This window comes from Paramisgurnus dabryanus, chromosome 20, assembly GCF_030506205.2.
Source record: "Paramisgurnus dabryanus chromosome 20, PD_genome_1.1, whole genome shotgun sequence".
NCBI lineage: Eukaryota > Metazoa > Chordata > Actinopteri > Cypriniformes > Cobitidae > Paramisgurnus > Paramisgurnus dabryanus.
Genome location: NC_133356.1, coordinates 31,465,097 through 31,600,639, shown reverse-complemented (window position 1 = coordinate 31,600,639; position 135,543 = coordinate 31,465,097). Strand labels below are relative to the sequence as shown.

The 135,543-nt window shown below is 37.6% G+C and overlaps 2 protein-coding genes and 2 long non-coding RNA genes across 6 annotated transcripts; 2 read left to right on the top strand and 2 right to left on the bottom strand.

The window, feature by feature from the left end:
- Positions 1-14,288: 14,288 nt before the first annotated feature.
- On the bottom strand, positions 14,289-20,059 carry rnaset2 (ribonuclease T2). Of its 2 annotated transcripts, none has more exons than XM_065250468.2 (10): positions 19,962-20,059; positions 18,610-18,684; positions 17,903-17,957; positions 17,744-17,793; positions 17,273-17,330; positions 17,094-17,158; positions 16,875-16,988; positions 16,063-16,108; positions 15,578-15,649; positions 14,289-14,723 (listed from the first exon to the last, which is right to left on the bottom strand). In XM_065250468.2, the coding sequence occupies exons 2-10, from the start codon at positions 18,681-18,683 to the stop codon at positions 14,520-14,522; spliced, it is 738 nt and encodes a 245-aa protein (XP_065106540.1). In that variant the 5' UTR covers position 18,684; positions 19,962-20,059; the 3' UTR covers positions 14,289-14,519. The 2 variants fall into 2 exon arrangements, with proteins under 2 accessions (XP_065106540.1, XP_065106530.1); XM_065250458.2 differs by lacking the exon at positions 19,962-20,059 and adding an exon at positions 18,860-19,071 and having other exon boundaries at positions 14,290-14,723.
- Positions 20,051-82,154, top strand: myom2b (myomesin 2b). Of its 2 annotated transcripts, XM_065250446.2 has the most exons (36): positions 20,051-20,189; positions 21,157-21,262; positions 22,351-22,402; positions 24,376-24,530; positions 25,198-25,284; positions 26,556-26,644; positions 27,661-27,711; positions 27,794-27,958; positions 30,535-30,696; positions 30,835-30,976; positions 31,520-31,719; positions 31,801-31,854; positions 38,251-38,378; positions 39,864-40,047; positions 40,249-40,423; positions 42,923-43,044; positions 43,654-43,841; positions 43,958-44,084; positions 46,179-46,357; positions 46,670-46,784; positions 48,821-48,983; positions 49,090-49,196; positions 56,472-56,516; positions 56,814-56,950; positions 57,209-57,353; positions 57,467-57,529; positions 58,077-58,144; positions 58,232-58,345; positions 60,503-60,590; positions 60,688-60,726; positions 67,860-67,965; positions 71,520-71,683; positions 75,182-75,218; positions 75,360-75,382; positions 75,473-75,528; positions 81,251-82,154. In XM_065250446.2, the coding sequence occupies exons 2-36, from the start codon at positions 21,177-21,179 to the stop codon at positions 81,674-81,676; spliced, it is 4,242 nt and encodes a 1,413-aa protein (XP_065106518.1). In that variant the 5' UTR covers positions 20,051-20,189; positions 21,157-21,176; the 3' UTR covers positions 81,677-82,154. The 2 variants fall into 2 exon arrangements, with proteins under 2 accessions (XP_065106518.1, XP_073668993.1); XM_073812892.1 differs by lacking the exons at positions 67,860-67,965; positions 71,520-71,683; positions 75,182-75,218; ... (1 more) ...; positions 75,473-75,528; positions 81,251-82,154 and adding an exon at positions 63,929-64,020.
- A 4,606-nt stretch (positions 82,155-86,760) lies between these two features.
- LOC135730514 (uncharacterized) lies at positions 86,761-89,746 on the top strand. The gene is made up of 3 exons (XR_010525995.2): positions 86,761-87,202; positions 88,019-88,187; positions 89,396-89,746. It is a non-coding gene; the product is annotated as an uncharacterized lncRNA (long non-coding RNA).
- A 31,816-nt stretch (positions 89,747-121,562) lies between these two features.
- LOC141281315 (uncharacterized) lies at positions 121,563-122,528 on the bottom strand. The gene is made up of 2 exons (XR_012335529.1): positions 122,309-122,528; positions 121,563-121,862 (listed from the first exon to the last, which is right to left on the bottom strand). It is a non-coding gene; the product is annotated as an uncharacterized lncRNA (long non-coding RNA).
- Positions 122,529-135,543: the final 13,015 nt, after the last annotated feature.

Below are 135,543 nucleotides of genomic sequence, written 5' to 3'. Positions count from 1 at the left end.
CACAACATCTCAGGCATTCAGTAACAACAACTCACAACACCATAGCAACAATATAACAACCACCCATAACACCTTAGTCACCCTATAGCATCTTTCACAAAACCCTAGCAACCATTTAGTACAGCAACCACTCACAACACCCTAGCAGCCCTATAGTATAGCAACCACTCACAACACCCTAACAACCCTATAGCAACTACTCACAACACCCTAGCAACCATATAGTTTAGTAACTATTCTCAACACCATATAGTATAGTAAGCACTCACAACACCCTGACAACAATAGTATAGCAACCACTCGCAACACCTTAGAAACAGTATGGCAAACACTCACAACATCTCATCCATTTAGTAACAACCACTCACAACACTATAGCAACAATATAACAACCACCTGTAACACCTTAGCAACCCTGTTGCATCTTTTCACAACATCGTAGCAACCATAGTATAGCAACCAATTACAACACCCTAGCAGCCCCATAGTAAAGCAAGCACTCACAACACCCTGACAACAATAGTTTAGCAACCACTCGTAACACCTTAGCAACTATATAGTATAGTAACCACTCACAACAACCTAGCAACCCTATAGCAACCACTCACAACACCCTAGCAACCATACAGTATAGTAACTACTCACAACACCATAGCAGCCATATAGTTTAGCAAGTACTCACAACACCCTGACAACAATAGTATAGTTACCACTCGCAACACCTTAGCAACAGTATAGCAACCGCTCACAACATCTCAGCCATTCAGACAGCAGACGACTCTGGGCCAGATCCGCTCCGGATCTGTGCCAAAGTCAACAGCTCTGGCGCTGATCCGGTGCCAATCTGGCCCAGAGTCGTCTGCTGCAACTCATAACTCCATAGCAACAATATAACAACCAACTCGTAACACCTTAGCAACCCTATAGCATCTTTCATAACACCATAGCAACCATATAGTATAGCAACCACTCACAACACCCTAGCAGCCCTATAATAAAGCAACCACTCACAACACCCTGACAACAGTATTGCAGCCACTTACAACACCTTAACAACCCTATAGAAATCACTCACAACACCCTAGCAACCATGTAGTAAAGCAACCACTCGCAACACCTTAGCAACAGTATAGCAACCACTCACAAAATCTCAGCCATTTAGTAACAACAACTCACAAAACCATAGAAAAAAATATAACAACAACCCATAACACCTTAGCCACCCTATAGCATCTTTCACAACACCCTAGCAACCATTTAGTAAAGCAACCACTCACAACACCCTAGCAGCCCTATAATAAAGCAACCACTCATAACACACTGACAACAGTATAGCAGCCACTCACAACACCCTAGCAACCATATAGTATAGTAACTACTCACAACACCATAGCAGCCATATAGTTTAGCAAGCACTCACAACACCCTGACAACAATAGTATGGCAACCACTTGCAACACCTTAGCAATAGTATAGCAACCACTCACAACATCTCAGCCACACTAAGTAACAACAACTCACAACACCATAGCAACAATATAGCAACCACCCGTAATACCTTAGCAACCCTATAGCATCTTTTCACAACACCCTAGCAACCATATAGTGCAGCAACCATTTATCAAAGCAAGCACTCACAACACCTTAACAACCATACACTGTAAAAAGATTCCGTAGAAATTACAGTATTACTGGCAGCTGGATGCCAGTAACTTACTGTAAATTTTAATTTATGTTATTTACTGACAACAGTTTGTTCAAAGTTAAATGAACCTTAAACATTAACAAGTCTTTGTCTTACAGAATAAAAATATAGAAATAACAGCCACATGCAAAGCATTCTGGGAACCAAAAATCCTCATCAACCTTTTTCTGGGTTTTTCCTTCATATTTTGTTTCCCAGAATGCTTAGCTTGAGGATGTTATTTTATTTTTTATTCTGTAAAGATACAGACTTGCTAATGTTTAATTTTCATTTAACTTTGAACAAACTGTTGCAGTTAATTAACATAAATTCAAATCTACAGTAAGTTACTGGCATCCAGCTGCCAGTAATACTGTAATTTCTACGGAATCTTTTTACAGTGTATAGTGTAGCAATCATACACAACACCTTAGCATTACATTCATTTTTCCATAATGGCCGTGTGAGATATTTTTCCACAATCTTTCCTATTTTTAATTTAACCCTGGAGAACCCACAGGGTCAAATTTGTTCAATAGAATAAATGGGATTTTTCTGGGTTCTCCAGGGTTAAGGCTTAGTAGAATAAACTCAGGGTTAATTGCAGTAAAATCAGCATGGAGCCTTTATTTTAAAGTGACCCTTTATTTCTAGCTTACGTTGCAGGATAATACAGGGCACCTGAGCTATAGGAGCACACACACGGTGTGTTCACAACCATTTAATGTGTGTAATGGTGTGTGGTGATGTGTCTGCGGGGGTTAGAAATAGACTGTCATACAATAATAGCCCTGAGGTTGGATATGGATGCTCTGTAAATTTTCCTACACTGCAAGGTAAAAAATGCTGAGTACAAGGAAATAAAATATCTGCTTGTACAATAATGTAGCAGTGTGTGTAAACCAACTGAAGTGTGTATATTATTTTGCAAAGTTAGCACATTCTTCTTCTTCACATTGCCAGCAATGATTTGTCTCAATAATTACAAAAAGGCACAAACATTTGCTTTTAAAAACCCGGTTTCACAGACAAGGCTTAGATTAAACCAGGATTTGGCCTTAGTTAAATTATGTTTTATAAGTAGCTTTCATAAAACATTACTGGTGTGCATCTTGTTGAGACAAAACAATGTTTTTAACAATTTTCATTTTAGTCTTGGACTTGAGCTTTGTCTGCAAAACTGTGCCATAAGCCTAAATAAAGGCAAAACAAGGCTAGACTGAGCAATCAAATAAAAAATTGAAAGATAATACTTATATAACCTGAATACTGATTTATTTTATGGATAAGTCTAAAAAACAAGAGGTAATGTATTCCAGATATAGAAAACCCACTCAAATTTTAGCATTTAATCAGGATTTTGGGACACTTAGCAGCACTTAATAGCTTGAACAAAGGTCTGATGGATCTCTGAGAAACAAAGAGAGGCTGAAAAAAGTCAATATGTAAGTACCAACTCAATACAAGGCTTTAAATATGACAATTAAAATCTTTTAACCATTTTGTGGTGTTCAATTTGTTTTTTAAATCAATGCAATCATACAAATTTCTCTAATATTAAGGAAGAAGGACAAAACTAAAACAGAAGATTGTGCATTCAAACGTGTTACCAGCTTATGTGTGGGACATGAGATTGTGTTAGATTAAAAGAGTTTAAAAGTTGTACATGTTGTATCTTTTAGATTTGTACTTCATAAAGAATGGATATAAGGTCTGTTGTCACGTACCATTTTAAAGACTTAGTGCATAGGATTTCTCAGCCATAAATGAAGGGGAATAAAACGTAGAAGTAAATCTGTCAAATGTATGTAGATGATAAATAATGTACAGTCAGCCATTATCATAAAAATAAACCCATACAGACTGAGAGAGGCATCAAGTATCAAGATATCAGATATATCACCCTGATGGTTTTTAACAATAATGACTGTCATTACTCTGCTTAGAGACTACAGAGATACAGAACACATGCACAGATATTGTGTATTTACTGTATACTGTAAGTACAGATGTGCTGTCATATGGCATTTTTATGGAGAATGAATTCTTTTGCAAGTGCTGAATTTCTAATGTAGTACAAAGTAAAATTCGATCATTAAGATAATACAAAATATACAGTACAATTTCATAATATGATTAGTAAAGAAATTTGGACTAAACCAGACTCAGTTAAGTGGGCCAGCTACCTTTTGTCTATACAAGGTGAGCATAATGTTAGTTGTATAAGCCATATAAAATCTGTAAGGATCATATTATAGATGTGACTGATAGATATCAATTTTACGTGAAACATAGACAGTTTCCCAGACAGGGTTTATTCTAGGCCCAGACTAAAATGCATGTTTGAGTTGTCTTAATTTAAAAACAACTTGCACTGATTTATCTCCATATATCAGTGCCATTGTTTTCAATGTCTTAAAGGAATAGTCTACCCTTTTGCCATATTAAACTATGTTATTACCTCAACCTAGACAAATTAATCCATATCTATCTTTTTTCAATGCGTGCACTGTAGAGCGCGTTGTGAATGTCTTAGCTTTTAGCCTAGCCCCATTCATTCCTATGGTACCAAAAAAAAGTTTTATTTTGTGGCACCATACTTACTGGTATAACTCCTCATGTGTTAAAATAGGGAAAACACGGAAGTGTTTGGTGGCTTCCCTGTTTGGTACCATAGGAATGAATGGGGCTAGGCTAAATGCTAACACATTCACGACGCGCTGTACAGTGCATGAATTGAAAAAAGATAGGTATGCATCAATTCGTCTAAGTTGAGGTACTAACATAGTTTAATATGGCAAAGGACTATTCCTTTAAGATGCACACCGGTATTGTGTTTTGTAAGGTATGCTTGTAAAAACATACTTAAATGTCCTAATACAACTTTAGGTTTGGTCCTGGATTAATCTAAACCCTGTCTGGGAAACCACCCGCGTCTATTGAATTATCTATAAGTAAATGTGCTTTCACAGTAACATTAACAACATACAGATGTATAGTGTTACGTTCTTAGTTAAAGTGACAGTCTAGGAGTTGAATTTAAAGGTAACAGCAAGTTGAAAAAGTAATAATGTATGGCCAGGTAAAAGTCATTGAGCACAAAAAGGTAAACTGAGAAGTATTTTATTAGTTTGGAGTTCTTTTCTCAGTTAAAATTAAGATAAGGAGGCAGACAAAAATTCAGGAGGGGGAAGGCCCAAAATAACAAACAAAAATGACCCTCTGTCTAGTTAGATGTTTAACTGCTAAGCTAGCAACAGAAAATGAAATAAACAACAAAAGTATACTCTACCTCCCTGACTAGGAGAAAGACAGGAGAAAACAAGTTACAAAAAGGAATAAGCGGGCACCCACCTCCCTAAGGATTCCAGAGTTCAATATGTAAAATTAAAGTAGTTCCACTTAAGGGCTACAACCAGCCGGGTAGTACAACACTATACAACAAAGAGTCAAATACTCTAACAACTAGAAAAGTACAAATGTGGTATTTGGCAATGGGGATTCAACATGCTTAGGAAGCTGCCCCAGAGTCTTTCGCTGCTGCTCTCTTAAGGTGTTTGCCTGCTCAGGGCTAATGAGTTGCAGGTGGTGACAGCAATCAGAGTATCTGTTATCTCTCCTCTCACCTGGTGGAAGACAGAAAGAGAGAAACCACACACACACATACCAAAATACCCACAGGTACACAACCACATTAACAATCATAAAAAGAAAAAAAAGTAATACGTTCCTTGGAACGTAACACCCCCACCAATAAGTTTTCAAACATCATTAATGTTTTGAAAAAGAAAATAAAGGACCATATAGTATATACCCTTCACTATTCCACACAGTATACTCTAGAAAGAGCATCAGCCACAGTATTGTCCGACCCCTTACAATAACGAATAACTAGGTTATATTCCTGAATAACCAAAGACCACCTCATCAAACGTTGGTTTGATTTACACATTCTGTGCAAGAACACTAAGGGGTTATGGTCCGTATACACTATGATGGGATGACTACTACCTCCAAGATAGACTTCAAAGTGCTGCACAGCCAACAATAAGGCCAGTGCTTCCTTCTCAATTGTGCTATATTTCTGTTGAGGGCAGGTAAACTTTTTAGAAAAATAGCACACAGGATGTTCAACACCACAAGTATCCTCCTGCATCAACACAGCTCCTGCACCTGAAAAGCTGGCATCTACCCGCAACTGAAATGGTAGAGCAAAATTAGGAGCAGAGAGCACAGGGGCGTTGCTCAATAGGTCTTTAGCTGAAACAAATGCAGATACACATTCAGAGGTCCACAAAAACTTTTTGGCTGTGCTGAGCAGATCAGTTAAGGGTGTGACTACTGTAGCAAAGTTTTTGCAAAACCCCCTGTAATACCCAACCATACCTAGAAATCTACGCAGCTCCCTCTTGTTACGAGGAGTTGGGAAATCTAGTATGGCTTAACTTTAGCTTCAACAGGCTTAACTTGACCTTGGCCCACTTTTTTACCCAGATAAGTCACAACTGCCTTAGCAAACTCACACTTAAGCAAGTTAAGAGTTAATGAAGCATCAGCTAACTTACTGAAAACTTGCTCTAGGCTATTTAGATGATCCTCCCATGTATGAGAGTAAATCACAACATCGTCCAAGTAGGCTTCACAGTTAGACACTCCAGATAGTACTCGTTGCATTAACCTTTGAAACGTTGCTGGGGCATTTCGCATTCCAAAGGCCATCACAGAATACTGTAGAAAGTTGTCAGGAGTCACAAAGGCAGAGATCTCAGACGCTCGAGAAGTCAATGGCACTTGCCAATAACCTTTCAGCAGGTCAAGTTTAGTCACAAAACTGGCAGAACCAACTCTGTCCACACAATCCTCCATACGGGGTAGAGGGAAGGAATCTGGCTTGGTAACACTATTTACCTTGCGATAATCTGTACAGAAGCGGAAGGATGAGTCCTGCTTTGGCACTAATAAGCAGGGGGAGCTCCAAGGGCTATGACTTGGTACGGCTAGACCATGTTTTAAGAGGTAATCAACTTCCTTACGCATCACTTCACGTTTCTGGGGATTAACACGGTATGGATGTTGTTTTATGGGAAGGCACTCGCCAACATCAATGTCATGAGTGATAACTGAGGTTCTACTAGGGACATCAGAGAATAAAGTGGGATATTTGTATATCAATTGAACAAGGGCCTCACTTTGATCCCTAGGCAAGTGTGCAAGATAAGCACCAAGATTATTCAATACAACTGAATTATTGAAATGATTGCCAGGCACTTCACTTGTATTCAACTCATCTCCTACTGGAGAGTAAACAACAGCCGGCATAATCGGGGTGGGGTTGATAGGTGCATTAGTCTTGCTCTTTGACACATAGGACTTTAACATGTTAATGTGACAAATCCTGCTCTTCTTTCTACGATCTGGAGTAGAAATAACATAGTTAGTATCACTCAACTTTTTCTCAACAGTGTATGGGCCAGCAAATCTAGCATGCAGGGGAGAAGTGGGTATTGGGAGCAAGACTAGTACTAAATCACCAGTTTGAAAACTGCGTTTTGTGGTCTTCCTATCAAATCTTGTCTTCATTTTAGACTGAGCGCATGAGAGGTGAGCCTTAGCCACATCACAGGCATGATGCAACCTCTCACGAAAATCACTGACATAGTCTAAAACATTAGTAGCAACCGAGGTTTTAGAGGTTAACTGCTCACGAAGAAGTTTTAGAGGTCCGCGAACTGTGTGACCAAACACCAATTCTGCTGGACTGAAACCTAAAGACTCTTGGACAGTTTCACGGATTGCAAAAAGTAACAAAGGCAAACCTTCAACTCAGTCTTTACCGGAACTCACACAATATGTCCGGAGCATAGACTTCAGAGTCTGGTGAAAGCGTTCCAAAACCCCCTGTGACTCTGGGTGGTAGGCGCTGGACATTTGGTGGCTAACTCCTAACTCCTTCATGACTTGTGCAAACAGTTTTGAGGTAAAGTTGGAACCCTGATCGGTTTGAACTACTCTTGGCAAGCCAAATGTGGAGCAGAATTTTATGATTTCCTTAACTACCATGTTAGCTTTTAATGAGCGCAGAGGAATGGCCTCTGGAAACCGGGTGGCTGCACACATTAAGGTCAAAATGTACTGGTGACCTGATTTGGCCTTGGGTAAGGGACCAACACAGTCCAAAATCAGGCGTTCAAAGGGCTCACTCATTATTGGTATGGGATAAAGAGGAGCAGAAGGGACAGTCTGGTTTGGTGTACCTGTAACTTGACACTCATGACAGGCACGACAGTAACTCACAACACTGCTTCTTAAACCAGGCCAATAGAAATACCTCAAAATACGCTTGTATGTCTTGGTAATACCCAGGTGACCAGAGAGTGGATGCTCATGCGCCAGCTTCAAAACCTGAGGACGATAAACAGAAGGTAACACAAGTTGGTGTATTGCTAACAGATCTTCACCTACTTGAGGCTGCCAACGACGCATGAGTACTCCGTCATTCAAGTAATATGTGACCTGACCATCAGGAGCTTGCTCCAAGTTAGTAGCAGCAGCGACATCTTGATAAGCTGCCAGAGAGAGATCAGCTTTTTGAGCAGCTATTAGGCCAGCCTTACCAACTTCAAAAGTAGCTTCTTCTGCATTGAGATCTGGGGCTTCAAAAGAACATATTTCAGGTTTAATAGATGGAGAACACTCCACAGAGTCTGACACAGGGTTCATAAATGAATCTGAAAGATTCACAACATCATCCAGTTTTCGAGCTTGTGCTCGAGTAACAGCACAGGCAGGGAAGACAGCAGGGAAACATGTAGCAACATCAGCATGCTTGGATGCATCAGGTCTTTCTACAACAACTGGGCAAGAAAAAACTTTACCTCCAGCCAAATCGTTCCCGAGGATTACACTTATTCCCTCCACTGGAAGTTTTGTTCTCACTCCAAATTGAACTGGACCTGTGATCAAATCACACTTGAGATAGACATTATGTAATGGTACCTTTACACAACCTAACTCAATCCCGCGGACTAGAACATCTGCGCCGGAGTATGACTCTATTGAGAATGGTAAGGCATCAGCTAAAATTAAAGGACTGTGCGGCCCCTGTGTCTCTCAGTATCGATATGGGATGGTCAGGTGAGTCAGCTGAAAGAGACACAGTTCCAGTTAGCAAAAATGGTTTATAGCTGGAAGCCTCAAGCTGTGAGAATGAGCTTTCAGAGACAGATCTAGATGGAGCAGCAAAAGCTACACTCTTGGGTTTGTCAATACCGGACTTCGGTTTCCATGCCTTACAACTTGTTATCATATGGCCTGGGTCTAAACAGTAGAAACAAACGCGTTTACGATCAGTACGTTTGAATTGATCCTTCTCAGACTTTTCAAAAGTAACAGGTGGCATTTTCTCGGCCTGCTCATTATTAAAACTCCTACGTTTAGCCTGGCGCATGGAGGAAAACAATGGTTTGTGGGAAAGTGCAAATTCATCAGCTACCACTGCAGCCTCTGAGAGTGAACTTATCTTTTGATCATTTAAATGCACAACAATGCTTTCAGGCATGCAATTTTTAAACTCCTCAAGTAACACAAGTTCTTGCAGCTGCTCAAGATCAGTAACTTTACTAGCCAGACACCATTTTTCAAAAAGCACTCTCTTTTCTCGTGCAAATTCTACGTAAGTCGCCTTGGCTGTTTTAATCGCACCTCGAAAACGCTGTCGATACGCTTCGGACACCAACTCGTATGCACGAAGCACAACAGCTTTCACAACATCATAATCCAGTGACTGTTCAATTGGTAATGCAGCACATACTTCCTGAGCCTTACCTACAAAATTACACTGAAGTAACAGACCCCACATATCCTTTGGCCAACCAAGTTTTGTAGCAATTCGTTCAAAGGCCACAAAATAAGAGTCAACCTCAGCTTCCCTGAAATGAGGAACTAGTTTAATATACTTTGTTACATCAAAGTTTACTTGATCTCCTGTTGCCACACCATAATTAGCAGTGCTACTGTCCACTGGAGTATTAGGCATTAGAGGTGAAGGAAAATTTGGGGCTGGATGGGGTCGAAGTAGTAATGACTCTGCTTCTAATTCTAAGCTTCGCAATTTAATATCACGCCCAGCTTCCACCTCAAGTGTGCGGAGCTGAACAACTCTAGTTTCATGTTCTTGCTGTTTAATAGCAAGCTCAAGCTCTTTCAACCGGACTGGTAGCGTAGGATCCATACCCACATCTGGGCCAGTAGGGCAAGCTATAGAACTGGTTTCACTTAAAGCCCCCTCTGCCTCCAAGTCAACTTGTGAATCAGCAGGTAAAATGCCTCGTTCAACTAATTTACCATATAGTTCCTCCTTAATTGCCTGTTTTGTACCAGTTTTAGTCAGTGAAACATCAAAGAAATCTGCAATTAATAAGAAATCCTTTTTACGGCAACGATTAAAAATTTCAGTTGAGGGAGACAAGGTAAACTCAACCAAATCAAATTCCATTTACTGTCAAAGTATATACACTCCTCTTCACCAAAAAAAAGAAAACAGCCAAAGATTGTCAATCACAAAGACAAATGTTCAATTATAAGAACAGTAAACATCCCATTTAAGCATTATTATGGTTAACAGATGATAGAAAATCTTTTAGGACGAGCCCCCATTTACTGTTACGTTCTTAGTTAAAGTGACAGTCTAGGAGTTGAATTTAAAGGAAACAGCAAGTTAAAAAAGTAATAATGTATGGCCAGGTAAAAGTCATTGAGCACAAAAACTGAGAAGTATTTTATTAGTTTGGAGTTCTTTTCTCAGTTAAAATTAAGATAAGGAGGCAGACAAAAATTCAGGAGGGGGAAGGCCCAAAATAACAAACAAAAATGACCCTCTGTCTAGTTAGATGTTTAACTGCTAAGCTAGCAACAGAAAATGAAACAAACAACAAAAGTATACTCTACCTCCCTGACTAGGAGAAAAACAGGAGAAAACAAGTTACAAAAAGGAATAAGCGGGCACCCACCTCCCTAAGGATTCCAGAGTTCAATATGTAAAATTAAAGTAGTTCCACTTAAGGGCTACAACCAGCCGGGTAGTACAACACTATACAACAAAGAGTCAAATACTCTAACAACTAGAAAAGTACAAATGTGGTATTTGGCAATGGGGATTCAACATGCTTAGGAAGCTGCCCCAGAGTCTTTCGCTGCTGCTCTCTTAAGGTGTTTGCCTGCTCAGGGCTAATGAGTTGCAGGTGGTGACAGCAATCAGAGTATCTGTTATCTCTCCTCTCACCTGGTGGAAGACAGAAAGAGAGAAACCACACACACACATACCAAAATACCCACAGGTACACAACCACATTAACAATCATAAAAAGAAAAAAAAGTAATACGTTCCTTGGAACGTAACAATAGTAATAATCTTTTGTTACAAACTTCTCTTTAAAATAATTTTTTTTTATTCTACTCCTGGAAATTCACATTTGAATTGCAAATAAAGTCAAACACAGGAATCAAAAACATTCAGTTTTGAATGGCGAGTGATGATAATCTGGCAGGTGAGATAAAGGGCCGGAAAGAAGTCAGCTGGCTGTACTGTATCAGGTTATTTGCTTCAACTCATATAGAAAGTAATCCATTAGAAAGGATAGAGCTATTTAATTTAGTCTTTTATAATTCAGTCATCCTCTCTCTCTCTCTCTCTCTCTCTCTCTCTCTCTCTCTCTCTCTCTTTGTATAAAAGTGAGACAGGATTTCACAGTGAGACAGGATCTCATACATTGGATCAAACACTGTACAATGTCTTAAATTTTATCCCAATAATTGCGCTCTCAGACTCAAAGACAAACAAAATTCATGAGGGTGCAAATCTGGTACTCCAAAAAAAACCCACACAAACCCATTTTCATTGATTACCAAGTACCCTAAAAGTACAAATAGTAATGTTACAATAAACAAACTATACTAAACACTATAGGTACAACATTTAAAATGCTTGGACACATTTTAAAGGTGAGTTGTATATGTGTGAGGAAAGTATCATCATTTTCTGATTTTAAATGTTATATAAATCAGATGGAATCAAATCTATTTGTAATTTTTCTAGTTCAGCAAAGGATTTGTCTGAGAATCTTCAAAGCTCTCTGTCATGTGGTTTGACATTAAGAGATTAGGTCAGGGTAACTAGATTTCAGGGAATTATTTAAAAGGTCTGTTTGTTTTTAATAGCACGATACAGACAGATAAAGTAAAAACTAGAACGACAACCAGTCTGATTTTCTGAGGTTTAATGTTCGATTACTGTAAAAACACAAACATCTTGTGCATTTAATGAAACCAGCAACAGATGACACTTAGCCCCAATGCTTTTGACAAACCTACTGTAGTTCCTTTATCAAATCATCCTTTGTAAGTCATTTCCTTTATTTATTTTAAAAGACATGGATTGGATAGGTTTAATTTAAATAAACCTGGTGTGCTGATGGTTTTTAGAATTGAATTGCCTTGATTCATTTCAGTTAAAAATATCTCATTTCACTTATCAATCTACTGGGTCAGAGAAATTGTATTTTGTAAACCACAATGTTTTCAAACTGATTTTTTTCTCTGTAATTGAGCTTTAATGGATGTGCAGACAGACAATCAGTCATTGCTTATCACTTTATTTCAAGAATCAAACTGGTTTTTACACATATTACACCATCCACTTTTCTCTCCATCACACATGTATAAAATAGAAAAGTTTTTTTTTTTATATAAAATGCATCGTGACAAGCTTAAATTGAAAGGTGGGCTGATGGATTTCTCTAATGGTTCCTTATCTTTGGCTAGTGAAGGACACGCACAAATTGTTCATCCACTTTATCCTAAAAAGCATTGACTTTACTCTGAATCACCACCAAAGCACTCTCAGTAAAACATTCAAAGCTATTCTCAGGTATGAAAGACTGAATGGTTTTGTAAGCTGTGGTTTTCACATCTGTCTGTCTCTATTAAACTGAATATTCAGAAGGTCACTATATGAAAAAATACTTTAATGTGACCTTCACTTCAACTTTTACAACCAATGGGGCACGTGCTCTTGCAAATGTTGTCAGCTTCAGGGCTGTGGTGGTTGTGGATGTACTTTTTTTTAAGGGGACATGTAATAAAAAAGCTGACTTTATTAAGTGCTATAATTGGGTCATGGTGCTTCTATCAACCTAGAAAATGTGAAAAAGATCAACCCAGTAACTTAGTCTTGGTAAACCATTCTCTGCAAGCATGTAAAAAAAATAGGTCATTGAAATTTGGCTCCCCTTGTGATGTCAGAAGGGGATACTGCCCCTTAATCTGCACTATCCAACCACGGCACAGCCATTTAGTGCAGAGATCAAGCCGTTTGCATTTAAATAGACACATACAAAACAGCACATTTTTGCTCACACCTACAAAGCGGAAATTTTAACATGTTATTATCTAGATGATACTAAAAGTTCACATATGTACTCTGGGGACACCAAAGATTTATTTGAGATCTTAGAAAAGTCTTGTGAAATGTCCCCTTTAATAGGTGACCTCCATCTTTATTTGCTTTCTCTTTATATATGTGGAGTTTTCCAATGCTGCAAAAATTTCACCAACCTTAAGCTTTTAGATTATTTTTGTGTTTATTTAACCGGGACTTCATTATGTACAAAACAACATAATACAAAATTCAATTACTGACATATGAGTGTACCAGCTGTATATACAGTACAACACACCAGTATTATATCAAACATCACTGAAAATTATGAACACAATATTTCAAAGCAGTGTATTACATGCCCACACTTACCATGAAAGCTCCCTGGACCCATGACTAAAATAGGCTAAAATACAACAACTATGTCCTTTAAAACAAACAGTGTTTATGCAAAACAACATTACGTGCAAAGTGTGTACAATTCCCTTGAAGTTAATTGGTGTTGTCCATTTATAAAACTAAAACAGATGTAAACAACATAACAGTGTTTGCAGCTTCTGATTTATCTCAGTCTAGAGTGCATGTGCTGCCCTCCAGTGGCTAAGACTTGAATGTGCAATATCTGAAATTGCTGTAGGCCCAAAGAAAAAAAAACATACCACAAATATTACGCAAATTAGAGATGAATCATCTCTTGTTAAGCAAAGCATAATCCATTTTTTTCCAGATAAAATACATTACAGATCACTCCTAGGGCACATCTTGTTTAAGTAGGATGATGATTAAATGGTTGAATTTAAGAAAACCGAAAAAGTAAACAGTTTGCCTCAGTAAAATACAATACTAAAACAAATAAAATATACACTTAAAGGGATAGTTCACCCAAAAATGAAAATTCTGTCATCATTTACTCACCCTCATGTTGTTACAAACCCGTACACATTTCTATGTTCTGATAAACACAAAGAAAGATATTTTGAGAAATGTTCGTAATCAAACCATTTGTGGACCCCATTTACATCCATAGTATTCTTTTTTCCTACTATGGAAGTGAATGGGGTCCACGGACGGTTTGATTACGAACATTTCTCAAAATATCTTCCTTTGTGTTCATCAGAACAACAAAATTTATCTGGGTTTGTAACAACATGAGAGTGAGTAAATGATTACAGAATTTTCATTTTTGGGTGAACTATCCCTTTAAACCCATTAACAAAAAAGTAACCTTAGATTATCAGCATGTACTCTACTTTGACTCGAAATAACACAATTTTGTAAAAATATTTAATGCAAAATTATGTAAAAAATCTTAAAATGTCTTAAAATATTGCATTTAAGAACATTTCCTCTGAGGTCTGTGTACACAGTGAGATCACACTATAGGCACCAGAGGTCTCAAGTTTACCACCTCTGTGATCCGGTCACTAGTGGAGGGTAATAGACTGGCGTGGAGTGATCGCAAACACTGAGCTCTGCATAACCTCCAACAGCCAATGGGAGGATCTCATTGCTCAATGTTTCTTCATTTGACCTTTCACAACCCACCAGTTGAAAGTCTCTGTCAACACAGATCTCTATCTGGCCCAAAGTCTGAAACTGTCCTCCCTAGAAAAAAAAAACAAAAATTAGACTTTAGCTGTGTCCCAATTTGAAGGCTGGGACCTTCAAAGGACGCATTTTTAGACAGAGTGCTTCACAGCAGGTTGTCCTAATTCGAAGGCTGCTTAAAATGAAGCCTCAAAATGAGTCCTTATTTCTCCACGCTGCTAAGGATAAAACTAATGGATCCTTCACAGCCGAGGCTATCCCAAGATTTATTGCACGCCTGTAATGGCTGTATATAACGGCTGGATATTTTAAAATAAACATTTATTAAATAAAAGTGTGTATTTAGCAGAAAAAAGTTTATTGTCACTGTTTGTATTAATATTATTCTGTGCATGTTGCATATATTTCTATTATATATTTGATATATACATCAACGTGTCATATTTTCTAAAATATAATTAAAATTTTTCTGGTTCAATGTTCCATTTTAAAAAGTCAGAAATTTCTTTACTTTTACACTGTTTTTCTGAAATCTCTTCTGTCTGTTTTAAAATGTATTTTCTGTGATCCTTGGCAATAATAATGCAAAAACTATAAAAAGTGCTATAGAAATAAATAGATCAATTTATCTATGCACATTATAACAAAAGAATGAATGTGTGTCCTTGTCATCTATCATTAAAATGCAATAAAGTTTTTCTCCTGACATCCTCTTTTTTTATTTCCTCTTCTGCAGCCACCGGTCTCTGTGTTGGTATGTTACACCCATTTTCAATGTTCAATGATTCACCCGAAACCAGATTAATAAACTAAATTCTTAGTTTATTACTGACATTTGTTTTGAGGAGATTTACCGGTGGGTTACAAAAGTTTCTAAGAAAGGATCGTGTATTTATATGGTACTATCATACCTTTGTGTGGACACACTGAATCTTCGTCTTTACTCCATAGAAATCGGTAATGACTGTTTCTATATCATCCATCTAAAACAAACGGGAAATATGACACATTAACTCACATGTGACCAATCATACAGTTGTGGTTCAATTCAAGCATATTACAGCACATTTACAAGAACTTAAACAGTTAAATTGCTGAGGTTGCTACTATTGCAGGTCTAGCATGTGATGGGGAACTACGATGCTTTTGGAAAATACTCTGTTTCTTACTAGACGCATGGTTCTTTTGCGAAACTCATTATTTTGCAACATTAATGTAATGACATGTTGTGCTGAACCACTACATTAAAACATAGCTTTTGAATTATTTTAATCAGAAATAAAGGTCTTAATAAAATTTGAAATCATCCACATTTAACAGAAAAGTAACAGGCGCATGCATGGTTTAGCCTTTTGCTCATAATAGCTAAAAAAAGTAAATTTCTACTTCTACTTACTTTGTAGTAGTCATCAGATGGCACAATATTTTTGTCCTTTAAAACACTAAAAAAAGAACAAAACACATTCTTTAGGAAATCTGAAGCATTGAAAAAAAATTCTGGTTACTTTATGTTTCATATACATTGTAAAACACACATATAGTTTGAGAGCATCTGAAATAATATGTCCATTAAAATGATCATGACACGTATACAATGTACATTCAATAATATTTAAAGTTGACATTTCACAAGTTTTTTTTAAGATGTCAAATAAACCATAAGTGTCCACAGAGCACATATGTGAAGTTTTAGCTCAAAATAGCATATAGAGAATTTATTAAAGCATGTTAAAATTGCCACTTTGGAGGTGTGAGCAAAAATTAGCAGTTTTGGGTGTGTACCTTACAGTGCAAATGAGCTGATGAAATTCAAACACTGATCACAATGATGGTGGTTTGTTGAAATTGAAACTCAATTGTGCTGTCAAATATTGTTTCTCTGCACTAAATGGCAGTGCCATGGTTGGATAGTGCAGATTAACGGGCGGAATTATTATAATGAGATCCTCTTTTGACATCACAAGGGGAGCCAAATTTTAATGACCTTTTTTTTCCACATGCTGGCAGGGAATGCTTTACCAAAATTAATGTACTGGATTATTCTTCTTCACATTTTCTAGCTTAATAAAAGCACTGGGGACCCAATTATAGCACCTAAACCTAGAAAAAGGCAGATTTTGAGCTTTAAGAGCTGATGCAATATCACTTCTCTGTGCAAGCCACAAAATCTGCCTTTACATGAGAGACCGCAGAAAAACAAGAACTCACCTGTTGAGGTCAAACTTGTGGTAAAGCTCGAGAGCTTTGCTGAAGTATTTATGTTGACTGTTCAGTGACTCTGCTTTGGCTGCACATGTTCCATGCTTCTTCCATTCATATCCCCTAAACAAAAACATACAATAATGTAACGTATATAATATCAACCATCATCATTATTGTTCAGAGTAATGCAGAAATGTATTCAACTTCAACAAGTTGCTGACATACCAAAATTCTGGGGAAGAAGGTTTCAGTAAATCTGGCCAGTATTTCTCCATTTCAGGCAGTAGGTCCTGTAAAAGACACACATGCATAACCGTTAGTGCTTGCTTGTCAAACTGATTTGGCATCTGACAATGCAAACTTCTCACACAAAAAAAACAACATATATATATTTTTAAATTTACCTCGATTAAACTGGCATTAAAATGCCAGGAGTTATTGCACATGTTTCCAGAGTTGGGCCTAAAACAAACAAACAGAAAAAATCTCATTGCAAAACAACGTTATATAACGCAATCATTATTTGATTCAGGATTGACTTAAAAACACAGAAGTACAAACTGGATAATAGAGATAATAGATCATTTCTGTTAATGTATATCACTACTATTATTATTTATCTACAGTCTTTTATGTTTTTTCCTTTATATTTATGACTGAGGTTCTGCAATCAGGAATTATTCTAGGAATAACTGGACATCCATAATAGAAAAGATGGGCAAATGTACATTCCTTAAGACAGTACCCATCCATTAAATACATCTCCAAAGAAATACTGTACATCCTTAAAGGCAATACTGAAAATGAGTCACTATTTTTAGCTGCACCTCAACAAAAATAACATTTCTGAGACAAATTTGTCTTGTTTATCTCACCATAACCCATGCAGGGTCCAGTAGCTGATATCTGTTTTGCAATGTTCCATCTAAAAATAAAACAAAGCCATTTCATCTTTTGAATAGAGTAGATGATGCCAAAATGTTTTTTTTTTCAATGATGACAAATAATAATGGAAAGTTAAGGCAATGCATTACACTGCAAAACGTCTTTGGCCACTGTTGAGTCAGGATGAGTCTGGTCCATTCTCTCCTGAAAAAACACAATCATATGAAATGTTTATACCCCATGACAATCATTAATAGGGTGCAACATAAAATCTAAATAAACTGGCATATATGTAGGTGCCTTCATAACATTCACAGTCTCAAATGTAACCAATAAACTGTATATACTTAAAATATTAACTTAATAGTTATTTTTTCTTATGTATTTTAAGCTTCCCCTAAACTGTACAATTTAATCAAAAGAAACATAATGATGATTATAACACTCATTATCATAATGTCTCCAGAGACTGTCCATTTCAGTATAATTTTATCTTATAGTTTCTATTAGATATTATAGTTTCTGTAAATATGTTTAATGGAAACACAATGATTTAAACAAACAAATCAAACAATACTACCACAATGTAAAAAGACACATTTAAACAATTATTACATTATGGTCTATCTGTAATACAGTGCATTATATAATACCTTACGCATATGTATTAGACATTGCTGTGTATATTGTGCAAACTGTTTTTTAGTATTCACTACGTCATGCAGATACTTCTATGTATACATTCTTCAATTTCTCACAAATGTGGTACACTAGTGTACTGTACAGTATTAATTGTGTGGCTGATAATGCGAGATCAACAGTATTTCTGTGTCTGTCTTGTGTGTAAATGACATACGGAGGATGAGAAAAGGCTCCTGACAGCAGAAAATATCCAGCACAAAGTATCACAACAGCTGCAGTGGATCTCATTCTGCCAAATGGAGACAAATCAAGCATCAGTAACAAGCATTTGTATTACACAAACACACAATAAAAGTGAAATTAGTTTTACTTTATATGTATATATGTATACAAATTACAACACAGACGCCAGTCGAATATAAACAACAACGCAACCGCGTGTAGATGGGTGGCTGTTAACTTACCTGCTATTATTCTCCAGTTACCGGTTGCGCCGGTTAACAGTTTAGATATTAGGTTTTAAGCTATTTCATTCAGTATGGGTGTAATGGAGAACTGGTCAGTGAGATTCCCCGAGTAACACTGAATAATTGAGTCACTTCTCAACTCTATTAAAGCCACTTCCTGCACCAGCATACACTGCAGTACTTGTGGTTAATCTTGTTTATGTCGAGATCCCGCACTGCGCATGTGCCGTCAGGTCATATGATATACTGTAACGTTTGTCACGTGAATGGAAATTCAGCTTAAAATAACATTTTAAATTCTAAAATTAAAATAATCTGTAACCTTCATTACACAAATCATTACATTAATAACTACTTATTATTGTAATATAAATGAATGTAATATTAATATAATATAATATAATATAATAGTAAAAGCAATTACGTTTATGTACAGTAATATACATTTTATTAGCGATTTCTAAGTTTCAGCACCAGTGAAATATAACGTAAGACATCATAATATAATATATAAAGTAAAAATTTAGATATTTTATTAACATTACAATTTGTGTTATTATTAGTAAAATATTTTTAAAAGACCATTGAAATGTTATTTAAATGTCTTGAAAGCAGTTGAAGATTATAATTATTATTTAAAAAATGTAACTTTATTTTTATACACAGTTTCGCAGGACGTTTCAGTGCATTTTACTGACAGAACGATTAACAAATGACTGATCTGGAGTCATTGACAGGGTTGACTTTCTGTCTTGTCTGAGTAAATCAAATGTGACGTTACAGCGACTGCTGCTGTGGGTGTCCTCACACGGGCACGCGCGCGCTCCAATTAGGAGGCCTTCGTCTACCTGCTCAGTCGATCTTTGACAGTAGAGGGGAGTATTTGGGAAATCTGTTTAGTAATAGTCGTTACTATGATGCAATTTAGTTTGGAAATTTCCTACAAAAGTTTTTTTAAAACAGATATTACTTCAGACGATCACCGTATAAAGAACACTGCACTTTTGGCACAATATTACAACAACAACAACAACAACAACAACTCTAAAATCACTAAACTATTCATTTAAACTACTTTTTACAATTTCCTTTAACTCACCTTGAATTAAATTCACATATTTATGTCATATTGCAGCAGGTTAATTAGTTATAACCCCAAATCACCGTCTGTGTAATATCACAGTGCCTGTATGAATGATGTGAGAAGTTAGTGTAAATGCTATATATAGTCTGACGTCTGGCCATAAATGGGATGCGGGAGTTGCGGAGTCCGCCCGAGCAATATTGTGCTTTTCATCAGCTGACGGGTAACATCTTTTCTCCTGGGGTAAGTATGTCTTCCCCCATATTTTCATACTTTTCCTCAAAAAAATATGATGCAAAGTTGCCTTTGTGGAAAAAGCTATTTTTATCTGTTTGAGAGTAAAGGAGACTTTTGGAAAATTGGTGGGAGCTGCACTTAACACTGAGGGGCAATTCAGCTCTTTGATATTGTAGATCATGGACAAATTTGTATTTGGCCTTAAAGATGTTAGTCTATTAGTTGCCTTCCTTTCTGTAGCCTAAATGTTTCTGTGAAACTTGTAAACAAGTAACTTTTTCATTAAACTTTAAACAAGTTTTATTTTCTACATCATTGATTCTGAAGCATGATGCAAAGCATAGGCAAGTTGGATTTACTTGCTAAATAGATTTTATTGAAAACTGTGCAAAAATATTTTGTTTATACAGGGTGACGTGATAATGCCTTGGGATGTTATACTGTAATGCTGCATTTGAATAAGCATGGTTGTTTGTTTGTTTATTTGTTTGTTATGAGAGGAATGTGTGTTTGTGTTTGTTGCGCTAGATTGCAGTGTTTCATGTGTTTATATTCAAAATACTCTGCATATGAAAAACTGTTTGTTCTCACATATGTCATAATATATAACCACAATGTTTTTTTTTAATGTACATTATACAGTAGACCCTTGAATACTGTACCCATCTCCTTGGACTCTTTGATATCCCAACCCCCAATCTCTAATTTTAAACCAACATGAGGCTTGGCTTCACTTTAGCCCAAAGCTTGAGAACACCCCCACCTTCACATTTCCACAAACAGGTCCACTTTCCCAGCAACTTAATCATATCAGCACATCTACACGGTGGATATATTACAATATTGAAGCCTAAATAACACTGAAAAGAGAGAAAATTGAGTAACCATGGGCTTCTAGCTTGCACGTCTGTCAATCAAAGCATTACTTGTGTGCAAAGATGTTGCATGTTTTTGTTCCTGGTTTGATTCATAGGTCCTTTGAGGTTACCAAATATGGCTCCGGTCGTTACCAGACACAAGCATTACAGTCATGACTACCGCAGTACTGAGTCTAAATATGTTGTTTGCGAATACTGCAGGTAAGGTACATAGTGAAGTAGGCTATCAAATAGCAGCTTATATTAACAGTTGAACAGAAGCTGACAGAAATACTAAAACAATGACAACCCAAAATATAGCAGTGTAACACCTGATAACAACAATAACATTTATAAAAGTGTTGCAGCTTAGCTAAAGAAACGCCTATATGACTGACAGGTAACTATAACAGCTGCCTTATTGGGAATATTGCAATCTGCTTGTGCAACTTTTGACATGAAATCATTTTTAAATGTATAGTATTTTGTGTAGTGACATGCTCTACTGCATGTAAAAGTATTTTGGCATTAAGCATATTTTCCTATTACCATGCATGCAGCTTTTATAAACATACAGTATATTAATAGAGATAGTACTGTATGTGAAATATGTTGGTGCTGTTAAAAATGTGTTTGTCACAATGCATAACAAAATACTGTAGAAGTACCAAATAAAATCATAAAATGTTTACAGGACATTTTCTGAATGTATATTCATTTGACCTAAATAATAATTAAAATAATTTTGCTTTCAACAATACGTTTTACATCAACGGTTTTAGCCTGTAAGGAACATATTCAGAACAGATTAGTTTCGAGATAAGAAATTAAATTGCAGATTCATTTCATTTTATGTTTTAGTTCATTAAAATAAGTTATTAAACTTGCCTGAAAGAGGTAATAAAAATGCATATAGTTAATATGCAGTATCAGGAGCAGCAGATGCTGGTTTAAGGAACATTTGTTTTATTTGTGTATTTTATGTAGTGTTTTACTGAGACAATGCCTCACCAAAGCAGCCAAATTGTGTTGATGCTGATGGATGGATGTTATTGGCTTTGTACCCTGAAAGGTCTAAAGGTCATTTTGGTTTTGCGGTCAAGGTCATAGCTGTTTTAAGTCAACCATGGGTAAAAATGAGAAAGAATTACAATTCGTTTTCTTTACTAATAGTCTGGCACTTCATGAAATACTATTTTGCATTGCATTTTTGAAATGCATGGAAAGACCGGATTAATTTTATATTTCACTGATCTGAGCTTCCCTTATACAGTGTATTGTGTGTTTATACAGTAGTTTGTGTGTTTTAGGGCTTCTATTGACGCGGTGAAATATCACTCACACAGGAGAATCGAGCAAGTGGTAAGGCCTTTTCACTGTCTCTCTGTAACTTGAAAATGTGTAGATTTTTATTTTCTGACATTTTCTTCAAATATATATAGACAGCTTTAACATAGTTTATATTTTGGAATACAAAGGGTATAGGGCTCTATCTTACACCCGGCGCAATGCGCGACGCAAGTGTCTTTTGCTAGTTTCCACCCTGCGCAATTATCATTTTCACGTTTAGCGCCACGTTGTTTAAATAGCAAATGCATTTGCACCCCCTTTTGCGCCCATGGGCGTTCTGGTCTGAAAATGAGGTGTGTTCAGGCGCATTGTTGGCGCGTTGCTTTTTTGAGGCAACTAAAATATGTTTTTTGTTATTTAAAGAGCGCATTAGTAATATGCGCCTATCAACGGGACGAGAACGCTGGTTTGCTTATCACATACATGAATGCGCAGCAGCACAAAAACGCTTTTAAATATGAAAAATGTAAGGATTGAATGTGAAAGATTATTATTGATTCTCTTTGACATAAATGAGGACTAATTATGAGACGTTAGTAGGCACAAAGAGCTGCTTCACCTGTAGCCTGGTAAGTAACTAAATGCTTTGCTTTAAACAAATGCATCTGTTTTTAAATGTTTTTTTTAAATGCTACCTCACAGATTTATTGTATATGATGACTCTGTACCTGTGGATATGATGAGATGATAAACATTTTTAAGTAATGCTTAAAAAAAACTGACGCTGTCCAAGTGCTGAAACATGCGGAGAGCAGTTTGTAAATTCTTTATCTCCTGTTTGTTACAAATAAAGTATTTTTAGAGTACAAAGCTTACATGTATTTCTTACATACTTGTAAATAATTTTTTGATGATATTGGATAGCCATACATGCTTTTTTTACTTCCATGACTAAAAGAAAACGGGTTTTAAAGGTTTTAATAAAATAATAACAATTTCAATACAAGTGAAAAACAACTCAATAATTTAACATTAATCCTAAACTGGTGATCTTCTTCTTCCGCTTAGTTTTTCAGTTTACAAAGTCCGTCATCTAAACAGGCATAAGACATAGCGCCAGCGCAACTTGCTTTTAAAGGGGATGAAAGCTGAGACTCTCATTGAGTGCGTTTACATGCACAGAATAAGCGGATAACTATTAAAAATCTGCTTATTATAGAAAACTGTTTTCATGCGTTTACATGCAAATCAATAAGCCGGCTATGCAGTCAACTGCGTTTACATGGGACTTGGAGAATTATCAGTTTTCTCGCAGGCAGTGACGTCACCGCCTATAGTACATAATAGTCGATCAAAAAGTCAACGACATATCTGTCTTAAGCTGTACAGTTGTATCTCTCCTCGTGTCTGCAGAACCTGTAAATGTAACATGAGCTTTTATTTTCACAGTTTCTCTGCCAACTGCTTTCGTCGAGCGGAGACTTTTATGCGTTACTTTGCACTTACTTCCACGTGTGACATTTATCTTTCATACGCGGAGACATGCGCACATGGACAAAACCGTGGGAAAGCGGGTTAAGGTGTTTACATGCCAAGCGAAATCGGCGTAATGAGCGAAAAACTACCTGTGCCGATCGATTTTTGCTTACGCTGTTTATGGGCTTTCCCCGATTAAAGAAAACCGCTTTACGCGTTTATATGACCCCACGTGTTATCAGTTTATTAGGCATAATCGGCGTAAGACTGTGCATGTAAACGCACTCATTGGTTTATTGCACATTACGCACAAAACACACCCATTACTCATTAAAAAAGACCAACCCTTTTCGACCATACGATCGGCACACAAACCATTTTTCCCGTCGTTAAATTAGCAAAAGTGGATTCGGACAAACACATTTAGACGTTGCGCTGTGCGCTTTAGACAATGCGCTTAGATCGTTAAAATAGGGCCCTTACTGTTTACCCTTAAAACAAGCTAAAATGAGCTAGTCAGAGGGGTTGTTACAAGCCCACGTCATGAATAATTGATCTCATTTCATCAGGTGGAGAAGAAGATGTCTGAGAAATACATCCGCGAGGAGTCAATGATCAGGGGCCCTAAGTTCGTGGCGAGGCTGAGGTCCCACATAGTGTTTGAGAACACGCCTGTTAAACTTTTCTGCACTGTGAAGGGATATCCCACCCCTAAAGTCAGCTGGTAAGGCTTTATGTTATTTTTTTTTTACTTTACCTATATAACTAGTCTTAAGTATGTTTGTTTTTACATTTTTATTCTGTTCATAATGTTCTGTGGGTTTGGTCTGTTTGTTTTAATGTTTGTGCACAGAAAGTGCTTTTAAATCTGGCAAAATAATCTATAGTCTAGTGTTGGGGTGTCACAACACAACGGTATTGACAAGAACCACGATATAAAACCTTATGATAATGGATATTGTGTTAATACTACACATATGTGGTTACACAGTGGTTACGAACTCTCATTCTGCCTCCCTACTCTTTAAAAGTGAAATTATTTGGCCAGAAAAACAAATAAAACAAAACACACAATACAAAAGATGATTTGACTGATTTAGTAATAGTAATGAATATATATTTGTGGAAAATATATAAATAGATATTGCGATAATACCTTCAACGTTAGGGTTTTTTGGGGGGGGGGCACGATTACTGTGAAGTCGTGACTGCCCTAGTCTAGTGTTATTTACTGTAGCAATATAAAAATTTATAAAAAGCCAGCTAAGAGCCATGATGGGTACATATGTTTAAATAAAAACATCATGTTGCATAAACATTTAATAATGTCAGAAATTATGCATGCAGGCCACAAATAATAGTAATCCGTTGTTGTCACAAATATTCAACAGGTTTAAAGATGATGTCATCCTGGACATTTCCTCTGGAAAGTACTATGTGGAAAGCTGCGTTGGATTTCATGCCCTTACTATCCTCAAGTAATTGAAACTTTATTTTGGTGGGTTTTTTTTTGAGAGTGATGCAAAGACTGAATGTGATGCTGTGTCCATGCATATTGTATATTACACAGAATGAATGACAAATTTCCCTTTAAGTGTGTTAACCTCACAAGACTCAGATTGGCTGTATGTAGAGATTGCGAGATGATTTTGAATCATTTATTACATATTGATATTGTAAAAATCATAGTTTTCTCTTATTCATATAATGTTCATGTAAAAATGTACAGAGTACAAATATTAACATAATTCCTTTAGATATTTACTTTTGTATGCAAAAATTATATAAATACGCCATTACTCTTAATCCTAATGAGAATCAGATGTTTTGACTTTTTCTGCATTAAATCAGTTAAGAGTGTAAATGCTTGCAAAAATGTAAATTGTCATGCAAATTAAAAATAATAATAATACTGGGAAGCAAATTATTATTTTGTAGTAAAATATAACTCATATGACAGGCGAATAGAGATTCACCCTCTAAACATCCATGACCCTGACCACAATAAAAGTTAAATAACAAGCGAATGTCCACAAAAGGAAGTTGTGTCATAGGGATTGCATGTGAACCTTTCCAATTTAGTCCAGGGCCAGTCGGCATGCCGTCCACGTCTTGAGCTCCCGTCAGCTGTTCGTCCTCAAGTGCTGAGTTTGGTGTCATCTGACACTGGAGCGTCTTTAAGAGAGAGAAGACTTTCACTCCCCTTAGTCCAACAAACAATCACCGTGGCCTTTATGTCACATTTTTGTCCGCTTCTTGCGTTCCCAAACCTCACAGCGGATGTGTGGCATTCTGCCTTTCTTCCAAAATCACCAAACCTTTCACTTTTGACAAACAGCCGTGCCTCTCAAGATTGTGGCATCTAGGGAGCGAACTCTAATATAGAACGGTCAGGCTGAAGGTCACATTACAGACTTCTCATTTTCTTCCCCCTTCCGTGCGTCTCGGGTTTGCCATTCAAGCTTGAGAGACTCCCGTGTTGAGCATGATCTGAAAGCGGGCGTTTAAGCTACGTTACCATTTAGTTTGGAGCAATTATCCTCTTGACATTAGAGCATTAGTTAGGTGCCAATTTATCCATCATGACGGAGATGCACTTTATGTGCTTTCCAAATGTCAATTAGGAAATGACTGTGGCATATATCCAATCATGATGATTATTTATTGACTGATTAATTAGCAACATGGGCGAAGATTACGTTGCGGTCCAGACGTGTATTGATTTAACACCTGTGAATGTGTTTTCAAGGTCCGCGACCGATGACACTGCAATGTACACTGCCGTTGCCTCAAACTCGCATGGACAGGCATCTTCTCAAGCCTCAGTAATTGTGAAGAGTAAGACATTCACAGACACACCAATCATGTTTCCATATATGTATATACTGTTAAAGTCATTTTCTGAATGAAAAACTTTGTCTTTTGTAGTAAAAATGTTAAATTCTTACATTCTTAAAACAAGATTACTTCACCCGAGACCCAACATGGACAAGATTATAAAAGATGTGTGTGATTCCTACACCACACGGTTTGGTCAAATTGTCAAATATGTACCCAAATGTGCTGTTACTGGGGCTGTACCCTTTCAAAAATGCAGCTTTGTAGTACCCCAGAGGTATATATTGGTAACAAATATACATAATAGGTAGAGGACCTTGTTTAAAGGGTACTGCCTCAGTGACAGCTCGGGAACATATTTTGAACGGTGTTAAATTGTACAAATGTTTCAAACATGTTTCCCAAATGCATCCTAAATCTGCCATTGGCTGGAAAAACAGATAGCTCTGCCCCAAAACTCAATGCCATTGGTTGAGCCAGCGTTGATGTGTGAGGCTGGTCAGGGTGTTTACACTTTTCCCCCTTAATATGCCCCACAATCTTATGTTCCCTATCCACATTAATCCCTTCAGACCCTGGACATCACATGGTTCAAACCAATTAAAATGCTGATCAGCCAATCAAAATAAGGCACAGTGATTAAACACCTGAAAAATCAAGTCTGAAGGGGTTACGTTGGAATAGATGTTTGAATAGATGTAAAATTACTATTACAAGCTGCATCTTTACAAACTGCTAATATAACATAACATGCACAAATACAAGTATATATATTGTAAATAATTTATGCACTTTTGCCTTTTAGATATTTTTACTAGATGAGAAGACAAAGATTTTTTCAGACAACTGAAGAGTGTTATGTTTGCTAGCTCATTATCATTGGTTGAATAATACGTTTTTTATATATATATATATATATATATATATATATATATATATATATATATATATATATATATATATATATAAGTGCTTTTTGTTTTTGCTAATTATCATGATACACGTCTTCTTTACAGGGTACAAAGATGAAGACAAATGCACTCCCTTTTCCTGGTTTCCTTATGAGTGTAAGCGTTTGATAGTTTATTAGTAATAGAGTGACATATTTGTACAAATAATATATGAAAAAACTTTTTTTGTGTTTCTCAGATTCCCTTTTACCTGAAATTAAGTATACAAAGATTAACATCAGCTTCATCGAGGCGTTTGGGGTGACCTTTGGGACAGAAGGTGAAACGGTCACTTTGTCCTCCAAGATGACTATTAACCCCAACCTGGCCAATCTGCAGCCTGAAGCACTGTGGTATAGAGATGGTAGGAAATGGTCACCAAATACTTACAGTATAATCAGTTATTTGCAGATCTGAAATGATAGCTTCTTCGTTGTATCATTACTTGTTTAGGTGTTATGCAGTACAGTATATTAGATTTAAACTTCAGCAGTAATGCATTCAGATATTTTGAATTGCCTTTATTTGCAATGGTAATCACAGTATTAAAGTGTACTCTACTAAACTATGTGATTATACAACTATTTATAATTTTAAATAATATACAATACATTTTCTTTATAGAATTACTGTAATGAGAATGGGAGAAGTGTGCTTTTTGTGATGGAAAGCAGGGATGTAGAGTTTGGGTCATGCAGTAATATAAACGGTACCAGAGTGCTCATAAATATTAATTAGGTGATGTAACTTTTGCCCAGTAGTCGTAAGTGATTCACTGCAAGGCAGGTAGGTTCAGTCTACTGCTGATGTAACCAGTTGGCAAAAGTGTTTGCTTGGTCTGAAAAGTGTCATTTTACTATTGTTTTCTCTTTTTTGCACCATGGCCACACAAACACACCGTTTAAAATATTATGATTATTTCCCAAAATTCGAAAAGCTAAAGAAGACTTTGGTAAAACGGCAACTTTCGAAGGCTTACTGTTAAAGTCCCCCTGTGCTGAAAATCAAGTTTTTCTTGTTGTTACATCGTGTTTTTTAATATGCTTTAAGACAAACCATGATTTCATAATTTAACACTATTGCTGAGTAGCCTATTTTCTCCATAAAATTGTCAGAGTTTTCCAAGACAGACTCTTTGTCTGGGTTTCTTAAGTCACAATTAATGTAATTGCTGCAATATTGTGCGTGTTGCGTTTTACATTTGTATATGTCTAAGGTTGGTAAATTTTATATATTGTTGAGTAGTAACATTGCATCAATATATCATATTTTCTAAAATAAAACAAAAAATTAATATTTATTTTTAAAAGTCTGCCGAATGTAGCATCTATTTACATATACATATCTATGGTCCGAGGTGGTGTGTAAGAATGGGGATGGGACTAATTCGCATATTCATAGATCCACGTATATAAATGAGGCAAGGTGTAGAGTTAAGCCCGATTTATAGTCGTGCGTAAGCTCTATGCCGTAGGTTATCCGTAGCCTGTGCGTAGCTCTGCGTAGCCTGACATGCAGACACGCAAATTTTTTTACAGCACGTCAGTTCTACGCGGACCGCAAGCGCTGTGATTGGTCCACCAGAACTAAAAAAAACTGCGTCATAGGTATTTCCGTTTGCGACGGTGAAAACAAAGATGGCCCAAGTTGAGGAGTGATTTAAGGACGGTTTCACATTTGGTGCGATTGCCTGGTCCGAACCCGAGTTCGATTGCTTCCCCCTCCCCATGCCCCCCATGGACTGTGTTCACATATTATTTTTGCATCCGAACCGCGGTACGCTTGCATCATCAAGCTGCGTTCTCATGTTGCTTGGCAACCGCTGTAAACGAGAAGACGACAAGCGTGATTGACGAACTCCAAGCAGAGAGATGATTTCTGAATGCCTCCGCAAAAATTGACGTCGGCGGACAGACCGTTGTCATCGAAACGACTTTAGTATGTTTGGGCCAGATAGACGCAAGTGCGTTCTGTATTATTTCTTTGAAAACAAAACCAAACGTTTAAAAAAATAAGAACAAAAGTCAAGCAAGCATTCTATGCATTTTGTTGTCAAGGTAAGTGCACGCATACAAACACACACGTCTTTTTTGGTGGGACATTCCATATAATACGTAATTAACAGTGGTTCACTTCCGCAATTTGGTACGATTGCGCTCACATTAGCAGCGAACCGATCTGAAGTTCACATGAACCGGACCCCAGACCACCCTTTTCAAGCGGAATCGAGTATGTTTCGCGGGTGCGCACCCGAGTTCGGAAGACAGCGTTCACATCATCCAAATGTACCGAACTCTGATGTCAATCGAACCCGGGTGCGCACCAAAAGTGCTAATGTGAAATCGCTGTTTATTTACTTCCATCATTGCTGGTCTTCGTTTCATCTTCGTTTGTGGGTTAACTTGCCAAGCTGTTTCTTCATTGACGGTCTCACTGCTACTGTGGTTACACGCGTGGATACTGCCTACCAGATGTCTGCACGTGTGTTTGCACGTCGACGTATACGACGACGCAAAAGTATAAATGAAAACTGACGCGGAACCTATATATATGCTATTATAATTCTCAAAGATGAGTTTTTAGTGATCAAGTTATTGACTACAGGGGGACTTTAAAATAGACTCTATTTTCCTCATACAGCACATATTTTCTTGTACAATATGACTGTTACATGTTCAAATTCATGAAATGATATGTAGTTTTTTGCTATTAAGTCACGTACTGGGCATAACACAGCACTTATTTTCTTTTTTAAAGAAATCACCTCCTGCTCACCGGAGTAAATTGTCTTTTATGACTCATTTTTTTCACTCTAATCTTATTTCTTCATGAAGAGATTACACCCCCACTCCGGATCTGCAATGTATTCTACAGAAGTAATATTTTCCTTTCCCCTCCCGTGAGAGCTTGTTTTTTATTATTATTTTTTGGTCCCTCTAGAGCATCTTCTGAAAGAATCGAAGTGGGTGAAAATGGAGTCGGGTGGCGGTGTTTCTCAGCTCACACTGACTCACCTCGCTAAGGATGATGAGGGTCTTTACACCCTTCGTATGGTGACCAAGGGAGGAGATGCGGTCCACAGGGCTTATGTCTTTGTCGATGGTACAGAGCTGTAAACTTTAAAATTCCTTTTTCAATTATCCCATTTTTTGACCTTCAAAGGCCTAGATTAGCATAATACATCTAAGGCAAATATGTACATTGATTATTTGTTGGAGTCATCATTTGTGGTCTTGGCAGATGGTCCACCTCCAGTTCCTCAGGCTCCAGGAGCTCCAATGGACATCAAGATTCATGATGCTAATAGAGATTATGTCATTGTGTCCTGGAAACCTCCTAACACAACCACTGAAGGTCCAATCATTGGATACTTTGTTGACAGGTGACTGCGCTGACTAAGGTGTCTTTCCAGTATGTGTTATATATAGATGTATAGAAGTCTTATGTTTTCTTGATACGGTGGCCCAAAAAAGTCAAAACTTAAAATTTTATTATAGATGATCAATTAAATTAGGTAGAAATAGATGTGGGAATCCATCTAGTGGGAGTCGGAGTTAAGAGATGGGTTTTGCATCTGAGCTCTTCATTTATCTGTGATGTTAAGGTTTGTTGTCTCCTTTCCCTTTGAGACAACTTGAAAAGTTGCTTACCAACACACAATGTAGTTTTTTTTTGCATATGTTAATTTAGACGATGATTAGTTTGTTCTCTGTCAATTTGAGCCGCAGTACTATCTAGCTGAAATGTGCTCTCATCGGACGGTAATCAGGCTGTTAAGTGATGCATGCATCTGCAATTATGCATAAATGCTCCTTAGCTCATATCATCTCCTCATAACATAAATGTGGGTTGCAATTTTCACCCTTTCAGCACAGCGGTAATGATAGGATAATGTTGTTTGCTTTCTTTTATTCATCTTGGGCAGATGTGAAGTCGGAACAGAGAACTGGGTGCAGTGTAATGACTCTCCCGTGAAGATCTGCAAATATCCTGTGCAGGGCCTGTTTGAAGGACACTCTTATTACTTCCGCGTGCGTGCCATCAACTCTCATGGCATCGGAAAACCTTCCAGGGTGTCTGAGCCAATAGCTGCTCTGGACCCAACAGAGTTGGAGAGACTTCATGGTGAGACCTTATAAAGATTGATATAGCGGTCTGTGATTGGTGTGCGATTATTAATCCTTCTTCTATTATTTACTTTGACAGCCTTACAACTTGGTGGGAGACTCGACATTGTGACTTACTACGATGATCTTGAAGGTAGTTATTTGATGCAGTTAGTGAGAAAGAAAGTGATAAAGAAATAATCATAGCTAAATTCATAATAATTTTGACAGATGTTGAAATCACGATCGATTGCTATGGTGTAACATGGTGGTCGCCATTTTGATATCATATGATTAGCCAAATACTATCTCGGTATTAGAATACTATCTGAATACTGACCCAGTAGGTAACCCCTTTTTGTTAAACAGCAATTGAATAATTTAATCATGGTATAAAGTACACAGTGTTGGGGGTAACGCATTACAAGTAACGTGCATTACGTAATAATATTACTTTTCTGAAGTAACGAGTAACGTATCACATTACTTTATAATTGTACACATTAATATTTGAGTTACTTTTTTAAAAAAAGTAATGCAAGTTACTTTTCAGTTTAATTACATCAATTTAAAAATAAAATAATGTACTGAATTGAACTGAACATATTAATGCAGAATCACGCACATTCTGTGTGCCTGAGCGGGAACAGTTTTTGAGTCAGAAACGGAGATGGCAGGCCAGAGCTGGACATTTTTGTGATCATAGAAAACACCAGCAAGTTAAGAAAAAGTAACTTAAAAGTAACTTAAAAGTAATGGGAAGTAACTTAATATTGTAATGCAGGGGTCTTCAACTACTTTTCTTCGGGGGCCAGATTTTAAAATTGTAAATATGACACGGGCCAAACTTTTACCCCTATTTTTACTTTTGATATATTTTTTACTTTTACCATATATATGTGTGTGTTGTTGTCGTTTTTGTTACTTTTGTTGTAGTATATTTGAAAAAAAAAAACATATTGAAAACATGCATTTTCAAAAAAATTGAATTTTAAAAGCCTTTGAATTACTGAAAACTCATATTTTCTTTATTAACATTTAAAACAATTGCAGTTTAACATGTAAGAGCCAAATGTTAATAGTAAAAGTGTAAAAGATCAACACTCCTAAACATATTTTGTTTATAACTGTTTAACTTTCATTATTTGTTACATGTCAACTACTCACAACATGTAGTCTTCTCCTAATGACTAAAATTGCACTACATGTTTTCTTTTTTAATATTTTATAGATATATAGGCTAAACAGCCTTTCCATTGTACATTACATACAGATATAACTGTCGGGAGTTCACCCCCTAGTGGCAGTCGAAATGAAAATTTAATGTAGTTTAATCGTAAATCTGTCATGGGAGATCTACGAGTATAGTTAATAATTTACTTACCAGCAATTAAAGTATTCAAGTGTTACTGATAAAGTAAAACAAAAAATAATTAATAATTTTAACTTTGCACAGTTTTGATTGGAACACACTGAAATACATCACTTCCAGTCGCCGCGTCACATGCGGTGTAGTCGCATAAGTTTATTTTCTTGAATGCATCCAAAGCTCGAATTCAAGGCCGTAGCCAGGATTTTTCAAATACCGAGGACATTTTTTTATTATTTAAATTTTTTCCATATTACATAATAATAATAAACATGTCCAAACTACGACATAGCACAAATGTAACTGTGTCTGTGAGAATTTTGTTGGTGACTTAAAGCATCCAAAATAAATCAATCGTTACATTTCATCATCTGAAGTGCAAGTCACCCTTTGCCTAGAAACTGCAAAACTGTGTCATTTTTTCAAGAAGCTTCTTAAATTTTCAATTTAGGATGAATTTTTAAGAGTATAGAAGGAGTTTATATATAAAAGGGCTCTTAGTGGCTGCTATTTCTTTAATATTCAGTGTAAGTCATCTATTTCAAAAAATATATTTTTTGGTTTCTAATAACAAAAATTAATCTGTTTGGCACAGCTATATTTTGTCTACAAAAGTAATTTCAAGCATTTAACCATAAGCCTTCAGATTTAATGATTTTTAAGAGAATAGTTAACATTTTAGTTAAGTGACCTTAAACTTTTGAGCAGTAGTGTAGGTTTTAATCTCATTGGTAGCCGTATTGCATCCCATATTGTAGGCTATTTGCTGCATAACCTTTAACTTTCTCATCTTCCCTTCTTCTCTGCTCATCTTTTGCTGGCTTTCCAAATGATAGTTAAGTTTGTTACAGCCTTTTCATTTTTATTTGCTTTATTAGATTAGAATTACAGACGTGGAGAGACTCTTTCTTACGTTGCATGTTACATAAACATTCTTGCCTTTCTTGCATACTATTCTTGTATAGAAGCAGTGCTTATTATACTTTGTGTTTGCGACCGCTACCTTTGAGCTTGTTGTACTTGCCATCGCTCTGTCGTTGCGGGTGTGAGGGACTCGGGGGGACTGCACGTGAGGACCGGGATGTCTGTTATTGTCTAGCAGCAGCAGAACCCACTGCTCGTTGAGTGTAGAGAATGATACTCTCGTGTCAGTCTCCAACCACGACAGAAAAGATCGCTAGATTTGTCCTTTTTCGCTTTTTTTAAGTTGCTAAATGTAGCGACAAAGTCATCAACAAGTTGGCAACACGGCACTGCTCGGACTGTGCATGTATGTACATAGTGTATGAGCTATTCCTGCTTCTGGTTGGCTAACGATGGAAATTCAGCCAATCATCATTGATTATGTGGTTGTCCCACCCCCTCTAACATAAACAGGCCAATCATCATAAGTTATGTGTTTCCCACTCCTCAACACACAAAAACATTGCCTGTCTGATGAGAGTTTACTCGCTTCAGTGAGATTAATTATACTAATGCGCAGCATTTTAATGTCAGTAACGCAGTAAGGAAACGACGTTTATATATAACGCCGTTATTTCCATCACTGCACGTGATGGTCCGTAGATGCATGGATTGTCTCGTCGGCTATTTTCACATTAAAATGAAACGAAACTTCAAGAAAAAACTACCGAGGACATGACCTCGGTGTCCTCAATGGTAGCTACGGCCATGCTCGAATTGGATCAGATAATTCCGCACCCGCAGATGATTGGCACCCCACACAGCCCCTTTCTGTGTTGTCTTGTACAGTGGAAAGGTAAAAGTAATCACGCTGAATTTAAATCAGACTATAGTCGTTTCTCAATAAGGCTGCAGCCTCCGGAGGTCGCATTTCCAGGCTGCATACGTCATTAAGTCTTATTTCAGAATTTTAACAATTATAAAGTTGACTATTATTCTTAGTTAATCGTAAATTGTTGTAATATGCTTATGATTTGTGAATGCAATGCTCAGTTAACTTAAACTTGATGACGTATGCAGTTTGCATATGCGACCTCCGGAGGCTGCAGCCTTCCGATTGAGAAACTGCCAAAGGTGACCGGCGGGCCGGATAAAGATGATTGGCGGGCCGCACTTGGCCCACGGGCCGCCAGTTGACTAGCCCTGTTGTAATGCATTACTTTTAAAAGTAACTTTCCCCAACACTCAAAGTACACTTGTGAGTACCACAAGAATGATGATACCAAAAATGACGTTAAACTGACATTAGTAGCTTTTCCCTCTATCGCACTTTCTCTGTTTAAAAATAAAACTGATAAATATTTACAGATTTATTTTCTTTGCATGTCTTGAAGGAAAACTCAATGTGACATTACCCATGGTGGCCATTTTTGCAATGCCTTCAAGCAGTTATTTCAGTCATGCAAGACTTGTCTTATCTTTTTGAATGGGAGTAGACAGATATTTCAATTCATGTGCTAAAATCACAATTAAACAACATATGAAAATGACATGTCTGTCAGGTATGGTAATCCATACCTCTGCATTTAACCCATCCAGTGAGTAATGACCACACACCCGAAGCAATGGGTAACTACAGCACCTAGGGGGACAATTGGGGTCGCAACCTGCAGCCATGAGACTTAAACCTGTAACTCTCGGGTTACAACTCTCTAACCATTAGGTTACGACTGTCCCTTTATTTCTGACCACATCTTTCTGACCAACAAGCGGCTCATGTGACCCTGTAAAGAGCATCCCCCCAGATAATGTACAATCAATTCAGCCCTATTGATTGTAGGGCTGAAACTAACGATTATTTTCATAATCGATTAATCGCCGATAATTTTTTCAATTAATCGACTAATAAATATTTACTCAATAAAATTTTTTCACTTATTTTAGCTAACTAAGGGACTACATTAGGGTATTCGCGTGTAGAAGTACTTTTGAAAGTGCAAAAGCCACACACTTATACTAAATCCACACACTACTAGTAAATCTAAAAAAATCTTTGCTGTCTTAAATTTTTTTGTTTAATCAACTCAGATTTACAAGTCATTTTAATTTACTATTATTAATCGTGATTAGAGATGAGTTATTGTAACTTATAAAATATAGTTAAAATAGTCAACTTCATTTTATAAGCAACTCATCTCTTGTCATAATAAGTAATATTAAATTGAAATGACTTTTACATTAAACAAATTACAAAAAACAGATTATTAAACTTATTTTAATTTTCAACTTCAGACCTTGATGAAAATTAACACCATTAACAAAAGAAATAAACCATAATGATGATAAAAGTGATATACATGCATTGTTACAGTAATAAAAACCTGGATTTCCCCCTTATTATTTTACAACAGATGATTAGTTTGTGGTTTAATACTATTTTTTATAAAACCCAACAACAATTAAACAAATCCAAACTCACTTATGTTAAAGAAATAATTTTTTTGTTTAATCAACTCAGATTTACAAGTCATTTTAACTTACTATTATTAATCGTGATTAGAGATGAGTTATTGTAACTTATAAAATATAGTTAAAATAGTCAACTTCATTTTATAAGCAACTCATCTCTTGTCATGATAAGTAATATTAAATTGAAATGACTTTTACAAATAAACAAATTACAAAAAACAGATTATTAAACTTATTTTAATTTTCAACTTCAGACCTTGATGAAAATTAACACCATTAACAAAAGAAATAAACCATAATGATGATAAAAGTGATATACATGCATTGTTACAGTAATAAAAACCTGGATTTCCCCCTTATTATTTTACAACAGATGATTAGTTTGTGGTTTAATACTATTTTTTATAAAACCCAACAACAATTAAACAAATCCAAACTCACTTTTGTTAAAGAAATAAAACTTTTATTAACCAGCATTCGTTTGCGCTTTTGTTTCCGCCATTGTCCTGTCATGGTTGCCAGATGGCTATTTAAAACTAGTCAAAAACATCCCAATGACTATTCACATTCTAAATACCAACAACTAATGAACCAAATCCTTCCCTCTCCAACCAACAGAAAAACATCAAGAAAGAGTTTAAAAGAAGCCCAATTCAGAACTCTGCCAAAAGGCAGAGGACCTGGCAACAGTGACTTGCTTTTAAAGGAATAGTCTACCCTTTTGCCATATTAAACTATGTTATTACCTCAACTTAGACAAATTAATACATATCTATCTTTTTTCAATGTGTGCACTGTACAGCGTGTTGTGAATGTGTTAGCATTTAGCCTAGCCCCATTCATTCCTATGGTACCAAACAGGGAAGCCACCAAACACTTCCGTGTTTTCCCTATTTAAAGACTGTTACATGAGGAGTTATACCAGTAAGTATTTTTTTGGTACCATAGGATTGAATGGGGCTAGGCTAAATGCTAACACATTCACAACGCGCTGTACAGTGCACGCATTGAAAAAAGATAGGTATGTATTAATTCATCTAGGTTGAGGTAATAACATAGTTTAATATGGCAAAAGGGTAGACTATTCCTTTAACCAAGCTGGTCGCGCGGTGAGAAGATGCGCCTGATAAACGTTTAGCTCGTATTCTATCAAGAAAACGTGTGCTGTATGAACGGACGCTTGTCTGCTCTGTCCAATGTTGGTGCGAGAGCATAATGACGTCACAGACCATCTAATCGATAATGAAATTAGTTGACAACAAATGTCATTATCGATTTTATCGATTAGTTGTTGCAGCCCTAATTGATTGTTCTTTTAACTGTTAAGCGAGACTTTCCCACCATTTTAGTAATAGCATGCCCAATCTTGTTATATCCATATCTTTGCTATTATGAACTGTCTATCACATATTGTCCCTATTGCCATTCAATCAAATTGTGTGTCTTTATACTTTTAATCTGTATTATCTGACAGTAGCTGTCACTTTTTCGTTTTTCGTATTCTTGTCATGGTTTTGGCTTTTGAAATTAGCAATAATCATCAAGGCCATAATTGGTTCTCTTCTGAGAGCTACTGATTAGTTTTTGATGAGAATTCCATCAGGAGGGAAACGTACAAACATCTGTGGCGAGATGAACACATCAACCCATGCAATGTCATCAGTGTGTGTGTGTTGATACATAACTACTGTACAAACAGGAAAGCAGATCACATATCAATCTATTAAATTGTTAAAATATGTGTTTATTGATGTGTGGTTATACGTTGAGGAAAGAACAGTAATTCAGTTTAATGTGCTTTGCCTGCAGCCGAGGGAAAAGCTCCAGGACCTGCCTCAAACGTCTGCGTCATAGAGACGGATCGAACATATGTTGTGCTGACATGGGTGGCTCCAGTCTACCATGGAAAAGCTCCCATGTGGTACTACATTGAGAAGGTTAGTTTCAGCCCAGCCGAACAGCCGCAGACTTTATTTCGGGCAGTTTAGTTTTGTCCTTAAGGCATTGTACGAATCCATTAAGAAGCATTTGATCAAAAACATTCACTGTTTTTTGAAGTGTTTCATCTGTTGCTTTGAATGAGTTTATGTATAGCACAGCCACACAGACAGTGTTATTGGTGTTAATTTTCAGTTATGTTTCAGTTTATGTATTAACTTTATCAAAGATGTTTCTCTTGCAAATTCCTTAGTAGAAATCTAAACATAAACATTTCTACATGCAGAAATACTACTACAAATGTTTTAAAATTTACTTCAACTGTATGGCTCAAATTATTTGGTATTGGTTGAATTTTAAAGGAACAGTATGTAAGAAATGTATATCAATGAATCATAAAATGGCCCTGATATGTCACTAGACATTAAGAAATTATTTTCATTTCAAATACTTATATCACTGACAACAGTGGTCTGGCCAGGATATTGTCATTTAAAAAGTGGAGTTGCAGCCCTCAACTGATGTTTATGTTGTCATTTTGTGTATAAGCCACCAGTTCTGTGATTGCAGTACCAGTTTTAGCCACAAGTTTTGTGATTGCAATACCAGTTTTGGCCACAATCCTACATACTGTTCCTTTAATGTCTAAATTCTTATCTTGTTTTTGATTGCAGACTTGGGTAACAAAGCAATATATGATATTGTTAAAGGATTACTCCACTTTCATAACAAAAATTCTGATAATTTACTCACCCCCATCCAAGATGTTTATGTCTTTCTTTCTTCAGTCAAGAAGAAATTCAGTTTTTTAAGGAAAACATTCCAGGATTTTTCTCCATATAGTGGACTTACAATGAGCTCAGTGGTTTACAGTTTTAATGCAATTTTAATATAAAAAAAGTACTTGCACTACTCGTGTTATGCGCCAGCGAGACTTTACGTATTACGCAATCATTTTGAAAGGTCACGATTGACTTATGCGAAACTATCGCTCCAGTGTTTACCTGTGTGAACAAAGAGGATCGTTCAGACGCTGTCACACAGCTAGTGCAAGATGAGAAGTTGTGGTTTAAAAGTACATATTTTTTATTTCGGTAGGTAAGATAACTGTTGAGGTCCACTATATGGAGAAATTCAGGAATGTTTTCCTCAAAAAAAGATAATTTCTTTTCGATTAGAGAAAGACAGAAACATCTTGGGACATGGGTTTGAGTAAATTTTATGAATGTGAAATATTCCTTTAAGATCTGTAGAAGCAGCACATGTGAGATTACCAGAAAAACTAGCCAGTTTGTCTTTGAGAAACACTTAAAATTAAAGGAATAGGTCTCCTAAAAATATAAAATCTTTCATTTTGACAAGGTGAACTATCCCTTTAAATCTCATTCATTAAATTTTCCTTCCATTGGGAAGTTACAGCAGTCATTTCTCACAGGACGAGTCTGTGTTTAAATATCATTTTGAATGGCTTTGATCCAATACAGCTTCAGGTTGGAAGTGGATCATGGCAGAGAGTGAACACTAAAGTGCCCATCAGATCTCCTCGTTATGCCGTCTTCGATCTGTCCGAAGGAAAGGACTATCAGTTCCGCATTCTTTCAGCTAACATGTATGGCACCAGCGATCCATCCGAGCCCAGCAAACGTGTGAAGACCCTGGAACTGAAGGGTAAATGCCCTGATATCACAAATGCCACCATGTCTCTGATGTATAAATGAACTGTTGCATATGAAATGGGATATAGATCTTTGAAGTCTGGTCAAGCTGTGACTTTGATGTTGTTATTAGGCCAATAATGAATTTTGATCTGCTTTCAGCAGTGGAACAAATTCATGCAAGATAGCTCATCAAGTTTTGTTTCTTTAACAGGTGTGCCCTCAGCTCCCGGACAAGTCGTTGCGACAAGGGAAACCGACACCTCTGTTCTGATCCAGTGGGCCCCTCCTAAAAATCCCAATAACTTGATTGGATATTACATTGATTCTTGTGTAAAAGGCTCTAAGAACTGGACCTCAGCCAATCACAAACCTCATAAAAAGACCAAGTATGTGTTCAGTCTAGACATGACGATTGAGATCAGTGGCGGATGTTGACTACTTTTTCGAGGGAGCATGATGGGAAGCTCGTCACAACATGTATTTGGCCCCCATTTGTTCGATGCATCATGAGTCATGTCAAAATACATGCCTGTTGCAAATGCTTTTAAAGGGTTAAAAGAGACCCCACGTTTGCCAGATACTCACTTAATCTCATGCATAATCAGAGTTTAGTGTTAAGTGAGTGTTTTGCGAGTATTTTGTGAACGTGAGCGTCTCTTTAATCATAAAGCCTCGATGCATGTGCAGCAGGAATGTAATTTGACATGACGCATGATGCACATAGGTTCACATGATGCACCGAACACATATTTTGAATTTGCGCCCCTCAAAAGAGAAATCACTGGCCGCCACTGATCGACATACTTTACACAAATAACGTACAAAGTAACTGAAAGAAAAAATACAAATGTTCAAATGATCAGTGAAACATTAGATGTGTTTTCCTTAACTAGACACAAGATGTGTTTTTAAGATTGAGTGCCTACAAGGAATACTTTTTTTCAATGTGTATTCCCTGGGTTTAAACCCATAACTTTTTGCGTTGTAAATGCAATGCTCTACAGGAGTATTTATATTTATATATAGTATGAACCTGATGTTTATAGCATATATATATATATATATATATATATATATATATATATATATATATATATATATATATATATATATATATATATATATATATATATATATATATATATATATATATATATGAAGAGTTTCGTTGCAAAACGAGATAACTCCGTTTTAAACATTTTTGTCAAAACATGTTTATTATTATGTTATCATGTTATTATTTTGTTTTACGGTGCTACTTAGCTGTATTTTTTAAGTTATGAAGGTTTAAATCAAAACAAACCAACTGCAATTGAATTGATATTAATTGGAATGCACATTAAAAAATTTAGATTTTTGAAAAAAAAAGTTTTGCAACGAAACTCTTCATATATACTGTATATATGGTTTATGGTTAAAAACGCATTATTTTCCACATACCATACATTTTTGTAGCTCCAGTTATCCTGCCTTCCTGAAACACACTGATTTTATACAAAACTCATTGATTTCAAAAGCTCTTTGCCCCTGATTGGTCAGCTAATCTGTACGTTATGATTGGTCTGAATACCTCTGACGTCAGCTGGAAATGTGATGCTCCTTACCATGTTTAAAAGATTTGATAACTCGCGTCATCGTTTACTTTGGGGTTTGTACCTTTTGCATATCGTCAACATGTACTAATACACAGAGGCGTCATGCCCATTCAAACTGAGGGGCACATGCCCCCTTGGTTTTTTTGAGTCAAATGGATTTTGCATGCAACCTCAAAATCAAAGAAGCGTCCATTAATCTGTTATTTGTCTTTTAATCTGTTTAATACGCACAATATTATCAATTCTGTGCTGCATTCTTGTCACTTTTTGATCGTGTTTGCATTACTTTATTTGGCGGCAGGCACTGTAGAGCGTCTGAGCGCGCTCACGGGCTCTTTCCTGTTGCTGCTGCATTTTGCTATCTGAGTAATTTAAACATGTAAGAAACGCTCACAACATTTCCAAACTCCAGTACGGTAATGTGCAGTTAACCTTCTCTGTATGGTTTAAAATGTGACCGTCTCAACGTTATATTAGCAGAGATTTCTAGATTCATCTTCTTGGCACAACGCCAAAGTTCGCCAGAGTTCACAGGGGACCGGAATCAAACATGTTCACATATAAGGTAAAATTTGATGCAATAATGCGTTCCTCTAATAATTTTATCTACAACATTTTTAAATCATTATTGAACATTAAAATCAATCACGTGGCTATAGCTTATGTCATTTTTGTTGTTTATATACTTTATGGATTTAAAATTACATAAACTTTATAGGATAATGCAGTTGTTGTGCAAAATGCATTAATGACACAATTAAGTCATTTATTAAAACTTAAATTAATAAAACATGCCGTTTCAGATGTAAATATGATGCCAATATGTCATTAATCCGATTGAATAGTATTTGAAATGAAAGTTAGTCAACACTTTTATTTTTGGGGTTTTTGCATGGAAGCAGGGGTGCTCAGATTGATTGAAATGTAAGTGCCATGAAAAAGACTGAAAGCTCTATAATATAATTAGTTTGATGTCTGTGTATGCACACATTTCTGTGAGTTGTGCACACTGTGCCCCCTAAAAAATTGGTGTCTGATGCCCCTGCTAATACACACTAACACACCAAAGGAGATGTAAAATCGTAACTCGGACCATAGGTGCTCTTTAACTTAGAACTGCCTTCTTATTACTCACTAGTACGGTTTAATTTCAGCCGCTGTACTTTTGTTGTCCTCTGCTTTTTCCTGTTTTCTCTTGTTTTTATGAATGTAAGCTTCTTCGAACAAAATAACAAAATAGAAACTTCCTCTTTCACTACCTCCCTGAATCAAGTCCCTTTGTTTCCACAGGTTTGTTGTTCACGGCCTGACCACCGGTGAGACATATGTGTTTCGCGTGCAAGCCATCAATGAGCTGGGCCTAAGTGATGAATCCCAGGAATCTGCCCCTCTGACCGTGAGAGCCGCTCTCAGTAAGTATGCATGTCCGTTGCACTTACAACCTGAGGTCCTTTGATATTCCATCAAGAAACCAGCTATGGTTTATTTTGAGCATTTTCCTTTTGCCAAGCACTCTCAAAAGCAATGTACTAGTATGAGATGAGTTTTTTTAGTGGAGCATGGAAAGCAAAGGCAGAAAAAAAACAAAGTACAACCCATGCACCAGACTTCCTTTTAATAACTTCACAATGTGATGAAAAAGGTTTTAAAGGAATGAGGAAGAAGCAGAATGAGTTCTGTTTACACTTCAAGAGTTGCCACAATGACACAACAAAGTATGATCCATTTCTCAGATGTTGGTTAGTACGGCTTGCCAGTAAGCAGATTTGTCCTGTTTGCAAGAAATGCATTTGGGACATTTGCTTGACAAACATTGGCACGATTTCAGGCTAAGGTCTGGTAATATGTACAGCACATAATTAAGATGCATTGCACTCCTACTGTATATTACACCCCCACTGCCCTCCGAAATGTGCATATTACAAGCCAGAGATATGGGCCGCACTCCAGCGCATGTTCTGTTCTGTTTGAGACATTGAGTAATGGGAACGGCTGGCCAAAGTAATCCGTCTTCTCTCCAGAGTTGCCCTCTGCTCCTTATGGCGTCTCTCTTCTGTATTGTGATGGGGAATCCATGGTGATCTCTTGGAAGCAGCCCATTCATTCGGGGGGAGCAGAGGTCAGAGATTATTACATTGACAAATACAACGTAGCCAAGAATACGTGGAGGGAGGTCAACGTTCCTCCTCTAAAGGAAAGATTGCACAAGGTATCGTTCCATTGCATCATTCCGTATGTGGGATTGATATCATGTACAGTATAATAACGTGAATGAATCATTTACCATATCGTAATTACTAAGATTAATTGATGTTCCTTCTGAAGGTCGGAGGTCTTACGGCTGGGTCAGTTTATCAGTTTAGGGTTTATGCAGCCAATTTCATCGGCCTGGGTGAGCCCTCTAACCCTAGTGCTCAATTCAGATGTGAGGATTGGAAAATGCCCGAACCAGGTAATGGAAGTTTTTCTTGACTACAAACTGTAAATTCAAACCTATTCTCCTGCCATTATTGAGTCTTATGTCATTTTAAATATTTATGCTGTTTCATAAAAGAAACAAAAAGGATATATCACAGAGAAACACAGTTCAGGATTGGATTTTTACTCTGAAAGGTAATATTTTTAGTTAAAAATCATTCAGTTTCTTAAAAAATATAGCTTTAGAAGACTTGGAATACAAAGTAGAAATACATAAATTGCATATGTACTACTTTTATGAAGTTGATTATTTTGGAACTCTAAATCACCATCTACTTTCATTGTCTGATAATAAAAGGCTTGGGCCTTCAAAGACTTTATGTTTCACCAAGAAAACAGAGCTTTAAAGGTTAAATATCTTGCGCAGTCCCAAAAACACTTTAAAGGAAGTAAAAGTCCTTTGTATGCAAAACATTAAAATGTGACGCATACTGACCACGCAAATTGCATTGGCAAACATCATTCGAGTATTTTTGGTCTAGCAGATCTACAGTTTATCTGCTGGGTAGACAGTTCCTAAGTTCTGTAGTTTCCATACATTTCTGGTGTGGTCGTGACTCTCATATTGATATTAAACAATGAATCTCGTATATGAATCTGTAAAGAACCTGAAGCTGTCATAAATCAAGAATTTTACATTTGATGTTGCATAAAGAAAATTAAGTCTGTATTTAAGGACCATAAAAGCGATAGTTTGGCCAAACATTTAAATGACCCCCATGATTACTCCCCTTTAAACCATCAATACGAAAAGTGCAAACACTACGCTGATACTTTGTCCTGAATGCAGAGGAGTCTAAAATTACCGGAAGGTGGTTATTTTCGTTTGTTTTAAATATGAATATTTATCTTACAACATCACATCGATATCAAAAGGCCTTTATTTATCCCACTGGAGCCATTACTTTTGTGAATGATGGATCCACATTCTTTGGATTTGAAGGAGCTGGACCCTATATTCATCCGTTATAAAGATTGGAAGGGCTGGGATGTTTAAAAAGAAAAAAATATATATTAGTGTTCATATAAAAAAAGATTGACAAATGTATAGACTCTCTTTTTATATTATTTTTAAAACAGTAAAACACCTCCTTCCTTAATTCTCATTAGATATAAAGATAATCATTATAATGTGGAACACACAAGTACAATATTAAATGTATAACGTATATATGCAAATTCCTTGTGCTTAACTCTTTCCCCGCCATTGACGAGTTATCTCGTCAATTAAGAGAGAACATTTGCATAAAAATGTGTTCCTGAATTTATGTTAATCTGCAATACCACTTACCCAATTTATGAAAAAAACTGAAGCCAAAACATTATTTATTAATTTTAAACTCTGTGTATTTTTTGATAATCGTTCTGAATCTCTAAAAAAAATTCCTTCAGAAAAATGCAATTATTTCAGCTTTTTGCCAAAAAATTTATTTTTAAAGAAAAATACCCATAGCCTATTTAAGAGTTTATAAGCAAAAAAATAAAGATAGGAATAAATATTTTTATAGGAATAATTTTTTCCCAATATTGTTTGTTTGTTGTTTGTTTGAAAGCAGGGGGTCTGTTTTTCATTTGATATATTTGTATGTTTTTATATTTTTAGAAGAAAATTTACATGGAATGCATTTTGTGAAACTTTTGTAAAAATCACTAAAAATGTCTGGCGGGGAATGAGTTAAAGAAATAGTTCACCCAACAATAAAAATTCTGTCATCATTAATCTTGTGTTGTTTTAAACCTGTAGTTTCTTACTTCTGTTGGAAGATATTTTGATAAAATAGTAACCACACAATTGTTGGCATCCACAGACTTTCATAGTAGGACAAATAGTATGGAAGTCAACTGTGTGGTTATTATCAACATCTATCAAAATATCTTTTTGTATTCAACAAAACAAAGAAACTCATACAGAATTTTCATTTTAAACAATCCTTTCACAAAAATAACATCACCATGTCAAATATCTTAATGGTCGTCATTTAGATTTTTCCACACATTTATTTATTTCATTTCTTGGGACTTGTCTTTTTGTGATTCACCCAAACAAATCCCTGTCCTGGACTTTTAGGTCCAGCCTATGACTTGATCTGCTCTGAGATAAGAGATGATTCCCTGGTGGTGCAGTGGAAGGCACCCATCTACACTGGGGCGAGTGCTGTCACTGGATACTACGTCGAGATGTCCAAGGAAGGTTCTGATACCTGGAGCTTAGCAAGCCAAAGTTCAGCCCATAACTGCTATCTCAAGGTACTGATTTGTGAGTGCCAACAAATTAATTTCTGTGGTGCTTTCTTTACAATTTTGAATTGTTGCAAAGCAGCAGAAATCACAAATAAAAGAGACAGAAAAAGAAATCATGACAAATTGGAAATTTATTGAATATGTGGTATGGTATGATTGCAAATTCTCTATATGCACGTTAGCAATAGTATATCTGTATAAGTAATTGTATACTCAATCACATCCCTTACATTAATTGTACTAAACACTGTATCAGAGATAGCAGCACTGCTTCTTGGTGCAGTGGCTTCATCAACTGTGTGGTTTTGGTGTCTGCAGGTCAAGGGTCTCGAGACGGGTTCATCTTATGTGTTTCGTGTGCGGGCAGAAAACGCCAGCGGCATAGGAATGGCCTCAACCGCCTCTGATGTTGTTTGTGTCAAAGCCCTAGCAGGTAAAACACACAAACACACACACACAAAAACAAACTCTGTAACAATGCTCCTACCCATTTGCCTAGGCAATAGTACAGCATTTCAAATCCAGGCATGTATTAGGCTTGCTGGACTGGGGGGCAGTCAGGAATTTTGGATGGGCAGTCATAACACTGGTTGTAAAATATATATATATATATATATATATATATATATATATATATCTCCGTTAAACAGAAAATACATATTCTACAAAATACATAATTCATATTCTGTGTCTTATCAATGTCGGCAAACGCAGAGGGAATAAAAGGCTATTGGAGACTTTATCTGAAAATGTGTTGCAGAGTACCAGCTTCCCTCGATCGAATTATAAAAGTTTTTAATGTCAACATTGTATAGATATGATAATGCGGTGACGACGTTCAATATATGGCGTCAGTTTTAACTAAAGCCAAGGTATGGCAGACTCCTGTGTGAAGTTCTTCTCAAACCCTGAAGCTGAATGAGATGGCGCTGATAACAAACCCGCCAAATTTTGATTACAAAATGGCACACTTTGCCCCCCTGTAGACCCCCCCACCTTGTACAAATCCATAATTAACTCTGAAAATAACAACATAATTTGGCTCACCATAAACATAATTTACAGGTTGGTTCAATCAATGCTCTTTTTAGAGTAAACAAATGCAAACAAAAGTCACAGAAGTCTCGGTCTGACAGCAGGTAAAAGGGTTAACTATTAGCACATTCTGAAAAAGGGATCAACACGGTTGACGGGCATTTTAAGAAGTGAGAGGGCCTTGTGGTAAGGTAGAGATAGAGACAGCTGCACAGGGTTGTGTGGGACACTCCACAGGAGACGTTTCTGGAGCGCCTGTCTGCTCGGTTGCCGATAAGAAGAAAGCAGCCACGGGACAAGCCGAGATGATGCATCCGGAGAAGGTTGAGTGCTGATAAAACTCGGCAGCCAGCAGAGTGCACTGTGGATTCGCGTGTGTGCGTATGCAGCATGTGTGAGATTGGTCGGGATGTTGTTCATACAGCACAGCGAGGAGATGTGCCGTATAGGTCGATTGGTTATAAAGCAGGTCCACGTGGAATCTGAACCTGCAGAACTCTGCAGAGCATTTCATACATTCATGAAATCATACACGAGTGGTGCTTTACTAGTCACGACTCAAAATGAGGTCTGTTTCTGATAGGGCAGAAGGGAGAAACATGAAGTGCAACTAACCAACATGCATACTGTATATAAGTTAGGTTAGAATACATTACAAAATATATAAGAGGGAGGTGAAATGCTTTCGTATCTTTTGATTTGAGTTTCTTTATTCTGTTGAACACACAATAGTAGGATAAACAATGGGTGCATTTGTGTGCTAACCATGACAGAATTTTTTGTTTGTTCAATACAATGACAGTAGGACTCACATTAACAAATAATAAAGCACATAAGGGTGTCATCAAGGAAGCATTCGTGTCATAACTAAAACGATGACAAGGTTTAATAAAATGAGTTTTCATTTTTGTGGGCACTGTCCCTTTAATAAATGTGTCACTCTTGGTCTATTCATATTGCTGGGTTTGTACAGTTCATACATTTACATTTATGTATTTTTAAGAGTATGTGTATTCCCTGGGTTTGAACCCATGACCGTTTGCAGTGCTAATACAATGCTCTGATTTACAGCACATGGTAAGATTAATACATTTTATGTTACATTTTTTTTAAGGATATTTTTTATGTTGGAGCACTGCCTTCTGTCCCGTGTAAAATCTGGGTCATCAGTTTTCCTCTCAGGAGTGGTCTCAGCTTACCAAATCTGCCTTTCAGTAAATTACATTAGAATGTGTGGAAATGTCATCTCACCTAATATTAATAAGCAAAGCTGATAAGTTTTATATTGTCCTCCACCCACTTTTCATACTGTTCCTACGCCACGGTAATAAAGAATCGCGAGCATAAATCCAGTATTTCCTGCCATACCTATTTAATAGTCTCCACGGCTTATCAGCTTATGTGCAAATGCTTCTCTGCTTCTGTATTTCCAAGGCGCCCAAGAAATCAAGTGTGGGGTCGATGAACAATCAGGTGACATTTATCTCTCCTTCGAGAGCTGCCAAATGTCTGAGAGTTCACAGTTTGTGTGGAAGAAGTCCTACGAAGAAATTACAGATTTTTCATCTGGAATCTCTGTTAAGACATCAGGCAGCCAGTAAGAAAAACACTTTCAATGCATCCATTGTCGTAACTAAAGAGTATTTTGTCCTTATTCTTTACCCACTAAACCAAACATATTATTCGCTTGTTTGTGTCTTTAGCTCAACTTTGTATTTTAAGAATGCAACCAAAGAAGATGTGGACACATTCTCAGTCTCTGTTACAAATACTGATGGCGTTTCTGCCAGCTACAAGATCTCAGCAGAAGGTGAGGCCTTTTAATATATTATGACCGCCACCTTCATTATTAATCTTCTTCTTTAAAGTTATATGGAGTGCGAGAAACTACCAAAACATCCCAAACAGATTGTAAACATACTTGATTCAGACGGGTGTATGTTGATCTGTATAGTGGATGTTACATCATCTGAAAGGTTAAAGGAATTGTACATAAATATTTCAAATTCCCTTTTCCTCACCACTATGATGTTTCAAACAAACGTACTGTAGGAAAAAGTTACAAAAATTCACTCACAACATTTGTGCATCAGAGCCACAGGTGGGTAAATTGATGCTTAGATATCATGAATTTTGGTAACACTTTAGAATACTGTATCTTACTTACTACATAACTTATAAGGAATTACTGCAGAATTAATCATTAGTTCTTCATTAACACTCAAGTCACTACTATTAACTACTAAGGAATATGTGTTAACTAATCGGTATGTCATAGTGTTTTTTAAATTGTGTTAAGTAACTATTAGTTAATCAGTAACTAATCAATTCAGTCATGACTCCTGAAGAACTACGATGAATTAACTGCTAATTCAGCTTCAGGAGGAATAACTATTAAGTAACTATTAATGAACTCTGATGCTCAGTATCAGGTTATGTTCTTTACTACTAATGTTAGTTGATTTACTTAGAGTTATACCTATACTGATATATAAATATTTATATCATTTGCACCACTGTATGTTACTGTCGGTGGGTGTCCACGCTACAATGTTGCATGTCTTGCATCACATTAAGGTTAAATATTTGAGCCCACACATTTATTAGCTGTGAGTTTTTAATATCTCCCGTTTTGTAAGAGAATAGGGACTGGGGGTTTCCAACTGTTAGCGGAGAGGTGCATCGCTCTCGCATTTTAACAATGCACTGTCAAAACTTAAACTAATCACTGTAGACACCACATTAATGAACCGTAAAAGTAGAAGAAAGTTGAGTCTCAAAGCTGCAATAAATAATTATTCATTTAACGTTATGTTTTTTAAACGAATTGTGAATTCCTCTTGTTTTTCCTCGTGATCGACCATTTCCGTGGATGGCGCTTGAGTGTTAGTTTTTTTTTATTAAAGTGTTGTCTGCACTTCAACCAGAAAATCAGGATGAAGCTGTGACCTGCCAACAGGGCCGGAGTGGGGCCACTTTTCAGCCCGGGAGTTTCAGGCCCAAGACCGGCCCACTTTTTCCATAGTGTTATTCCAATTTAGCACTTTTTTTCAAATTGGTTAAATAAAGCAACAGTTCAGCTCATAGTTTTTATTAATATCATGGTTCAACAAATAAGTTAAAAGTTATATAATATTTCACTTAAGATGAGAAGTTAACAAAAATATTCCTCTACACTCTAAAAAAGGCTGGGTTACTTTTTACCCATAATGGGTGAATATTGGACAGAACACATGCTGGGTTAAAATAACCCAATGTTGGGTTGTTGTTATGCAACCATTATAATAACCCAACAGGTGGGTTAAAACAACCCAGCACTGGGTCAATTTTAACCCAGCAGCGTGTTCTGTCCAATATATAAAACATATAAATAACCCAGCCCTTTTTAGAGTGTATTCCACAAGGAAAGTTGATAAATTTTTAGCATTGCTATTGCTATGAGGCCGATGATTAATGCCAATAGAAATATAAAAGTCCTAATTAAAAAAGAATAGCATAACAAGTGATTTCCTAGCTTTTTTAGGCTGGTCATTTTTGACTGGGAACACAAAAGGTGTTATATGGTTCCGAACACAACCTGAGGGTTAAATAACTTTAATTCATATTGTTTTCTCATGGCATCCTCATTTTCAGCAGGGGACTGGCTTATATGCTGCTCAGAAGCTGCTTTCATAATATTTGCAAAGTCTATGAATCGCCATGTATACACAAAAGGGTAATATTTAAAAAAAAAATGTATTAGGTTATTATTCGGTATTAGCCGAATAATTACGTTGCTAATGCTAATCATTACTAGACTTATTTCTATTTAAGTTACCTGTTGTCACTTTTTTTGTCCTCTTGAAAATAAATCTGTAAGTTTGACACATTTGGCAGCATCCTCTTCCAATGGATTTTTTCTTCAACCTGTTTTTTACGCCCTCCTCCTCTCAGACGCGTATTGTTACGGTAGGGCCGGCCCAGCCTACCGGAGAAAAGTTTTCTTGGACGTGCTATGGACCGAACCAACTCTATGGGAGGGGAGGGGAAAACTCCTTCACATGGTACAACCCATGCAGAGGCTGCGCGCTGCAGTGTCAATGCGAAACGTGTGAAGTGTCATTTAAGAGAAGATAGACTCACTAACGTGACAAATGTAAAAAAAAAAAAAAACTCGACCGGCCCAAAAGTGAAGCGGCCCACCGGGAATTCTCCCGGTTTTCCCGATTACCCACCCCGGGCCTGCCTGCCAATACCTCAGATATGTTTATGGCCTTTAGAATATTTTGAGTAAAAACAGACACAAAATATATAAAAGTGAAAACAATGGGAAGGAATGGAGGGAAGTAAGTGGGAAAGCTTACTTTCTGTTGACCATAAAACTTTATTGGTCTATTTTAATGTGGCTTTACAACTTCATTATGATCAGTTAACAAGTATGTCTTTAGTGTTTTGCATCATCGTATGTGTTTTGTCAACCCATTCTCACCCCATTTCGTCAATATTTGACGACACTTGACCATTCGTCATATGTTGACGTGAAGGGTATACCTTTCGCGTCATTTTTTGACGAACTGGGGACTTCAATACTATTACGTCCGTTGCATTCTCTTTCCTATTTTATTACCATTTGCGCGTCGGTTTAGGGTTAGATTTACATAATGACATCCCTACCCAAACCTAACTCTAACCCCAACGCCAGGTGACAACTGTTTCTAACCCCAACGCCAGGTGACAACTGTTTAATTTCGCGTACACTGTTTAATTTCGCGTACACTGTTTAATTTTGCGTAATCTAACCCTTAACCGACGCGCAAATGGTAATAAAATAGGAAAGAGAATGCAACGGACGTAATAGTATTGAAGTCCCCAGTTCGTCAAAAAATGACGCGAAAGGTATACCCTTCACGTCAACATATGACGAATGGTCAAGTGTCGTCAAATATTGACGAAATGGGGTGAGAATGTGTTGGTTTTGTTTATGAGTTTGTTGTTTTCATATATGTGTACAACATGAATGTCTCAACAATAAAACCGATCAAAAAACAAGTGGAACGCCTCAGCAATGCTTCTTCCTGATACTTTGCCCCTCAGCGGTTATAGGTTGCCGCTATTAATGGGTTCCCATTGTTTTCACTTTAGAATATTTTGGTCCGGGTTCTTAGTAATTCCTTAATAATGATGTGGTAATTCTTTATTAATTATCAATGGGTTCCCATTGTTTTCACTTTAGAATACTGTTCCAGGTTTTCAGTAATTCCTTAATAATGATGTGGTAATTCTTTATTAATTATCAGTGGGTTCAAAGTAATTATTTGAGAATGATGTGGTAATTCTTTCATCATTGATTTAAATACAGAATTAATTTGTCATCACTTTCTAAAAGTGATGTGAAATATCTTGAGTAAAAACAGACACACAAAATATATAAAAGGCCATAAACATATCTGAGGTGTTGGCAGGCCACGGCTCCATCCTGATTTTCTGGTTGCAGTGCAGACAACACTTAAATAAAAAAAACTAACACTCAAGCGCCATCCACGGAAATGGTCGATCACGAGGAAAAACAAGAGAAATTCACAATTCGTTTAAAAAACATAACGTTAAATGAATAATTATTTATTGCAGCTTTGAGACGCAACTTTCTTCTACTTTTACAGTTCATTAATGCGGTATCTACAGTGATTAGTTTAAGTGTCGACAGCGCATTGTTAAAATGCGAGAGCGATGCACCTCTCCGCTGACAGTTAGAAACCCTCAGACCCATCTATCTTGCAAAACGGGAGATAATACAAAACTCACAGATATTACATGTGTGCCTTCAACCTTTAACCTGAATGTGATATATATCAGTATAGTAGGCATAAATCAACTAACATTAGTAGTAAAGAAGACAGACCATAACCTGATACTGAGCATCATTAATAGTTACTTAATAGTTATTGCTCCTGAAGCTGAATTAGTAGTTACTTCATCGTAGTTCTTCAGGAGTCATGACTGAATTGATTGGTTACTGATTAACTAATAGTTACTTAACACAATTTAAAAAACGCTATGACATACTGATTAATTGACACATATTCCTTAGTAGTTAATAGTAGTGACTTGAGTGTTAATGAAGAACTAACGAATAATTCTGCAGTAATTCCTTATTAGTTATGCAGTAAGTAAGATACAGTATTCTAAAGTGTTACCTGAATTTTCTTTGAGTTTGAGAATCACTGGCATAGGCCATGACAGTACACTTTAAGTTGTAATAAACATTACTGTTATTGCTGTTTTAAAGAAACACTCCACTTTTTTGTTGAAAATATCCTAATTTTCCAGCTCCCCTGGAGTTAAACATTTGATTTTTACCGTTTTGAAATCCATTCAGCTGATCTCCGCATCTGGCGCTACCACTTTTAGCATAGCTTAGCACAATCCGTTGAATCTGATCAGACCATTAGCATTGCGCTCAAACATAACCAGAGTTTTGATATTAAAACTTGACTAAGACAGAAGAAAAAATAAAGTTGTGATTTTCTAGGCCGATATGGCTAGGAACTATACTCTCATTCTGGCATAATAATCAAGGACTTTGCTGCCGTAACATGGCTGCAGCAGGCGCAATGATATTACACAGTGCCTAAAAATAGTCCCCTTGCTAACTTTCAATAAAAGGGGAATATTTTCGGGCACTGCGTAATATCATTGCACCTGCAGCAGCCATGTTCATAAAAAATTCTGATAATTTACTCACCCCCATATCATCCACAATGTTTATGTCTTTCTTTGTTCAGTCGAGAAGACATTAAGGTTTTTGAGGAAAGCCATTCCAGGATTTTTCTCCATATAGTGGACTTTAGTGGAACTGAACAGTTTACAGTTTCAATGCAGCTTAAAGGGGCGGTTTCCCGGACAGGGATTAGACTAGTCCTAGACTTAAACAATTGTAGGAGCTCTCCAAACTGAAAACAACTTGCACTGACATATCTTAAAATACATCAGTGCCCTTTGTTTTACCTCAAAATGCACACAGGTAATGTTTTTAGTACAGCATGTTTGTTAAAACTAGTTATATTTCCTAATTAAACTAAGGCCTAGTCTTGGATTAAGCTAATCCTGGTCCAGGAAACTGCCCCAAAGAGTACCTAAACCCTAAACCAACTTTTTTTAGTTAATGATCTGTAAGAATGATGCTTTATTAGTGCTGTTCATTGATTTTAGTCAGTTTTTTGACATTTGGATATAAAGTGTTTCAATACTACAATATATGGTGTAAAAACGTCTGAGTGCTGCCCTCTTCAGGCTGAACGGTGGCTACTGCAGTTGAATTTTAAGCAGGTTCAAGCTCACCACGCCCTTGTTACGATCTCACCACACACTTGCTACGAGCTTAGTTCCTCCCCTCTATCTCCGTTGGGATCTGCCCACTTTTCTTGCATTTTTCAAATATTGCTGTGGGAGGAGTCAGGCTCTGACCCGGGGTTTAGTTACGCTCTAAAAGGGCTCTAAATGATCCCAACCTAGGCATAAGATTCTTATCTAGCAAAACGAAGTCAAAATTATGACTTTTTAACCACAATTTCTCCTCTTGCACTAGCCGTGTGACATGCCAGCGTGAACTTACATATTACGTAATTACGTCGAAAGTTAACGCATGACGTATGTGAAGCTACCGCTACAGTTTTTACAAGTGTGGAGAAAAAGGACCGTTGTGACATTGTTGTATGTGAAATAATGCAAATTAACTCTTTCCCCGCCTTTGACGAGTTATCTCGTCATTTAAGAGAAAACATTTGCATAAGCGTGTTCCTGATGAAATTTTATTTTAATCTGCAATACCACTTACCCAATTTATAGGGATGTAACGATTCAATCGCTGTCCCATTAAAAATGCTTGTCTGAAATCGATTCTGAATCGCAAGGCTGCGATTTTTTGTTTCATGCATAGCTTGCCCGTGTACTACGGCATTTGGTCAGTAGGAAGTCCATATCAATCTAAAATCATAACGAGCCGGAGTCGTTTATAACGTGCATTTAAAAAAGCAACACGCGTTAAACAAAATCATTCAAAATATTCTTTATTAACATGAAAATACCTGAAACAATTTGAAGAACAGTGTGTAAAAATTCCTGTAGACATTTCCTGGAAAAGCGTTTGTAATGCTACTTCTTCTGTGGCACAAAGGGAGTTTCTGCATGAGAGCGCCCCCTGGCGTTCGGATATGCCGGGATTTCACCGTAATTCATTCAAATTCATTCATTGAGAAAACGCGCATTTGCACGGTTAATCGTTTCACCCCTACCAATATATACAAAAATTGAAGCCAAAACATTAATAACTAATTTTAAACTCTGTGTACTCTATGTTTTGATAATTGTTCTGAATCTGATCTCTAACAAAATTCCTTCACAAAAATGCAATTTTTTCAACTTTTTGCAAAAAAAATATTTTTAAAGAAAAATGTCCATATTTAAGAGTTTATAAGCAGAGAAAAAATATAGATAGGATGAAATTTTTTTTCCCCCATTTTGATTGTTTGTATGTTTATTGTTTGTTTGAAAGCAAACTATTCTATTTGATATATTTGTATGTTTAAATATTTTTTGAAGAAAATTTTCCTGGAAGGTTATGTGAAACTATTGTGAAAATCACAAAAAATTTTACGCGTGACCTTTTGACATACATTATACGTAAGGTTGCGCTGGCGCATCTCGCGGTTAGTGCAAGATGAGAAGTTGTGGTTTAAAAGTACTTTTTGTCAAAAATGATGGCAGATAAAACCCTTACCTTGGTTGGGATTGTTTAAAGTCCTTTGAAGCTGAATTGAAACTGTAAACTTTTGTGGTCCACTAAAGTCCACTATATGGAGAAAATCCTGAAGTGTTTTCTCAAAATAGTTTATTTCTTTTTGACAAAAGAGAGAGAGAGAGAGAAAAACATCTTTGATGACATGAAGGTGAATAAATTATCGGGATTTTTTATGAAAGTGGAGTAATCCTTTAAGACATGCTGTATGATGCTTGTTGGTTTTCGAAATGTTTTGTTGAAAGTCTCTGATGTAATGTTTTGAAATGTTATTGATAGTTAACCTTCATTTTTGTCCGTTTTCAATTTTAGAGTTGGAGAAACTGTTGGCCCTCAGCCATGAGATACGCAACCCGAGTAAGTGGGTCTTGACAAATGAGTACTGAGATTATTCTTATCCTGAGATTTTTTAAGGTCCATTCAAGTAGTAATTCAATTTTACCAAATGGAGCAGTCTGTGGAGGGTAGTGCATGACAACACAATAATAAAATCCCCATAACATTAAAGTAAAAAATGTAATACTTAGTATGCTTAAGACTTGTGATATTTTAAATAAAACTGACAAATGGTCACATACAAGTTGTAAGTCACATGTGTGATTTGTGACAATAAACAAGGCGAGATGTCAGCCTGTCACCTTTCTGTCGTTGCAGTTATCCCTCTGAAGGCCGAACTGGCCTATAAGATTCTAGAGAGAGGCCGCGTGCGCTTCTGGGTGCAAGCTGAGGGCATCTCCTCCGCCGTGACCTACAAATTCTTTGCCAATGACAAGGAGCTTGTCAACTGCGAGGTAAATAACTGTCAAACAAAATGGTACAAACAAGTCGTAGCTTTCACAATTTCATAAAAAGAAATTGGGGAATGCTAGATTGAAGTTTTATATTAAGTTTAGCTCCAACCCAACGGAGTGCGAGGAAACGTAAGCAACCCAAATAAATAGATTCGGCTCTATAGCAATACCGCCATCTGTTGTGTCTCTGTTCCATTCGTGCAAATCTCCCAAGAAAACCCCAAGAGAGTAATGTTTACCTCTTTGGCTTTTTTGCAGCAAACGAAAATGAGTCATGACGTGGCTACGGGCATTATCGAGATGGTGATGGATCATTTCACAGAGGAAAACGAGGGCACTTTTACCTTGCAGATCCAAGATGGCAGAGCCAAGGCCCAGTCCACTTTGGTGCTGATCGGAGACGGTGAGAGCCTGCGTGGCTCCGGGCTTTGGTTGCTATCGTGAAAAATATGGTGCTTTTCTGTTGACCTCTACTCACTGACCTCTTACACTTACTGCTTCTTTTTCCTCTTTCAGCCTTCAAGGCAGCGCTGGCTGAGGCCGAGTACCAAAGGAGGGAGTACATCCGTGTGAAAGAGGGTACTGCACTCTATACCATCTTAATGTAGCTGTTGAAATAAACTAGGAGATTTAGACCCCGCGGTTTACAAAGAAGCTCTGCAACATCCGTAGTGCATTCGTTGAAAAAGTAGCTTGAATAAGCCTACGGTGGGCTGCCAGATAGACCAGCTTACAGGAGTAGTTCACCTAAAAATTACAATTCTGTCATCATTCTGGCATTATAACCTTCATGTTATTTCAAACCCATATAACGTTTTACTTAGTAGGACACAGGAAGTGATTTTTTTAGAAGAATGGCCACTCTCTAAATCAGGCCCCTTTACTGCTGATTGGCTTCAAGTTTGGTAGTCGGCTGACTCCCTTTTCCAAAGCGTTTTTCAGAAGTTGCAATTTTGGCCAAACTGCTTCTTTAAACCTTGCTAAAACAAGACCTTTGTGCTGGTTCTGTTGTGTGGGTTTTTTTTTATACTGCAGAGCTGATACAGTAGAGTAGCAGATGTTTATTGAGTTGAGCATTCCCTTGATGAAAGTTCATGCTTCACAGTGTTCATGCTTAATTCCTTAGGCCCTCACTTCAGGGAATTCCTTTCTGTACACATTGCGGACAACGCTTCCGTCACTATCGTTTGCAAGGCAAGTGGAGTGGGAATTGGTTAAGCCAGAGCGTATTACACATCTCAGATTGACTGCTGATGTGCTGAAGTTTCTCCTGCTCTACAGGTGGCTAATCTGAAGAAAGAGTCTGTGTTCCAGTGGTATAAGGATGACGTGGAGGTCATTTCAAAGGTGCCTGCTGACCTGAACTCAGGAGTCTGCAAGTTCCCACTAACTGATGTAAGAGCTTTACCTCATGAATTTGGTGGGAATACTAGTGAGGTCCAACCGGATTTTACACCAGACATCACATTGTGGCCTGACCTAAAACAGGAATTATTTATTGTACAAAGTAAACAAATGATGGAATGAAGGCTGGGCTAAATATTGTGTTGACCGTGTGTCTTTAATCCCACATGGGGTCCGCAACAAAACTGCAGGGGGTCCGCCAAATGATGTTTAATCACAAGCTATTTTTTGTTAAAAATGTAAATGACACCACACCAGGTCTACATTATTAACTGCAACAAAACTATCATCCGCATTTAAAATCAATGAAATGTGAATTAAAAAAATTCGGATTGAAATTCTGACTAATTGAAAGAGACGAGTGACACACAGTGACAAAATCGCTTATAATGTGAATGTACAGTTACACTTTACATAGTGCCTAACCCTACATTCACATTATAAACGACGTTGTCACTGTGTGTCGCCCATCTCTTACAATGAGGTCATTGAGAAGCATTTCTAAATTCGTTTTTATAAACAAATGAGTACGTTCGCTCTCATGGGTAGTCGCTCCCGAAAGTTGCTCATCATTTGCACATATTGCACGACTGGACACGCCCCATTCGTTCGGCAATGGTCACTGTTGCTCATGTCGCTGGACGTCGGCAAGCTTCCAATGAAATGAATGGGATTGCGTCGCTGTCTGAATGCAGCATAATACAATAAAGCAGCTGCTTGTACCTTACTGCTTACTTAAATATCTCTGGGGGCCCCGGCGCCATGCCTCTCTCATCTAAGGGATCCCTGCGCCGAAAAACGTTGAAGACCCTTGGTATTGACCATGCTGTAGTATTAAGTGACAGTATTAAAGGACAAGTTCGGTATTTTAGACTTAAAGCCCTGTTTTCAGATTGTTTATGGTGTTTATTTTCGCGTGTTTGTGTTTCATCTCACAACTCTACAATGGGTTTAATGGTGCACTGGAACAATCCTTCCTAAAATGCATTAAACTTTCGTTTACAAAGACGTGAAACTCACCGAGTGGTCAGGGGTGTTCACTGGTATGCTCACACAAAAATCGCTGCAAAAGATGCTTTCCAACAGCTGTTTTAGCATTCGCAAGAATAGAAACCGTTCCTCACAGGACATCTAATACAAGTCAATGGAGTTGGTAAAAACTACGATAAAACCTGTTGGAGCGATTTTTGTGTGAGCATACCAGTGAACACCCCTGACCACTCGGTGAGTTTCACGTCTTTGTAAACGAAAGTTTAATGCATTTTAGAAAGGATTGTTCCAGTGCACCATTAAACCCATTGTAGAGGTCTAAGCTGAAACACAAACACGCGAAAATTCCGCAAATGCCGAAATTTCAGTCAAAACCGTTCTATTTCACCATAAACAATCTGAAAACAGGGCTTTAAGTCTAAAATACCGAACATGTCCTTTAAGTGATTTTTATAATAAAGTTAAATATACAGCCTTTTATTTCAACTACACAAGTTAAGGTGTTCTGCTGGTCTCTTTTGCAATCAAAACTTTTGTAATTTTTAGTAAAATTGTATTAGTAGCATTATTTTCTTCCTATCAGAAGACATGTGCAGATGTTTGAGTCTGGTGTAGGCAGCATTGGCAGGGTTTTCTGTAATGTAAGTGTATTCTTCAACAGTAGGCGTACTACTGTAAGAGCTAAGTACCATAACTAAGACTATTTCAATAGAAAGACACACAGTCCCCGCTGGACTGTTAGGGATAATTAGTCTGTTTTTCCAGTCGGTGTTCTTCCAGTTTACGAAGTAAAAGGGTTTGCGCAACCTCCATTAAAAACAACACAGGGCTTGACGTATGACAAACTTTTTATATTTCTTTTAATGGCTCTTGAGGTCGTATAGTGCCATGAGAAATAGCCAAAAAAACATGCAAATTAAGATAAATGACCATAAAAACCATTTGACTCCAGCGGGATTGAAACCAGACTGAATTGGTTGAGTTAGTGCAGTCATGTCATGTAAAGTTGGCCATTCCTTGTCATTTCTGAAAAATTACACAACTATATAAAATAGCTATAATTTACACCCAAGTCAGGAAACTATATTCATCTAAAGAAAGCGTCCCTCGGGTGGCCTGTTTTCATGAAACACAGTTTTTCTCCTCTTGCATTCCTAGTTTTCCAGGAAGGATGTGGGACTATATAAAGCAACCATCACTGATAACAGAGGCCAAGATGTGTCACAGATTGATGTTTCTGGGAAAGGTGACATCTCTGTGGATTGTCTTATCAAAATACAGAAAAATGTAAATGTGTGCTTCTCAGAAACATGCACTGAAACTCTCTTATTTTCCCTCCACAGCCTTTGATGACATTATTAATGATCTCACCCGTATTGCTGGTACGTATGCTGCGTTTCATCGGCTTGTCTTTCATTGTTAGCGCCAATCGATTTAAATCAATCTTCCTCGCTGCCATCTCCTCTGTCTGTGGTGTCTGAAACTGGGCATCTACCTTAAAATAGGGCAGAACTTCAATTATTAACCTTTTATGTTTTCCCATAGTTCATTTTTAGTGCTGCTGCACAGTAGTCAGGGTGTAAGTGATGGATTTTCAAGCCTATACAGTAGGTGGGTAGATTTAGATGACTGTCAAAAATAGGAGTGATTCAAATGCTAATCAGATCCAAAGAAAAAGCGGCATCCGTGTTTATTGTAAATATCACATAAAAGACCTAGAAGCATGTTGTTTTGCATAAAGACAATTAAGTTTGTTTATAGGACCATTAAGGCTAAAGGGGGTAGCACACCGGATGTGCAGCTCGTGGCGCGTCTAGGACAACTGGGAGGTATTGTACACTGGGAGTGCACATTAAATAGTGCGAGCTTTGTCCGATAGCGTCTACTTCAAATTGCAAAATACGTTAGCAGCCAATGTTAATTGTTAATGCTTTGGTGCAAATATGATGTTATTTAATGTTAAACTACGTGAGGGACTTTCTGAGTTGTAGCCCTGGCGCCACCTGTCGGCGCCGGTGTACGTATACTCATAGAAAACAATGTGTTAAATTTTTTTAGAACAGCGCTGAGCTACGCGTCCAGTGTGCGACCCCCTTTAGTTTACATGACAACTATATTAAAAACGAAAAAGTTTTTCCTTTGAATTTAGCAAAATTTCACATGCACAAGACAGCATTGTCGAATATATATGCGAATATACAGATCCTCAAAATGACAAAAGACGCTGTATTACCCGTGCCAGGCCAGTAGATGGCGATGTTAGTTTGTAAAGAAACATTGAGGCAAAAGCATTGAGAAATCTAGTTTAGATTGACAATGAGGTGTGCTTTTTATACTAAGGGTCTTCACGGGTTCACTTAGATCTGAAAACCCGAGGTCTGAGTGGATTCGAGTCTAAAAGTTTTACGAGTGCCTCAAGAGCGCTTGCGACATTGCGTGGCTGGCGTTAGGTTAATTCTGTTAATCAATTTTGAATGCACATTTTAGCAGTTACCTTTGTGTCATCGTCAGATAGCAAATGTAAATAAGTGGAGCAGCAGGCCAAATTGGTTGCAAGCTCACCTGTCTGGTGCGTGCAGGGCCACAGACTGCACACACGTAGGTGCCGTTTACATTCAGGTCCAGTAGGGTTAAAGATTGCCACTTGGTCCCAGGGTTGATGCCACCTAGAGGGAGAATAGGCAAATGCCAAGGGCCGCCAAAACCGCTACATCCATTTGTGGTAGTCCACCAATCAGTAATGACAGTAATAGACAAAGTTATAAAATGAGTTCGCCTTCATGCGGTGCCGCAAGAACCGACAGGCAGATGACATCAAAGTACTGCGGGAGTGATTAATAAGCATACTCCTCTGTATGATTCTTGAATCGTCTCTGGGTACTTTGATGTCATCCGCCTGTCGGTTCTTGCAGTGCCGCATGAAGTCAAACAAGCTTATATATGATAAACAACATTCAAAACTTTGTGACTGGCTGACTGACTTTAAGTAATGCTGAGAGCGGCTATCACGTCCTTTGTTTCTCGCTTAGCGAAACTGGCATCCAAAGACATGATGCAGGTATTTTGAAATCATTGTAATGTACTGTAAAAAATTACCTTGGCTTTGTTCTGTGTATTAGCGTCATTTCAGGCCAGATCATTTGCTGTTTATGCTGAGTTCAAAAACATAAGCGCTGTTGATGCATTGCCTCTGTTGAGACACTTTGACTGCATGTGCATGACAGCATCATGTGGGAGCTGACTATCAAAATAGCCAAAAAAAGTTTGAATTCAAAATTAAAGAACAAACAAAACTGGAGTTGCAGATTTTTTATGAATATTTATTGAAAAATGATCATACAATTGAATTTTTCTGCTTAGTAGTTTGTCTGTTTAACTTCCATTAGCAGATGATTTGTTTATGTATATTTAAGGTAAAGCAAAACATAATATAAATATATACATAGCCTATAATAGATACTGTATTCTGGTTCATTAGGAAGGTAAATCATGTTCATACCCAGCTAAAATAAAAAACAATAGAAGATACCGAGGCTCATTTACTGAAATAATGTCTAAGAGGTGTTCATCTGTAGTTTTTTTTGGTAACACTTTATTTTACGACCCGCAAAGTACCGTGTAATTAAACCGAATTTACAGCGTACCTATTTGTAACAACAGGGTACCTCTACAGTACGTACTTGTAGGTATAAGGGAATAATATTTTAAGTTTGGGGTAATAAGGGGGTAAGAATATGAAGATTTATAAATTATTTATACTCTAAGTATTTTATAACAACAGGGTACCTATTGTAATATTACGTGGTATGTATGACTTAGTCAAGTCTATGGGGAAATTATGTTTTATTATTTTTTTTTTTATTGTGAATTTTTCATATTGACTACTGAATGTTGTATACAGTCAATGTCTACGAGCCACATCGGCAAATAAATATAACAGCATATCACTTTTATTTTAGTAGCCTATATTACTTGCTTTTAATAACAAAAGTCCAGCTGATTTAATGTGGTTATCTTTTTTTTAAGGTAAGTACAATAAAAATAGCAACTTATTCCCTATTTACCAGGAAACTCCTACATTTGCGGACATATTTGAAGTGGTGCTTTGCGATTTATTTACTGTAAACACAAGTATTTTAGCCAAATATAATTTATGCAATGGCAAACCAGAATGAAACAACAGCAGATGGGTATCCAGCTTGCGCTAAAGCAAAAGACGACTACATGCGTACTGCGCAGGTGTAGAACGCGCGGCCGTCTTCAGGAGGTTTGCTGGAACGCGATCCTGAGGTGAAATTTCTTTAAGAGGTTTTAAAAACGTTCTACACTGTGGAGTACGGCTTCGAGTGATGTCAGCAGGATCCGCATGCTGGATAAGGTGACTGGTTTTGTTAATACATGACTCACGCATTTCAAACAATGTTTTTTCAAGAAAGTTGCTAGCTAACGGTAGCAGGTTAGCTAGCACATAAGTAAGCCTAAAATTTATAAACGTAACTGGCTCAGAAAACTCTGTTTCTGTCAAGGCACAGTGAAGAAATATTTACTGAAGGCTTTCATTTATGTTTTTTATATGTAATGCAGAACAGCATTTGTGAGACGACATCAACTCATCATCCGAGTGGACAAGAACACCAACAGAGGAAGCCAAGCCGCAAAAACAATGAAAAATTGTCATGACTTTTTATTTTAAATAAAAGTTATGTGATAATAAACATTAAGTGTTGGCTTAATTATAGTGTTTTTAAGATGTTTTGAAATAAAAATAAAAATATTCTGTATGTTTATGGTATTTACCCTATAACATTTATAACAAGAGGTGAACAAAGCACCACTTTAGTTTACAGCCCGCAAATATAAGAGTTACTTGGTACATACACAGAACAATCGGGGAATAAGCCTCACTTTAGTTTACAGCCCGCAAATATGAGAGTTACCTGGTAACTTCTGTATACATATAGAGATCAAAGAGGTACAAGTTGCTATTATTTTTATTGTGCGTTATATTTTATTTGCCGACGTGGCTTGTAGACATCAACTGTAGGCTATACAAAACACTTCATCAGGTAAGTAGCAAATATGAAAAAAAACATATTACACATAGACCATATTACCCATAGACGTAAGTCATACATACCACGTAATATTACAATAGGTACCTGTAGTTATGAAATACTTAGAGAATAATTTTCCATATATTCTTACCCCCTTATTACCCCAAACTTAAAATATTATTCCCTTATAACTACAAGTACGTACTGTAGAGGTACTCTGTTGTTACAAATAGGTACGCTGTAAATTCGGTTTAATTACGCGGTACTTTGCGGGTCGTAAAATTAAGTGTTACCGTTGTTTTTGTCTGCAATGTAGTGTTGTCTTTTTAATTTTACTGATGGAGAAAGCAAAACTGTTATCTTGTTATCCCCCCAAAAATTAGTGCAACAACAACATTTAATTTTACCTGCCCTAAAATGTTAAACCTGGGTGGTTTTGCATAATTTCTAATACATTTTAACAAACTGGCTTTTAATCCATATGTTAACTTGTAAAAAAAAAGATAAGTAATGGAAAAACATGTTTGATAACTGTAATGCTTTCTTACAGTGTAGAAAAAAAACACTATCATATTATTCTGAAAATTAGAGGGGCCAAGGGGTGCGAGGGGCCGCCAAAATAAATAATGCCTAGGGCCTTTAACTCCTTTCCCACCATTGACGAGTTATCTCGTCAATTAAAAGAAAAAAAATGCTTAAATCCTGTTCTTGATTAATTTTTATGTTAATCTGCAATACCACAATAAAGCGATTATCCACTAGATGCCGCACATGCCCAATTTATAAAAAACTGAAGCCAAAACTTTATTTATTAATTTTAAACTCTGTATATGTTTTGATAATCGTTCTGAATCTGATCTCTAACTAAATCCCTTTTCAAAAATACAATTATTTCAGCTTTTTGCTAAAATATTTTTTAAGAAAAATACCCATATTTAAGAGTTTATAAGCAGAGAAAAAAAAGTAGATAGGATGAAATGTTTTTTTCCCCATTTTTTGTTTGTTTGTTTATTTAAAAGCAGAGGGTCTGTTCTTTCATTTTATAGATTTGTATGTCTATATATTTTTAGAAGAAAATTTTCCTGGAAGGCATTATGTGAAACTTTTGTGAAAATCACAAAAAATGCTGGCAGGCAACTTTTCAAACAATGGCTGGCAGGGAATGAGTTAATGTCTTTGTGTCAGTTTATTGTTTAAAATGGTCCGCAAGTGTGTGTTTCACATAATGTAACACATGACCTTTTGACGTAATTAAAAGGCATTTCGTGAAACTTTTATAAAAATCATTAAAAAAAATGCTGTCGGGCAACATTTGGAAAAAATAAGGCTGGCGGCGAATGAGTTAAATATCTAGAACCCTACATGCCGGACTCCGGTCTAATTTTCTTGGGTTTGTCTCGGGTCGGATCTTTCTTTAAAAAAAAATTATGCACGTTGGGTTCGGGTAAAAAGTGATTTGTGCCATTTGGGGTTGAGTACATTTCTTTGGACCTGAGAAGACCTTTACTTTTTACCATACAAGTGACCCTGGATTATAAAGCAGCAACATTTTTAAAGTTTGGTGGAAAGTGCTAATAAAATCCCCATTTTTACAAGATGTAATATAATACCCAGGTGTGCCTAGCAGGTGTCTTTGAAGTTTCAGCTCAAAATAATTGACCCTAATTGGGTGGGAGCCAAAAACTGCTGTTTTCATGTAAAATGCAAATAAGCTCATGCATTGGGTTAAAAACAGATCTGATTCCTGTGAATACAGTCTGAGACAATTGTATCTTAAGCCACATTAGTGCTGCAACATGCTAACAAACACATTTAGAAAAGCTTTTGGGAAAAGTTAACCAGTCAGTGTGGGCGGGGCTTTTGTTAGTGTGACATCACATTAACAAGATCATCAAAACAGCATTACGAATCAGATGACTGTGATCACCGCATCAGAGCGGATCTTTCATTATCCACATGACAGAAATACATCCTATTACATCCACATTTGAAAATAACCAAACTTAACCCATATCAGTTAACTGTTTTCACCCATCCAACTGGTGGATGTGCCGCCAAACCTGTGGGAAACACTGAACTGAAGTAATATATCTGCCGCGTTTGTTCTGACTAAGATGCCTTACCAGTTCAGAGGGAAGCTGTCTCTGCTCCAGTATTTAAACCCTATAGATGTTGAAAAGCCCGGCTGATATAAACATAAACTTGATTTAGCGCAAGCTCGTAGTTTGAGCTTTCATCGTTTTAACAAATAATTTCCTAGATGTAAGAGTGTAATAAACTGATTTACATGCCATTTGCCAGATGATCATCTTTTGCAACTTTAAAGATTAAAATACAAATGACTTTTTTTAAATTTCTCCCGGTAAATCTGACCAAGCTCAAATTATAAATCATTATTATAAGATTATCATTGTGAATTGGGGCAAAGTAAGGAGACTTTGATTTTTTTTCTGCATATTCAAGCTACATATATATTTGATCCTTTTAGCAAACGCTTACAAAGAGACTAACAAATGAGGAAGCATCACATGCAATTTGTCATGAGAGTCAACAATAAATGTAGTACACAATAAAAGCTTATTTGAAGTATAGCCACTCCTCGCCTAGATTATAGCACTTTATTATAATGCAAAAGTAGTCTTTTCTTTTATAATTTTAGGTTGAAAAATGACCCAGGTATCTTCTTGACAGGACTATGCGTATTTGCATACACAATTACTTCAATACTCAATGTGGTTGGCCCAGTCAATGTTCTTATACTCCTCTGAGCTCTGTTTCACATTTTTTCAGCTTGATACATCTTTGTTCCAAAAAATAAAAGAAATAATGTGACTTGTAATGTGATCATTTATGCATTGTTCGTCTGTTGCTGTAATTACGAGAAGAAGCGGCGCTCATTTTATTCCCCTGTGTCCTTAAACACCATTCATTAAATAACAAACAAGTTTTGCTTAAACGCATGGGCCCTCATTTATAAAGTGTGCGTATGCACAGATTTGATAGTAAAGTGTGCGTACGCAAAAATCCACGGCTAAGTCCATATTTAAAAAACTGTGAAAAGTGCTTGGCCCCACTTCAGGGCCTGAGGAGACGTACGCACTTTTGCTTGTCCGATTGCTGAAGGTTTTTGGAAATATAAGCCATTCTTGATGCTCGAAAAGGATTTAAACATAACAAGACAGGTGCTCTTTATGATATTAATTAGGCATCGTTTAATTAATGTTCAACTGCGCACAATTTCAAGCTCATTTTTGCGTTTTGTGTCTAAAAGTGAGGTGTTTTCTATGTGTACATTCGGTTTATGAATTACCCGTGCGCATTTTTTGACTTTTCTATGCTCCATTTTATAAATGAGGCCCATGGTGCATTGCAGTGGTGCAGTTTAAATGCTGCTTTAAGTCCAACCAGCCCGTGTTGGTGAGTTTTAACATCTCTTTCCTTTCTGTTTTGGACCTGAACAGGACCCAGCGCGTCCGAGTTGTCGATCCAGTGCACTGCGGAGGGCATTATGCTGCAGTGCCATATGAAGTATTACACACAGGAGATGAAGATTCACTGGAAACATAAGTATGCATAAATTTTATCTGTCTGAAAATGTTTTTTTAAGAAAAAAACATTAGAGTAAATCAAACGTGCGGGCCTTTTCACGTCCCGGGGTGTAACAACGGCTTTTCTTGTAAACATGATTTTGGCTTTTGCTCCATTATTGTGCTGCTTGAGTGTGAGGTGTACATAATAAATGATTATTGAACTATGGGAAATTACAGGATTAGAGAATCGTCCTGTTCCCATTCTGATGTTGACGCAAAACAAATCATTGTGATTTGCTGTTATCTAATGCTCTGCCCTGGAGGTGATCCAGTAGCATGTGAAATACAATCGTATTGAGAAAAGCCTCTTTCCGCATGCTTGGTTTCTCAAGTCCCTGTATTAGCATTGAAGTGGCTATTCTGGGTCTTTTCTCCCCCCGGTTTACGTTTTGAATCTCATGCAGAGCAGGTTTTAAAGCAGGGGGGATTTCACATGCAGTGACACAACAGAAATAAACACCCGTCGTGTATAATTTTATACCAGGGACATGCTAATTTGACACTTTCAATATTTTCAAGAGCATTTACTCTCTTCGGGAAACAATTGAACAAACAGTTCTGGAGTTTAACCAGAGTCTTACACTCTCAACTTAACTCAAATGTATTTGCATAGTGCTTTTTACGATTGTTTCAAAGAGCTTTCCATAAAAATAAAGAAATGACAGAAAACGTGAAAGCTTAATATGAAATAATATACGACATTGTATAATATAGAATTGTGTGCAGCATGCATATAAAACTTTTTCTCAAAACTCTTACACTGTGCCCTAGGGCTTTGAACCAAATATTTTTCACAGTGGTTCGTTCCGAACAGAAACAGTATTTTAACGTTTCCGGTTTTCGGTTCAACCCTAAAATTGATGTTCCTGAACTGATTAGAACAAAAAAATATTCCCGAAAATTTTTTTCCTGAGCCGGTTAATAGCGTTCCATCTCAGCTGTGGGACGGAGGACGAATTCCAAACGGCGCTTCAGGAAGAAGATGCAGCATAAACAGTCGCACTACATAAAGTGAAAATGACGTTGTTTTTCAGTGCTTTATTCGCCAGTTGTATTTTAATTAAGGTGACCAGACGTCCCCGTTTTCCAGGGACAGTCCCGTTTTTGGTGTTCTGTCCCCAACTGAAGCTGTCCCCGGAAATGTCCCCGTTTTACAGCATGTCCAAAACAACCAGCAAATACACTGAAAAACCCGATCAACATAGCGTTTGTAGTACCAGACCGGAGCAATCATGTAATGATTATTTTCACCAGCAGAGGGGGCCGCGAGCTACATGTTACTTGCACACGCCACTGATTTAGCAATGAAGAATTTACTACTAGACACATGAGAAAGCGTCATTGTCATCAATCAAATTATCATAAAAAATGAAAACAGTCAAAGTTATCAGGGGTTAAGGTACTAACTACTCATGTTAAATTAAAATAATAAACCAATAAAGTGAACTGATCACAGTATGTTACGGAGCATTTGTTTTGTGTAGGCTAAATTTACATTTTGCATTATTCCTTCTGTTCTTCACGTTTCCAATGTTATGAAATCAGCTGAAGTAGTGCATTAGAAGTCATTTTTGATGAGGTATATCTCTTGTGTAAAAAACGGGAGAAAATTGATTTTTAGGCTACAGAAATTGTTCAATTAATTGAATTAGAAACACTGCAAAAAATGACTTTCTTATTAGTAGTTTTCTCTTGTTTTGTAGTACAAATACAAAAAAATTCTTAAGTCAAGATGCATTTTCTTAATGGGCAGAATTACCTAAGAATATAAGTTTAATTTTTAGACCAAAAGATCAAATTTGTGCTTAAAACAAGCAAAAAATTCTACCACTACTTAATTCAAGAAAAATATTTTTTGCATGTTTTAATTCACAAGCACATTTTTTTTGTCTTAAAGCTAGATTTATCTTAGGGGATTTTGCTTATCAAGAAAATCTTGTTTAAAGATTTTTTTGATATTTGTACTGAAAATAAGACAAAAATTCTATTCTAAGTAAGAAGAAAGTCATTTTTGCAGTGAACCCACAACAATAAAAAAGAACACTTAAAAAAACATTTTGTCCCCATTTTTTAATTCATAGATAACAACAAATGAGATTTTAATGATATTGTCACCATTTAACTAGGAAATGTCCCTGGTTTCCATTTAAAAATCTGGTCACCTTAATTTTAATGGACTACAGTATGAGACACAGTAGTGCAACTCTCTCTCAAGTTTATATATCAAGAGTTCTGATCTTTGAAGGGCATAGGGATAATCACGTTTGATTGAAGTTGGACCGGAGACATTCAACCGCATGCGTCTGTGCGTACAGAAAATTGTTCACTTTAGCACCTTTTAGCAGTTAAATTGTTTAAAATCACTTAAGTGTTAACATTTTCAAGCCTTTGAAATACGTGCAAATGATCAACTTTCACCCTATTTAAATTTGCGTATTAATCCGCAAGTCGCATGCGTGCCGAACCGTGGGTCGTGATCTGTACGGATCACGGATCAACTGTGATCCGTTACACCACTAATAATTAGTATTAAAAAACAAACATATTGAGATACTTGGTAGCCTACAATATTTACCTCTTGGCAAACTTCTAATTTCTCTGATGAGTCAACGACGACCGGAAGTCAACTTCACCGAGTCATATTGCACAGAAATCTTGTCAAAGAACGAAAAAATTAACGCTATTAACCGGTTAACATTATTTTAAATAAACGATTCTGTTCCAGAACATATATTTTTGAAAGTTTCTGGTTTCGTTTCTGTTCCTTACAAAACATCAAAAGTTTTTGGTTTTCGTTTTCATTCCGTGAACTCGTTCAAAGCCTTGCTGTGCCCTATCCATGTGCAATAAATGAAAGTGACAAGCAATAAAAACTTGTTTCTTACAGAGTGTTTGTTACTTGTCGCTAGCACAAATAAGGTAGAGGTCTTCTCGCTATTAAACCCGAAACGACCCATATTACTTTTTACCCGACAAGACCAAGGCAAACCGATTGGAGCCGAATGTAAACTGCACCGACGTATGTGCCATCTTTATAGCCCAGTCAAACAGAAAGAAACCTTGGTGGCCTCGCAACCAATTTGGTCCGATGCGCCATTGTTTTTCATTTGTTATCTGACAACGACATCAAGGTATGTCGCTTACATCAAGGTACCACTTACAGTGTGCATTCAAAATTTATTGAAAGGTCTGGCTCAATGAAAATTAACTTACCGCCAGCCACACTGTCACAAGCTTTCTTGGCAAACGGTGGTGGGGGGGGGTCGGATCTATGTGAACCCGTGAAGACTTCTAACATGAATCTTTTAGTGGTTTGATTATAATTATTGATAAAATTTCATTGGTCCAAAATTCTTCTGTCCACTAAGAAATATATTGGAAACTGGTCATATCACATCCGTTGAACACATGGTGTTGATAACATTAAAATTCCCTAAGTTTGCACATGCACTTGTATTGGTTCTGTTATTTATGTTTCCTGATAATGTGATGTGGCACATTTGTGAATAAGTTTGAATTTTGTAATTCCAGGGAAACTAAAATCACCGCATCAGACAGACTGCGTGTTGGTGGCAATCCAGCAATGGCAACTCTGGAGATAGTTGAGCCTACTGATAAAGATAAAGGACTGTACATCATTGAGATTATGGACCCTGAGAAGACACACTCTCGATCCCTGGATCTCTCTGGAGAAGGTGAGTCGAGCTTTATTGGAAATGCCATTACTTGATAACTAATGATTTCCAAGCATAAGCCAACTTTAGGGGGTCATACCATGACAAGCTCTATTTTCATTCATCTTTTAAACTAAAATAGTGAGATGATGTCCTATAAAAACATACCTCAAACCTTCCTCACCATCTAAAAGAAGCTGCAAAAAAGGCTTGTTTTGAACTTCTGTAATGTTGTGTATACACACCGAACATGGATTCACAGCAACCTCGCGGGTACTGTAGATTATATACAAAGACACTGTAACGATCAGCCTTACTGGTTGAGTTACAATTGTTAAAAATGGTGACCTGGTAATTTCTAAACCACAAATAATACTAATCTTGTGCGAATAGCACTTTAGTGACACTTTTCAGTGCAGGTTAATTTAATCTGCTACAATATAATGCAGGCAGCAGGTTTTTGTGGCAGAAATAAGCCCCAATAGTGTGATCAGGACCCCACGTGCAACATTTCACAATAATTTAGCAATTTCGCAAAAACAACCTGCTGCCTGTACATTAGCCCACTTATTACATGGCTATAAGTAAGGTAAGACGCATTACATATTCATTTAAAATATTTGATTTGCCCATTTTGAACAAATGCATACCTTAACAAACAGGAAATCCTGTTTACTTTCGGTTTAAAGATAAGACATTTTTTTCAAATGTTAAGAACACACTATTTAGTTTAATTATTTGTTAATATAATGTCATATTTGTTATTAAAATACATATACCCTTATTTTTGTGTAAATGAAACTGTACCCGTCAAACTTATTTGCAACCGTGTGTTAATAGTTTCAGGCTCTTGTCATCTCAGAATAAAATACCTTGGAATGTAGCAACTGGCCAATCAGAATCAAGCATTCAAGTGCCGTGTGATAAACACTATACTTGAATCAGCCTGATCGACTGAGTTACAAAAGTTAAAAGGGGTTTGATTTAACTGTGTGAGTCTGTGAGATTAAAATAGTGTTAAAAGGATGAGACAAACAGGAGAAATTCAGTTGTATTAAAGGTGTATTTACAAGATTCTCATTAGAATTAAAAGAACACCCTAAAACTCTTTGGGCAGTTTCCAGGACAGGCTTTAGATTAATCCAGGACTAGGCCTTAGTTATTTAGGACATGCAAGTAGTTTTTACAAACAAACCTCTCAAAAAACTATACTGGGGCCCGTTTCAAAAAGGAGGTTCAACCAACTCTGAGATAAAACTTGAAATCTGAGTTGACTTACTCTGAGATAGGAAACTTCTTAGGAGTTTTCACTTAACCACTTTTCTGAAACGGGCCCCTGGTGTGCATCTTGAGACAAACAATGGCACTATCTATGTTAAGATATGTCAGTATAAGGTGTTTTGAAATAAAAGCAGCTCAAGCATGCATTTACAGTAAGTCTGGGACTTAAGGGCGATTTATAGTCGTGCGTAGGTCCTACGCCGTAGCTACGCCGTAGGCCATCCGTAGCCTGTGCATAGCTCTGCGTAGCCTGACGCGCACCTCACAAAATGTTTAACAGCGCGTCAGATCTACGCGGACCGCAAGTGCTGTGATTGGTCCACCAGAACCCCTCCTGTCAGGTATTTCCGTTTGTGACGGTGAAAACAAAGGTGAGCCAAGTTGAGGAGTGATTTAACTCAAACTGTATCAAAAGTCGCTGTTTATTTACTTCCATCATTGCTGGTCTTCTCAAATTATACACAACAAGTTGCTGTTTCTTCTTCGTTTCTGGGTTAACTTGCTTAGCTTCTTCTTCTGTGACTTCTTTTGCTGCTACTGTGGTTACACGCGTGATTACTGCCTACCAGCGGTCTGCGGGTGTGTTTGCACGTCGATGCGGACGACGACGCACAAGTATAAATGAAAAATGACGCGGAACCTACGCCGTCCCGGCTACGCCGTAGGACCTACGCACGACTATAAATCGCCCTTAAGTCCTGTCCGGGAAACCGCCCAAACTGTTAAAAGCATGGAATACAAAAAAGAAATCTAAAACAATCTAAAAGTCCAAGCGTGTAAAAGGTCCAAATGTGCAAAGTGTCCACCGGTGTAAACACTATTGAAAGGGTAACCCCAAATCCTTGCTTTGTGACTCTAAAGGAAAGTCCAAAAACAGCAACTGCACTCTCCAACAAACATTAGAGCTAAGCTAAGCTAAAACGTGTATCTTATGTGGCATTGTCACAGCTTATTTAACATGAGACGAGGGCTTTTACTGCATATAAACTTAAAAAACAAAAAAAAAATAATATTTAACATTTGAACAAAAAAAAATACTTTCTTATTTAGTATTTTTTTCTTGTTTTCAGTAAAAAAATATCAAAAAATTGTTAAATTAATATATATTTTCTTGATGAGCAAAATCACTTAAAAAAGTCTAGTTTTTAGACAAAAAAAAAACACGTAAGCAAAATTGTGCTTCAAACAAGCAATTAATAAAAATCTGCCAATGGAATAAGAAATAAATTCTTGATATAAGTGTTTATAAAAAAAGTAAACTTATTTCAGGAAAATTTTCCGTATTCCATTGGCAGACTTTTTGCTTGTTTTAAGCACTAATTTGCTTCAAGTTTATATTTGTTGTCTTAAAGCTAGACTTATTTTCCTAGGTCATTTTGCTCATCAAGAAAATACATCTAAATTTAAGACAAGGAGCAGCAGCAAAATAAACATCTAAAGGTCAGAGAGAGAGGGTTGACTAAGGTCATAAAAACTAAATTGTTTGGCTGAAAAAGTCTTGACTAAGACTATAAGTGGACCTCAGGGAAATAAAAAAATAAAAATAAAAAAATGTATGACGTGACCCCTTTATAAAGCAGCATTATAAAAAAATCCAATTAAACCTGAACTAATTGGAGTGCCAAGTGAAATACGTTGAACAACAGCTCTGCATCACCTCAGATGTGAACATTAATGAGAACAGCATCAAAGCAGGAAACAAGAAAAACTGTCTCATGTTTTTAAAAGTGGTTCTGTCTCTCGGTGTTTTCACTCCAAAAGATTATCTTTGAAAATAAACTTCACCTTGCATCAGATTTGTTATGACCAGACGCAGGCACTGATCCTGTACGGACATGTTCATAATTGGAAGTAAAGGCCAGAGTTGCAGGTGCACAAACAGGAAATGGATTTAGGGAAATCCAGGGATGAAACAACAGCATCATAGCATGAAAGGTTGAGATACTGGCAGAGGTTTCAGATAGTAAACAGACTGTTTGATGACAAACATAATCAAGGTCTGGTGTCAGGTCATGTGATTTGCCGAATGGTGACAGTAATGAGTGGAGGAAGGAGAACTATTTCCAGCCATGCGGGAAAACAATGCTATTAAAATAATGAGAGCTGATTTTCTTTTTATACCGTGCCTCCGGGACAAGATGCAGAGAGTAGAGAGAGGCGGTTTTCTTTTATTTTTTATTGTATTCATGTTTTATCTGCTTATAACTTTAATCCATTTCTTTCTCCCTCCACCCGTAGCCTATGAAAAGGCCTATGCAGAGTTCCAGAGACTCAAGTAAGATAAACGTTGCCTCGTGACTTTTCACGGCCTACATGTTTAGCAATGCAGAGCATGTGTGCTGCATGTCAGTGTTTGGGTAAAATATTGAGGTCTGGTAATGAACTCGTAACGATTCTCTTTTCTCTTGCCCTTCAGAGCGGAAGCATTTGCCGAAAAGAGTGAGTATTCTCAGTCATTCCTGGCACACTTGGTGGTCCTGACATGTAATGGTATTCCTTGATTTAACCTCATGATGTTTTTATTGTCAGATCGTGGTAAAGTGGTTGGTGGTCTTCCTGATGTTGTGACTATCATGGAAAAGAAGGTTGGTTTAAGCTTTGCATGTGTAAAACCACACTAAAATAAATTTTATTCATAGGCGCCAATCCCATGCTCGAGTGACCACCGAAATGGTAAAGCACCCACGGAAAGATTACAAAAACACTTTTGAAATTCGGGAGCCTCTCTGATTGGTGGATCTCACGAGTTGTGATATCTACAATCCTTAAATGAATAAGCTGAATAAGGGTCTTCACCATGCGCAACTATAACCATGCTGAAAACGAGACTTGGGCGCTCCAGTAGTGTCTGCTGTTGCTACGTTGTGTCCAGGACCCACCAACGGGAAAACAAACAAACAGAAACAAACAAACATACACAGAGTTTAAAATTTGTAAAATTAGTTTTCACTTCCGTTTTAATAAATTGTGTAAGAGTGCTGTCTAGTGGATAATAGCAGAATTACAGATTACCGTAAAAAAAAATGACGTCAGGAGTGCGTCATTGGCAGGGAAATGTTTTCACTTAATTGACGAGATAACTCGTCAACGGCGGGGAAAGAGTTAAGAATGTTTCTTTTAGGAACCAAAAATGGTTCTTCTGTGTCATCGCTGTAGCACCTTTATTTTTACAGAGTCTCATTGCAGTTTGTGACATAGGCATGAAATCTATTGGAGCTTTTTCAGCCTAGGACTTTTCCCAAAGGGTTTTTCTCCTAGGAGTTTTCTCAACCCCTTGGGAGACAATAGCTTAACTTATGGCGCTTTTCCATTGTGTATCACCCCACTGTTTGGTTTGGGTCAGGTCGGGTTAGATTACCTCACTTTGGCTTAGCTTTGGTTAGCTTTTCCATCGAGTTTAGTATCACTTCGGAGTGGGAGGGATTATAGGCGTGTCGTTATATTTGCATTGCCTACTTCTGTGACTTCATACAAGTGAGAGCGTTGTTGTACATTCCCATACATTCATTTATTTCTCAGTCCGCCACAAAATTAAAATTGGCCACCACAAATAGATGTTTGCACATCGCGTTTATCACTACCTCTGTATCACATGACAGTTTCTGTACAAACACCCGTGGCGCTCCGCTGAGCCTCATTGAAGTTGTATTTAAGCATATATAATGCTGACATGCTCGTCGCAAATGTTCCGCCACAAACTGCAAGTCAGGAAAAAACTGTTATGGCGTTCCTGATTCTCAACCTGTGGATGTTTTTCATCGCTAAAAGGGAGTTTGGGAACTTATAGCAGAGCACAGATGACAACATGTTTACTCGAGAACAGCGCAAGCAAGCATGAAGGTAAAGATAATCTTTTACATTATAGCATTATCTCAAAGGTACACATTGGTACCCAAATGGTACAGGACCTTTTTAAAAGATAGCATTCCAGTGACAACGTCTGTACCTTTTTTCTGCGAGGTGTGGACTAAATTCTTCTTTTTTCATCTTGCTCAGAATGACTTTCAACCCAACTTATTTCCCCTTTGTGTCATTCAACAGGACTTTTAATCTAAGTGTCTGTTGTGTGTGCACCACATTTTTCTTTCTGCCATTCGGGAGCACAGAACGCAGCATTGTTTTTCCTCATTTGTTAATTAGTTTTTAAACTTTAAGTGCTCCATTATTCAACATTTAATCAGTAGATTTTATCCTTGCTTTTATTTGGTTTATATTCTGTAGGCTACTCTTCATTGGAAACCATCGACACTTCTAATTATGGCTGTTTATTTTCTGGGAAATAGTGTTTTTCTATTGGTTTGGTGTGCAAATCCAACCCATGAGTCTTATTGACCGTTACTAAGGTTAAAGCAATATTGCATTTTCTTAAAGAAAAATCCAGATAATTTACTCACCACCATGTCATCCAAAATGTTGATGTCTTTCTTTGTTCAGTTGAGAAGAAATTATGTTTTTTGAGGAAAACATTGCAGGATTTTTCTCATTTTAATGGACTTTAATAGAGCCCAACATTTAATACTTAACTCAACACGTTTTTTACAACGGAGTTTCAACGGACTCTAAATGATCCCAAACGAGGCATAAGGGTCTTATCTAGCGAAACAATTGTCATTTTTGACAAGAAAAATAACAAATATGCTTTTTTAAACCACAACTTTTCGTTTAGGTCCGGTCCAGCGCAACCTAATGTAAATGCGTAAAATGACGTAGGAAGGTCACGTGTTACATATATAAAACGCACATTTGCGGACCATTTTAAACAATAAACTGAGACAAAGACATTAATTAGTATCAGTTGACATACAACAACGTAGGAACGGTCCTCTTTCTCAACACTTGTAAACACTGGGGCCGAGTTTCGCGTTCGTCCTCTGTGACCTCTTGACGTCATGACGTATTGGGTGAGGTCGCGCTGGCGCATCACGATCGGATTTAAACGAGAAGTTGTGGTTTAAAAGTGTATATTTGTTATTTTTATTGTCAAAAATGACAATCGTTTTGCTAGATAAGACCCTTATGCTCGTTTGGGATTGTTTATAGTCCTTTGAAACTCCGTTGAAAGGACATCAACAAAGAAAGACATCAACATTTTGGATGACATGGTGGTGAGTAAATTATCTGGATTTTTCTTTTAAGAAAATGGAATATTCCTTTAACGTGGCAGCTAAAACTATTCCATGCTGATTAACATGGATAACATGGGGAAATTCGTGTCCATGAACACAAATCAGTAGATTTAAATATTGTGACTATATCATGAACTGCCGTGAGAATGGTTTGTTTATTTATAAGACAATAAAGGGCTCATTATAGTTGTGTGTACACCCTACGGCATAGCCTCCGCGCTTCGGTTTTCATACTTCTGTCCGTGTCCATGTGCAATTACACATGCAAACGTATAATACACAGTAGCAGCGCAACCGCCAAAGAAGAAGCAGCTTGGCCAGTCCACAAACGAAGAAGGAGACGCAGCACTTTTGTTGCAATTTGAGTTCAATATCACTCCTCAACTTGGCCCATCTTTGTTTTTATTGTGGCAAGCGGAAATGCATATGAAGAAATGCAAATTTTTTATTGATGGGAGGGGTCCAAGTGGACCAATCACAGCGCTTGTGGTCCGCGTTGTTAAAATTTTGTAGAGGTTTGTGTTAGACAATAAAATTTGTATATAATAGCGGAGATATGGATTGCTGGAAAAACTTGTCATTGGCAGGGAAGCGTTTTCTCTTCATTGTTGAGTTAACTCGTCAATGGCGGGGAAAGAGTTAATGTAGAGCATGATTTGGCCTTATTATAAATCACTTAGTGATCTTCGTTGTGTAAAGTTATATTTAGTCTTTCACCTTTATGGCGACATCATATTTGTAACTCGCCCACTAAACCTCATAACTTTAACACAGAGATACCCGAAAAAGGCATGGGGCAAACGATACTCACATGAATGCACGTAGATGTTGCTTAGAAAAGCAGCCCAACATCAAAAGAGTAATTTGGAGACACTGCAGATTAAATAACAAAAGGGGTTTTAAATGGTTCATTTAAGCTCTTTAACAAAAATGCAAGCTCCGCATTCATAATCCAGCTACCCTACTGGATGCTTGCCCATTGTGAGTGTATTACAAAGTAAATGACTGTTTTTTGGTAATGAAAAGGATGGGACACATCAGTGATGTGTAATGCCGCAGGCATGTGTATCGTTGAGATTGTTTCCTCTTCAGCTTTGGGAGTGTGTGCTGGAGGGCGTCTCACTCCTCGGCTTCTTAGATCCAGTGTCCATTGTCTTCTCCCTCGTAATCCGTTGCTGAGAAGCGCAGGAAGCCCACTGGGAATACAGTGAATTCTGCCTGTGAAAAAATATCGGTGGGATTACGATTCGCCCGAATAGTCGATGCTGGAAATGCCTAGCATCCTTTTCTCCTTCAGATCAAATAAACACAGCAGGTCACCGGCTCTCAAATCCATTAAAGCCAATATTTAGGTGAATTTGTGTAGGAGAGAAGACCTTTCACGTGATCTACAGAGATCACGTACATTGTGCTTTTGTGCTTTCTCCAGAGGGCTCTCTACTGTATAAATGATCCTTTATAGTTCCCATCAGTAAAAGCCTAAATGAGCTGCAGTGTTTGTCCATTACTACTGTATGAAACCTGTCATGTAAAACTGAAAAGGCTAGTTTTGTAAGGATGTAAAGCAAATGAAAATAACAACAAGGATGGATTGGTGGCATTGTTATGAAAAAGCTAAATGTTTCTTCAGAACGGGTAAAAACATTAAAAGTGCAGACCTACTGTATACACTGATTAAAAGAGATGGCCCCTCGCTGATAATGGGGTAAACAGGTACTGCCCCTTTAAAAAGGTCCTAATATATACAATTTAGGACATACATTTTGTAGCAGTAGTACATTTGCGGTACTAATTTATCACTCTTTGCTACCAATATGATGCATCCCAAGTGCTTCTTTACAGAGTATATGGGCGGCAGTGGTTCATGTAGTTTATCTACAAATCGGAAGGTTGGTGGTTCAATCCCTGGCTCCACCTGACCAAGTGCCAAGGTGTTCTTGAGCAAGACGCCTAACCCCAGCTGCTCCCGATGAACTGGATGGCGCCTTGCATGGCTGACACCGCCGTCGTGTGTAAATGGGTGAATGTGAGGCAATTTGTAAAGTGCTTTGGATGGCCATTGTTCTATGAAAGCGCTATATAAATGCAGTCCATTTACCATTTATATATTTTATACCCATTAAAAATATTTATATATTTATACCCATATATTCTTAGCCCATTAAAAGTTTAAGTTCAACTTAAAAAAGTAAGTTATCTGGTTGCCTTAAATTTTTGAGTAAATTCAACTTAATTCAACATAGTTAACTCAAAAAAATATTTGAAAAAATAAAAATTTTAAGACAACCATTTTTAAATGTAACCAATCTTTTTACATTGTGAGGTAATTTACTAGCAAAAAATGTTTAAAAAATATCCAATATACTTTTTTCTGCTTCGTAGAAATGTGTCTGGTTTTACACTGTACAAAGTGAAAGGTTCTCTACTTAACTCATTTCCTGCCTTATTTTTTGCAAAAGTTTCCCGCCAGCATTTTCACAAAATGCCTTCCAGGAAATTTTTCTTCTGAAAATATGTAAACATACAAATATATCAAATAAATAACAGACCCTCTGCTTTCAAGCAAACAATAAATAAACAAATAAAACGGGAAAAAAACGTTCATCCTATCTTTACTTTTTTCTCTGTTTTTAATTTTTTAAATATGGGTATTTTTCTTCAAAATTCAAATTTTTTGAGCAAAGATCTGAAATAGTTGCATTTTTTAAAGGAATTTTGTTAGAGATCAGATTCAGAATGATTATCAAAACATACACAGAGTTTAAAATTAGTAAATATTTTTTTGCTTCAGTTTTTCTATAAATTGGGTCACTTAGCCATCTAGTGGATATGCGCGGTATTACAGATTACCATAAAACTCACCAGAAACATGTTTTTTCAGGCAAATGTTTTCTCTTAATTGACGAGATAACTCTTCAATGGTGAGTTTAATGAGTTAAAAAAGTACTTTAATTCGTAAAACCTAAAATAATTACTTATTAAATTTATAAAAAAATTAAATAATTTAAGTAAAAAAATTTGAGGTGGAAAAAATTAACAAAAATAATTCAATTGGTAACACCTTGAATATTTAAACATTTTCAGCGAAACACTCAGCTTAATATAGTCATGCTGTTTCTCATGACTACATTTTTCTTCCTTCAATAATTCATTTCTGAAATGTCATTCTCATTTTCTCCAGACTCTTAGTTTGACCTGCACAGTGTGTGGTGACCCCAAACCTCTGGTCAGCTGGTCTAGAGGTGATCAGGAAGTAGAGCCCAGTGATCATTTTGTCATCTCCATGGACTCGAGCAAGTTCGCCAGTCTCACCATCAAAGGCGTGACCCTCGAAGACTCCGGCAAGTTCACCATGACGGTGCAAAACAGGTATGGCGGAGAGTCAATCGACATCCTCGTCAGCGTGTACAAGCACGGCGACAAGATCCCGGACATCAAACCCTCTCCGGCGCTCAAGAGGATCTTGCCTCCCACAGGTCCCATTATAATTCCCGAAACGAAGGCTTCCAGCCCCACTCCCCCTGCCGCCAAGACATCAACTCAAAGCGCCAAATCTCCAGCCCCAACCCGTGGCATGAAGTCCCCCACTCCCATTAGAAAGAAGTAATGCCCCAGTTCTCCCAATTTCCCTGCCAGCCCAAATTTGATTATAGTGCGTGTCAAGGAATAATGGAAGTAGAATTATGAAGTAGATAGCTTTTATCACCCATAAAGCACCATAATATGAGCAACCATCTATTACAAAAATGTGTGGGAAGTGTGTGCCATAGAGGGCGGAGCTAGTTATATTTAGCACCTTGAGAAAACGTGTGAAGCAGTGGTTGCCTAAGCTGAGTGGGCTCGGCTCTAATGAATCTTACTTCCTCTTCCCGGAGGTGCGTGGAAAAAAAGCTTTGATGTTAGTTTATTAAATCTCTGTTTTTAAATGCTATTCTTTCAATTCGTCACTGGAGGGTTTTGCAATCTTAGTGGATGGATGACCTGAGAGCAGGACCGCCAGCGGCAGCAACAAGCCCATCTCAGCCTCTCCTCATGTCCTCGCCTTTCTCTCCTGCTTTGGTGTTAATAAAAGAGGTTGAAACCACCATCCCGTGTTGTCTCTGCATTTCCATCGCAAACAACACAAACACGCGGGCTGATAGTAAAATATGAATGCGATTAGAGAAGCTGCCAGCTCATTTGAAACGCATCAGCACTTTTTCTTCGGCTCTAAGGCCGGTTGCACCCTGTACTTCACAAATCATTTCATGTATATGGAACACCTAGCTTGAGCTTCTTTGCTGCCAAGTATAGACCAGCACTTCACCACAATGCATGACTTGCTATTTGAATTGCTTGGCAATTTTCCATACACAACCACTTTTCGATCTCTTCTGAAATAAATACGTTTGATTTACAGCGGGACACATAAGCAGTCTTTAAGAAATATGATAATAACAAAATACGAAAACACATATGGTCACATTCCAGCTTAAGATTTATTCGCCAGACATTGAAAATATCTTGCATATTCACAATATAAGCTTTTATAAAGCATTACTAGTCATGTACAAGTCATGCTCGATTCATGTTACATATGAAATGGTCATATAAGCAGTTTAAATTATGCTCGGTGGAGATTTATTACCATTGAGTGTAAGTGTGCCACTCTTTCATGTAAATAGGATTTTAATGTTGATCAAGTTTGAAATAGTTTCATTCCAAATTCCCAATGTATAATTTATGTCAGTTATTAAAACAAATACGCTTTGTTGTAACCTATAAATCACTGTCAGACGCAATGCAAGCCTGCTGCTGCAGTTACTGTATACTGTATACATGTCAGGTTTTACATTTGCCAATCAGAAATACTTATTTAATCAATATTACTATCAATGTTTTTACCATGTACAGTCTAAAATCAGTTTTTGTTTAGAAACGCAGTGCTTTCCTAAATGCCGCTTGGTTTTATTCTTTGTTATGGCATTCATACGAATGTAAGCAATGCACTGGAAAAATGCAGTGTTTTTGTCAAATCAACAGATATTGATTTGACAAATTTCTAGTGGTGGATTTCTAGTGGTGAGATTGTGAATTGCAACCAACAGCTCACCCCTCAATTTTAAAACACATACAGTATGGTAGCCACCGCAGGACAACATGCAGGGTTCCCACGGGTCCTTGAAATCCTTGAAAGTTTGTGAATCTGTGGAAAAAAATTCAAGGGCCTGCAGTTTTTGAAAATATACATACATAGATACAGGTCATTGAAAGTGCTTGAATCTATTTTATGCAAGACATTTTCTGAAAAAAAAAATCCATATTATTCCCTGTGTAGTGTAGGATAATATCATAAACATTTTAGACTTTTTGTGCACACGTGCTAAACTTCGCTTTAAATGCTTATATCTTCTGTATGGGAATGTTGATTCATACCAAAATGCTTTTTTGCATAGTTGTGTTTGACACATGAAAACGTCTCGGGTTACGTATATAACTGTTGTTTCCTGAGAAGGGAACGAGACGCTGCATCTCCCTTGCCATACTTCCTGCGTCCCTGTAACGCCGTCTTTGGCAATATTTCAGACAGCGATATACTTCCTGGCTCCCGCGTCACCCTGTCGTTAAGCCTCACCATTGGTTGAATTTGATCTAAACATTCAGACGCACTTACCCCTGGAGGCGTCCCCAAAGTGTCACCGCAGTGACGCAGCTTGAGTTCCCTCGAAAGGGAACTGTAACAATGTATCTTAAAAGGTAACACAATGTAATCTTGCTCTCACTTGAAATGTGTCCCCACATTTAGTCCTTGAATTTGAGGTTATTGGACCTGAAAGGTCCTTGAATTTGAAGTTAACTAAGGTGTGGGAACCCTGAACATGTCATCATCGTATGAGACGACGTAGGGATGAAACCACTCTTTAAACAGATTGTCCATTTAAGGCTACTGTAGAAACATGACAGCGACTTCCATGTAATTACACCCGAGGTGTATGTAAATAAAAAAAGTGTAATACTAAAAGTGTTCATAATAAAGTTATTTATATTATATTGCATTTCTCCTTTTAGAGATCCTTCTAAAAGTTACACACTGCACCTTTAACAAATTAAGTTAAACAATTTATGTCAACTTATCACAGGTCAAAACTTAAAATAGTAGGTTTTTACTTCATGCTGCATTTTTTACAGTGTGGCATCAGTGTCCACATTTTCTTATAAAGCTTTTCATAACATAGCTTCTTTTATAATAATGAATAAATGGAGATTTTTAATAGTACATTGATGAAATAACTCCAGTAATCACTTCACTACAAAAAGACATTTTACTGAAATAATTAAAATGCAAGTAAATGAGCATGAATTAAAACATGAAAATTGAATCATTCGCTCTGAACTCGGATTTCTATGGCAACTCAAAATCTCCTTCCAAGACAAAAGACACATCAACCCTAACGTGATAAATGATTTTATCAAACAGGAAAGTATTGACTTCATAATGCGCAGCTTGTAAATGCCATTCTTGCGTGATAGATTATCGCCTCTGAATTCTAATGGAGTCGTATAGCTGTACTCCCCGTGGCTGACCAATGCTGAAACAACACACAGCATGAATCTTACATCAGAGGTTTAAATGAGACACATGGTGGCACTGGTGTCCTTTTACCAAATCTCTGCAACCTGTCACCCCAGTGGAAAAGGCGCTTAGTGTTAAGCACAGATTTTAAAGGAAGGGCAAATAATAAAACCATGCAACATGGACTAAACTAATTTCCCCAAAACAGTTATTTGGTGGTAATCCAATATCAGAAACTTGATTTGATACAAAGCCATTGGCGCTGGGTGACACAGGTAAGAATATAATAACCAGGACTAAAATAAATGCATTGCATTAATAAAAAATAAGATTAGCCAACACTTTTGTACACAAAAATATTTACCTGTATACCTAACCTACAATAACAAACATTTGGAGTGTTTTATATCTGCCGTTCCTTTAGGTTGGTGCTTTAAAAATGTGTGTCTGCTATTAAATGATGTAGTTGTTATCTTTGCAAGGAGTGAAATGTTACAATTCACTGTGTAATCCGGGTTACTTGTAACATAATTTGGGGTGAGATGAGGTAACAGTAAGATTTCCACCAGGGTCATACTGTATGTAACATTGTAATAATAAGATAATGACAAAAAACGGATTTTGAAAGTTTTAACTCTTAAATTCTTGTAAAACTGACCTGTGCTACAACCATCCCTGGTCTTGTAAATAACATTGGGCTACTACATTGAGTTTTTTAGGGGTGAATTACTTAATCTGAGGTTTAAAAAAGTGAAACTGGGTGGTCAACAAATTTCTAGTACTGTAGCTCCTAAAAATGGAGTTCAAACAGGCCATCATAACATCAGACTTCAGCAAAGTAAAGGAGAAATGGATTTATATTAATATATATATATATATATATATATATATATATATATATATATATATATATATATATATATATATATATATATATATATATATATGAACATGTATAAATCTTTTCATCAACTGCCAAAGCACTCACATGGGATTGTGAGATATAGCCAGGATACATCTATGCTGTCTTTGAAAATGGAGCAGATGAAAGCAGACTGGATGTTGTGTAAACACTGAACAACTCACACATGCCTTAATGCTCTCCACTGTAGGTACTGTCTGTAATGAAAGCATTTTTTAAGTTTTAGACACATTAATACATCCCTGGTTTGAGGCTGTTTTACTCACAAGTCATTTGGTGATAATACAATTAGTCTAATGAAAACACAAAACTTAGTGGACAAATAAAAAGCACATTAAAATTAGAGCAGTAAAATGCAAACACAAATCAAATATGATTCAATTATTTCAGTCATTCTATTTCCTATTTTGAATAACTATAAGTAATAGATGAGAGGCTCAGATCCAAAGGCAGCTAAATGGCACCTCCTTAAAAAAATGAGATAATGATATTAACAGACTGCTCTCAGCACATATTATCAAATCCTTTTGCTTAATTCCGGCCTCAGGCCATTCACTAATCTTGTTGGCAGAATCCTTCGATTTTTCAGCAAAGTCCTCAAAGTGTACGGAAGATGAATTGGATGAACAAAGGTGCATGAAACGACTGAAACACATTCAAACTTGGGTCCCTTCTGAGTACTTGGATCTGAAAACAACTCAAATGTGGCAGTCACCACAGCGCCACCTAAAGTGTGCTTCATTTTTTTTACTCTCTGATTTTAATCATTTGCAATGTTTTTTGCAACTGTTTTGCAATTGTCCAAAGAAGTGGATTTGTTTAGAAGTGGAGGTTTTTGCCAAAAAATCTTGCATGTGACAGTGCCACGTAAACAGCGTTATACAGTCACATTTAAACGCGGAAAACCCTATTTTTGCAGCTAATTTGTTAAATACCAATGAAATGACTAAAGCAGAAAGTTGTAGTTGAGTCAAGACCAAGACCAGATGTCCGAGTCAACACCAAGTCCAGATAAAGCTGGATGTGGACTCGGTCATGACTCTGACTCGACATTCGATCGATGGTCTTGGTCTTAAAGGTGCCATAGACTGTACAACTGTATTTACCTAGACATAGATGAATAATGCAATGTTCTGTACAGTACATGGTAATTCAACCCATAGTACCTACTGTACACTGTAAAACTTTTCTGTAAATTTACAGCGAATTTCTAACAGTATTGTACTGTATTTTCAAAAAACAGTGTTAGACTGTATATTTACAAAATATTTACAGAATGTCTGTAAATGTACAGAATTGTCCTGTTTTCAGCATGCAAAATTCGTAATACAGAATAATACTGTAAAAGCATTGCATTGTGGGATTGATTTCCTTCGCGCTCAATATTTGAATGTAAGCAGAGCTAGTGCTTCGGAAGTTCGGACGCCCTTTATTTGTTAGGATTGGTTATTCATATAAACAACGACGATATGAAGACAACGCGTTCAACTTTTAATCTATATCTGCCTGTGATGTGAAAACGTACATGGAACATTTAAAAGTTACACGACGACGCGGCAGACATGAGAGGATTATGCATGCAGCAAGAAGACGGGGAGAATACAATGTGTCTGTGATGAAGATAAACGAAGATTGACTGACTGTGCATCATTGACACGGTAAGACACTGTTGTTTTATTCGATTGCATTTCTGAACGGTTTGCACGAGTTGGCTATTTTTAGGAGCTGCGTTGTTGTTACGCTAACTTGCTAAACTCTTAACAGACAGCACACGACACGTTGATAAAGATGTTTTTGTAACTTATCTGTCTGTTAATTCTTTCGTTTTTGACGACTAAACATGATAATGTGAATTGCCCTAAAACAACACAATGTTGCTGTCTGTCGGTGCGTTGTGATTTAGCTTAAGTTAGCTTGTAATACACGTAAAGAACAAAACATTTCAGCTTGTTCTCAAATATACACCAAGTTAAGTTACTTTGATATGAAAACGTTGTGGTTGTAGCCTACATTCATCACAAATATAGTTTTATTTGTATTTTAAAGTTATTATAAGTGAAATGATGTCAGACTTATCTCAGATATTAAAGTTTAGTTGTAACCCCCACCTCCATTACATCGTTGTCACATCATTTAAAAGTGTTTGATTAACATATTTTTGCAATTATCACTCAAATTTGGTGATGTATAGTATATGTATGTAATATACTTCTATATACATTACCACTCAAAAGTTTGAACTTACTTCCCATGTCCAAACTTTGGCCTGGTACTGTATACAGTACCAGTACAATATACTGTAGTATATTTGTATTGTCCTGTAATATACACATTTTCCCCTAATATCTGTATTTGCATCGGTTGAGCTCAAGTTATGTTTAATAGTTATATTTGTAAATGGCTAAATAACATCACAAAAATAGAAACAAATTTTATTTTAAATATTTTATCTTTTTTGTTTTGGTCAATTTCAGGTCCGTCTCTAAGCAACCAGCGCTGGATGTTGAGCATGGACGGTCAGGTTGTGTGTGAAGGAGAGCAGCGCAACTTTGTCTCTGGTCTTGCAACGCTGATTGCCTCATTCTACAATTTTAACCTCCTTGATCTGGAAGCGGTGGCATGCACCCTTGGGTTTGTTCAGAGGTTAGATGCACATTTCCCATTCATATGTTAAAATTATTTTTTTTTACATATTGTGAAGGTCTGCATCAAGATGCAAAGCGTAAAACTGAAACTTCATATTTACATTAAATAAGTAAGTATGAACTGTATTCATCTGACCTCAGTTTTTCTCCGCTTACACTTTTGGCATGGTTTTTGTGCTGAAATTCTGCCAAAAGCATTGCAAGTTTGCAAACACAATTTTATGAACGACAAATACAAATTAATTGCGCATAATCTGTCTCGGTGTGTAAAATAAACCACTTTTAAATGTGTAAATGACTTGTTCCATACTGAGGGTAGGGTGGCCATTCGTGCCAGTTCCGCCGGACACGTCCCGAACATGTTTTCGGGTGCGTTCTCCGGAAGTTGCGTTGCTCGAATGCATACGTCGAATGCATAAGATTGCTTTTGGCCACCCTAACAGAGGGTAAAACTATTTCCTGAAATAACCGGACATTAACAGTTTTGTCATAATTCTCTCACTCATTTGAGCTTGCTAGCGCGTGTGGAAAGGCGTGGCTATCAAATGAGGCTTTTAATGACTCGTTGTTTTCTCTTTTATGATTGGTTGAATAACGGCAGTAGTTGTCTCAGTATCCGGTAGCCCAGTAGATATTGAGTTATTTCAGGAAATTGTTTTATAAAAACTGGTTTGTTTTACACACTAAAAAAGATTCTGTATGATTCATTTGTGTTTAACGTTCATAAAACTGTATTTTTGAAAGAATGCCACTGTTTGCACACTTGCAATGCTTTTTGCAGTATTTCAGCCCAAAAATCCATGCCAAACGTGTAAATGCAGAAAAACTGAGGTCAGATGAATACAGTTTATATTTATTTAGCCTAAATATGAAGTTTTACAAGACATGAATTACGCTTAAGATTAGCAGTTCAATGTTGCCAAACTTTTTTCTTATGCCTGCAACTTGATTTACACCTTTACAAAACAATGTCACCTTTATGCTTGCAATGTCACATTTCCATTTTGACCAGTGATTTGTTGTTTTTAACAGAACATTGATCTTCCCCCATTTCTTCTGTTTAAACCAAATAATTCAATTAAATTGCACAATTATTAATACAGATTTATTTGTTGTTTTTTAATTACTGTGTAAAATAAGAAGACTTATTAAATTTTTTTTATCAACATAATAATGATTGTTCTTGTTTGTTTTTTTGCCTTGCAGATGATTTCTCGACATCAACCTGGAACATGGATCAAAGATGAAGAAAGGGAAAAAGAACACTACAGTGAATCCACAGGTTTCCACTCTTCTTAGAAAACTTACAGACTTTAAATGCAATTTTGTTTAGACACTTCCACTATCCAGTGTAGTTGAATTAAAAGGAAATAAAGTTTCCTACATTGTTAATGATGTGCTGTTAACTGAAGTACAAACGTACAGCTGGCATTTCATCCAATATGCTTATGTTAAAGAATTAATCCACTTTTAAAATGATGCAAAAAAAAAGAAAGTCAGGAGGGAAAATACAGTAAAGGATTAGTCCACTTTCTTAAAGGAGTAGTCCACTTTAAAGATGGGGTCCATTGACTTTTCAGAGTAGGAAAAAAAGTAAGTCAATGGGCCCCATCTTTAAAGTGGACTACTCCTTTAATAAAAAAATCCTGATAATTTACTTACCCCTAAGTCATCCAAAACGTTTATGTGTTTCTTTGTTCAGTCAAGAAGAAATTAATTTTTTTTTGTTTTTGTTTTTTTGAGTAACACATTCCAGAATGTTTCTCCATATAGTGGACTTTAATGGACTTCAACAGTTTACAGTTTAAATGCAGTTTAAAAGGGTGCATACAGCTTCAAAGGGCTCTAAACTAGGGCTGCATGATAAATCGCATGTGATTGTCATTGCGCATCTTGTCGGTAGAGCCGGTTCCTTGATTAGTAGTAAATCGCCATCACCTGCTTTCAGATGGAGCAGCATGTACTACACAAAGCCATAGATCACTGACAATCATGGCAAAATTTGCATTAATAATATGTATGCGATATGGCCCAGCTTGTCAGTGAACTACGTCTCTGTCTAGTAAAAGCTGCTCCATCTGAAAGCAGGTGATGAGATGCGCATGACTATCGCATGTGATTTATCGTGCAGCCCTACTCTAAACTATCCAAACTGATGCTTAGGGGTCTTAACCAGCAAAAATCATAACTTTCGGCAAGAAAAAAAATATGCACTTTTAATCCACAACTTCTCATCTTGCATTTTCCGTGTGATGCGCCAACGTGATGTCATGTAATGCATAGGCATGTCGAAAGGTCACGCATCACAAATGTGAAACACACACTTGCAGACCATTTTAAACAATAAACTGACATAAAGACATTAATTGTTATCATTCCACATACAACAACGTCTGAACGTTCCTCTTTCTCCATGCTTGTAAACACTTTGCATGCATCACGTGTGACCTTTCAACATGCTTAAGCATTACGTTAGATTGCGCTGGTGGGACACAAAGCTAGTGCAAGATGAGAAGTTATTGATTGATAGTACTTATTTTTTATTTTTCTCAATAAAAATGATGATGGTTTGCTAGATAAGATCCTTATGCCTTGGTTGGGATCGTTTAGAGCCCTTTAAAGCTGCATCAAAACAGCAAATTTTAAACTGCATTTAATCTGTAAACTATTGAGGTAAAATAAAGTCTTTAAAATTGAGAAAAAGCATGGAGTGTTTTCCCTAAAAAACTTAATTTCTTATTGACTGAACAAAAAAAGACATCCACATTTTGGATTACATGTGGGTGAGTAAATTATCCATATTTTTTATTAAGAAAGTAGAGTAATTAGGGCCCGAGCACACCAGGGTGTGAGGACCCTATTGTTTTTGCTCCGTTTATTCTTCTTCTTCTTCTTCTTCTTCTTCTTCTTCTTCTTCTTCTTCTTCTCCGAAATGGATCGCATTTTTGAGGGCCTAAACATACCCGAAAACTCATGAAAATTTGCACACGCGTCAGAAGTGGCGAAAATTTACATGTAGTATAGGCGTCAGAAGTGGGCGTGTAAAAATGGCTCGATAGCGCCACCTGCAAAATTTCAATAGAACAGCCCCCCCACTACGAAAAACTTACAGATACGAAATTTGGTAGGATCATCTATTACTCCAAGACCTACAAAAAAGTCTCTTGGAGCTAAGCTCTAAACCCCACAGGAAGTCAGCCATTTTGAATTTTCTCTGTCATTTTTTGACATTTCCAAGCGTCGTACTTTAACGAACTCCTCCTAGAGATTTAATCCGATCATCATCATATTTGGTCAATATCATCTAAAGGCCTTTGCGATGCTAAATTGCGGAGCTTTTGACTTTTCATTGGAGGGCGTGTCCGTGGCGGCCTGGCAAAGTGTAATGTTTCGCCATGAAACAGGAAGTTGATGTAATTCAGGCATACATTGTCCGATCTGCCCCTGACTTCACACGTTTGATAAGGGTCCAGGCCTGAACACATCAACATGGCATAATTCAGTAACACTCATAGCGCCACCTAGAGGCAGCAGGAAATACCATGTTTGACGCTGTGACTTACTGCTCCTAGGTATTTAACCATATCAACATCATATTTCACCAGTGTAATCTCAAGACCTTGTGTGATGATAAAAAGCAACGACCTTGACTTTTCATTAAAGGGCGTGTCCGTGGCGGCCTGGCAAAGTATCGCTAATTGAATCACATTTTGACAGGCTAAACAACCTCAAAAAGTCATAAAACGTTGCACACACGTCAGAAGTGGCAAAGTTTACATGTGGCATAGGCGCCAGAAGTGGGCGTGCAGAAATGGCTCGATAGCGCCACCTGCAAAATTTCAAGAGAACAGCCCCGCCGCTACGAAAATCCTACAGAAACGAAATTTGGTAGGGTCATATATCACCCCAAGACCTACAAAAAAGTCTCTTGGAGTGAAGCTCTAAACCTCACAGGAAGTCAGCCATTTTGAATTTTTGCTGTGATTTCTGTGCAAATTTTGTCATTTCCAGGCTTCGTACTTTAACGAACTCCTCATAGAGATTTTGTCAGATCGTCATCATATTTGGTCAATCTCATCTAAAGGCCTTTGCGATGTTAAATTGCGGAGCTTTTGACTTTTCGTTGGAAGGTGTGTCTGTGGCGGCCTGAGAAATTTCAGCGTTTTCGCCATGAAACAGGAAGATGTTATAACTAAGGCATACAATGTCCAATCTGCCCCACACTTCACATGTTTGATAAGAGTCTTGGCTTGAACACATTTCAATGCCAATATTCAGCTTCAGTCCTAGCGCCACCTAGAGGTAGCAGGAAATGCCTTGTTTTACGCTGTGATTCACTGTTCTCAGAGATTTAATCAAATCATTATCATATCAGGTGAGACTGATCTTAAGCCCTTTGCGATGATAAATTGCGAAGATCTTGACTTTTCGTTGAAGGGCGTGTCCGTGGCGGCCTCGCAAAGAGTGATGTTTCTCCATGAGAAAGCTGTTGTAACTCAGGCATGCAATGTCCGACCTGTCACAGACATCATACGTTTGACAAGGGTCCTGGCCTCAACACATCAATGTTACAACAATCAAATACAATCATAGCGCCACCTGCTGCACAAAGGAGGTGTGGCACTTCAAAGTTCCTTTGAATATCCGCCTATATTTACCCACTGAAATTTCAATCCCCCTGGTTCATTGCTTTACTAAGGCCATAGAGTGGCGGTGCACATGCGTGCGAGGGCCCTTCCATCACTGCTTGCAGTTTTAATTCTTTAATGTATTTTCCCTCCTGACTTTCTTTTTTTGCATCATTTAAAATATTTTGAAACATTTCCATTCTTTGAAAGTTAATAAGATCACTTGATTGTTAATGTTCTGATAATTCATAACTGTTCTGTCAACTGTTTATTAATTGTAATTCATACAGCTGACATTTCAGCAAACATGTTTATGTAAATTTTATGGCCTTTGCTTTTAAAAAATAAAGTTTTATATTCTAAGAATTTTGTATTTGTGTATTATGTATTTAATTTCCATTTGAGACTATTGTTACTGTTACACATATAATATAAATTCCTAATTTAAAAGTGGCATATCAGTAAAATACAGAATGGGTTATAGTTCTGTAAAAATACAGTAATTTGCTGGCAATATAGCTGCCTGTATGTAAATTTACAGTGTAAAGTTTTACAGTGTATACTGTAAAAATAAATAAATTACAGCGTTATACTGTATCTGACAATTACAGTGCAAGACTGTAAATGTTGTTTACAGTAGTGGTTCTGTAAAAATACAGTAAACGGCTGGCAACCCAGCTGCCAGTATTTTACTGTAAATTTACAGTGAAAAGTTTTACAGTGTATAGTCACGTACATTTTTTATTATTTTCTGACACTGTCACGTTTTTCCACATTTAAATGTGACCATATCACGCATTTCTGTTGACGTGTCACTGTCACGTGTTACTCAACTGTTTTGTCTTATTTTCTTACTATTGTTGCTTCGGTACAAGAAAACATGTCAGATGCACCAGAACTCCTCAAATGTATATACTGTATGCTAGAGGTCTACACGGGTCCAAAAATTCCTACCCGAACCCGATCAGACCCGTAAATGTGCTACACTGAACCGACCCGGACCCGTCTGTTGTTTTGAAAGCTGGACCAGGAACCGACCCGGACCCGTCTATTATTTAAAAACTGGACCCGGATCCGACGCGGACCCATCTATTATTTAAAATCTGGACCCGAACCCGTCCGGGAAGACACAGACCCGACCGGCAAATATTCTTTAGCTAAATGTTATTAATAAGTCAATAAACAAGTAGCGAATATTAAACTTTTTGTCTTACCCATAGAAGTTAAGGGCGATTTATAGTCGTGCGTAGGTCCTACGGCGTAGCAGCGACGGCGTAGGTTCCGCGTCGGTTTTCATTTATACTTGTGCGTCGCCGTCCGTGTCGACGTGTAAACACACGCGAAACCGCTGGTTGGCAGTAATCACGCGTGTGACCACAGTAGCAGCAGAAGTCGTCAGAGAAGAAGAAGCTAAGCAAGTTAACCCACAAACGAAGAAGAAATAGCAACTTGTTGTGTATAATTTGAGAAGACCAGCAATGATGGAAGTAAATAAACAGCGACTTATGTTGCAGTTTGAGTTAAATCACTCCTCAACTTGGCTCATCTTTGTTTTCTCCGTCTCAAACGAAAATACCTATGACGCAGTTTTTTTCCCTGACGGGAGGGGTTCTGGTGGACCAATCACAGAGCTTGCGGTCCGCGTAGCGCCGAGGCGCTGTTAGAAATTTTGTGAGGTGCACGCATAGATATGTATATAAAGGCTAGATGGCTCGTCCGCGCTGATGGCCAATTGAGTGGAACGTCCGCATTTTGGCGGCCATCTTAGGACAGGGCGCTCGCTCACTCGTAGCATTGAGTTTTAATGATGCAGGTACTTTTAAATGACCATAACTTGCTTAATTTTTTACCGATTTTCAAACGGATTGGTTTGTTATAAACGTCAAAGATGTACCTATGACACTGAATACGTATACTAAAAATAAATAAAAAATTCATGAAACATGTTAAAGCATCCAGAATTATAGCCACGTTAATAACGTTTGTAAAAAACCAAACCGTTTGTAAATCCGTCAAGAATTCAGCAAATTACGAGCATTTTAGTTGGCGTATGTCACTCACCTTCCGTCCACAGCAGCAGGGAGCAGCACTATGGCAGCACTGACCTAAGATGGCCGCCAAGTGACGACACAGCTGACTCCGCCTTGAGCCATCTAGCCTTTATATACATATCTATGGGTGCACGTGTGGCTACACAGAGCTACGCACAGGCTACGGATAGCCTACGCCGTAGGACCTACGCACGACTATAAATCGCCCTTTAGTATTCTCCCTCCTTGTACCTGACTGTGTGATGCACAATCCTTATTTCCAAGAAAGTTCCATCCAGGTTATTCCTCTCTTGACGATTGAAATGTTTAATGCTTATTCCAGCTTTTAAAGTCCACTTTACAGTCATGGTGATTAATAACGCAGTTTTATATTTGTTGTGTATCGGGTCAACTTGCTTAATAATGTTTGCCCATTTGGATTATAATAACGATTGCTCATTCAGTGCCATGGATGCTTTCGTTAGCTTTACTTCTGCTATCATCTCTGTGCTCTTTGAGTCGCGAAAACTTTAGATATAACAGCAAGACGATCAATTTATACTATTATTATAAAAATAAGAGAAGTCAGTGCAAAACGTGCGGTACGGCGGTCCCGCCTTCTAAATAAAGAGCCAATTGTCAAAGGTAAAGTCACTGCGTCTCACTGCAGAAGCTCCTGACTGGTAGCCAGAGACACATTAAAAGAGCACATGCGCATTAGCTGCCTGGTTGGAGAAACAAAATATAAACTTTTTAACGCAATTTTAGCTTCATAGAAAAAATGTATGCGACAGTTCATCTAAGTTTTTGTTCCTGTTTTTGAAATATTTTATTTAAATGTGTGTGTGTTCTCCGAGTCTGATCGACCTCGGGTATTACCCACAATGTTAAACAGACCCGGGACCTGAAGTAATAGATTGAGACCCGACCTGGACCCGGCTGATCATTTAAAATATAGACCCGAACCCGTACGGGTCCCGGGTCGGGTCCCGGGTCTTCGGGTCTCGGGTCTTCCTGGTAGACCTCTACTGCATGCACCTGTATATGTGTATATTTAACTATACTGTGCATATAACTTTATTGAGGAACCCCAGAAAAGAAACATTTGTTATGAAACTGAAAATACTGGTACTGAAAAAGTCAAAAAGTTTTCTATTGTTATCGTTGCCTGGTACATTTTCACTTAAGGCGTTTTCACTCACAGAGATAATCTGAGTGTGGGTGAGGATGCTTTGAAGATCTGCAAGCTTTCACTGTGATGAGCAAAAAAAGAAAGCCTTGGCAACAGACAATGTTAAGATTCTTATAAACACAAGCACATGCCCTAAAATGACTGTGACAATGCGGTGAAGCTTCCAGCTGCCTGCACTACTCTGCATTTCATTAACAGAAATTAAAACTTCTTTTCAATGGCCTGAATTCACACAACTGTCATTTCCGTGTACTGCTTTTACTGTCAAAAAGAAGGGTCTTATTTATGCGCAATCAGTGTAGACATCTGAGAGAACCTAATGCCTTAAAGCACTAACATTTTGTGTTTTTTGTCCAGACATGCCACACTGTTGGTGATATTGACGTGGGCTGCTGGACCAGAGAGAGCAGAAACTTTACACCAGTCACATTAACAGATGATAAATAAATGAGTTTTTTGGGTTTATATATAATAAACTAACGGTAGCATGCTGACTCCATGTTACACGATCATTGGTTCTCACAAGTCTTGTGACAAGTTATCATATGCTTTGTCACTTTGTCTCTAAATATGCTTAAAATGCAAATAGTTTCTCTCACAAATATTTAATTTCGCAGCAGAAGATACATATTAACCCATCCATCAGAGTTAACTCTACATTCGGCATAATCTGGAGACAACCTTATCTGTTATGCATTTTTGACTCTGAAGTAAAAGTGACATGATGAATATACTTGTCATTTTACCTCCCCATCCAGTGAGTAGTGAACACATGCTGCAAGTTGTGAACACACACACACACACGCACGCACGCACGCACGCACGCACGCACGCACGCACGCACACACACACACACACACACACACACACACCTGGAGCAGTGGGTAGCTATCCTAGCACCCGGGGAGCAATAGGGAACAGGTGCCTTGCTCAAGGGCACTGCACTTTCTACCTGCCAGCCGTGAGCCTCGAACTGACAACTCTGGGATTACCCTTAGTCTTTGACAACAAATAGCCTGAAAGCAACAACTTGTTATGATGACTTAAGAAAGTGAGAAGTAGGACGTTTCTCACAGCACATCACTTAATTTAACAAGTGCCAACATTCCAGCTGTTTTATTATATGAAAGCGATTGCTGATCACTTGTGAGATTGTTGCAAACAAACATAAATTTTTGAATAACATTGGTAAAGTACCCCTGTGTCAGTAAAACCATTTAAAACATGCAAATGTGTAAATAAGTAAGCAATGTTTAAGATTTAAAAACCCAGGTAATGACGATAATAAAGTTAAAGGGGACATATCATAAAAATCAAAAATGTGCCTACATTGGGTCCCCAGTGCTTGTATCTACTTAGAAGACATGATAAAGATCAACCCAGTAACTTAGTTTTGATAAACCATTCTCTGCAAGCATGTGAAAAAATAAATCATTAAAATTTGGCTCCCCTTGTGATGTCAGAAGGGGATAAAACCGCCCCTTAATCTGCACTATCCAACCACGCCACTGCCGTTTAGTGCAGAGATCAGCTCATTTGCATTTAAAGGGACACACTTCAAAACAGCACATTTTTGCTCACGCCTACAAAGTGGCAATTTTATAATAAATCATATGTGGTGTATTTGGAGCTTAAACTTCACAAACGTATTCTGGGGACACCAAAGACTTATTTGACATCTTAAAAAAGTCTTGTAAATGTCATCTTTAAAGTTGCAAGGTCATTAGCATAATATAAACAATCCTTAAGAGTCTCATTGTGCTGAAAGTCTAATTGTGAATGTGTCCACCAGTGTATTTACAACTATAAAATGATAATCCAAAGCCCTTGAAAAGGGTATTGAAAAGGAAACTCAACAATCCACACTGAAAAAAAAAACTTGTAAAATTTACTTAAAAAAATCCTCGTAACAATTTGCACGAACTTTTTTTAAGTAAAACGTACCTAATAAAATCAAATAAAATTTACTTAATAATGCATGATAAAACATATGTTAAATAATTACGTAAATGTTACTTCATTATTTCTTTTTTTGAAGTTAGATTTTTTTTAATCGTTTAGGTAAAGTCTATAAGTTTTTTTTTTTTTTTGAAAATTGAAGCATTGCTGTCCTAATAATATTAAATAAATCGTATTTACTGTTTGTTATTTTCTTTAACAATTTCTATGGACCTAGTAGGGGTTGAACCAACTAGTCAACTAGTCGACTAGTCGACCTTAATGCAATGTGGTGACGCTTACTTAATGCAATGTGGTGACGCTTTAAGCCTGAGGTCGACTAGTCGCGTTGATCACACAGACAGTGGACTAAACGCTACTACAGCTAGTCATCTCTTTCTTTCCAAGATCTTTTTGTGTGAAGTGAAAAAATCCCTCACACTCAGTTTTTCATAACTGGCCTGTTTGTACTTAATAAACCAATAAAAAACATTTGGCGCGAGGTCACTGTATTTGGTTTCGCATGCTCACAAGGTTTGCGAAAAGTAAATGCTACAGGCTATTTTTTAAAATAAATTAATAATAGATAAATTCCTTTATTCGAATAGTAAATAAAATACAGCAATAAAATAATTAAAATTAAAGTCTCTCCTGGTTGTGTTCCAAATTATTAACATTTATGTCTTTTAGGCTAACAGTAAAGTGCAGAGTAAGATTTGTTTCTGTAAATCCTCAGACATTATTTTTACCACTTAATTAAGTTTTGCTTTGTAGAAAGCATTTCTTTTAAGTGAATTTCGTTTTGTATAAATTATATCTTAATTTTAATAAATGTTTCATCAACCAATTGCATGTATTTAATAAATAAAAAGCAAATATAGCAGAGAATATAATAACCGGTCCGTGCATGAAGGCGCCGGCACGGCGCGTTCACTTGCATTGCATTGTTAACTAGAATGCACCCCATCATAAATGAATAAAACGTAGGCATATATGCCTCATACATTAGCATTAAATATATTTGCTGTATTTCTAGAGAAGACAAGGGCTTTCAGACCTGCCTTAGCCGGTGCGTCTTTTACGCATTCTGAAGGTGCCCGTTTCATCGTGTTGCAGTCTATTAGGCAACTTTTCGCATAAGATGGGTTTAGATTTGGAAATACATGACATCTACATTTCAGTGGTAACAAATAAGGTGATGATGATCATCCTCTGTCTTTATTATTGTTAGCAGCACTACCTCAAACTAAAGCGCAGTCTCTTAGGAGCTGTCATTTTCTTAAATGAGCCGCGGCAATTTTCAAATGAGCTTCACAAACGACCTTGTACCTAAACTATTTCGAAACTAAGCAGCCATTTGTCCTCCGATTCGGCGCCGCGTTTGTGGGACTCATGTTCCGCGCTGTAGGGGATTTAAAAAAGTGTGTGAGCCGGAGGCAGAGCGCAGAGAGATGCGACAGAGTTGCGAAATTGCAGGCGCGGCTCGAAATGGCTGTTATTTCAAACAGCGTAGCATATTTTAAAGCAGCTAATGAGGCTCGGTGGCCGGTCAAGAAAATTTTTAGTTTTCGCCATCCCTAGTTAACATTAAGTTGCAACATAGGAGCTGTATAATTTTAGCATTGTTATGCCGACATGCATCGATTAAAAAATGCTCTAAAACTGGACTTATTGTTGCATTGTTACGTTAAGTTGCAACATATGAGCTGTATAATTTGTTTAATTTAAGTTGCAACATAAGCTGTATAATCAGCATCTGTATTTATGTTCTGCTAATAAATTGTGGCATGTTGCAAAGCAGTCCCATCTCTTGTGTTTTGTATGATTGACATCAACGACTAGTCGACGTTGACTCGACTTTGATGTCATAACAGTCGACTTTAAATAATTTGAAGTCGTTCAACCCCTAGGACCTAGTTATTTTTAGTGTTATAAATGGCATTATAACACAAAATTCATGACTGACTACAAGTCAGTCATTGAATAAACTTGATTTTGAACAGAAACACCCACAAACTGCATTTTTGACATGCATTGTCAGCATTGTGGAGAGAATTACAATATAATGTTCTGAACAGGGTTCATGTAAAGAAACACTGATCACCTAAACGGTGCCTTCACAAAATTATAATTTACAACAAAACAACATCAATAATATAAGAGCTTAAACCTTTATGACATTTAACTAACAAATATTTAAGTAGTTAAAGTTCTTATCAGTTCTTATTCTGTGAAAAAGCTTAAAAAATAAAAATATTCAGGCGCAAAGAATTGTGGGTACAACATTACTTGAATCTGCTAACGTTTTTGATTAAAATTTACTTAATTATTTTAGGACTATGTGCAGTGACTATAAAACAGTTAAATAATACAAGAAAATATCTAATACGACTTACTATTCCCACACAGTTCATTTTTTACATGAATTAATTGTGTATTTATCATCATTTTACTTAGGAAAATCTAGTTCTCAATAAATGTTAATATTATTATGTAGAAATTATGAGAGATAATCTAATAAATATTACTACACCAAAAAGTTTTTTCAGTGCAGAGTAGGCAATCACATGTGCTATTCTTGTGTTTGGTAACAGGCTCCCTCTTTTATTTTCAGCTGCATCCGAAATCGCATCCTTGCTTAAGTTGGTACTTATTTGAATGGGTAAATACTTAACAAGCTCATAATAAGTATGTTTTATATACTGTAGTATGAATTTGTGTAGTATAAATGTTATCCAGACATATTACTGTACATTTTCCATGTTGTCTTTGTCATATGACCAGTGTCAGTTGCATCGCGTCATCTCCATTCATAAATCCTTTCCCGTGACCTCATGGGATAGACAAGGGTCTATCGAAGGCACACTTCAGAAGCTAGCTGGATGTATTAGGTAATCCGGGTACTTTTTACCTACAATTTTATGGGGAAAAAGTAAGGCAGGTTTGTTAATAAAAGTAAACCCGGTTTAAATTTCAGGAGTTCATTTCAGGATGAAGTCGGGTTTGCTTTTTAAACATTTGATGAAATTAATTTTTGCAAAGTAAACAACAAAATATGTTTGCATAGTTATTATTCATGTATATTTACTAAAAACAAGTGTAACAAAAAATCTATCTTGTTCTTTTTATGTTACTTTTGCCCCAGCTGACAGGGTCAAAATAAAAAAAATAAAAAAGTTGGCTACTTATGTTCAAAGTAAAATTACAAAATCCACCTGTTATAGATATCAGTGGCGACTGGTGGCGAACCACACACATGACGGGTTACATACATGTTGTGACAGCTTCAAATCCTGTGCCCTCAAAAAAGAAGTCATCGGCCACCACTGATTGATAGACCACACTTGACCACATATAGAAATATAACATTATCCTTTAAAATTAAGTTCTCCCCTACTTATTTTGTCACATACTTTTCCTCGCCTACAGTCTTTCTATTTTCTTCTTTATTTTCTTCTTCTTAATGGATATTCACTCCAAGGAGCATTACTGCCACCTGCATTATTTTGGGAGCTATATGTTAAAATGATGCTCTGCCAAGATTACAGAATCATAACAGGCCCTTTGAGAGCCATGCTGCCTAGCTCCTTTATGCTGGTTACACCCTATTACCTATCATGTGAGCATGTAACATTTTAGGCAAACACATACAATTATAAGACAAATAAAATGTGAAATGAAAAAAGTGCAATGTGTAAACCTTAACATGTATGTAGCATATATGTAATGGCAGTGTTACAAAGTGAGCACTACATGTATATACTGTAAGTGGAACAGCCCACACCTCGCCTGTAGAGATTTGGTTGCTGAGTTTGTTTCTGGAATGACCTTTCAAGCAGGATCCTCATTCAAGTGTGCAAAAAATGCCATTAGAAATTCACCCTAGTTCACGCTTTAAAGAGCTGCTTAAAAATAAATTACTGATTATATACTTTAATATATTTAAATATCTGCAATATAATTATTACATATTGCTTGCAAATATATTGTTTCATAAGAATACTTATGAATGGCTGTCACAAGAGAAAGATGATTTTTGCCTGTGTAATAGTATAGTAATGACATCTACCAGCAGGGGCTAATGACAAAAACAAACCAGGCAAATAACCACCCCTGAGTTTAGCCATGTGGATGTACAGTATAATGACTTGGTCACAATTTTTAGGACCTTCAAGAGAATTTTGATATAAATATTTTGTCCCATTTCCCCAGATTGCAATTATATTCTCAGGTTAATCTAGAGTACCTATAAAGTAGTATTGCATCCTTCATATCTACGAAGAGTCTTTAGTGTGTTCAGATTTATAAAAGACAAATACAGCTGCAGCCCTTGTTTTCAAAAACAAGCTTGGATGCGTATTGTGGGCGGAGTGAGTCACGAGCATGCGACACACTACAACATTTGATGCAGTTTTACTTACCACCTGGGCTTCTGACTCATGAACAATTGTTTTAATCACTGAGACTTTATCATGTTTTACAACCATTTCAATGCTAAAGGAAGAACATTTTATGTGAAACATGATGGTGCAACAATGACTTTCATTTAAATAATTGCTGTTCCTGACACACAATGAGAACACGGCACAACAAATTATTGACTTTACTTGAGTTATGTAAGACATCAAATATTCAGGTTATTGCTCTTATCACATCTTTAATGGCATTATGATATTTTTATACTTTTCATTTCTTTTGCATTCCTAAATCCATGGAAATGTGTTGGATTACTGAGTGATAGCGGCAACTTCAACTGGCATTTCTGTTTTGAGCAGTTTTTATAAATTTTTTTGCTGACCTTCTCTGAACTCTGAGTATGCCAATCAACCACCTCTCCATCTCAAGTACTATCATGACACATTATTAAATTTTATTTCATTAATCACCTCAAATCTCAAATAATAGACTTTCCCTTCTTAACTATAAAGAGAATCGATTTCAAAAGGTCCACTCTTGCCCCAAGCAATGGCTCTATCGAGCAAACTTGGAAATGAGAAGATAATGACTGGAATTATGAACAGGTAATGAAAGGAGTATAACCTGAATATATAAGCTTGTTATTAAAATGAGATGCCAAACTGGGATAGCATTAAAGTCTTACAAATAAAAGTAACACAATTTTTTTCACAGAAATTAACATATTTTGATTATTTACTCCCCCAATCTCAATATCATATATGATTTTCTTTCTTCCATTAAACTTTTTGGGGCTTGGTACTGTAGTATAAATGATTATACAGGTTCTCTGTAACACAGTAGCTATTATATCTTATTTTGTGTTTCTCCAAAGAAAGAAAATAATACATCATCAGAAAAAGGTAAAGGTGCGTATAAAAATAAGAGTTTTTTTTGCAAATTGTTTCTTGAAGAGACAGCCACAACATAAATTATCACCCAACACTTGATGACCAGATGAGAAGATTTTGAATTCATATAATATCAAGGTCTTCCTTTACACAGTTTTGGTTCAGTCCACAAATGCTCTACATTTTGAATGCAGCTTTAAACTGCATTTTAAACCAATTGAATCAACAGTACACACTTTTCATGAGTATTTGATCCCAGAATGTTATTGGAAATATGCCAGTGTCCCATCAGCCTTCCTCTGGTTCCCCCAATGCTGCTCAGTGCTTCAGTTAAGTGCTTTCAACAGTAATAACATGGTGAGGACAATGAAATAACATAGAGAGGTAAAGGTTTCTTTCTTTTCCTCGCCTAGTTTTATACTAACTGTCACAAATTCTGTCTGTGTTTCTCTTGTTTTTGGTGTTCCTGTTGTGTCCCTGTTGTTTCTGTGTTACTCCGCCCCCTTGTTCGTTACCATGGACATTGGTTGAAACTACTCCTACCTTATTTGTTGCCATAGTAATTCATTGATTGACCACCATCTCACCTGTGTATAAATAGCCCTTGTGTTCCAGTTGTTGGTTGTCTGGTATTGTGAAGTGTAATGTTGTTCCTCGTGTTTCTTGTGTTTACTTCATTGGATTGTGCTTTTCTGTCAATTTTTAAATCTATCCAAAAGGTCTTAAGCCTGGTGGTCCCAAGTCCGGTGGTCTCAGGGGTGTCTGAGGGAGCACTCAAATTATCCAAACCAAACCATGCCCCAGCACGATTGTCCCACCTCCCTACTCCCCCAGATGCACGCACTCACACTATACTTTTATAGTGCTCTCTTATCACTGGAACCCACCATAATGATAAGTCTGTGTTTTTTGTTCGGAGTCGTTTGGTGCGCAATTACAGACAGCCCTCTTAGATGTCATCATATTGCTTAGTTGATCTGTCACGTGTGCAGCTCGGACATTCACGTAACCCTGCTGTGTGCATCAAAAGGTTTTTACGGAGGCAGATGAAGGTGAGTGGACGCGCAACTGACGTCTTCACCTTTTGAATCACGCTCAGGCGCAACCGCGCCCAAGTGAATCACGCTCGATCCAGCCTATCTCTGCAACCCGGCCGGGGCAAAATAAACCAATCTGCACCCGGGCACGGTTCAGAGCAATCACACTAGTCAAACGAACCAGGCTTTGGGTGTCAAACGCCCCCGAGCGTGGTTTGGTTTGGATAGTGTGAGTACACCCTGAGGTATTTCTCATCTCTGTTGTACTTCCTGTGTTTTGTGTGGTCTGCTCTCTGCTGCTCTGTCTACCGTCGGCCATGAAGCATGACTTCCTGTCCCAATGACTAAGTCTGAAGTCTGACACTACCCGCACCACCCTGGCAGACCCTGGCTTCCTACCCTGCCGGCTCTTCCCTGTTCTCGCCTCTACCGGCTCTCACCCCCTGTTCCACCTCTGTTCCACCACCCACCTGTACATTGTTTTGTTTAAGAGCATCTGAAAGCATTGTTTTTTACCACTACTTGGAGGGGTGCTCTGTCACGAGTCCTGTTGTGTTCCTCTGTTTGTAGTGTGCCTTGTTTCCCTTGCTATTTTTCATTTTTTTCAGGGTTGGTAGAAGCACTGGGGACCCGATTATAGCACTTAAACATGGAAAAAATCTGATTTTCATGGAATGTTCTCTTTAAAATGATGTAAAAATCATTCTGCCTACTCTTTCACATAAAACAATACATTGATTTAGAAGCTGTAAGACACTTTTTGTTTAGGGGGGCCGTTTGCGAGAAGGATTGATTGACAGCTATGGAAACAAAAGACTTGCATAATGAGCTGCATAATGAACATTTAGGCAGGAATGTGAGAGGGGACTACAGTAAAAAAAGTGAGGAAAAAATAAATGTATACATGTTTGTTTGTGGTTTATTAAGAAGTTAACAATATAATAAAATTAGAAATTAAGGTAAATAGGACATTTTCAGTTTATTTGGAAACAAACCCTATTCAAAAACTTAACTTGTATAAACTAAGAAACTGATACACAACAGAGCTGTAAACTTCATGTGGCTCATGTTACCATATAACTTTATGTCCAAAAAGTGTGAATATGTTTTTCCACTTCATAGTTTTGTACTGATGAGAGGGATGCAGACCTGTAAGAGAGTTATGAACAGCTGTTAGCCTAAATTGTCCACAGAAATACCCTTACATACATAACTGATGGGTAAATATCACTGATAGCACTACATTTAAATAAACTATCATGTACATAAACTAAATTAGTATCTCAGATAAACATCTGCAGTGATTAGTTATATAGAAAGCTGTTTTTCAGATGAATGTTTTCAGATGCCCATCGCCTGATCATCTAGCTTCTGTTTATAACGCGTTTCTGTAAGTGCGTATGGACTTTAAAAACACATTGCATATGGCGACCATGTGAGCGAGTATTCGTGTCTCCGCGTAAACAGTTTGTTTGCGCCCTACCCAAAAAGTTTTTAGCACCAGCCGCCCCTGCTGATATTTTGAAGTGTAATGTTGTTCCTCGTGTTTCTTGTTCTCTGTGTTTACTTCATTGGATTGTACTTTTCTGTCATTTATTAAATCTTTTGCTTTTGGATACATTTCCTGCTTCATCTTTCCCCGCAATGTTACACCAACTGAAAGTCCAAGAATTTTTGATAATTTATGAAATGTTAAAAGCTTTGACTAGACTGTTTGTGGTCTTTTTATCAAAGCAAACATATTTACACACATGTTGAGTTCATTACAGTGGTTATTAACAGAGAGCGTATACAGCCACATTACAGTAGATTGATTCATTATTTATTCAAGGAAAAGCAAAAAATAGAAGTGCATGTCTGTGAAGGCTTGATTAGAATAGCCAGGAGGGAAGCTGAACAGTGAATAGGCATTTAGTATTTTAAATCACTTTTTTTGGACCCATGGTAATATGCAAATACACTTTCAGGTTCATTGAACCTTTCCATTTGTAACACAGAAGCCTACGCCGTGACTGCAATTTGCTTATCTGCTATTTATTCAGTTTTTGCCTAGAAGCAATGCCACAACACAATTTACACTCGAAAAATAAAGCATCCACTCGGGACAGACATAGAAAAGCCCTAAATGGCAGATTGATAAGACAACAAATAGGCAGACAACTAGAGTACTACCTCAGTAAATTACAGCTTTTATAAAAGGACCCCAATTAACCCTTTGAGATATTTTATTATAAATGTTAGTTTAGACAGCAAATCCATTATATAAGCACCATAGCTTATTCAATTCAAATGTTTAGGTAATGTCAAGGTATAAAAAATATTTAGAGTTAATATTACTGTATGCACAAAAACCTACTATATTTCATATAATCAAAATAAAAAAATAACATTTGCATTTATAAAAAAAAATAAGCCTATTTGTACACCTTTACAGTGTAGTATAAATATTTTTTGTTTTGTTTTGTAAATTATTATTTTCCCTAAATTCTGCATTACAATACTGCAAAGATTTTTTCAAATCTTTTCGAAACAAATGTTGTATTATGCTATATTAGTATTAAGTAGTAAACATAATTAGAAGTAATGGTAAAAATAGAGAAATAAAACGATGCATAAATATATGTTTATTTGAGAGAATAATGTAAATAATTGCAATTCAAATTGGCCATGTGTTTATTCATTTTGTTTGTGGAATATTATTAATTTCTCTTTGAGGTGGTGAGATCTGAGCAGGACATTTTCTTGACAGACTTCATAAGCTGCAGCCTGAGATTTTAACATAACATGACATTAGCATGCAACACTCTTACACTCCGGTTAAAAAACAATTGAACTGCACCGTTCCGACCCAGGATTTACATCTGAACCATAAATGACCCAATTAATAAATGAGGAGATAATTGACAGAAATGGGAAACTGCCTGTGAGTAATCTTATTTCAATACCAAATCATTATTTAACTAGTAAGACAAGGATTTTGAGGTGAATTACCTATTAGGGTAAACAAGCTATTTTAACTTGTCACAATGAAGTACATAAGAATGTTATATACAGCATGTAGCTTTGTTTTCCATCACTTAATTGTTTTTTATTATAATATTATTTTTAAAATCAGAGGGTTTAGATGCACAGAGCATGCAAAAGAAAATATGCATGCCTCCTGTACAGATAATTTGCATTTTATAATTGATTGACCATATGGTTGCCAATATAATGCAGGTGTGATTTCCCCTGATATGAAAACCATTTCTTTGTTTTTCCTCATTGATGCATCTCTATTCATACAGGTCATTTGTAAATTCTGGATGTATTTTAGGTTATTTGTCTTAAGAAAAGCTTATTAAAACACACTGTCATGCAACTATACTGCTCCTGCGCTGGCCACCTGTTTGCCTCTTTTGCATGGGTGGGATGAACAGCTGCTCTACATGAGATGTAAGAATCAATCCACTGATCTCTAGGATGAATTGGATACGTTCCAGTCACCAAATATGTCGGTTTCACTGGGTACACGGCCATTTTCAGTAAGTTTCCAAATCAGAAAGACACTGCAAATAGCTTATAAAGGAAGTTTATTGATATGTTGAAAGCAGCAGACCCAGACATCATTTGTCCTTTTTGCACCAGTATATTTGTAACTGGTCATTAAAAGTTTGCAGAGTTCCAGCATGTTTTGAAGCAGTCATTATTTTTCAGGTGCCAAAAAAGGCCAATATTAGTGCCTAGACCAGTGGCCTTAAAAATCTTTGATGAACTATTATGAAGACACTTCATCTCTACAGTATGCCTGGATTCCCAATAATTTATAGGTTGATGGTGATGGTAGCTTTGTGCCATCATTTAGTTTTACAACACCTTGAAGCTTCTGGTACTTACAGTATGCGAGGGCCCTACAGTATTTGTGGACTGCAGTTCCACATTTAATACCAATGCTCTACTTTTTAAAAAGTTTGAACAATAAGCGTTCATCACTCAATTGCTCATCTGATTTAAAATGTCTAATGCTAAATAAAACACAAAATCAAGTTAAAGGGCAATATGATTGCGGGCTCCACAAGGTTTTGTTTAGTCACCTATATTGTTTTCTGCAATTTACTAATGACTGTGTCTAACAAGCTATGTTTCCATCCACCTATTTTTATGCACATTTTGGAGTATCACATAAAAATAAAATAAAAATGAGACTAACAGGGCCGGCGTCATGGGGGGGCATTCGCGGGCAGTGCCCCCCCGAACAGGTTGTTGTGCCCCCCTACAAAGTTTTTATTAATTTAATATATATCAAGAATAATTAAAATAAATTAAACATTGATTGTTTCGTGACTTGTAATGTAATCAAATGAGGAAAATATAGTTGATATATGTTTTCTTTAATTCAAATAGACCAGTTTCTCTGATTGGATGTATTGCGGCGTCTCACCCGTCTTACGTCTTTAGCATATTTGTGACTTGATACTAGCAACGTGTTTTTTCGCGGCATTTTATGGATTGTGTAAAATATGAATATTAGAACATTTAGAACGAATCAGCACCGCCTGCTTCATCTGACTTCATGCAAACCCAGACTGTCTCAAACTCAGAGATTAGAGGTCGAGGTGGAATTTACAAATCTACAGGACACTGTTTTAAGGAAGTTTATGTTCGTACACGCCGTCTTCAGCTATTTTAAAGGTAAGTTAGCATTGTTTTAAATTACGTAAGCTTAAATGTGAAGTGTGGCTATAGACCGTTAACAGCATTACGACGTGATTATGGTAAAGCGGCTTTTTTAAAGCTAGGACGCGGTGTGCCCATTCATTTCAATGGCTTGCGCCGCGCGAGGGCGGTTTGTTGTTGCGTCGAGTAGCGCGAGCGCAGCGGAGCTCAGCTTGCGCTCACACCGCGGTCGAAGTTCAGTAGTTATGGCATAGTTTGTGGTCTTTTGCACTTTATACGGGAAATGAGCTGACAGTCTGTACCAGTTGTATGAGTGTGTGCTTGCTGTATTTGTTGTTTTAATGTCTTGTTTCTGCAAGTTATCGTTGCTATTGCGTGCCCCCCGTTGGAAGCCGAGTGCCCCCCTGTTAGTTATGGTCTGGCGCCGGCTCTGGAGACTAACATTATGATTGTACTTAGAGTTAGCAAACATACATTGACACCTACTATGTTTACAACATTTAATTCATATCACGGCTTTGTGAGTTATTTACTAAGTCATAAAATCAGACTATCTCTTACCATCTCTTCCAAAAAAGCGCTGCAACACCCGCTAGTTATATCCACGTTGTCGTGCATGCTGAGTTTTGCACCCATTTTCATTGTGTCCCATCTTCTTAGCAATATTTGCATTGTTGAAATAGAATGATACACTGTCAGAAATAAAGGTACCAAACTGTACCTTTTCTGTCACTGGGGCTGTACCCTTTCTAAAAGTGCAGCTTTGCACCTAAGGATTTCATTTTAGTACCTCAGAGGTACAAACTGGGACCAAAGAGAGCTTATTAGTACCTTAAAAATACATATTAGTATCTTAAAGGTACATATTGGTACTAAATGTTTACACATCTGTACCTAATGGTCCATACAATTACCTTTTAAAGGGTGCTGCCCCACTGACAGCTAGGGTACATATTTTGACTTTTTTCTAACAATGTAGGTCCTTAAGGTACGGCAATCTACCCAAAATTGTATTCTGTTTTGTATTCCGGTAAAGGTACAGTACCAAACGGAAACTTAGGCTACAGCCCCAGTGACAGAAAATTTGTCTTTCAGACAGACACACTTGGAGATACAGGTGTATGTGATTTTGAAAGGAAAAAATCCATATTTGAAACTTTATAAACTATAATAACTAAGTCCAAGATGGCATCAATACAATTAGTTATGTTACAGTTTATAGAGTTTGAAATATGTTTATTTTTCTTACAAAAGCAGAAGACCTTTATTAAACCCTTAAAGCCACGTGGAGTACTTCTGTAAAGGATGAGTGAACTTTTTGGGGTTTCAAAGTCAGAAGTTGTTCCCTGATCCCTGTTTTCTCCCATTATAAGTTTGGAAAAGCAAGGACATTTACTAAAATAACTCCAAATGTGTTCGTCTGACAGATGATGGACATATGTATCTCGTATTGCTTGAGGATGAGTAAATCAGGGGGTCATTTTGATTTTGGCTGGAGGATCCCTTTACTTTCTCAATCACAGTGTGGTTTGGCAAGGCCACAGCTCAGCAGAGGAGTCAGATTAGTGGCATAATATAATCTGCCTCAAAAATTATAGGTTATCATCTTCCCACCATTGCTGCCATGAGCTACGCCTGAAGGAAAAGCAAGGTTAATACTGAAGGATTCCTCGCATCCGTCCAGACACCTTTATTAAGATGCCTTAAACTTAAATCCACAAACTTTTGAAAGAGTACCTATTGTAGGATTGATTATGTTTCATGTTATAGACCTGTATCCCATAACATGTCATTATTTAATAGGATGTATTCCCGGGATGTAAGATTATTGGTTTTCCATGATACCTTGTGCCTCTATCTTTTATTGTTGGATTGGCACATTGTATGTTTATACAAACAGTATGTGCACAGATTGTTTTACAGTGTATGTTATTGACGATGTTGTTGAGCTCACAAATAAAAATTCCATACAATTATATTATTATGGCAAATAAATGAAAACATATCACCTCACAGGAGCAAAAGTGGACCCATCTGTCATTTTGCACACAGTCAGAGAATCAGATCGAAGGCTGACATGATCCAAAACACCTCGCTTCATGAGGCAACCACACCCACTGGACAGATATACCGTAAGAGCATTTCTTCAGGGGTCTGCAATCGGTCCGGCCACACTTGGAGAGGACACGCCGAGTGAACTTTAACAGGGCCTGCCGGTGGAAGAGCTGTCCACATGTCCGGCCTGGCTTGCTGCCCATTACGACCAATCTCCCGTGGTTACGGCCCCGCCAATCTGACAGCACTCCGGCTCCAGGAACAAAGGGCCTCTGCAGCAGGTGCTCAGAGCTCGCCATCTGCAGAACTGCACCAGCTTTTACTTCAGATGATCATTTGGTGTTTGGTCTGTACATGAGACATGAGTCATAGGTGACAGAAAAATCCTATCTCAAATTCAGTCCTGTCTCAGATGTGTTTGAAGGCTCCATCTGCAGTGAAGGATAAACTTTACAGTAATGCAACCTTTACTTACCTACAGGTCATTACCTAAGCTATCATTAACAGTTCTGATTGAAATTTGTGTGGTACGTTCTGCTAGGAAACTTTAAGCCTCCCAAAATGAAATGACAGATGCATTCACTGATGACAGATGCACCCAAAAATAAACAATTCAGACTTTTTGGAGCACAAACAGAGAATTTATTAAAAATCTTACAGGGAGGGTTCAGCCAAGAATGAAAACTTTGTCATTATTTACTCACCCTCGTGTTGTTAAACCCCCAATGTCTTTTTTGGTTCTTCAGAACAGAAACACAGATTTTTTTCTAAAGGGGTGGTAAACCAGCTGTTTTTGAAGGTTTGATTGTGTTTATGTGGTGCACTTATAGACTGCAAAAAATATGGATGTAGTGTCTGTGACCTAACCCATAGGTTTGTAAATATTGGCTTTTTTGAAGCCAATAGTTGACCGGGCCAGCCATCTTGGTATAACTCACAGATAACCGTAAATGGGTAAAGAGGTGGGGGTGAAACTGAGGTGACTGGTTGCTGAAACCACGCTCGCCTAGCTTGATTCTTGTGACAGCAGTAACTGTCACTCAAGTGGCCACACCCTTAATTATGCAGAACTTTAAGGTTTAATATAATTTAACAGGGCAAAATTAGCTATATAGACCAAAAACACTTTTCTGCCGTAAAGTTGTTAATTTTACAACCTGATCTCACAAAGTTCCATGCTGGCTCCAAATAGGAGTCAATCCCATAGACCCCATGTAAAAACTCTGGCCTGATCTCACGAAATTCCGTATTATAGTCACAGAATATTTTGCTCATTTATCCGTGTCATTGTCACGGATCTCCGCACACCTGACAGGCTAAAACGAACTGTCTGACGTCGGAGCCCATAGCGGGCCACCAAAAACGTTGACGGACGGTAGCCAACGTTCTCCGAACTCCCGGATGGCCAAAAAACCTGGACTCGTGACCCCACCGGATGACCTCAGAGCGAAGCGCTGCCGGAACCCAAAGCCGACCCGCCGGGCACCCCTCTGGCACTTCACTCTCTCGTCCGGCTTCCCTCACCCGCTGCTCGATGCCCCAACAGAGGGCACCCACCACCCGCCCTTCAGGGAGGATGGTTTCGTCCCTCTCGACGTCAGGGTCACCAAACAAGCGAGAGAGGGCATCAGGCTTAGTATTCTTTGAACCTGGCCGGTACGAGAGAGTAAAGTTAAAACGGTCAAAGAAGAGTGCCCAACGAGCCTGCCGCGATGTCACCCTCTTGGCTGAACGGACATATTCCAAATTCTTGTGGTCCGTCCAAACCAAGAAGGGCTCCGAGGTCCCCTCTAACCAGTGACGCCACTCACCCAGAGCCAATCGAACCGCCAGCAGCTCCCGGTTACCAATGTCGTAGTTTCGTTCAGCAGGGCTCAACCGGTGAGAAAAGAAAGCGCAAGGATGCACCTTTCCGTCCTTCGCAGACCGCTGAGAAAGCACGGCGCCTACCCCGACATCAGAAGCATCTACCTCCACAATAAACTGAGCCTCCGGATCTGGAATAGAAAGAACAGGAGCAGAGATAAACCGGGACTTTAAATTATCAAAGGCCTCCTGAGCGTCATTATTCCAATGGAAACATTCTTTAGTGGAAGTGAGAGCAGTGAGAGGTTTAGCAATCTGACCAAAGTTCCTAATGAATCGCCGATAAAAATGGGCAAAACCCAGAAACCGTTGCAACTCCTTACGAGTGTCGGGGACTGGCCACTCGGCTACCGCCTTAATCTTAGAAGGGTCTGGACGGATCTCACCCGCGGCGATAACGAAACCAAGGAACGAAACCGAATCCCTATGAAACTGTAACGGGGGTGGCTTTAATGAAAGCGATGAAGAAGGAGAATCCATTTGCAAAAAGGTTTTATTAGAAAAATCCCAAAAAGGGCCAGCAAACATATCCAGTAAGGGTGATCCAAAAACGTAATCCAAAACAGGCACTAGGTCAAGGCAGGCAGAGTCACAATCAAAATCCAAATATACAGGCACGGGTCAAACACAGGCAGATAAACAGGCAGAATACAAATAACAGAATACAGGAAACAGATTACAAAGAAACGGGGTGGTTGGGCTAAGCATTAATCAGCCAGGAACAGGTGAACAGGAAGTGACTTATATACAAAAACAAACAGGAAGTGTGAAGCGTGACATGGCATGATGATATTCAAAATAAAAGTCAGAACAGAGCAGGATATCAAAATACAAGTACAAATAACAAAAATACGCAAAATACAAGAAAAACACAAGACAAAACCTTACAGAATCCCCCCTCTAAAGGGCGACTCCCGGAGCCCAACATACAAATAACAAAGTCCAAATAGAGGGTGGGCGGGCGGGCCAGGACCTCTTGGCAAGGCAGGGCAGTTCAGGAGAGGTCCTGGGTCATGAGGCCAGGATGGTCCAGGGTCGTGGGGCCAGCATGGTCCCGGATCATGGGGCAGATGTGGGCCTGGGTCATGGGGCAGGTGTGGGCCTGGGTCATGGGGCAGGCTGGGACCTGGGTCATGGGGCAGGCTGGGACCTGGGTCATGGGGCAGGCTGGGACCTGGGTCATGGGGCAGGCTGGGACCTGGGTCATGGGGCAGGCTGGGACCTGGGTCATGGGGCAGGCTGGGACCTGGGTCATGGGGCAGGCTTGGACCTGGGTCATGGGGCAGGCTTGGACCTGGGTCATGGGGCAGGCTTGGACCTGGGTCATGGGGCAGGCTTGGACCTGGGTCATGGGGCAGGCTTGGAGTTATATCATAGGGGAGGAATAGACCTGGCACACAAAGAGAGGAAGGGTCCGAGCACACTTCGGCCTCCGCCTTGGTGTCCCCTGCCTCCTCTCTGTGTCCGGGTACTACCCCCCCCCAAAAAAACTTGGGAAAGCTCCCACTGTCCCAGGTGGTGATGTCTCAGATAGTGACTCAGGCCGGACAGACAAATCCGATGAGTCAGGCGGATCAGATGAGTCAAGTAGATCAGATGAATCGGGCAGATCAGATGAGTCAGGCAGATCAGATGAGTTGAGCAGATCAGATGAGTTGAGCAGATCAGATGAGCCGAGCAGATCAGATGAATCGAGCAGATCAGATGAGTTGGGCAGATCAGATGAGTCGGGCAGCTCAGATGAGTCGGGCAGCTCAGATGAGTCGGGCAGCTCAGATGAGTCGGCAGCTCAGATGAGTCGGGCAGCTCAGATGAGTCGTTTGAGCCAGGTGAACCAGACGAGACAGGTGAGCCAGATGAATCATGTGAATCAGGTGAATGAGACGAATCAGATGAATCAGACGGGACATGCGAATCAGGCAGGAAGGACGGATCAGATGAATCAGACGGGACAGGTGAATCAGAGGAGTCGAATGAATCAGATGGTTCCGATGGTTCAGATGCGGGGCCTTGAGGAACCTCAGGAACAACAGAGCAGAAGGCAGACCAAACGCACCACAGGGCTATGGCAAATTCAGGAATTAACGAGTCAATAAGACATACCTCTGTGGCGGTTGGTTCAGGCAGGGCGGCCATCTTTAAATCAGGTGCTGGGTGGTTAATAGCTCTCCTAGGTGCAGGTGTGGTTGTGATGATGGCTCTCTGAGGTTCAGGTGCAGGGATGATGGTAGCGCTCTCGAAAACAGGTGCAGGCACAGACAGGATGGCAGCCATTTTGGGAACAGGCAGGATGGCGGCCATTTTGTGATCAGGCATGGTGGCGGCCATTTTATGATCAGGCATGGACAGAACAGGCATGATTTGGTTTGGTGTGTTGTGAATAGCCTCTGGTTTGCTATCCACAACACCCACAGTGAAGGGAGAGCCACACAAACACAGAGCATGGTCAATATATTGTTCTAAAGTCCAGTGTGGTGTAAGGAGTGGCATGGAACGGGCAATGTCTCGATCTAATCCACAATAAAATATGTCTTTCAGGAATGACTCTTTAAAATTCACCTGATCTGAGAGTTCACAGAAATCCTCCACAAATTTCTCAATAGGGCGGTGGTTCTGGCGGAGACAAACAAGTTGATCTGCTGGAGTCATGGTGCTGGTGGGAATTTTCAAACCTCTGCTGGATTCCGGTTTAGGCTGATTAATCTGTAACGGGGGTGGCTTTAATGAAAGCGATGAAGAAGGAGAATCCATTTGCAAAAAGGTTTTATTAGAAAAATCCCAAAAAGGGCCAGCAAACATATCCAGTAAGGGTGATCCAAAAACGTAATCCAAAACAGGCACTAGGTCAAGGCAGGCAGAGTCACAATCAAAATCCAAATATACAGGCACGGGTCAAACACAGGCAGATAAACAGGCAGAATACAAATAACAGAATACAGGAAACAGATTACAAGGAAACGGGGTGGTTGGGCTAAGCATTAATCAGCCAGGAACAGGTGAACAGGAAGTGACTTATATACAAAAACAAACAGGAAGTGTGAAGCGTGACATGGCATGATGATATTCAAAATAAAAGTCAGAACAGAGCAGGATATCAAAATACAAGTACAAATAACAAAAATACGCAAAATACAAGAAAAACACAAGACAAAACCTTACAGAAACTCGCACTTCTCCTCCTTAACAAAGAGCTGATTTTCAAGGAGACGCCGAAGAACTCTGCGAACGTGCTGAGTGTGTACCTGCATAGACGGGGAAAAGATGAGAATATCATCAATGTACACAAACACAAATTTATTGATCATGTCTCTCAGCACGTCATTAACCAGAGTCTGGAAGACAGAGGGGGCGTTACAAAGACCGAACGGCAAAACGGAATATTCAAAGTGTCCGGAAGGTGTATTAAAAGCTGTCTTCCACTCATCTCCCTCCCTAATGCGCACCAGATGGTAAGCATTGCGCAGATCTAATTTGGTGAAGATGCGCGCTCCCTGCAACAATTCAAAGGCCGACGACATTAAAGGCAGGGGATACCTATTCTTAATGGTAATGTCATTAAGACCTCTGTAATCAATGCATGGACGTAGGGAGCCGTCTTTCTTTTTAACAAAAAAGAAACCTGCCCCCGCAGGGGAAGTGGAGGGACGGATGAGACCGGCACGAAGGGAATCGTTAATATAACGGTCCATAGCCTCTCTCTCGGGACCGGACAAAGAAAAAAGTCTACCCTTAGGCGGAGAAGTGCCTGGGAGGAGATCGATGGCGCAATCATACGACCGGTGGGGAGGAAGGGAGGTGGCCCGGGCTTTATTGAACACCTGATGAAGATCTCCATACTCCGCCGGGACCCCAGTCAAATCGGCTGCTGAAACCTGAGAGACAGAAGAAACAGAACCAGAAGAAGCAGCACCCAGACAAGACACATGACATGACGAAGACCAAGATAAAATAACACTATTACGCCAATCCACGTGAGGATTGTGCTGTGCCAACCAGGCATGACCCAAAATGATGGGCGAAAGAGAAGAGCCTAGAAGGTACAGCACAATCTCCTCACGGTGGTTGCCAGAAACAAAAAGACTAACCGCGGGTGTACAGTGAGAGACCTGCGCTGTCTGCTGCCCTTTGAGGGTCCAAACCACGAGAGGAATCTTGAGGGGAACAGCAGGAATGCCCAAAGAGCGAGCCAGCTCCTCATCCAAAAAATTACCCTCGGCACCAGAGTCGAGAAGGGCCGAGGTGGGATGATCCTTGCCCCCAAAGGACAGAATAACAGGTAGATGAGAGCTAGATACACGGGAGATTTCTTCAGAAGCCACGCCCACCAGGACTCCCGGTCTCACCGGCGGGCTGGATCTTTTCACGGACACCCCTTAGCGAAATGCCCCGGCTTGCCACAGTAAAGACAGAGAGAATTTAGAAGACGTCGCTCTCTCTCCTTCTGAGAGAGACGCATGCGACCGAGCTGCATGGGTTCAGCCTCCGTGAGTGAAGACAATGAGGTGGGTGTGGTAGAATTAGCAGATTCACTCTGGAGAACCCGATGACGCAGCGTGCGGCGGTGATGGCGAAGAAGCATCTGAGCCTCAACCTTGAGCGCGAGCTCGATGATATCGTCGAGGGAATGAGGTTCCGCCTCCCGAGGCTGGCGGGGTTGACTGACCTCTCGTCGGACCTGATCGAGCTGAGCGCTAAGCTCAGTGAAGCGAGACGAGAGATCCTCGACTTCACGAGAGGCTGATGTAATCTGTGCCGTGTGCTGACCCAACCAGGCTCCCTGCTGGGCGATGGCAGTACGCACTGACTCGGCATCTGCTGGATCCATTTAGTGGCGAGTTCGTCTGTCAGGGCTTAGAGAGGGAGACTGAGACTGGATCCAATTGCAGAAAATAAATTTATTAAATAGAGTCACTGTCCACAAGACTGAGCTTGGGTGAATAATGTAGAAACTAAATCAGAGAGAGAACAGATCCGCAGTGCTTGACTGGGTGAGAGTTGCCGCTGTGCGTAGACAGGGAGAGAGTGCCGCTGTGCGTAGACAGGGAGAGAGAGATCCGCAGTGCTTGACTGGGAGAGAGTGCCAATGGACGAAGGCCAACTGAGGAATCCACCGCTGGGAGACTGGGTGAATGATAGAACTGCCACGGAGAAATTACCCGGACGAGCCGGACCGCGGCTACGGACCCTGTGATGGTACGCTGGACAGCGCCTCTGGCAGCCACGCAGTCGAAGCTGCAGCGGAGAGTGAGATGACAACCACTCAGAGATTGCAGAGCAGAGGGTAACCTGGCAGATGGTGACAGCAGAGAGCACAGGTAAAAAGCGGAAAAAACAAAGTAATAAAACAGACTGAACTACGGAAACTGATAGACTATAAAATAACAAAATAAATGGATAGTTATAATATCACAATACTAGGAACTAGACCGACTAGACAAGACAGGAGATATGGCAAGGCACATACAATGACGAACTCGCAGGGAACAAAAAGCTAAGGACACTAATATAGCAAACCAAACGAGGGGTAAATGATTAGCAGGTGAATGACGCAGGTGTAAGGAATCACGTAGATGAAGAACCCAAGTGACAGACGCGCATGAGCAAAGCTGTAAAACATAAACACAGACAATGAAAACACACAAACAAAGCAACCAATTAAACTGACGTCCTAACACATAGACTGTAAAAAAAGATGGCCGACGCCTGTTCGCTCCCTTCCATTGGTGAAAAGTGAAGCCGCCAGTGTCCCGATATGGCGCTGACATCTTGGGTCTTGAGTCTGCGCAGTAGCGATTTCGGGACCAGTCATGCGCAGTTGTGAGCAGGAAGTGAAGCCGTGAAATCAAAACCCCGCCCTCGCTCTTGCAGAATGCGCATATCACACAATATCACAGCTGTCAATCATGACGTGACACCACCGTTTTTATATCATTAAATAATTAACAAAACACAAACTTATTTTAAAAACAAACATTTGAATTTACATCAGTGTGATAAAAACTACAATAAATGATAGAAACCAGGTTCGGAAAATTGAAGTGTAATACATTTTTTTTGTTGGTCTCAAGTCCCATTGAATAACATGGGGAGGCGGGGTTTATGACCTATACTGGGACCAGTCACTGGGGGGCAATCGAGACGTTTTGGCTTCACTTTTCAGGGCTTGTGCGGCACGCTTTGTAAGAAAGCATTATTTTTCACATATTTTACCTTTACTCTACAACACTGTTTTCATTCTCCTAAAAATGGGAGGTTGAGTTCCTGGTTCTATGAAGTCCCTCCCTCAGAAATACTCAATATTATTGGTAAGCTGGCCCAGTGTGTTACCACTCACTAACCACCTACCGCGCTTTGTCTGAAATGTAACGCTCCTTACCATAATAGGTAGTTGGTGGCATATGCAATTTGCAAGTAATTTGAGCCTGAAACAGACCTAGGGAGGATCTACAGTGATTGCTACTGACTGTATAGGACCGCTAGTTTTGTCTTTATAAAATGAGTTTAGCCAGATATCTGTCGCCAGAACTACTGGAAATGGCTTTATTCGGCTTTATTACAGTGGCCTAGAGTGAACTTTGAGCATTGAATCTTTGTTGATAAATCATAATCAAGGACCCCTGTTGTTTTGCTGACAAAATTTTGGGTATGATTTTTGGTGACAAAATCTTGAGTTTGGGGTTTTCTGGTTACTATGGGAGTGGACGGTAACTCCTTCAAACTTCAAAATGCCCCCAAAGTATTAAGTCTTCTTGACTTGTGTCATATGTAAGGAGTACTTGACGATGGGCTGTTGAATTATTTGAAAATAATGCACACACAAGGTAATGGTGGTATTTTCTTTAAATAATTCAAAGGACCGGATTCAATTATTCATCTTATACTGTACCACTGTTACCACAGACACTGCTCTGGTGAATATTTTAAGACATTTGACAGGTCAGGTGTGCATATACCCAAGGAACATCTCTCAACCAATTAGAAAAACACATTTAACTGCCCTGTATTATAAATTTAAATATAAAGCAAGCTTATTGCATACTACACTTAGTCAATGCTGTAAAGCTTGCAAAATGACAGGAAAGCATAAAATAAATATAAAAGTACTCTATATGACATGTACATTACTACAGAAATTACGTCATGTCATTGGCTGTTTTTAAAGTACAGTATTTACACTCCTCAGAAAGTGACTTTCAGCATAAAATGACTTTAGTTCCATATGCCTTTCATACTTTCTTCACAATTACACCAAGATGTTTATACTGGTTACACAAAAACATGTCTATATAAACCTGCATGTTTTTACAGCCAGCAATTGAAAAATCACACGGTCGAGTTTAACATCTGTCAGTTTCCTGTACAAATGACAGCTTCGGTTGGTTGTGTCAGTCAGATTGTTATTCAGACTTCGATCAGCTAGTAGGGCATTTTTGTGCTTCATGGGAATGTGACGGTTTAGCACCTGTAGTGCTTGTCTGAAATTGATCATTGATTTTAGTCTGTCAAGCGATGCTCCAATGACTTACTGACACAATTTTCTCTTCTTATAAAACGGTTCTGAACTTTCAAACGGTGCAGAAGAGCTCTGCAATGATTCAAGCTACATCAACTCAAAATGTATCCAACCATAAGACTTTTTTAGGAATGTATCAGGACTCCTTGTCATATACAGTGGTGTCAAAAAGTGACCCCCCCTAGATTTCTTATGTTTTTGCATATTTGTGACATTTTAATGGTTAATTTACCAAACAAATGTAAATATTAGTCAAAGATAACACAAGTCCACATCGTGCAGTTTTTAAATGAAGGTTTTTATTATTAAAGGAAAACTAAATTCAAACCCACATGGTCCAGTGTGAACAAGTGTTTGCCCTTTAAACCTAATAACTGGTAAGGCCACCCTTAGCAGCAACAACTGCAATAAAGCATTTGCGATAACTTGCAATGAGTTTGTTACAGCGTTATGGAGGAATTTTTGCCCATTCTTCTTTGCAGAATTGTAATTCGAGAGTTTTCAAGCATGAACCACCTTTTTAAGGTCCTGCCACTCTAAAGTCTTGATTTTGTTTTTCTTCAGCCATTCAGTGGTGGACTTGCTTGTGTGTTTTGGATGATTGACCTGCTGCAGAACCCAAGTTCGCTTCAGCTTGAGGTCACTTTTTCCCAAAAGACTTAAATCATCAAGATGTTTTCTAGCAAAACTGAGACGAGTATTTATGTTCATTTAGCTCAGCAGCGGTTCTCGTTTTGGAACTCTACCATGCAGGATATTTTTGCCCAGTCTCTTTCTTATGGTGAAGTCATGAAAACTGACATTAACCTGTTAGCCAGCACTTCTATTTTTGAGCATTTTCTGAAAAACGACAACTCCAAACTAAAACGTCTGCAGCTCTTAAACCCTATGGTCTATATTCATAATTCTGGTCTTGTTTGAAACTAGACACTTGACATATTGTTGCCTAATAGTCATAACAACTCAGAGTAGTAAAGAAACAGAGTAAAACAAGGTAAAATATACATTAAATGACTTCCGTTTTTCTTTAAATAACATTCACTTAGCAAAAAAGGTATGAAATGGTCATCTGAGACACCTGGGGACACCATATAGGTAAACTGAATGTCTGACCATGCTGTGATTCAAATTTGAGAATGATACTCCAAAAAATGTTGTTTCTGTGAGCTTTTATTTCAAAAAAGTCCAGGCGTCCTTTCAGAAAAAGTGCACTTGGAAACTCCAAATATACACATGATAACAAAATGACATGATTATCAAAAGAAAATGAGTCAGGACTACATATTACATGATGTATATCAATTCAGAACTTCTCTGCCCACCAAAGCACATAGAAAAAACTATTTCAGAAAAAAACATTTGCACATTATAACAAAATACTTGCTATTTTGAATGTGGTCGCTCATGAATGCACTCCAGATTCCAGTCCTCCTCTGGATGTCAGCTGAAGACCTGTTACATCACATCACAACACAACACAACACAACACAGACACACACAAAGCAAGAGAGGATTTTAGTTTGAGTCAAAAGTTAGAGACATACAACTATTTGTATGAGAAACTATGATGTAATATACATGAACATAATACATACACACATACACACATTACATGAATATATTTATAATTACAAATGTCTTATGTTTGCCAAATAACCTATATTTCTCAGCTGGTAATACTCATATTTTCCACCACATATCTTGTTTTTAGTTTGTATATTCTGTGCATTTGATTCATATAGCTATAAAAATGATTCATTTATATAACATGTCATAGAAAATGAAACCATGTAAAACTCGTATTTTAGTCATCTCCACTGTTACTTTATAATCAAAACAGCTAAAAAGAAACTAGAAATGTAACGTAAAATAACTAATGAACAAAAGAATCCACTTACTTTATCCAAGCGAGCGCAGCTGAGCTCATAGTCCGGTCCATCTCTCGTCGACGACGCGGATTGTTTATATCCAATCTTGTATCTTTGCTCCGCGATCATGCTCTTTATCAACTTCTCCAAAACACTCTCAACACAAACAAGTCCTCTGCAGTCGACAATCCACAATGGAGATGTTATATCTAACCTTTGAGAGGTTCTCAGCGGCTCCGGAGAGCCTAGCCGGCTGCTATGCTACCCAAACAAACAAACGCGCACCGAGGGGGCGTGGGCATTCCTCTCCATGCGCTTCTGTAGATTTGCGCAGAAGTACACTTTACTGACGTAAGTTGAATCCTTGTAATCGTTTCATGATTGGTTACTACCCCTGCCCATCAAAACTTTACTGGCTAAGCATTGGCTGGCTTTGTTTTGGCGTAATCCAGTCAAAAGCCTATGGTTAGCTGAAGGACATCTGTCTGGGCAAATCGGTGTTCCCGATTCATTTTGAGTTGTCAAACCTTATCTGATTGAACAAAACAGAAAAATAGGGCGGGATATTTATCGGAAGAGTCTAACGAAGCAGGAAGAGATGGATTTTCACTGATAAAACTCGATATTTGATAGAAAATAAACATGATCGATCATACTTAGCGGACGCGCGGATGTAAATAAAGGAGGGTATTGCTGGATTTATCACTATTTTTCGTTGTTTTGGATTAAAACGTGGGATGCTTTTTGAAGAGTGGACCCTTACGTTGCAATGTACGTTGAAGTTTTTGGGAATTGTCAGAGATGATCAGAACCATATGGCAAGATATGTGAGTACCCACACCCATTTTTATATGCGTTCCGTCTGCATTTCATGTAACCCTTTCCACACCAGTGTATTGATTGCAAAAATAAGCTCAGAACATGAATTTTGAGTGTTTAAACTTTCAAATAATGCAAAGTTTATGATTGTTGATTGAATATTTGATGTTAAACAAAGTACAAAAACACGTAAAACCGCCCCCTAGGGACCGCCGCCGGGCCGGTGCGTGTTAAGATTAACTAAGACAAGTGAGGCCTGCAGTTCTGTGGATGTTGTTGTGTGGTCTTCTGTGACCTCTTGGAAGAGTCGCCGCTACGCTAAGGGGGTAATTTTGGTCAGAAGGCCACTCCTGGGTAGGTTAGCCCCTGTTCCATGTTTTCTCCATTTGTGGATAATGACTCTTACTGTACTCTGCTGAAGTCCCAAAGCTTTAGAAATGGCTTTATAACCTTTTCCAGACTGATAGATCTCAATTACTTTCTTTCTCATTTTTCCTGAATTTCTCTGGATCTCAACATGATGTGTAACTTTTATTTTTTATTTTGAAGATCTTTTGGTCTACTACACTTTGTCAGGCAGGTCCTATTTAACAGATTTCCTGATTGCGAACAGGTGTGGCCGTATTCAGGCCTGGGTGTGGCTAGAGAAACTGAACTCATGTGTGATAAATTACAGTTAGGTTATATTTTAATGGGGGGCAAACACTTTCACACTTTAATATTTAAAATTGTTTGCTGATCTGAAACATTAAAGTGGGACAAATATGCAATAACATAAGAAATCTGGAGAGGGACAACACTTTTTCACACCACTGTACATATACATATACATATACATATAGATAATGTTAATATCAGTTAATATCATTGTCTCAGGTGGCATTAAGCAGCTTTTGCATCTGAGCTTAGACCAAATAGCGTGTTCATGACATTTGAACGTTTTGTCTTATCTTAAATCTAAAATTGTTAAAAGCGGAAGGTCTGCATTCGTTCAAAATGAGCTAATAAAATATTTCAAAAATTAATATTCAATGTTTTTAATGTACCTTACTTATGATGTAAATAGCTGTGTAATAAGCAGGATAATGTAAAGGAAGTCAGTTGTTATCGTGAAATAAGCCTCTTCACTTCGCGTCGGTTCCAGCTCCCACTGGGCTTATTTTTGCAATAACAACCGGCTGCCTATACATTAAATATGTATTACTAAATGTGTTATTTTTTTTGGTCACCTAAGGGTACTTTTGAATGTCTTAGTTTACTGATATGTATTTTCTTTGAACTCTTTGATCAAAACATTATTTTATACCCTTTTGCTATATGAAAAAAGGCAACTCCAAAAAATCCCCGATCTCTCAAACTTCTCACTCCATCTGTCTGTCTGAGACCTTGTGGGTTCTGTTTGGATGCTTTTAAGATGCTTTAGGGGTTGCTATTTTTCAGCTTTTCATTAACTTTCCAACTTTCCTTATGCTAATGGAATTACTTTTTGTATGCAAATATTACAATGTGCCAGTCAGAACATAGAAAACTAACCGGCAGATTGTGCTATTAACATATATCAGTCTTTTTTGGATGACATTACATGGCAGCCTGCTTTTGTGCCAATAACTTGAATTATTCCTGTTTTACCTTGCTTATATTTAAGCCAATTGCCTTTTAATGTATTTTGCATGAACGCTTACTACTCAAGAACATTACAATTCTTATTCTTTGAGTAATAAACTGAGGATTAGGAAAATTTACTGCAGTGTAAGTAGCTATATTTGTTTATGTTTGAATATGCTAATGCAAAAAATCAAAAATAATTGTCATAACACTTAAAGTAGCCCCCTAAATAGCAGACACATACATTCCAAAAAGCACCTACTGTATGTAGCAGCTGTGTACCATATTGTCCTCTGTAGAACCATAAGTGGTGCTATACCACCCTGTATGGTTCTTCATAGGTGCTATATACAGCAGCACTAAAAATGATTCCCATATAAGCACCATTTTTTTTAGAGTGTAGTTAACTCTTTCCCCAAGTTATATCGTCAATTAAGAGACAAAATTAGCATGAACTTTTTTTATGTTAATCTGCTACCGCAATTTTCTTACCAGATTTGTGAAAAAAAAAACTGAAGCCAAAATGTTATTTACTAATTTTAAACTGTGTTGATAATTGTTTAAACAAAATTCCCCTTCACAAAAATGATAAATTTTCCAGCTTTTTGCTAAAAACGTTGTATTTTAAAGGAAAAATACCCATATTTAAGAGTTAAGATTTAATAAGCAGAGAAAAAATAAAGAAACAGTATGATAACTTTTTTTCCCCGTTTTGTTTGTTTGTTTATTGTTTGGTTGAAAGCAGAGGGTCTGTTCTTCATTTGATATATTTGTATGTTTATATATTTTTAAAAGAAAATGTATCGGCATTTTGTGAAACTTTTATGAAAATCACAAAAAAGCATTTTTTCAAAAAATGGCTGGTGGGGAATGAGATAAGGGATACAGTAGTTAACAGAAAAGTGAAAACTACCCCATGATTTACTGCCCCTTAAGCCATCCAAGATACATATGACCATCTTCAAATGACAATCAAAGTTATATTGGAAAATGCCCTGGTTTTTCCAAGCTTTCCAAAAATTGTAGAGCTGGAAGTTTTGAAATCCAATAAAGTGCATCCATCCTTCACAGTAATAATCCACAGTGGGTAAATAAAAGCCTTTTTGTAAGAAAAATATCCATAGTTAAAACTTTATAAACTGTAATAACCAGCTTCCATGAAAGACCAAGGCACAGAGCTCCTTAATTCTTCTTGCTTACAATGTTAAGGTGCATTATTACCACACAAGCTAACACAGTAGGTGGCAATAATGCACCTTAAAATATGTTATTGCATTAGACCAGGGGTGCCCAATAGGCAGATCGCGATCGACCAGTCCATTGCAAAGGCAATGCTGGTAGATCACACATAAATAAACTGTATGACACTTTACACATCTACAAGTTTGGAAAACAGAGTGCGAAATTGGCATTATGGTTTAAGGGTAATTGTGACACACACAAGCCTTTTGAGTTCCTGTGCTTTCTTCTCAAATGTGTTTGTATAAATCTTGTGCCTGCCTACTGCAGCTCAGTCGTCTAACCTTCGGAGTTCACCAGGATGCACTTTCTTGCCTTCATGCAGGAGCTGATCCACGCACACAGTGTGAGCAAGAAAGAGAGGCAGCACAGATTTATATGCACTGTTTCTGATACTGATCATATTTTTCTAGTTTGTTTCACTAAACCGCAACTCCACTATTTTAACGAGTACAGCGTGGGAAAGTACTATTTTTCAGAAAAACTTAATTTAAAAAGATTATGGGCTCTATCATACACCCAGCGCTATGCAGTGCAATGCGTTACGCAAGTGTCTTTTGCTAATTTCAACCCGGTGTAATGATAATTTTCACGTTTAGCGCCACGTTGTTTAAATAGCAAATGCATTTGCGCCCAATTTTGCGCCCATGGGCGTTCTGGTCTGAAAACGAGGTGTGTTCAGGCGCATTGTTTGCGCGTTGCTATTTTTAGTTAACTAAAATAGACTACGCCATTGAACCTGAACAAAAACCTGGTCTAAAGTCTAAAGTCAGTGGCGCAATGTGTTTTATGTTATTTAAAGAGCGCATTAGTAATATGCTCCTATAAACGGCACGACACCGCGGGTTTGCTTATCACACATATGGATGCGCAGCAGCACAAAAACGCTTTTAAATATGAAAAATTAAGGATTAAAATGTAAAATATTATTATTGAGTCTCTTGGACATAAGTGAGGATCGATTATGAGATGTTAGAAGCCGTAAAGAGCTGCTTCACCTTTAAGTAAATAAATTCTTTGCTTTAAACAAATGCATCTATTTTTAAATGTTTTTTTTTTAAATGCTACCCCACGGATTTATTGTATCTGATGACTCTGTACCTGTGGATATGATGAGATGAGAAACATTTTAAAGAAATGCTTTTAAAAATCCCATGGCGCTGTCCGAGTGCTAAAACGGCTCTCGGCACGTTTGTAAATTCTTTATCTCTTATTTGTATTTTTAGAGTACAACACTTTTCTTGCATATTTGAACTAACTTCAAACATGCACTGAAAATCACCTTGACTGCAGTTGGTTAATAGTGAAATAAAAAGCCTGATATTTTTACTTTTATGACTGAAAGAAAACGGCTTTTAAAGGTTTTAATGCAAAAAATAATAGTTCCAATACAAATAAAAGCAACATCATTTTTAACATCAATCTTAAACTGGGGATCTTCTTCCTCCGCTTAGTTTTTCAGTTTACAAAGTCTGTCAACAAAGTCCGTACTGAAATCGAATTAGAATAATATCCATCTTCAAGATAATGCAACATTATTAGCAGCGGGACAAAAGTAACAAGTATTACTTTCATCCAGACAGGATCACCTGACATTTAAACACATAATTTTTTTTTTTTGAAAAACTCTAAAAAGGGATGTGTTAGAGCATGAAATAACCTGTAGATTGATCAGTACTTTAACACATGAAACCAGAAACACAACGCGTTATAAGAACAAAATTACTGCTTTAGGAATTTACTTATCATGGTTGAAAACAGCTTTCTGGATCTATACACGGAAAACGGTGAGTAAATAACGCAATATTTGTCATGTCCGTCAAGGGTCGTGTGCCTAAGATGCTGTCATAGTTTGGGATGCAAATGTTATCAGGGCTTGAAAAAAATCACTTTGTTTCTTCCATCCTGCTCTCCTCTCTAATGGTACATTTGCCCCTGCTCTCCTACTCAAGGATTATTTTAACCCATCAATGTTTTTTAAAAAAGTTTTCACAAAAGTTTCACAAAATACCTTTCAGAAAATGTTCTTCTATAAATATATAAACATACAATATATCACGTAAAACAACAGACCCTCTGCTTTCAAACATACAAATAAAAAAATAAAAAAACAGAAAAAACATGGTCCGTGTAACGCTTCACAATTCCATTTTCAGACCATACAATGTAAATGCAAAAATAAAAAAAATGAACCTAAAAGTTCATTTTTCATTTTTTCTGGATAACCTTGTCATTGGATAATTGTCATTTTTCTCTCATTTTCTTAATTTTACTTTTACTAAACTGTAATTTAAGAAATGAAACATTTAAACAAATGAAAATTAGGCGATTTTCTCTTTTTTGTATTTTTCGTTTATCTGTTTGCTGTGGGTCGTACTCGGCGCACACTCTTTCGGTGATCTTTTACCGTAATGATAGTAATATGCGCGCATATTAATTGTCCACGGCCCGTCAGTATTGCAATTGATCCAGATCAATATGTCCAGTAAAGTTAAGATTAATCAAAACAGTACTGACAGGAAGACGATCACATGTACCTTGGCTGTTATTGGCCAAAGAATGTGAGCTAGAAAGACGTATCACGTCAAATGTGTATACGTATAACACAGATGTAAAATACTAATACGTTAATTTATTTAAGGTTACATTATAATTATTACTTTAACATGAACTTATAAGGAAAGTTTTGGATTATGTGGACTTGTTAATTCATAACTATTTTATTAGTTATAATAAACACCTTCCAAAGATCTGTGACTACTAGGCAATCTTAAACTTTTGGAAATACCATACTGTAACATAATTTAGTAACAATAATGTAATCAAACATTTCGTTTTTTATTTATTTAACTGTAATCACATGTTCGATGGCTCCAAACGGTTTGTAATAGCCTATTCATGTCTCCAGTGCCTCTGAAAATGCATCATTATTACCCACGAAAGTGGTATAAAAAAATATGGTCACGTATGCTGACGACCACAGATTTTCCCTCTGAAGCTGGAGGTCACGGTTGCATAAAGAGGGTCTTGTCTATATAGTGATGGATGGATGATCCCTTTTCCAAGCACATCTGTATTGCTTCTGTTGCTTGGTCGAACTACAGAACTTCGTCCCTGTGTGGAACGCGCATCATTTCATCATGCTCTTTTAAAAGCCAATCTGAGGACCGCACGCATTCAGCCTCACATTATAACCACCCGCCGAGGTTGTGGCTGCTGCGGACTATAACAATAGAGGAAGTTTAACGTCATATCACCATGGACAAGTGTCAGGGTGCGTGCAGCAGGGAGAGGTGACTGGAAACTCGGATTACAATGATCATGGAACTTTAATTACAAAAACAATAAACAGACAGACTGGCATGATAAACACACATCACATAATACTCTATTAAACTGAGAACCTTCAAAGAACAGGGGGAAAACAGGAGAACTAAATAGTGGACCTGATGAAGGTGAGGATGATTGAAGACAAAACACAGGCGAGGGAGCGTGGAGGATCATGGGAAATGGAGTCGGTGGGGAATGAATAGGAAAACAGACAGGATGACAGGATCGTGGCAACAAGACCCTCCTTATATGGCTTACCTGACCTCCAGCTGCAGAGAAAAAATCTGTGGTCATCAACATACCAGTATGACCAACCATATTTTTATGCCACTCTCGTTGGTTACTAATATGGTGCATTTAAATTTCAGTGATTTCAGTTAAATAAAAAACGTTATTAAGTTATGTTACAGTGTGGTATTTCCAAAAGTTTAGGATTGCCTAGTAGTCTCTTTGGAAGGTGTTTATTATAACTAATAAAAAAGGTATGAATTAACAAATCCACATAATCCAAAACTTTCCTTATAAATTCATGTTAAAGTAATACTTATAAAGGTAACGTTAAATAAATTGACATATTTATAAGCCTGTATTTCACATCTGTGTTATACGTATAGGCTACACATTTGACGTGATACATAGCTTTCTATCTCACATTCTTTGGCCAAAATACCAAATATAGCCTACATTATATACGTCATGGCAAAATCATTGCATCGTCTTCCTGTCAGTACTGTTCTGATTAATCCTAACACTGTTACTGGGCATATTTTAAAAGAGTGATCTGAATCAATCGCAATACTGACGGGCCGTGGACAATTCATATGTGCGCTCATTATTATCGTTATGATAAAATATCACCGAAAGCGTGTGCGTCATAGCCCCTCTAATGTACGACCCACAGCAAACAGATAAACGAAAAATACAAAAAAGGAGAAAATCGCCTAGTTTTCTTTTGTTTAAATGTTTCATTTCTTAAATTTCAATTTAGTTAAAGTAAAATTAAGAAAAGGAGTGAAAAATGACAATTATCCAATGACAAGGTTTTCCAGAAAAAATGAAAAATTAACTTTTAGGTTCATTTTTTCTATTTTTGCATTTACATGTATGGTCTGAAAATTGAATTGTGAAGCGTTACACGGACCAAACATATCATACAATCTTCATTTGTTCACTTTTTATCACCTCTCAAATATGGGTAGGTTTCTTCAAAAAGACAATTTTTGAGCATAAAGTTTTAAAAATAGAATTTTTTTCAGGACTTTTATTAGAGATCAGATTAAGAACAATGATCAAAACATACACAAAGTTTCATATGTTTTCATTAGTTGATGCTTCAGATTTTTAACAGTTTGGTAAGAGCGCCACCTAGTGTACAATAGTGAAATTATAGATTACCGGTACCTTAAAAAATTTAGGGAAACGTCGTTTGCAAGAAAAGTTCTTTCTAAATTGATAAGAAAACTCGTCAATGGCAGGGAAAGAGTTAAGTACTCAAAATGAATAGAGTAATGGTGACAGCCCTAAATTCAATGTAAAAAATGCAGTTTAGTCCTAACACACATTTGAAGTGTTACTTAAAAATTGTTGTGTTTATCATTTTAAAAGTAGATCACCTGCATTAGACATATTGAATAGTAGCACCTATACAAATGATACTACATTTTTTGTGGTTAAGCTTTAATGCTAGAAGTTCTCCAAACCTTTTTATTTCACTATTAACCAACTGCAGTCAAGGTGATTTTCAGTGCATGTTTGAAGTTAGTTCAAGCAGGGGTCCTGGCAGAGAAACCACAGGTGCCGTTCATCGCATCAATAATGGACATGTTCTGCTAACGTTTGACAACCACAAAGTGTCAGAAACTTTGTGCTCTTCATTTTGAACAGGATATCCACCTTTTAAATATAAAACTTCTGATGGAAACATAATTCTATATTTCATTGTCTAATGCAATGACATTCAGGTGACATTCTTGTGTGTTCTTACCAGGATAAGGATATTAACGGGTGTAACCCTCCAAATGAAAGATAAATGAGGTTTTTAGTTAATTAATAGTTTATTTTCAAACAAAATAGAATGAATAAAACAAAGTGAAATAAACTTTCAATGAATCAAAGCACAGAAGCAGTGGATATCTGTGTTGTTATTCAAATGTGATATCTAATTAATCCTTGAATGAAATGAAAACAATGCAATCGACTGAAACCAATTAGTATTCCCCTTTATTATTTTGAAATATTTACATTATTTCCCACCACCTTCTGGGAGTACAGTATTATTTATGTAACCTTCAGTTATATAATCCTGAATTCTTCACCATTATTTAAAATGACTTGTTTGTTTGCATCCTATGGTTACAATGTTTCAGCATTTGTATCACTGAGCAGCTTTCATGCCTCAGAAATCAATTTGTAGACACGTGCATGTCCATGACCAGATGAATGTAGCGCTCCGGCTCGATATATTGATGCCCGAAACTACATATGCAGATTTTCCTCCCAGAGATAATCATTGCATTATTGCTCGGAGCTTTATTACTTTCATTAAGCTCATTTCCCTTGTGATGTGTAAGAACTGCTTTGAAGAGTGAAAATATCCCTTGTTGATCACATGCTTAACAGAAGTATTGCTGGGATCAACAGTTCAGAAAGGTAAAACCTCAAAGTTTAAACAGTTCAATTGAACTGAAATTGAAACACTGGGCTACGTTGCAAAACTGCAAATCAGAGCCATGACAGGAGATGTTTGAGCTGAACAAAGTTGAAGAGAGGTGTGTAATAAGTTTTCCTGTAAGTGACGGCAAGTACGTCATCTTAGGAAGAACTTACGTAAGCCTGCAGATAAAAGAGAGTTGTTTGGGCCCGTGGAGAAATTTGGTTCTCCATTGTTTTAACCTGGTGCCTGCAATAATTCAGTGGAGCAATATAAAGATTAGGAATGTGGGCCGTCTCCATTGGACGGTTTCCCGGACAGGGTTTAGTTTTATCAGGACCAGGCCTTATTAATATTAGGTAATTTAAGAAGTTTTTACAAACATACCTTACAATAAAGACTACAGGTGTGCATCTTAAAACAAAACAATGTCAACGAAATATGTTAAAATTAAACAAGACAAGGTTAAAGCAGCTTTAAACATGCATTTTAGTCTGAGACTAGGATAAGCCCTCTCCGGGAAAATGCCCCCAACTAATATGTTTAGTTGGATTGGAGTATCAGAGAGACAGCGGAGAGAGTGGGAAAACCCATGGTCTCACTTTTTATATGTATTATTAAAATGTAACTTTCAAACCCAATTATTCTCACAATCACAATAACTTATTTATTGTGAAATTTGACATTTGAAATTAAAATGACAATGTGCTGCAGCCGCAGTCCTCTCTGGAGTTTATAAGTACAGAGAAGTATTAAAGTATTGATCCACGATAAAGTTAATCTGGCTTCACTCTGTGAAGGTGCACGCTTCAAATTAAAAAAATACATAGACAGACGGTAATGTCAAGTTGTCGAAAATCTGTGACGTAGCACACAATGTGCTGCTGCATCCGAAATGTGACAGTAGGTACTGAATTAGATGAAGTGGACTCATTAAAGGGAAACCAGGCAAGTTTGCATAATATTTCTGTACGAGCTCCCCCTAGTGTCTGAAAGTAAATGCTTTCAAACACACTGTCGTAAAAACGAACTGTTGTTCCTCCCCCATCGTAACCAAGTTTATCAGCTTATTTCCAATCTAGTTATGTTTCCCTTCCATCAAGGGTTTTCGATGCTTCTTCCCCGGCTCTGCCATTTGCAACAATCGCTAGCCGTGTTTAGCTCGTCTGTCTCTGTGTTGTTTGCCGTAAAGTGATCCTGCTTCTCGCGATATCTGAGACTTTGCGAGACTGAAGGACACCGGGTCAGATACAGCGAACTTGCAAGTGGGGTATTCTTCCTACAGACGGTAGGGGCGGGCGAGAGAGTCTTCATTCGTCCGGTAATGAGTCATTTAACCATATACCGACTTACGAAGATGATTTATTAACATAAAAATGCTGCCTTGTGTCCCTTTAAAAAAGGTACTTTATGAATATGGATAGTATGAATGAATTCGAACATACTACATCCACCATGTTGATACATCACGTGACATACATCATCATAACAACAACAAGTTAGTTGATAACTGAAGTAATGTTAAACAAGCGCATTTTAAAGCAAATTTTTAAGGGTCAGCTGTTTAATATTTGCATTTTATTAGAGCCGTGTTACCTTTTTCTGGCATTTTTTAATAAAACAACGCCCCTCCATCTTCTTCTTCATTGGATAACTCCGGATCACGGGATAGCAAAGTGTTCATTGAATGAACACTTCAGGATCTTGCCAGAAGTAATAGGTCATCCGAGTCGCCTACTGTTTTTGAAAACAATGAATTCGGACATACAACTCACCTCACCTACTATTTTTCACCTACTATATAGTATGGAAGTAGGCAGTTTTGGACACAGCAAATGGCTATATTTGGATCTGTATCTCTCAATCGTATGAATTTTAAAGATGTGGATTCCAGCGAATGAATAAAATGAACATCTTTTGTTGTGTTTTGGTGTAATTATTGTTGCATAGTAGAAAACGCCTTTTGTGTGTCTAAATATTACACATTACTAAACTAACTAAATATTACAAAATGTTTAAATGATTACAGAAATGTTATTCATTGTAAGGTTTTAAAGTTTTAATTATGTAATATTAAACAATAGTAGGAATACGTACGTCTTTTAAGCTGTTAATATGTAAATAATTAATGTATTAGTCCTGTCAACATGTCAATGTTACACATTTCAGTGTGTAGGAAAACGTAAGTAAATGTACTTGTCTTACAACCATACTTTACATAAAAATACACACATATTTTTTAAATAACATTGATCACTGTGAGCAGACTGCACCGGATCAGCGCCAGAGCTGTTGACTTTGGCACAGATCCGGAGCGGATCCGGCCCAGAGTCGTTTGCTGTCTGAGTTGTTTCTGAGCTCAGATGCAGAAAGTGTGTTGCCATAAAAAAAAAAACATCAAGCACGCATGCATTTTGTGAAGATGTGAATAGAGTTGTGAACGTGAATGATTTCAGGATGATATTGGTTTAATATGGAAATTCACACAGTGACTGGCCAATGTTCCCAGATACAGAATAAGTGTAAGGGACCATTAAAAATGCTGTATTTATGTATTTTATGTAAAATGTAAGTATGAATTAGGTCATGAATTATTGAATACATTTGTGTAATTAATTTTGTAATTTGATTCATGATACAAAATTTATGTCTTTGTACTTTGTGCATGTGAATTACAAACAGAAGTTCACTGATATTTGTGTTGAAATTGTCCTCTTCAGGCACCTTAGCGAACAGAAGTAATCATGATGAGATGGCAGGTGGACATATATTCTAGACTCCAATTGTTTGACTTGGTATTTTAATGTGGATTTTATACTTTGCATCATTTGAACTGAATTGGATGCACGTTTAATGATGGCGACAGGATTATCATATTTGGTTTGCTGGTATGTTGATCGATTAATGAAATGGATGCATCAATGAATGTATGTGTAATGTAGTGTTTGTGATGCCTATTTATGCAATTTGATATTTACAGGTTTGTTTGAATATATGGGGTGGTGATGGCACAGTGGATAAGACACATGCCTTTGGTGTGAGTGACCCGGGTTTGAATCCACTGACACTTAACCCCTAGTTGCTCCAGAGGTGTGTGACCTCTGACATATATAGCAATTTTAAGTAAGTCACTTTGGATAAAAGCGTCAGCTAAATGAATAAATGTAATATGAATTTGTTGTTTTTGTATAGTTTTCACGGTGCTGTGGGGTGTCACAAGTCGACGCACTGATTATTAAATCAGTTATTAAATAAAGATGCTGTTTGGATACATCGCGTTGTCTTGTATGGTGAATTGAAAGAAATCTTCACGCATCAGTTGAGGCTCTCAGATCCAAGGGGTTGTTACAATAAGCATTCTGGGTTTAAAGTCAGCAGAAATTTGATAAGCAATTTAATAACTTCCCAATATTACAAATGAAAAAAATCTAATATGACAGCGAAATATGTTACTCTTTATAGGGTATCCTGATCTCATTCCTTGTGAAATTAATTTCTTATTTAAAGTATGTGTAGGCTAGTTGATATGATACATACTTTATAATCATTTCTATGCTACGTGTTATAATTCTTTTGAAAGATAAACGTTTGTTATCTCTGAGTATACTATATTCTCAGTATT

What these genes read in the sequence shown, in the direction of transcription:
- rnaset2 (XM_065250468.2), bottom strand. Translation starts at nt 18,683, where the DNA reads ATGAGATCCACTGCAGCTGTTGTGATACTTTGTGCTGGATATTTTCTG. An exon ending in GGCCAAAGACGTTTTGCAGT is followed by an intron (nt 17,794 to 17,902) that starts GTAATGCATTGC and finishes TTTTATTTTTAG; the next exon opens with ATGGAACATTGCAAAACAGA. An exon ending in TTAATGCCAGTTTAATCGAG is followed by an intron (nt 17,159 to 17,272) that starts GTAAATTTAAAA and finishes TGTCTTTTACAG; the next exon opens with GACCTACTGCCTGAAATGGA.
- myom2b (XM_065250446.2), top strand. Translation starts at nt 21,177, where the DNA reads ATGGCTCCGGTCGTTACCAGACACAAGCATTACAGTCATGACTACCGC. An exon ending in CATGCCCTTACTATCCTCAA is followed by an intron (nt 25,285 to 26,555) that starts GTAATTGAAACT and finishes TGTGTTTTCAAG; the next exon opens with GTCCGCGACCGATGACACTG. An exon ending in GTACATCCGTGTGAAAGAGG is followed by an intron (nt 57,530 to 58,076) that starts GTACTGCACTCT and finishes TTAATTCCTTAG; the next exon opens with GCCCTCACTTCAGGGAATTC.